This window comes from Rhinoderma darwinii, chromosome 2, assembly GCF_050947455.1.
Source record: "Rhinoderma darwinii isolate aRhiDar2 chromosome 2, aRhiDar2.hap1, whole genome shotgun sequence".
NCBI lineage: Eukaryota > Metazoa > Chordata > Amphibia > Anura > Rhinodermatidae > Rhinoderma > Rhinoderma darwinii.
Window position 1 is genome coordinate 468,768,126 of NC_134688.1, and position 144,179 is coordinate 468,912,304.

The following is a 144,179-nucleotide window of genomic DNA, read 5'->3' on the forward strand; positions in this document are numbered from 1 at the left end:
TGTAGGGATCTGCATTTGACATATATATGAGGGCTATTTTCCCTGATCATAACTAGCTATGTGGGTCATTACAAATATAAATTATGACGGGGTTTGCCTTGATGTATCATACTTTCTTTGAACACCATGCCATTCTCCCATGTTTCTCCTGGTCCACAGACAGACACACCACAGGCATCTATTTGCATAGCTTTAGATGTTTGGTCAGGATGTTTGGTCAGCCCTAGTGACAAATCCTTAATCAGCACATCTCGCACCTTGGTGAGGAAAGAGCCAATTAAACATTTGTCAGACAGTGGACATCCTTTGATGGCCAAAGATCTGCATTTCTTATGTAAATCAGATGTATCTTCTTTGTCAGAGGGAGTTATGAAATTACCTCCTAGTAACCTACTTTTGATTCTCTTACCTATAACACCACAAAGGGGTTAACATAGGGTCTTCCCTCCACACAGGTGGAGGGTAATTAAGGGAAAAACACTGCTGGGTGTGTGTCAGAGAGGGTAAGCAGGAAGGTGAAGACTGGTTTGCTGCTGAACAGATCTGACATTTACAGAGGGGTGAGAGCTAACCCTGCAAAGGGCTGGACTGTGTGAGTTACACCTGGACTTTTGTTACGTGAAACATTTCTTGCTATTCTAACCTTTGTGTATGCTGATGAGACAAGCTACCGGTGTGTTTATTGTATTTCCCTGATTGAAAGATATATAAAGCTTCTAAAGTCCTGTTTAAACAAGAATACTGCACTCTTTGCCTATCTACAATCCCCAAACTGCTACATGAGCTTTGTTCTGATGCTGTATTTATGTACTGAGCTTGTTCTGGTGCTGTATATATGTAATGAGCTTTGTTCTGGTGCTGTATATATGTACTGGGCTTGGTTCTGGTGCTGTATATATGTACTGAGCTTGGTTTTGATTCTGTATATATGTACTGAGCTTGTTTCTGGTGTTGTATATATGTACTGAGCTTTGTTCTGGTGCTGTATATATGTACTGAGCTTAGCTTTGGTGCTGCATATATGTACTGAGCTTGGTTCTGATGCTGTATTTATCTATTGAGCTTGGTTTTGACACTGTATATATGTACTGAGCTTGAAAAGTCACATAGTCCTACCTACAAACCCACATTTCCATGCTTGATTGACATCCCCCTGGCTGTTGTCACATTGGGTTCATGGACCCATTGGTCCGTATCGCCTTGACAATATGGCAGCTGGCCAACAGGGCGCAGGTCACAGTCTATAGTTCATATAGGGTACCTGTGGCAGCTCGGACAGTAGCAAGGCAGGCTCGGCTGGGACTAGGCAGCAGGCAGACATCAGGCGTGGTGTGGTGGGAAAGGCGTTGTATGCAGCACAGCACGACTACAGCTTGACCAGGATAGCACAGGATACAGGATACAGGTACGGGAAACACTGGGAACTGGAAGACACTAGGAGACCATTTGCATAGACAAACTTTGGGTACGACAACAACGCTCAAGCATGGGAGGAAGGGGCTGGGCCCTTCTTATAGTCCAGGGTACTCATGGGCTAATTATACATTAAAGTCCGGTACGCGCGCTGCCCCTTTAAGAGCGGGCACGATCGCGCGTGCACTATGGGACCCGGTGAGCGCTGGCATCTCCTGCCGTCAGGAGGTGAGTGAACCTGACAGCCCGCGGCCATGGACATGACAGCTGTTATACATCACTACCAGTCTCCTCCAAATTTCTCGGATGCGCAATTGCCTTGTACTACTTGGGAACGCACCGTGCAGGGAAGTGTACTCTTCCCGGCTTCATCGCTGCACCACGCATGCCAGGGGAGTACAAGATATCGGCGCATCCACAAGAGTTGGAGGAGGCTGGTAGTGATATAGAACAGCAAGGGGGATGTCAATCAAAATCTGGGGGAGGCCATTTCAATTCATGCCTCAGGCAGCAGAAAAGCTAGATTTGGCCCTGACTATGAACCACTAGATGAATCACCCTAGGGCACCAGAACAATAAGGTGTTAACAACTAAAACACTCCAGACCACCAGGAGTAGAGTATTACAGGAATACTATCACTAAGTCATAAACCTCTCTATGTAAAATGTGTGGTTGGTAAAGAGGGTATAATGGAGGGCATTAAGCCATTTCCACTGTGGGCACCAACTCATAAAAATCCTATGTTTGCTCCTAGGCAGGTAGGTCTGGTACCCCAGAATTGACCAGATTTCTGCTACAGCTTGTGCATGATAACAGTCCAGAATTTGCCAGGACTGTCCAAAATTTGCTATCCGCTTCCTGCTCTGCCATTCACTCCTCCTGGAGCGAAATCCCAATCCATAGCGTTGGCAACGCTTTGGCAAGGGATTTCACTCCTAGAGGGGTGCAGGGTATGTGTGTGTGTGTGTGTGTGTGTGTGTGGCACTATCTACAGAGGGCATTGTGGCATTATTTACAGGGGGTGTGGCACTATCTACAGAGAGCACTGTGGCACTATCTAAAGAGGTGTGTGGTATTATCTACAGAGGGGTGTGGGGCATTATCTTCAGGGGGTGTGTGGCTCTATCTACAGTGGGTGTGGCACTATCTACAGAGGCCACTGTGGCATTATCTACAGGGGGTGTGGCACTTTCTACAGAGGCCACTGTGGCATTATCTACAGGGGGTGTGGCACTTTCTACAGAGGCCACTGTGGCATTATCTACAGGGGGTGTGGCACTTTCTACAGAGGGCACTGTGGCATTATCTACAGGGAGCAGTGTGTGACTCTATCTACTGGGGGCAGTGTGGGGCAACATCTACATGGGGCACTGAGTGTGGTGGTCAGCACATATTACCTAGCCCTAGTGATAAAGTAAGACATTGCCTGCCTGTAAATAACCGGATAAACAGGGACATACCGGCCACCATAGTAGCTGTCAGCCAAACTAGTGCAGACATTTTTGTTAATTTATTTTTATGCAGAAATTCTGGGAAGAAAGCCACGCCCACTAGCCACACCCACCAAAAAGCTGCACCCTAAGTGTCCCTGGAAAAAATGTTCAAGTGTTTGCAAATATTCTAGTGCATGGGCTTTATCAAAAATTATTTTCAGGTAACCTTGTAGATTGTAATAATGGGAAAAACTACATGTCAGGTGGTACAGTAGATCAATGGTCTCCAACCTGATCCTCTACAGCAATTGTGAAGCTACAACTCCCTGAATGCCCAGACAGCCTTGTGGCTGTCAGGGCATGCTGAGAGTTGGAGCTTTGCAACAACTAGAGAGCCACAGGTTGGCAACTACTGCATCAGTCAAGGAAGACAGGAGTGAGAAAATGAGGAAACTAGCGCCATCTGGTGGAAAATAAAATAGAAACCCGTCACATTGACAATGAGTTGCTGCTGGTACACAATAGAGATGGTTCATGCGATCGATCAGCAGGCTGCATGTTATAGAGCATGAGGAGCTAGGCGGATTCATATATAACTTTGTGGAAAAATATTCAGGATAACTTGTATTTTATTTCAATAAATCCCTGATCATTCTGGGATCAAGAGTCCAGTGGGCGGTGCTACTGTGTGATTGACAGCCTTCCCTCTGTGGGTGTATACAGAAATAACTGTCAATCACTAAATAAAATAATATTGAAATATGAAATAATTAATAATATAAGTAGGGAAATAATATTTATTTTATTATATTTGTTAAGTAAAAAATAACAATAAAAATATAAGGAAAATAATAATATAAAATAATATAAGCAGTAAAACAATATGATTTATTTTATTATATTTGATAAACGCGATGGAAATCTTTGATGGCCTTTCTTTTTTCTAAACAGGTCAGTCAGTGTGTTTGGTGTAACTTTATAATTACTTTTAATTAAACATTCTGTTTACTTTTTGAGATACAGCTCTTCTGTTTTCTCTATACAGAACAGCTGTATATTGCGCTATGACCTGTTACCGTATGTCCCGGGGACCTGACAGGTTCAGTGCCAGCGGGTCCTGCGTGTCTCTGACATGCAGGATCCACCTGTAATCTATCACATCTAAGTTATGTATTTAGATGTGATAGATAACAAGTGGATACTGCATGTCAGAGACACGCAGGACCCGCTGGCACTGAACCCGTCAGTCCCGCAGACCTGACGGGGACAGGATTTAGCGCTACATACACCTGCTCTGTATAGAAAATACAAAGCAGCTGTATCTCAAAAAGTTTAATTTTTTTTTTAATTAAAACTAATTATAAACTTACACCAACACACTGACTGACCTGTTTATTAAAAAAAAAAAAAAATGCCAATCAAAGGTTTTGGCAATAAAAAAGGTTTTTACACTTTTTATGTACTTTGTATATAATTTATCCAGAATTCAAGAAAACGTATGTTCAGAATAGTGGTGTACATGAAAAATGTGGGACTAGCACGGATAAAAACTAGGCTCCTTGCAGGAGCTGCTTGACACCACCAGACTCCTAACCACCCGGGACAGGAGGTCCTGGTGCCCCCATCCCATTGTCATGACTCATGTACATTTTCCGCTTCCTTTTTACATAACATTGCAGGACCTGTGGAGACCATATCCCTGTGCAGGTTCCCACAACTCATTAAAATGGGGACAAGATCAACCAAGAATGGGCCCTTTCTCTCAAAATGTTTAACTTCAGAAACCCTCCACGGTCAGCTGGCATCGCTGGGGAAAGTGCCGATCAGTTACACACTTGAATGGACGCGCCGGTTCAGCAAGAGGAAAAGCTTCTGATATCTACCGGTTCTCCACTCTGACTCATAGATAATGGTCCCAAGTGGGGAAACCCCCTCTATTACATTCATTTGCCCTAGGAAAAGCCCCTGACATCACTGTCCATATATGGGTAGTGATGTCAGGAGCAGAGCAGTGTCTCAGGCAGAGTGCTAGTAGCGCTCTGCCCGGGACTTTGCCTCTGGGATTGCCCCTCACATCTATGTGTGTATTTTGCGTGATTTCGCTATTGCAGTCTTATAAAATTGACCATTTCTATTGACAATTTCGGTTTCCATTAAACAGAAATTGTTGTTTGTTTGGCCCAAAAATTGCAGTGTAAAGCTAGCGTGGATTAAATCTCTGTCCAAATTTAGTATGAACTAGTCAGATGTAGAGGGGCGGCAGAGCTGGAAGCTGGGTTCTCGCCTTCTTAAGTGTGGTTGCTGTTTCTCGGCAGACACTGCTCCGATTGTTCCCTTCCATCTCACCCGTCTTTAATGTCTGTGAGGAGCAGCGATTTGCTGTTGGGGATAAGATATAACTGTGAGAAGTCCATTTGAAAATTCACATGAGGATCACATGTCCTAACATCAGAATCATCCAGGGAGGAAGCACAAATTTAGTCCACGGACCGCTCATCATTCATCTCCTGTCTTCTTTAATGGTTGTCATAAACACCACTAGAGCCGCTCGCGTTGTTTCCCACACAGCTGATCTGAAAGATTTTAAGAAGTCTGATCTGTAGAGATAATTATTGTTATGTAACCTTAACAAACCCGGTCACCGCAACTATAATTTAACTAACACAATGCCAGACATAACTGGGAGATACTTAGTCATCTCCATGCCACGTTCCACAGATACGTGGCAGGACCGGCTAGAACAACCTTTGAGAAATGCTATCAGGGCGGTCTTAAATTGCTCATAAGCCCCATGTTCCGCTTGACAACAATCATAGTATCCCGATTAAAAGTCCAAGAGTAGGCCTATAAATAGTACCAGAATTCTGACATAAACAGTGTCAATTAGAGAGTGCCCCCCATAAACAGTGTCAGTCATAGAGTACCCCTTTAACAATGAGTGTCTTCATAATAGGTGTCAATCAGAAATTAACTCCATAAGAGTGCTTCCATAAACCGTGCCTGACAGAGAGAGCCCCCATAAACAGTGCCTGACAGTGTCCCCATAAACAATGCCTAGCAGAGAGAGCCCCCACAAACAGTGCTTGCTAGAGAGAACTCCCTTAAACAGTGCCTGCCAGAGAGTATCCCCATAAACAGTGCCTGCCAGAGAGTGTGCCCATATATAGTGCCTGACACAGAGTGTCCCCATAAACAGTGCCTGGCAGAGAGTGTCCCGATAAAGAGTGCCTACCAGAAAGTGTTCAAAACTAGTGCCTGTCAGAGAGTGTTGTCCCCATAAACAGTGCCTACCAGAAAGTGTTCCAAAAATAGTGCCTGTCAGAGAGTGTCCCCATAAACAGTGCCTGGAACACAGTGTCCCCATAAACAGTGCCTGTCGGAATAGTGTTCCAAAAATAGTGCCTGTCAGAGAGTGTCCCCATAATCAGTGCCTAGAACAGACTGTCCCCATAAACACTACCTGCTAGAGAGTGTTCCCATAAACAGTGCCTGCCAGAAAGTGTTTCATAAATAGGGCCTGACAGAGAGTATCCCCATAAACAGTGCTCGCCAGAGAGTGCCGTCCCCATAAACAGTGCCTGACAGATAGCGCCCTCATGAACAGTGCTTGCCAGAGATTACTCACATAAACAATGCCTGTCAGAGAGTGTCCCCATAATCAGTGCCCGACAGTGTCCCCATAAAGAGTTCCTGCCAGAGAGTGTCCCTATAAACAGTGCCTGCCAGAAAGTGTTCCATAAACAGTGCCTGCCAGAGAGTGTTGTCCCCATAAACAGTGTCTGCTAGAAAGTATTCAAAAACTAGTGCCTGTCAGAGAGCGTCACCATAATCAGTGTCTAGCAAAGTGTGTCTCCATAAACAGTGCCTGCCAGAGAGTGAGCCTATAAACAGTGCCTACCAGAAAGTGTTCTCATAAATAATGCCTTCAATAAACAGTGCCTGCAAAAGTGACACCCATAAACAGTGCCAGTGTCAGAATGCCCCCACAAATGATGCCAGACCAAAATTACTGTGCTGCAGAATATGACAGTGCTATATGCTGTCTGTAGGTAGGTATGTATGTATGTATGTATGAGATATATATATATATATATATATATATATATATATATATATATATATAGTGAAGGAAATAAGTATTTGATCCCTTGCTGATTTTGTAAGTTTGCCCACTGTCAAAGACATGAACAGTCTAGCATTTTTAGGCTAGGTTAATTTTACCAGTGAGAGATAGATTATATTTAAAAAAAAAACAGAAAATCACATTGTCAAAATGATATCTATTTATTTGCATTGTGCACAGAGAAATAAGTATTTGATCCCCGACCAACCATTAAGAGTTCAGCCTCCTCCAGACCAGTTACACGCTCCAAATCAACTTGGTGCCTGCATTATAGACAGCTCTTACATGGTCACCTGTATAAGAGACTCCTGTCCACAGACTCAATGAATCAGTCTGACTCTAACCTCTACAACATGGGCAAGACCAAAGAGCTTTCTAAGGATGTCAGGGACAAGATCAAAGACCTGCACAAGGCTGGAATGGGCTACAAAACCATAAGTAAGACGCTGGGTGAGAAGGAGACAACTGTTGGTGCAATAGTAAGAAAATGGAAGACATACAAAATGACTGTCAATCGACATCGATCTGGGGCTCCATGCAAAATCTCACCTCGTGGGGTATCCTTGATCCTGAGGAAGGTGAGAGCTCAGCCGAAAACTACACGGGGGGAACTTGTTAATGATCTCAAGGCAGCTGGGACCACAGTCACCAAGAAAACCATTGGTAACACATTACGCCGTAGCGGATTAAAATCCTGCAGTGCCCGCAAGGTCCCCCTGCTCAAGAAGGCACATGTACAGGCCCGTCTGAAGTTTGCAAATGAACATCTGGATGATTCTGAGAGTGATTGGGAGAAGGTGCTGTGGTCAGATGAGACTAAAATTGAGCTCTTTGGCATTAACTCAACTCGCCGTGTTTGGAGGAAGAGAAATGCTGCCTATGACCCAAAGAACACCGTCCCCACTGTCAAGCATGGAGGTGGAAACATTATGTTTTGGGGGTGTTTCTCTGCTAAGGGCACAGGACTACTTCACCGCATCAATGGGAGAATCGATGGAGACATGTACCGTCAAATCCTGAGTGACAACCTCCTTCCCTCCACCAGGACATTAAAAATGGCTCATGGCTGGGTCTTTCAGCACGACAATGACCCGAAACATACAGCCAAGGCAACAAAGGAGTGGCTCAAAAAGAAGCACATTAAGGTCATGGAGTGGCCTAGCCAGTCTCCAGACCTTAATCCCATCGAAAACTTATGGAGGGAGCTGAAGATCCGAGTTGCCAAGCGACAGCCTCGAAATCTTAATGATTTACAGATGATCTGCAAAGAGGAGTGGGCCAAAATTCCATCTAACATGTGTGCAAACCTCATCATCAACTACAAAAAACGTCTGACTGCTGTGATTGCCAACAAGGGTTTTGCCACCAAGTATTAGGTCTTGTTTGGCAAAGGGATCAAATACTTATTTCTCTGTGCACAATGCAAATAAATATATATAATTTTGACTATGTGATTTTCTGTTTTTTTTTTAAATATAATCTATCTCTCACTGGTAAAATTAACCTAGCCAAAAAATTCTAGACTGTTCATGTCTTTGACAGTGGGCAAACCTACAAAATCAGCAAGGGATCAAATACTTATTTCCTTCACTGTATATATATATATATATATATATATATATATATATATATATATATACATATGTACTATTCAAAAAATAGGCAGCACTCCGTAGTATTGTGAAAAAAGGGGGAACTTGAGAAAGGCTCTAGAGGACAGAGCTGAAACTTTGCACATGGGGAAATAAAGTACCCACTTTTTTTCACAATACTACGGAGTGCTGCCTATTTTTTGAAAAGTGTATAGCTGGGATCTTGGTCTGTTCCCTAGGGCTTGCACCGACTCTTTACTGGTGCTGCTGGATTTGTTTTTTTCTATACATATATATAGAAAAAAAAGTTGTGTTAAAATTTAGTTGTCACTTTCCTTCAACCAAATATAAGTGGAGTTCAAGCCTGGTGAAATTCATAATCTTTCATTCTTTGACCATGACCTATATATATATTAGTCATGGTCAAAGAATGAAAGATTATGAATTTCACCAGGCTTGAACTCCACTTATATTTGGTTGAAGGAAAGTGACAACTAATTTTAACACAACTTTTTTTTCTTTAAATTGTAATTTCAGTTCACACAAGTGATAAAAACGAAGACATTCATATACTATGTAGCCAAAAGTATGTGCACATCGCTCCAAATTGTTGAGTTCAGGTGTTTCAGCCACACTCAGTGCAAACAGGTGAATAAAATCCAGCACAGAGCCATGTATTGCTACTAGTGTGAGTGGAAAGGAAGACCTCTGTACCTTTACACTTGGCAATGTCATAGGATGAAACCTTTGCCACAAGTAAATTTGTGAAATCTCAAACCTGCTAGATCTGCCCCGGTCACTTGTAAGTGTTGTTATTATTATCTACTAGATCTGCCCAGGTCACCTGTAAGTGTTATTATTATCTGCTAGATCTGCCCCGGTCACCTGTAAGTGTTATTATTATCTGCTAGATCTGCCCTTGTCACTTGAAAGTGTTTTTATTATCTGCTAGATCTGCCCCGGTCACCTGTAAGTGTTATTATTATCTGCTAGATCTGCCCTTGTCACTTGAAAGTGTTATTATTATCTGCTAGATCTGCCCCGATAACCTGTAAGTGTTATTATTGTCTGCTAGAGCTGCCCTGTCACCTGTAAGTATTATTAATATCTGTGAGGTCTGCCCATCACCTGTAGGTGTTGTTATTATTATGTGCTAGACCTGTCCCGGTCACCTGTATTATTATTATCTGCTAGATCTGCCCCTGTCAGCTGTAAGTGTTATTATTATTATCTGCTAGATCTGCCCCGGTCACCTGCAAGTGTTATTATTATCTGCTAGATCTGCCCCGGTCACCTGTGTTATTACTATCTGCTAGATCTGCCCTATTCACGTGTAAGTGTTGTTACTATTATCTGCTAGATCTGCCCTGGTCACCTGTAAGTATTATTAATATCTGCTAGGTCTGTCCCTCACCTGTAAGTGTTATTATTATCTGCTAGACCTGCCCCAGTCACCTGTGTTATTATTATCTGCTAGATTTTCCCTATTCACCCGTAAGTGTTATTATTATCTGCTAGATCTGCCCTGATCACCTGTAAGTGATGTTATTATTAGCTGCTGGCTCTTTCCCGGTCACCTGTAAGTGTTATTTTTATCTGCTAGATCTGCCCTCGTTACCTGTAAGTGTTATTATTATCTGCTAGATCTGCCCCTGTCACCTGCAAGTGTTATTATTATCTGCTAGATCTGCCTTAGTCACCTGTAAGTATTATTATTATCTGCTAGATCTGCCCCGGTCACCTGTAAGTGTTGTTATTATTATCAGCTAGACCTGATCCAGTCACCTGTAAGTGTTGTCATTTTTAGGAAGTGGAAGTTTCTAAGAGTAATAACAGCTCAACCACGAAGCGGCAGAGCACGCAAACTCACTGAGCGTGGCCGCTGGGTGCTGTAGTGTGTGGCACGTAAAAATCACCTATCCTCTGTTCTATCACTCACTACAGAGTTCCACTAAATGAAAGATGAAATCCATATTTACTTTCAGGATCTGAATCCTGCTCTCTGCCCAGATTTTTGGGCATCTAAACTATGTGCCACCCTTGTCTACTAGCCTGGTCAGGATGCCCTATGCCCCTCTCCTACATCTGTAGGTCTTGTGGTGCCCTCTTACTACTTTTTGATGCTATTTATCGTTTATTCTTAATACATTTCTAGAAAAAATATATTTTTTTTAAAAAAAAACTTTTGTTTCTATCTCTTTCATGTGAGAGTGACCAAAGAAAAATAGAATACAGGCTTCCAAAAGTGTATAAATGGGGGATGATTTTTATGTGGCATAAAGATCATTCCAGCTCCCTCCCAGAGGCTCAAGGGTGCATATGTAATATCATACTGTCCCTTACAGTTTGCATGAAGTCCAGTGGGATGGTGGGGGGTTACCATGATTTCAATAGTGCCCCATCTAGCCAAAAATTATATAAATAGGTATTCTGGAACCAGTGGCTTATGATTTTGGTCCCCCTCTAGTTTAGTGGTTGCATCAGCTAGTCGGACTGGCCCACCAAAGCACCAAAGGATACTCCAGTGGGCCTAGGCACAATAGTAGACCCCAAGGGTCTAGCAGAAGTCAACCCTGATTTGGAGCGGACTATGGACGTGTACATGATCTGCATAGATGGAGGGTGAACCTCAGAATCATGTCCTCTGGGGAGCACAAGAAACCTGAGTCCTATACTGGATGGGCCCAATTTTTCACTGATTACCCCAGTGCTGCCTGAATGGAGGGCCTGGCAACCTGAATGCTCCTTTGTCCTTCTACAGAAAAATTAAAGTTCTACTTTGTGCCAGCCACGAGGCTGACGTCAGCAATGGGGGTTCAATTTGGAACGTGTCCTAAACCTCAAACTGTTCATAGTTTAAGAATTTCTCTGCCGGTAAATGATCGGGGACAGATTTATGACTTCAGCCCTATAGACATCATAGCGAGCCTTCGGGTGCCAGACAAGTAATGTCTAATGTATGCCTGGCATAAACACTTCTTACTGCTGGTTCTCAGGGCTCTAGTCACGGCCTCTCTGCTCCTTGTGGTTTCTCGTTTGTTGCGTCCTCCTAAGAACTTCCAAATGCCACAGAGAATATAGACGTGTTTATAGTCCGACTCTACAAATAGTAAGACCTCACTCTATGTCAATGCACGAGAAGCCTTGACTCACTGCCTTGTTTTGTAATCATCCATCTAACCTTTGTGTTCCCAAAACTGTTTCAAATCTTGAAACCCCATATGCATCATTCAGCCATAACATTAAAACCGTGATGCGGATAGCGTTGACTATGTTGCTACAAATGGTAGGATATATTAGGCAGCAAGTGAAAAGTCAGTTCTTGAAGTTAATTTGGTGAAAGAAGGAAAAATGGGCGAGTGTAAAGATCTGACAAGGGTCAAATTGTGATGGATCGGGGGGTTTCCAGTATGCAGTGGTTAGTGCCTACCAAAGGGCAGGACAACCGGAAGGAAGGGCAACCGGTGAACCAGGGTCATGGGCGCCCAAGGCTCATTGAAGCGCAGGAATGGGTCAAGGCTGGCCTGTCTGGTCCGATCCTACAGAACAGATACTGTGGGAAAAATTACTGGAAAAGTTACTGCCGGCAATGTTCTAAAGGTGTTAAAACACGCAGAATATCGCCGTTTACTGCATTTGGGGCTGAGCACCTACAATGACCATGTGGGTAAACAAGGAAATAGGGTGGGCACGACAATATATGTAAAAAGGTGCTTGGAGTGCTGACTCAACAAATGTGTAACAATTACACAAAAAGAAGAGGAAGACAAATGCTACTAGAGTTGCACATCGAAGTTACTTTATTACAATATACATGAAAAAGTACAAACAATGAGCACAGCAGCACTCAAAAGGAAAAAACAAAACATCTAAATAATGAAGAAAAAAGAAAGCACATTTCCCTGGCCTGAATAAATGCTAAAGGAACCCCCACTATTGTCCTATTAGAATTTAAACAGGAGATATGTCACTTAAAAGAAAGGACCTCTGGGAAAATCTGCATTTGAATGACTGAAAATTCAATGTCAAATATAGAAGGCAAAGACAATGCAAATAAATAAAGACAGTGTGCAAGATAGAAAAAGATGCAGCTACTGTTGAACGTTATGGCAGAGCAGGGCGGTATCTCCCCACTCTGCCATTTACTACGCTGCAGACTCCCAGGCAGAGTGCTAGTAGCTATTAGCGCTCTGCCGGGACCCCGGCTCTGGGGAAGCCCCAGACATCACTGTCCATATATGGACTGAGATGTCAGCAGGAGAGAAGGAGTCCCAGGCAGAGCGTTAGAAGCAACTGTGCTCCGGGACTCCGTCTCTGGGAAAGCCCTTGACATCACTGTCCATATATGGGTAGTGATGTCAGGAGCCGAGCAGTGTCTCAGGCAGAGTGCTAGTAGCGCTCTGCCCGGGACTTTGCTTCTGGGATTGCCCCACACATCACTATCCATATATGGATAGTGATGTCAAGGGTTTGCCTAGAGTCGGAGTACTGGAGCAGAGCCTTTAGTAGCGCTCTGCCAGGGACTTCAGCTCTACTATGAACATCACTACCCATATATGGATAGTGATGTCAGGAGTAAAGCAGGAGTCCCAGGCAGAGTGCTAGTAGTGTTCTTCCCGGGACTATGGCTCTCAAGTTGCCCCTCACAACACTGTCCATACATGGACAGTGATTTCAGGGGTTTCTCCTGAAGCAGAATCCCCAGCCAGAGCGTTGGCAATGCTCTGGCTGTGGATTCCACTAGAGGAAGCCCCAAAGGCGCTACCTAGAGGGAGCAGGGCTGTGTGGCACTACCATTTAGTGGGCTGTGTGGCAATACCAGGGAGGGGGGCTGTGTAGCACTACCAGGGAGGGTGGCTGTGTGGCACTACCAGGAAGGGGGGCTGTGTGGCACTACCAGGAAGGGGGGCTGTGTAGCACTACCAGGAAGGGGGGGGCTGTGTTGTACTACCAGGGAGGAGAGCAGTGTAGCACTACCAGGGAGGGTGGCTGTGTGGCACTACCATGGAGGAGGGGCTGTGTAGCACTACATGGGAGGGGGCTGTGGGACACTAGCTGGGAGGAGGGGGCTGTGTGGCACTACCTGGGAGGGGGGCTTTGTGACACTACCTGGGAGGGGGGTTGTGTGCCGCTACCTGGGAGGGAGGCTGTGCGGCACTAAATTAATCGGGGTATAAACCGGGGGCTTAACTTCTATATGGGGGCATAAACAGGGCCTAACGACTATATGGGGGCATAAAGTGACGTTTTCTGCCATTTTATTGCGGCCGTGAGGTCCCCGCAAAGGGGCATACTAAGTCTGTTTCGCCCATGGGCCTCCATATGGAGCTGGCCCTGGTAGTAGTAAGAGTAATAGTAGTAGTGATAGTAGTAGAAATAGTAGTAGTAATAATAGTAGCAGTAATAGTACTAGTAGTAGTAATAGTAGTAATAGTAGTGGTAATAGTAGTAGTAATAATAGTAGAAGTATTAATAGTAGTAGTAGTAAAAATAGTAGTAGTATTAATAGTAATAGCAGTAATAGTAGTAGTAATAGTAGTAGTGATAGTAATAGTAATAGTAGTAGTAGTAATAGAAGTAGTAAGAATAGCAATAGTAGTAGTATAGTACTAATAGTAGTAGCAATAGTAGTAGTAGTAGTAGTAGTAGTATTAATGGTAATAGTAGTAGTAATTGTTGTAGTATTAATAGTAGTAGTAGTAATAGTAGTAATCGTAGTAATAGCAATAGTAGTAATAGAAGTAGTAGTAGTATTGTAGTAATAGTAGGATTAATAGTAATAGTAGTAGTAGTAGTATAGTAATAGTGACAGTAGTAGTAATAGTAGTAGTAGTAATATAAGTAGCAAAAGTAGTAGTAATAGTAGTAGTATTAATAGTAATAGTAGTAGTAATATAAATAGCAAAAGTAGTAGTAATAGTAGTTGTATTAATAGTAATAGTAGTAGTAATAGTAGTAGTAATGGTAATAGTAGTAGTAATAGTAGTACTAGTAATACTAGTATTAGTAGTAATGGTAGTAGTATTAATAGTAATAGTAGTAGTAGTAGTAGCATAGTAGTAATAGTAGGATTAATAGCACTAGTAGTAGTAGTAATAGTAGTAGTATAGTAGTAGTAGTAGTAGTAATAGTAGTAGTAATAGTAGTAGTATAGTAGTAGTAGTAGTAGTAGTAGTAGCATAGTAGTAATAGTAGGATTAATAGCACTAGTAGTAGTAGTAATAGTAGTAGTATAGTAGTAGTACTAGTAGTAGTAGTATAGTAGTAATAGTAGGATTAATAGCACTAGTAGTAGTAATAGTAGTAGTATAGTAGTAATAGTAGTAGTAGTAGTAGTAGTAGTAATAGTAGTAGTATAGTAGTAGTAGTAGTAGTAGTAGTAATAGTAGTAGTATAGTAGTAGTAGTAGTAGTAGTAGTAGTAGTAGTAGTAGTAGTAGTAGTAGTAGTAGTAGTAGTAGCATAGTAGTAATAGTAGGATTAATAGCACTAGTAGTAGTAGCAGTAGTAGTAGTATAGTAGTAGTAGTAGTAGTAGTAATAGTAGTAGTAGTAATAATAGTAGTAGTAGTAGTAGTAGTAGTATAGTAGTAGTAATAGTAGTAGTATAGTAGTAGTAATAGTAGTAGTAGTAGTAATAGTAGCAGTAGTAGTAGTAGTATAGTAGTAGTAATAGTAGTAGTATAGTAGTAGTAATAGTAGTAGTAGTATAGTACTAGTAGTAGTAGGGGCATGTTCAGACGTGGCGTATTTCTGTAGACACTGTCCGCATCAATGCCGCACATAGTCTGCGTTGCAGATTCCGTTGCACATTTGCCTAAAATGTGAAGCAAAATGCTGCGGATTAGTCGTTGCGGATTCAGGTGAAGAGTACATCCTGCTGTCTTTTAAAACATTCCATCTCAGTCTGGCTATAGACCTCGAAACACATAGCTCCAGCCAGAATGAAGAAATATCCTGTTCGCGAAAGCAATCCGCAACGCAACACACATAACATCTGCGGATTTCATTGCGGAATTTTGAATCTCCATTGAAGTCAATGGAGAAATTCCGCCACAAGTCCGCAACAGCCAGTGTATGCTGCTGACACCAAATTCCGCACCGCAGCCTATGGTCCGCAGGGGAGTTGTCAGCAACATCTGCACGAAGATAACTAAAAAGTTGTCGAAACCAATGGAGAAAATGTCTGCTGCGGATCTCTAGTGCGGACTGTCCGCAGAGGCATTCCACAGCAATTCCGCCACGTGTAACCATGCCCCTATAGTAGTTATATTCTTGTATATAGGAGCAGTATTATAGTAGTTATATTCTTGTATATAGGGGGCAGTATTATAGTAGTTATATTCTTGTATATAGGAGGCAGTATTATAGTAGTTATATTCTTGTATATAGGAGCAGTATTATAGTAGTTATATTCTTGTATATTGGAGGCAGTATTATAGTAGTTATATTCTTGTATATAGGAGCAGTATTATAGTAGTTATATTCTTGTATATAGGGGCAGTATTATAGTAGTTATATTCTTGGATATAGGAGCAGTATTATAGTAGTTATATTCTTGTATATAGGGGCAGTATTATAGTAGTTATATTCTTGTATATAGGAGCAGTATTATAGTAGTTATATTCTTGTATATAGGGGTCAGTATTATAGTAGTTATATTCTTGTATATAGGAGCAGTATTATAGTAGTTATATTCTTGTATATAGGAGCAGTTTTATAGTAGTTATATTCTTGTATATAGGGGGCAGTATTATAGAAGTTATATTCTTGTATATAGGGGGCAGTATTATAGTATTTATATTCTTGTATATAGGAGCAGTATTATAGTAGTTATATTCTTGTATATAGGGGACAGTATTATAGTAGTTATATTCTTGTATATAGGGGCAGTATTATAGTAGTTATATTCTTGTATATAGGGTCAGTATTATAGTAGTTATATTCTTGCATATAGGGGTCAGTATTATAGTAGTTATATTCTTGTATATAGGAGCAGTATTATAGTAGTTATATTCTTGTATATAGGAGCAGTTTTATAGTAGTTATATTCTTGTATATAGGGGGCAGTATTATAGAAGTTATATTCTTGTATATAGGGGGCAGTATTATAGTATTTATATTCTTGTATATAGGAGCAGTATTATAGTAGTTATATTCTTGTATATAGGAGCAGTATTATAGTAGTTATATTCTTGTATATAGGGGCAGTATTATAGTAGTTATATTCTTGTATATAGCGGGCATTATTATAGTAGTTATATTCTTGCATATAGGGGGCAGTATTATAGTAGTTATATTCTTGTATATAGGGGGCAGTATTATAGTAGTTATATTCTTGTATATAGGGGGCAGTATTATAGTAGTTATATTCTTGTATATAGGAGCAGTATTATAGTAGTTATATTCTTGTATATAGGAGCAGTATTATAGTAGTTATATTCTTGTATATAGGGGGCAGTATTATAGTAGTTATATTCTTGTATATAGGAGGCAGTATTATAGTAGTTATATTCTTGTATATAGGGGCAGTATTATAGTAGTTATATTCTCGTATATAGGGGCAGTATTATAGTAGTTATATTCTTGTATATAGAGGGCAGTATTATAGTAGTTATAGTCTTGTATATAGGAGCAGTATTATAGTAGTTATATTCTTGTGTATAGGGGGCAGTATTATAGTAGTTATATTCTTGTATATAGGGGGCAGTATTAGGCTGGGTTCACACATGGCGGATTTTCACTTAAATTCCGCTGCGGACACTCCGCAGCGTTAATCCGCAGCGGAGCCGTTTCTCCATTGACTTTCACTTTAATTTCGCAGTGTTCGTTTACACGATGCGTACAATTCCGCTGCGGAGCATAGGCTGCGGAGCGGAATGTGGTGTCCGCAGCATGCTCTGTCTGTTGCGGAGCAGTGGCGGACTGGTTGCGGACTCATGGCGGAATTTCTCCATTGACTTCAATGGAGATTCTAAGTTCCGCAATGAAGTCCGCAGCTGTCATGCACATGTTATGTGTGGTGCGGAGCGTATTGGTTTTTTAACATGACATTTCTTCATTCTGGCTGGACCTATGTATTTCTAGGTCTACAGCCAGACTGAGGAAGTCAATGGGGCTCCCGTAATGACGGGAGCGTTGCTAGGAGACGTCAGTAAATAGTCACTGTCCAGGGTGCTGAAAGAGTTAAGCGATCGGCAGTAACTGTTTCTGCACCCGGGACAGTGACTACCGATCCCAATATACATGTATCTGTAAAAAAACATATAAGTTCATACTTACCGAGAACTCCCTGTTTCTGTCTCCAGTCCGGCCTCCCAGGATGACGTTTCAGTGGAAGTGACGGCTGCAGCCAATCACAGGCCAAGCACAGGCTGCAGCGGTCACATGGACTGGCGCGTCATCCAGGGAGGTCGGGCTGGATGCCGAAGGAGGGACGCGTCATCAAGACAACGGGCGGTAAGTATGAATTTCTTTTACTTTCACTAGGGAAAGTGCTGTCCCTTCTCTCTATCCTGCACTGATAGGGAGAAGGGAAGCACTTTTCCTGCAGTCCGCAGCGGCCAGTCCGCATCAATTTTCTGCACATTTTGTGCAGATCCGCAGCCGTAATCCGCAACCCGGATTAGGTGCGGCATTGATGCGGACAGTTGCGGAGGAATTCCGCCATGTGTGGTCATGCCCTTATAGTAGTTATATTCTTGTATATAGGGGCAGTATTATAGTAGTTATATTCTTGTATATAGGGGGCAGTATTATAGTAGTTATATTCTTGTATATAGGGGGCAGTATTATAGTAGTTATATTCTTATATATAGGAAGCAGTATTATAGTAGTTATATTCTTGTTTATAGTGGGCAGTATTATATTAGTTATATTCTTGTATATAGGGTGCAGTATTATAGTAGTTATATTCTTGTATATAGGGAGCAGTATTATAGTAGTTATATTCTTGTTTATAGTGGGCAGTATTATATTAGTTATATTCTTGTATATAGGGGGCAGTATTATAGTAGTTATATTCTTGTATATAGGGGGCAGTATTATAGTAGTTATATTCTTGTATATAGGGGGCAGTATTATAGTAGTTATATTCTTGTATATAGGAGCAGTATTATAGTAGTTATATTCTTGTATATAGGAGCAGTATTATAGTAGTTATATTCTTGTATATAGGGGGCAGTATTATAGTAGTTATATTCTTGTATATAGGAGGCAGTATTATAGTAGTTATATTCTTGTATATAGGGGCAGTATTATAGTAGTTATATTCTCGTATATAGGGGCAGTATTATAGTAGTTATATTCTTGTATATAGAGGGCAGTATTATAGTAGTTATAGTCTTGTATATAGGAGCAGTATTATAGTAGTTATATTCTTGTGTATAGGGGGCAGTATTATAGTAGTTATATTCTTGTATATAGGGGGCAGTATTATAGTAGTTATATTCTTGTATATAGGGGCAGTATTATAGTAGTTATATTCTTGTATATAGGGTGCAGTATTATAGTAGTTATATTCTTGTATATAGGGGGCAGTATTATAGTAGTTATATTCTTATATATAGGAAGCAGTATTATAGTAGTTATATTCTTGTTTATAGTGGGCAGTATTATATTAGTTATATTCTTGTATATAGGGTGCAGTATTATAGTAGTTATATTCTTGTATATAGGGAGCAGTATTATAGTAGTTATATTCTTGTTTATAGTGGGCAGTATTATATTAGTTATATTCTTGTATATAAGGGCAGTATTATAGTAGTTATATTCTTGTATATAGAGCAGTATTATAGTAGTTATATTCTTGTATATAGGGGCAGTATTATAGTAGTTATATTCTTGTATATAGGGACAGTATTATAGTAGTTATATTTTTGTACATAGGGAACATATCCTGTGTTATATTCCAGAGCTGCATTTGTAATTCTATTGGTTGTGATTGGAAACTGTCAGCAAGCTTGTCGTCACACACAAAACATAAGCAGATATTACATAGAATCAGCTAAATAGAATTTATAACGTTACTGAGGACATAAGATCTTGTAGTTATGCTCCTCCACACTTCTGTTATATATTCTCAGATGAGAAGGGATGAAAATACTCACCTGTCCCATCATTCCCCGGTGTCCTTGTTGCTCCCCTAGACTGGAGTAACATGTAGATTGCTAGTGATCTCAGAGCTTTGTGGAATAGAATGGCTCCAGGAGGACGCTAAAGACAGTCTGTAAATCTGTGATCTCCAACTGTTGCAAAACTACTAGTCCCAGCATCTGGGTGTCAGGTCATGTTGGAAGTTGTAGTTTTGCAACAGCTGGAAAGCCACGGATCACTGCTATAAACGGATCCACAACCGTATTTAGGTGCGACAATTACATTTTTTATTTTCGAGGGGAATCTCCTCGTTTTTTATCAATGATACTATTGTTTTCTTGACTTCCTTTTTGAGAATTTTTTTTATTAAAAACCCAGTGGCCAAAATTCAGAGGAAGTGCTGAACCTGGGCCAAGACACGCTGCTCGCACCACTGTCTGTGCAGCATCATATTTATATTCCAGTGTAAGGAAGCTCTTTGAAGGCAAAGCAGGCAGGGAGCTGCTGCTCAGAGTCAGGAGGGAGAGGGTCTGAGAAAGCAACACACACTGGAGAGACTGGGACAAGTTCTGAAGTGCTGGACCCCCGGGCACCCACTGTGCCAGGACCTGCCTATTGCCCATATTGACCCTCATTCCAGCCCAGTCTCCGGGGAAAAACTCTTGTGACCAAGAAGGAGAAGGGAATCTGCGGAGGACAATCAGCATGACCCAAGCTGCTGGTGGGACACTAACTATAAACTTGTCACCCAGGGAATCTGCTAACCCCTACGTTCTACAAGACGGCACTAGACCAGGAGGTAAAATTCCTACAATTACTCTTTAATGGGTCATTGCAAGTTTTTCTAATATGTGTTTTGGTCTATTTTGAATTGAGGCTAACTTAAGTATATGAAGATGTAGCAGAGCCGAGTTTGTTAGATGCAGCAGAACCAAGTTTATCTTTTGGCACCACTCAAGATGATATAATGTGTTATATATAGTTTTATGTAGGACTGCAGACATCCCTACTACATCATATCAACTCGGCTGTCATCGTAGACAATCGACGCAACATCAAATAGAGCTACGACAAATTTAGCTCTGCTGCACCTCTATATAACTCTATGAGAATAATATATATGATATAATATAGTACATTATAAATATATATTACACATGTAGCAGACTTGTGTTTGTCATCTGGCACAATATACAAGTTATCGCAATGTGTTATCAGTGGTTTTACATAGGACTGCAGGTAAACCTACTTTATTATATTAGCTCAGTGAGTTATCAAGATGCACAAATGATGAAGTTCCAAAGAGTTTTGCCGTATCTGTATATAAGTTCAAAAGAACAATTTAATATAGTATATAACAATATATTATACAGATGTAGGAGAGCTGAGTTTGTTATTTGGCACAATGTACATGATATTATAATGTGTTATTTGTGATTTTACACAGGACTGCAGGTAAACGCTACATTACCTCAGCTCATTTATCACAGTGCGCATAAAATGTACAACATGACACTATGCTTTTGACCTGAAACTATTCCATTTTTTTCAAAAATTTACTAAGATCAATTCTGGAACGGATAAAAAATAAAATGATTATAATAAAAAAGACAATATAAAATAAAAAAGTACAAATATAGATGTATTGCCAATTTTATAACCAGACAGATGTAGCAGAGCTGAATAAAAAAAATAAAAAACTTTAATTTTCATTGGCATCTGACTATATTAAAATTAAATAGTTCTATTCCTGCATACAAAAATATAGACAAAAATAATTTTGTTACAATTAATAATAATAAAAAAACAATATTTATGGTTGATAAATAATAATTAAAAAATTATATAAAATTAAAAAAGATTGAAATGTATTTATGTAGTTAACTCCTTTTCATTTTTATTAGACTAGATAAAGACGTCATAGTTCATACAAATCATTAGATCAAAATATTTCTATAAAAAAATAATAATAAAAAATTAATTAATTAAACATTTAAATGAAAAAATCCCTTCAAATTTTCATCGGCTTCTGACTATATGAGGATTTAATATTTCCATTTTTACGTCCCAAAAAATTTGATTATGTTTATTTTATTAAAAAACAAATATTAATAATTAAATAAATATATATATAAATAAATCTAATTATTTTTTATTTTTATATATATATATATATATATATTTGCAGCACTTCCTGTGACATGCTTTACTGCACAAGGTCCAAAATAGCTTCTTAGATCAAGATTAAATTGTTCAATTTCTGCATACAAAACAATAGAATAAAAGGATTAAAACAAAACAAAAAAAAAATTGTGGCCAAGTTTAGTTCCAGTCATTTCTACCAGCATTTTGCAGCACTTCCTGTGACATGCTTTACTGCACAAGGTCCAAATTAGCTTCTTAGATTAACATTAAATTGTTTAATTTCTGCACACAAAACAACAGTATAAAAGGATTAAAATAAAAACGAATATATACTAAAAAATAATGGCCAAATTTAATTCCAGCCGTTTCTACCAGAATTTTGCAACACTTCCTGTGACGTGCTTTACTGCACACGTTACAAAATAGCTTCTACGCGTAATCGCAACTCAATTCTGTATAATTACGAAATCAAATTATTTTTTTCGGCCTTGTTTTTGGCCCCAGGCTGTAGCACGACATGTGATTCTAGTTTGTGATCAATCAGGGGAATGTTTACATGCAGAACCACAGGGCGAGAAATTGTCCAAACATTGTAGGTGCGTTATTCAATTTCCCTACTGTACACAGAAGTCAGGGTAATGTACACAGGGGCATACAGCAATATGTCAATATATCAGCAAGTGTGGCACGCAGCTCCAGCCCAGCAGACACACAGCTTATAATATGAGGACATCTGCTGCATGCTATACAGAAGCCGACGCACAGCGCACACAAATCCCATAGTCCGGAAACCGCCATGTGCTAAACATGAGCTAAAAACCGGGTTCGTCATGGGCTAAACATGAACTAAAAACCGGGTCCGTCATGTGCTAAACATGAACTAAAAACCGGGTCCGTCATGGGCTAAACATGAGCTAAAAACCGGGTCCGTCATGGGCTAAATATGAACTAAAAACCGGGTCCGTCATGTGCTAAACATGAACTAAAAACCGGGTCCGTCATGTGCTAAACATGAGCTAAAAACCGGGTCAGTCATGGGCTAAACATGATCTAAAAACCGGGTCCGTCATGGGCTAAACATGAACTAAAAACTTGGTCCTTCATGGGCTAAACATGAGCTAAAAACCGGGTCCGTCATGGGCTAAACATGAACTAAAAACCGGGTCCGTCATGTGCTAAACATGAACTAAAAACCGGGTCCATCATGGGCTAAACATGAACTAAAAACCGGGTCCGTCATGTGCTAAACATGAACTAAAAACCGGGTCAGTCATGGGCTAAACATGAGCTAAAAACCGGGTCCGTCATGGGCTAAACATGAACTAAAAACCTAGTCCTTCATGGGCTAAACATGAGCTAAAAACCGGGTCCGTCATGGGCTAAACATGAACTAAAAACCGGGTCAGTCATGGGCTAAACATGAGCTAAAAACCGGGTCCGTCATGGGCTAAACATGAACTAAAAACCTGGTCCTTCATGGGCTAAACATGAGCTAAAAACCGTGTCCGTCATGGGCTAAACATGAGCTAAAAACCGGGTCCGTCATGGGCTAAACATGAACTAAAAACCAGGTCCATCATGGGCTAAACATGAGCTAAAAACCAGGTCCGTCATGGGCTAAACATGAGCTAAAAACCGGGTCCGTCATGGGTTAAACATGAACTAAAAACCGGGTCCGTCATGTGCTAAACATGAACTAAAAAGCGTGTCCGTCATGGGCTAAACATGAACTAAAAACCGGGTCCGTCATGGGCTAAACATGAACTAAAAACCGGGTCTGTCATGGGCTAAACATGAACTAAAAACCGGGTCCCTCATGGGCTAAACATGAACTAAAAACCGGGTCCGTCATGGGCTAAACATGAACTAAAAACCGGGTCCGTCATGTGCTAAACATGAACTAAAAACCGGGTCCGTCATGGGCTAAACATGAACTAAAAACCTGGTCCTTCATGGGCTAAACATGAGCTAAAAACCGGGTCCGTCATGGGCTAAACATGAGCTAAAAACCGGGTCCGTCATGGGCTAAACATGAACTAAAAACCGGGTCCGTCATGGGCTAAACATGAACTAAAAACCGGGTCCGTCATGGGCTAAACATGAACTAAAAACCGGGTCCGTCATGGGCTAAACATGAACTAAAAACCGGGTCCGTCTTGTGCTAAACATGAGCTAAAAACCGGGTCTGTCATGGGCTAAACATGAACTAAAACCGGGTCCGTCTTGTGCTAAACATGAACTAAAAACCGGGTCCGTCTTGTGCTAAACATAAAGCTGCATTTTATTCCATCCTTCGTTTTGTGGATTATTGGAAATTCTAAAATAGCTAATTACGTGAAATCCCTGTAATCTGGCATTTGATAATCCAGAAAGTCTAATGAGCTGCAACTTGTTGCCGTCACAGAACTGCAATATAATGCAGAATTTCACAAGTCCACATGCGTGCATTTTCTATCATTTTCTGAAGTCATCTGATAATCCAGAATATCAGAATATCTGTCACCTATCAGACCCTATCAGTGTTGGATTAAAGGAATTTTACAGTAGTTTGGAAAATCTGGCGTCGCACTGGTCTTGTGAATGCTGGACTATCGGAATCTTGTATAAGTAGAAGTTCTCTCTTACATATAGGAATGATAATCAGACACGTAGCAGCACTGAGTTTGTCACTTAAACTGTTCTCTTTGCACATTGTAAGAGCTGTTAGAGGTTTTCCTGAGGCTTTTCATGATGTATACGTTAAGCGGTGACCATTGTAGTCTATGGGCGACATATGTATTAAATGAACGCCTAACAATGGCATCCATCACCTATAGACTATAATGGGATCCGTTTAACGTATACGCCTTGAACAGGGTCATGAGAGTTCATGATGTACAGCTTTAACGTATACCATGAAAGTCTATAGGTGATGGATGTCACATTTAGTCATCTGTCACCGCCTACGTTTAACATATACGTCGGAAGCTGTTCCGGGCATATACCCTATAAACATAGCCCCAAAAACATGATGTGCACAGAGCCCAACACATCTTCTAATTTTAGCATGAGCCTAATGACAAACTCAGCTCTGCTACATTTGACAGAACAATTTTGATAGGAAATTGGTGTGTGTAGGAAATTGGTCTACAATAAAACATATTTAACTTTGCTCCAATTGCCACTGAGTCATAGACACTGATAACAAACATGTATGTGCCTAATATTATTTATCTAGTTCATTTAAAATCTATCTATCTATCTATCTATCTATCTATCTATCTATCTATCTATCTATCTATCTATCTATCTATCTATCTATCTATCTCATATCTATCTATCTCATATCTATCTATCTCATATCTATCTATCTATCTATCTATCTATCTATCTATCTATCTATCTATCTATCTATCTATCTATCTCATATCTATCTATCTATCTATCTATCTATCTATCTATCTATCTATCTATCTATCTATCTATCTCATATCTACCTATCTAATCTATCTATCTATCTATCTATCTATCTATCTATCTATCTATCTATCTATCTATCTATCTATCTATCTATCTATCTATCTATCTATCTATCTATCTATCTATCTATCTATCTAATCTATCTATCTATCTATCTCATATCTATCTATCTATCTATCTATCTATCTATCTATCTATCTATCTATCTATCTATCTATCTAATCTATCTATCTATCTATCTCATATCTATCTATCTATCTATCTCATATCTATCTATCTATCTATCTATCTATCTATCTATCTATCTATCTATCTCATATCTATCTATCTATCTATCTATCTATCTATCTATCTATCTATCTATCTATCTATCTATCTATCTATCTCATATCTATCTATCTATCTATCTATCTATCTATCTATCTATCTATCTATCTATCTATCTATCTATCTATCTATCTATCTATCTATCTAATCTATCTATCTATCTCATATCTATCTATCTATCTATCTCATATCTATCTATCTATCTATCTATCTATCTATCTATCTATCTATCTATCTCATATCTACCTATCTATCTATCTAATCTATCTATCTATCTATCTATCTATCTATCTCATATTTATCTATCTATCTATCTCCTATCTATCTATCTATCTATCTATCTATCTATCTATCTATCTATCTATCTATCTATCTATCTATCTATCTAATCTATCTATCTATCTCATATCTATCTATCTATCTATCTATCTATCTATCTATCTATCTATCTATCTATCTATCTATCTATCTATCTATCTATCTATCTATCTATCTATCTATCTATCTCATATCTACCTATCTATCTAATCTATCTATCTATCTATCTATCTATCTATCTATCTATCTATCTATCTATCTATCTCATATTTATCTATCTATCTATCTATCTCCTATCTATCTATCTATCTATCTATCTATCTATCTATCTATCTATCTATCTATCTAATCTATCTATCTCATATCTATCTATCTATCTATCTATCTCATATCTATCTATCTATCTATCTATCTATCTATCTCATATCTATCTATCTATCTATCTATCTATCTATCTATCTATCTATCTATCTATCTATCTAATCTATCTATCTATCTATCTCATATCTATCTATCTATCTATCTATCTATCTATCTCATATCTATCTATCTATCTATCTATCTATCTATCTATCTATCTATCTATCTATCTATCTATCTATCTATCTAATCTATCTATCTATCTATCTCATATCTATCTATCTATCTATCTCATATCTATCTATCTATCTATCTATCTATCTATCTATCTATCTATCTATCTCATATCTATCTATCTATCTCATTTTCTATCTCATATCTATCTATCTATCTATCTCATATCTATCTATCTATCTATCTATCTATCTATCTATCTATCTATCTATCTATCTATCTCATATCTATCTATTTATCATCTATCTATTTATCAATCTATCTATCTCATATCTATGATCTATCTATCTATCTATCTATCTATCTATCTATCTATCTATCTATCTATCTATCTATCTAATCTATCTATCTATCTATCTCATATCAATTCAATTCAATTTTTCAATTCAATTCAAAGAAGCTTTATTGGCAGGACCAAATACATATTAGCATTGCCAAAGCAAGTAAGAAGTAAGGGAATGAGGGATAGGGACTGAGGGATTGGGGGATAGGGACATATCTAGGGTTGGGGTTATACAAGTCCATGGCATATCATGTCTCTCTCAGTTTATGGCATGCAGTGACATATTGTGCCGCTGTGCCCACTGTGGTTTCCTCTTCACCCAGCAGGATGTAGAGTTTCTCTTGCTCTTCCATGGAGCTGAAGTCCGGTAAGAGATCAGAGAGTCTCCTGAAGTGAGTGTCCCTCACTGCTGAGTATTTGGAGCAGTGTAGCAGGAAGTGGGCCTCATCCTCCACGGCCTCCTGGTCGCACTGTTGGCACAGTCGGCTCTCCCTGGGCTTGTAGGTCTGTCTGTGGCGCCCGGATTCGATGAGCAGGTTGTGGGCGCTCAGTCTGTAGCGGCTCAGGATCTGTCTGTCTCTGGGGTTTGGCAGTTTCTCCAGATATGGCGCCAGTTTATATTCCCGCTGTAGACTCCGGTATATTGTCAGTTTCTGGGATGTCTTTATGTCGTTCCTCCAGTCACTGATATATTCCTCTTGGCCTTTGTTTATTGTCTTCTTGATTTCGGCTTTTGTGAGGCCGCGCTGGGTGACATTTTCTTCAGGCCGGGTCAGGGTGAGATGTTCTGGGGGGCCTGGTTTACCTGGGACCCCTTGGTGTAACAGGGCTTTATGGTGATAGGAACTTTGCCTGCTGCTGTGTAGATGGGCCCAGAATGATAGCGCCCTCTTCTGGATTGTGAGGTGTAGTGGGAATCTGCCCAGTTCTGCCCGACAGGCACTATTTGAGGTGCTCCGATGGACTTGGAGAAGGTGTTTGCAGAATTCTAGGTGGAAGATTTCTGTTGGGCTGGAATCCCACCTTGACCAGTCTGGGTATGTGTCCGGACCCCAGACTTCACTGGCATACAGGAGGATTGGGGAGATGATGGAGTCAAAGATTTTCAGCCAGACCGTCACTGGTGGTTTGAGATGATAGAGTTTTCGTCTGATGGCATAGAAGGTTTTGCACGCCTTGTCTTTCAGAATCTCTATGGCTTGTTTAAAGCTTCCTGATTGGTTGATTTCTAGGCCCAGGTAAGTGTACCTGTCGGTCGCTGTGATTGTGGTTGTGATTGTATCTATCTATCTATCTATCTATCTATCAATCTATCAATCTATCTATCTATCTCATATCTATCATCTATATCTATCTATCTATCTATCTATCTATCTATCTATCTATCTATCTATCTATCTATCTATCTATCTATCTATCTATCTATCTATCTATCTATCTATCTCATATCTATCTATTTATCATCTATCTATCAATCACTCTATCTATCTCATATCTATCATCTATCTATCTCATATCTATCATCTATCTATCTCATATCTATCTATCTATCTATCTATCTATCTATCTATCTCATATCTATCTATCTATCTATTTATCATCTATCTATTTATCTATCTATCTATCTATCTATCTATCTATCTATCTATCTATCTATCTATCTATCTATCTATCTATCTTATCTCATATCTATCTATCTATCTATCTATCTATCTATCTATCTATCTATCTATCTATCTATCTATCTATCTATCTATCTATCTCATATCTATCTATTTATCATCTATCTATCAATCTATCTATCTATCTCATATCTATCATCTATCTATCTCATATCTATCTATCTATCTATCTATCTCATATCTATCTATCTATCTATTTATCATCTATCTATTTATCTATCTATCTATCTATCTATCTATCTATCTATCTATCTCATATCTATCTATCTATCTATCTATCTATCTATCTACATATCTATCTATCTCATATCTATCTATCTCATATCTATCTATCTATCTATCTATCTATCTATCTATCTATCTATCTATCTATCTCATATCTACCTATCTATCTATCTAATCTATCTATCTATCTATCTCATATCTATCTATCTATCTATCTATCTATCTATCTATCTATCTCATATTTATCTATCTATCTATCTATCTATCTCCTATCTATCTATCTATCTATCTATCTATCTATCTATCTATCTATCTATCTATCTATCTATCTATCTATCTATCTATCTATCTATCTATCTATCTATCTAATCTATCTATCTATCTCATATCTATCTATCTATCTATCTATCTATCTCATATCTATCTATCTATCTCATTTTCTATCTCATATCTATCTATCTATCTATCTCATATCTATCTATCTATCTATCTATCTATCTATCTATCTATCTATCTATCTATCTATCTATCATCTATCTATCTATCTATCTATCTATCTATCTATCTATCTATCTATCTATATATCTATCTATCTATCTATCATCTATCTATCAATCTATCTATCTATCTCATATCTATCATCTATCTATCTATCTATCTATCTATCTATCTATCTATCTATCTATCTATCTATCTATCTATCTATCTATCTATCTATCTATCTATCTATCTATCTATCTCATATCTATCTATTTATCATCTATCTATCAATCTATCTATCTATCTCATATCTATCATCTATCTATCTCATATCTATCTATCTATCTATCTATCTATCTATCTATCTATCTCTATCTATCTATCTCATATCTATCTATCTATCTATTTATCATCTATCTATTTATCTATCTATCTATCTATCTATCTATCTCATATCTATCTATCTATCTATCTATCTATCTATCTATCTATCTATCTATCTATCATCTATCTATCTATCTATCTATCTATCTATCTATCTATCTATCTATCTTATCTCATATCTATCTATCTATCTATCTATCTATCTATCTATCTATCTATCTATCTATCTATCTATCTATCTCATATCTATCTATTTATCATCTATCTATCTATCTATCTCATATCTATCATCTATCTATCTCATATCTATCTATCTATCTATCTATCTATCTATCTATCTCATATCTATCTATCTATCTATTTATCATCTATCTATTTATCTATCTATCTATCTATCTATCTCATATCTATCTATCTATCTATCTATCTATCTATCTATCTATCTATCTATCTATCTATCTATCTATCTATCTATCTATCTTATCTCATATCTATCTATCTATCTATCTATCTATCTATCTATTTATCATCTATCTATTTATCTATCTATCTATCTTATCTCATATCTATCTATCTATCTATCTATCTATCTATTTATCTATCTATCTATCTTATCTCTATCTATCTATCTATCTATCTATCTATCTATCTATCTATCTATCTATCTATCTATCTATCTATCTATCTATCTATCTATCTATCTATCTCATATCTATCTATCTATCTATCTATCTATCTATCTATCTATCTATCTATCTATCTATCTATCTATCTATCTATCTATCTATCTATCTATCTATCTATCTATCTATCTATCTATCTATCTATCTAATCTTTTTACATCTCTACTTATTTTTTGCATACTCCCACCAATATATTTACATGTCAGAATGTGCCTGCCCCCTCCTCCCTTCACCAGGCAATGGTTCTTTTTTTTTTAAGTTGGTCATTCTTGCATCCCCCGGATAGATATTAGATGTGGATCTGTCGGCTGTGAAGGCAAGTGCGATGATTTGTAACTTCTCATTGACTTTTTCTGCTTTATCTTTATGAATATATTTACATTTCTCCCTTTCTTTGTCATTAATTATTATTATTATTATTATTATTATTATTATTATTATTATTATTATTATTATTAATCTTGTATCAGGGTTTATTATTTTTTACTTTGATGCATTTAGTTGTATTTTTTATGGTTTGATTTTTTTCTACATATCTGCAGTTTATTGTCATTTATGTATTCTTTTTATGTCAGGATGATGTCAGCTCTATGTGTAGCCGCTGTTTGTGAATGGAAGGACAGAGATTTGGTTACTGAGAATTTTATTTTATATTTTATTCATTTATTATCATTCATTTTTATTTATTTATTCGTTTTTGATGGCCACAGAACTCGCTCAATGCAACTTTTTTTTTTTTTTTTTTTCCTGGGTTATAAAAGCCTTAAATACCATAAACATGTCAGAAGATAAAAATTGGTGGGGGACACCCTTGTGAGACCCCCACTGATTACCAAATATAAAGAAGCTTCTGTGCGGGTTCTGTTAAAAATTCTACAGAAACCACAGTCCAACCCTTAAGAATCGGGCTGGAGCAGCGTGTCCCCTTTATTTTGTGATTTGGGAAGGTCTAAGCACACGGCTTCCATCAGTGTATGTCTCTTTGGCATGACAAATGTTAAATTAAAGGGGAAGTTACCATAAAACCGTCTGATTAGCGGTATGACTAGTCACAAGGTGCCAATGATGGGGCTTCATGAGCTTGGACTCTATGGATTCGTAAATCAACCCTGATCTATTCCAAACCAAATCGGATATTTCCATCACTAAAAATCTCCCAATCAACTCTTGCTTTTCCCCTTTAAGGTGGAATTCCCCTTTAACTGAGGGGGGGGGGACATAGTCATATATACATTATATTTGGCATCCGTCGGTAGTATAGATTTTTCTTCTCGCGCCATATATCTCAAGATTTGTCCGGTTTAGAGAAAAGTTAAGGAAGGACACATGGTGGTTTAGGGGTTAGCGATATTGTTCCTGTAATATCCCTGCGGTCTAGAGTAGCTAAGTGGTCAAAGGGGATGAAGAAGTTAATGTTGATATACATTGTAAATGGTGCGGATGGTTATGGGTTAATATCTAATATCCCTGGAGGTCTAGAGTGGTCCAGTGGTTAACAACTAATATTCTATAATTATGAAATTTATTATTATATGTTTTGGATAGTGAAGGGGTTAATCTTTTTACACTGCCGTAGAGGAAAAGGATAAAATTCTGTCTGCCTGCAGCTGCCACTAGGGGGAGTTCGTTGCAAAGGGATTTAGAAAGCTCCCAATAAATCAGTATGAAGTGAGCTCCCCCTAGTGGTGGCTGAAAGAATATTTTAAATCCTTAAGTGCTCAGGGGAGGTTTTCAGGATATTAGTAACCCTTTCCCCTTATGTTTTCACATGCGGTCTCCTGTAATTATCATGGGTAAACCACTTGGTGTTTTGTGATTGAAAAAAGGCTTGTGACTCTGCAGTTGGGATGTCTGACTTTATAATGTTTAATTGGCCACTCCACCGCTATTACTATGTCGGCCATATTCCTTCCTGGCACCCTTTAAATCTTTTTCTGCCATGTATGTATGTAATAAGTAATGACTTGCTGTGGCTAGAAAATTAATTAGGGTTGCACAATGCAGCGAAATATCAATACTATTTAGATGCCGCGCACCCTGAAACGGTTCAATATCGTAAATTCATGTATTTCGATACTAAGCTGTGCGTCCATGAATGTAGTTAGAGCGGGGCTGCGGCTGTGTAATACAGCGATTACCCCACTCCTGACAGGTGCGCGCGCAGTCAGCATGAGGTGATGCGGCCGGCGCTGCACTATTGAGCATCGGCACTGAAGACCTAGAACATGGCGGGCGCACTGCAAAACACCCCCATGTTCTGTCTTCAGGGCCGGCGCCGCCGCTCATTAGTGCAGCGCCGGCCACATCACCTCATACTGAAAACAGCTCCGGAATTTTAGCCGTTCACACGGCAGCCTCCGTTACGGCTGAAATTACGGAGCTGTTTTCAGAAGCAAACAGCTCCTGAATTTCAGACGTTTTTTGCATGTGCAGGCGTTTTTCGCTGCGTCCATTACAGACGTAATTGGAGCTGTTTTTCTATGGAGTCCATGGAAAACGGCTCCAATTACGTCCCAAGAAGTGACATGTACTTCTTTGACGCGGGCGTCTTTTTTACGCGCCGTCTTTTGACAGCGGCGCGTAAAAAACATGCCCGTCGGCACAGAACATCGTAAAACCCATTCAAATGAATGGGCAGATGTTTGCCGACGCTTTGGAGCCGTATTTTCGGACGTAATTCGAGGCTAAAACGTCCGAATTACGTCCGTAAATAGGGTGTGTGAACCCAGCCTATCGGTGGAGATCGGAGAAACCTGTCATCTCCGCCGCTATTCCCTTGAATGCTGCGATCAAAGCTGACCACAGCATTCAAGGGGTAAATGGGAAGGGGGGGTGCCCCTTGGATCGCGTCACATGGAATCCCTGTGACGCGATCGCGGGATATACCATATATGGGCAGACAGCCCAGGGTCCATTGATGGACCCCAGGGCTGTCTGCCCATATTTCCTGTTGTTAGGACATACTCAGGAATGTCCTAGCAACTGCTTGTGTAGTATCCGTATATAGATATATGCCAGTGCATTGAAGTTTAAAAATAAAAAAGTACAAAAAATAAGGTAATGTTAAATAAAAAAAACTTTTTTTTTTTACAATAAACATTAAAATAAGTCTCAATACATAAAATAAACATATTCGTTATCGTCGCGACCGTAATAACAAATTTATAGCGTCATTTATGATGTGTACACTAAAAATAAAAATTGCTTTCTTTCTAATGTGAGGCGCGAGGTGTTATGAATTTTGAACCTCCATGTGCCTAACAGTAATAAACCCCATCATGTACCTCACACATGAACCCAATGTTGTCCATTATGACTGAGGAACTTGATGGGGTTAATTACTATTAATGTGAGGCACATAGAGGTTCAAAATTCATCACGCCTCGCGCCTCAGATCAGAAAATGGAAGAACTTATTTTTTTTCAAATTATCGTTGGCAAAGTATCGTTTTGGTATCGAGAATCGCAATACTACACCAAGTATCGGTATCCAAGTCCAAATTCTGGTATTGTGACATCCCTATAAGGACTGGAGCTCAGATCTTGGTATCATATTAAAGCCCAAACACTGGTTTGAAGTTAAGAAGTAGCCAGAAAAGTTTTACTTCCTGGTTCTGTGTCTCTGTAAGAGAGGGAGGGAGGGGAAGCTGCAAGTGAGAGCAGGAAGAAAGATCCCAGTCTGTTACTGTCATCTCTCCCCCCTGTACGGCCTCCAGTGGCCCGGGGCAGGGGGTTGGGGGGTACAGGGAACCTTTCTTCATGTTATCACCCCTATTACCAATAAGTGAGGCTATGTGATCTCCTATTCTTACATTTATGGGGTTCTTTTTTCCCCCTTTTTTCTATCTAATCATCACCTGCACCTAAACAGACAATTTACTCACTCCATGACTCGTATTTTTACTAGCATCAGGAGATTTTTGGCCTCTTCAGTTTTGAGGATGTATGAATTGCAATTGTTAAATGTAATGTATGTAAACAAAAACTGCTAAGGCCCTGTACACACAAAGGTTTTTTGCAGGCAGAAAAAATCTGCCTCAGAATTCCTTTAGGAATGTTGAGGCAGATTTTGAGCTACTAATGCCACTCACTATATGAATTCACTATATGTGAATTCATTTGTAAAATAGCAAGCTATGATTAAGGACCTCACTGGTCTGAAACGCGTAAGCGTGGTCCCGGGATTTTTTGTTTTAACTTCCTTGTTTTAAATATGACCAATTAAAACGTAAAACTTTTATTTGAGTGCTGGATATACCTTCACTATACACCACTATCGCAGATTTTGAGCTGCCCGCACGTATTTTTCGGCGTGTTTTCGCTCGCAGCCATTGAAGCTAATGCAAGGACCGCGGGCAAAAAACTCAGAGAAAAACGCTCAGAAACTAGCGCCGCAGGTTTTTTCTCCCAGAGGCGGAAACCGCCACAAAAAAGGACAAGTCGCATTTTAAAAAGCCTCTGGAAAAAAAATCCTCTGTCTCCTATTGAAATCAATAGGGGGCGATTTCGGTCGTTTATCGGCGCTGATTCAGACACGTTTCCGCGTCAAAATCAGCGCCAAAAAAACTCTGTGTGAACAGCGTCTGAAAGAAGACTAAATATATACAAATAGAATAACTTATTCCTTGATTCTATATATAAATTGTGAAATATACAGTGAAGGAAATGATGGCCGCTCATATCACATGGATCTCTGCATGAAGACAAGTGACATGTAGGACAATGCACATCTTGAACTTCTCTTTTTAGGAGTTTTCGTGCGTCTCAGGCTCTGCTAAGGTCAGATTTTTTTTGCCACAAAGCACGGATTTTTAGGCCTTTTTTATGAAATGTTACCCTTAGATGCAAAATAGTATGAAGGCGCCCATAATTGTAAAGTCCTGGGTGGCATTTTCGCAATGGGTCAGGTGTTTACTTTCAGAAAATATATTAATATGGGGGTATAATGACTTTTGATTTTATAATTCAGTTTATATTTGTGTGTGTCAAATGTGTCAGGCTTTTCCGTTGTTCTGCTCCGAGCAAATGTGAACGCAGCCGTAGGGCTACTTAAAGGGGTTGTCCAGGCACGGACGGCTGATGACCTATCCACAGGATAGGTCATCGGTATATGATCAGTGGGGGTCCGACACACGGATGCCGCACTGATCAGCTGTACTGGCTGCCTCCGGGCACTGGATGTTATGCAGGGTACGCCGGAAACAGACGGCTTCGTACACTACATAGCGGCCGTACTGACGCTATTCTGTGACCAGAGCCATCTGCTTCCGGCTTGGACATCCTGTGCCCGGAGGCAGCCGAAGCAGCTGATCAGTGCAGGGTCTGAGTGTCGGACCCCCACCGATCATATAACTAATGCTTTGATAAATTTGTCAAATACAGGGTGACAACCACTGTGGAAGCTCTGATGGTGGCCATATTGGTTGTCACCCAGTCTTCCAGGAAACAGAAATGACGGAGAAATGGCCTAATAGAATTGTAAATAACTTGACAGGAGAGGGCGACTTAAAGGCTATGGACATCTCTGACATGGGAAAAATTATTTTGACATACCGTATGTTAGAGTTACCTGGAGTTGCACCAAGATTTAGGCTACAAGAGGACATTTGAGAGGAACCTTGTAAAGAAGGTCTTATTTTCTCTCAGCCAATCAAAATTTCTGAGAACACTCCCGCTAATGCTGATTGATTGAGAGCAGTTGACTGACAACCAACAGCACGCGATGCTCCTCCCAAATGTCCGTTTCAGTTGGACGCCAGGCACATTATACAACCCAGCCCCCAAACCCCTGTTCCTGGGAGCTGTATTGTGGGAGCGCCCAATACCTTAACCGTTTATGGGTAATTCTCAAAAAGTTTAACCCCAGGGCAACTCTAGGGCTATGCCACTTGTGTAGTTGCACAGGGCACATCAGCTACCCCTGCTGACGGTGGCGTCTCAGATGTCCTGGATCTTAAGGTGGCCATACACTTCAGATAGCTGTCGGCCGTACGCACGTTCAGCCGGCAGCTATTCCTCCCGACTCCCTCATACACATGCACACTCGGATCGGCAAAGTGCGCAAGTGTTCTCCCCTGCCAGCGGCTTATCTACTTGCAAACAAAAGGATCGGGCATCTTGAAACTCAACATGCCCGACCCCTCTCTCCCCGACATCTGCAATCACGGAAGAGTCGGGACAGCATTAGACTCCAGTCGACACGTTCAGATGAAATCAGCGGGTTCAGCCGACATACGTGTAGTGCTATTATTTGAGCACTGTATGGTGGTATTTACTTAGGCATTGTGTGGCACTACATTTAGGCACTGTACAGTATATTATTTTTGTCGTGTATGATGGTGGGGGCACTGTAAATCATTGAACTTAGGCAACTGTATGGAAAAGGGTTTTGGCCAATGTACGGCACTGATATTTGGCCATCATACTGGGTAGTGCCTATAATTAGACACTTTGGTACAGTTAATTGCTCACTGTAAGGCAGTACACCATATTGGGGGTCAACAACAGAAGGTAACATATTGGGCACCAACTAAAGGCCACAGGTCCAACATAAGTCCGGCCCTATTTAATCCCTTGGTATAACCTGATGTATTGGTACCTCAAGGAACTGAGATCTTTAATGAACCTTGATGTAACATTATGTCATGCAATCAATGCTGGGAGTGCCGTTTTAATGCTCCCGTTTTCCGTCACGACTTCAGGGATTGGTGAAAAGGTTTAACCCTTTCAGGCATACAATCAAACTTGATCACACCGCTGTACAAGAGGGGAAACTTTCTTCTAACAGTGGTCGCTAGGTTACTATGGAGAAATCCCATTTTTAGTCTAGAAAAATTGCGAAAAAATTGAGTCAAAAACATTTTTTGAATAAAATATATTTGATCTAATAGAAACAGACTAAAATTAAATAAACTCTGAGGCGCATTCGCTTGGGGCTAATGGTGGACGTGTTTCCCTAGTGCTCCGCACCTCAGCGGGAGTATCCTGCGTATTTTAGCGATTTTTAGCTGCTCACACTCCACCGGAATTCCTCCTGCTCCCTTTCAGGGATCTTTTGATGGCGAAACGGAAATGGCAAAAAGTCCAGACTCGTGACCAGATCTTTGGCTGTTGTATCGGAGACTCCATTAGAGAGTGCACACGCGGAGCATCCTGTGATGGCGCCGGACCCGCCTCACTCTCCTCAGCTGCAGGCATCCTCGCCAGAGGCGAAAATTGATAATACAGTGACGACCGTTAATCAGCACTCCGACTGTATTGACGACATTTAACAGCGGATTGAGGAAGCCCGATCTAAGCTGGAAGACATGGAAAATAGATCCAGGAGGGAAAATTTCCGTATCAGGGGTCTGTCAGAAAATGTCCTGGACTTAGAAACTGCGGTACACGATCTTTTTAAACATCTCCTTCCTGATTTACCTGACCGCTATTTTGATGTTGACAGAGTACATGGTGTGCCCAGAGATGTGTTGGTGAAACCTCACTATTACTCTGTGAAGGAAAAAGTCATGAAAGCTTCTAGATCCGCGAATCAGCTGCGACATACAGATCTTCGCTGATTTGGCTCCTCGCACGATCCAGAGGCGTCGGTCCTTAAAAGCTCTCCCCCAAATTTTGATTCGCCAGGAGATTAGATACAGGCGGGCCTTCCCTTTTCGTCTCACATTTTCGTATCGCCATCGGCCATACAGTTTTGCTTCTCTCCAGGATGGAGAACGTCTGGGTCTTCTTTCAAAAGATGGTACGCCTCCGCCGAGGATATCCCCACCGCCTGCGTCCTCATCTTCTACAACACGCATTTCACCACTCTGGAGCTGCAGATCTTCATCCCGGCCATCGACTTCTGCTACCTGATCTTATGGATCCTTGATGTCATTTTGATACACCTCTCCCGGGATCCTGTGATTGGAACTTTCTTCACGTAACGGTTCCCTTTGCTTTTTACTATTGACGTTTCATTTTACATCGCAAATGTCTTTTGTATTGGACTTTTTTCTGTTATTGTTTTTCAGCTAGCTCTGGATTGAGTTATCCGGAGCTGGCCCTCCCGCTGGGCGTTGGCGTGCCCTCCTTGAGATCCTGATGGACACCCCTGATATTCTACTGTTCTCTGGGTGGTGCTCTCTCAACATCGTTTGGGTGAAGTTCTATAATCTACTCTATTAATCGCAATGATTTATGTTTATTGTCTTTTCTTTTACACTTTTGCTCCTTTCCCCTCCTTTCCTGTCCCCTTCTTCTGATGGTCGAGTGTCTTGGGTATTTTGCTTTCTGTGAACGTTTTGGGTATGGCTGATGTTCCGTCCTCTTTTAACCTTGTTTCTCACAATGTCCAGGGCCCTTAATATAGAAAAAGGGTTTGATCGTCTATCTTGGCCTTATCTCCTGCACACTTTGAATACCATGGGCATCAGGGGTTCCTTCCTTTCCGCAGTCACTGCCCTGTATTCTTCCCCTACCGCTACTCTAAAAATTCCTTCTTGCCATCCAAGACCTGTTGAAATATTTAGAGTAACATGGCCAGGGGTGCCCCCTCTCTCCTGCCTTGTTTCGTTAGCAGTCGAGCCTTTCACTATAGCTATAAGGAACAATGTTAATATTTCGGGAATGGAAATCGGCGGGAAACAATATAAGTTAAATCTTTTTGCTGACGACCTATTGCTGACTCTTATTAAACCCTTGCTCTCATTACCTAATCTAACTAGCCTTTTAGATCCGTTTGGTCGCATATCAGGGCTGAAAATAAATCGCACTAAGTCGGAAATAATGTTTCGCAATATATCTGATGCGACCCAAAAACGAGTGAATCTGAACTTTGGATTTAAACGCCGTGCGGATTACATTACTTCCCTAGGAATTAAGTTAACAATGTCCTTACAGTCCCTATATAAGGTCAACTACCCACCAATGTTGTCTTCCCTTAAGAGAGACTTAGAAAAATGGGACTCGCCGTTTCTGCCATGAATTGGCCGCATACACTACCGTTCAAAAGTTTAGGGTCACTTAGAAATGTCCTTATTTTTTAAAGAAAAGCACAGTTTTTTCAATGAAGATAACATTAAATTAATCAGAAATACACTCTATACATTGTTAATGTGCTAAATGACTATTCTAGCTGCAAACGTCTGGTTTTTAATGCAATATCTACATAGGTGTACAGAGGCCCATTTCCAGCAACCATCACTCCAGTGTTCTAATGGTACATTGTGTTTGATAACTGTGTTAGAAGGCTAATGGATGATTAGAAAACACTTGAAAACCCTTGTGCAATTATGTTAGCACCGCTGTAAACAGTTTTGCTGTTTAGAGGAGCTATAAAACGGACCTTCCTTTGAGCTAGTTGAGAATCTGGAGCATTACATTTGTGGGTTCGATTCACGGAGTTGTGACCTATTTTACCATTATGCTAATGACTTTCTTAATGGATAACTGGGCGTGTTTTACTTTTTGACCAAGTGGGCGTTGTGGAGAGAAGTGTATGACGCTGACCAATCAGTGACCAATCAGCGTCATACACTTCTCTCCATTCATTTACTCTGCACATAGTGATCTTACTAGGTCTTACTCACGACGGTAACGTGTGTGTGAAATTGACAGCAAAGCAAGCGTAATCCGGTTTTAAATGACAGTTTACAGCGTAATGTCGCGAGATCACGCTTGCCTTGCTGCAAATCTCACACAAACGTTAGCGAAGTGACAGGATTCTGAATACACATCCCATCCTGGCTGGAGGTAATGTATATTCATTGTCAGGACACTTGAGTAACGTTAATGTGTGTGTATGTGGCTGCACATAGTGATCTAGTAAGATCACTATATGGCGTGTAAATGAATGGAGAGACGTGTATGACGCTGATTGGTCACTGATTGGTCAGCATCATACACTCCTCTGTACAACGCCCACTTGGCCAAAAGTAAAAACACGCCCAGTTGTCCATTAAGAAACTCATTAGCATAAAGCTAAAATAGGTCATAACTCAAAAATGAGCGTTTTTCTAAATAAAAAACTGCTGTGATCTACATTACAGCGCCGATCACTTTATGTACAAGATAGGCCACTTATAATGTGGTGACAGAGCCTCTTTAAGTAACGCCTGAGACAGAGACAGAGTCAAATTAATTTGAGTTATGGAATATAACATGTTAAATATTCTCCTCTATACTTTATAATTGGCTTCAACCAACGAAGCATTAACAGAAATTTTCGCAGTACGTTCTGCCATATCCTGCCATTCCCGTACAGTAAAGGATGTGTGTAAGTCCCTCTCCCACATAGACATACACTACCGTTCAAAAGTTTAGGGTCACTTAGAAATGTCCTTATTTTTTAAAGAAAAGCAGTTTTTTTCAATAAAGATAACATTACATTAATCAGAAATCCACTCTATACATTGTTAATGTGCTAAATGACTATTCTAGCTGCAAACGTCTGGTTTTTAATGCAATATCTACATAGGTGTATAGAGGCCCATTTCCAGCAACCATCACTCCAGTGTTCTAATGGTACATTGTGTTTGCTAACTGTGTTAGAAGGCTAATGAATGATTAGAAAACACTTGAAAACCCTTGTGCAATTATGTTAGCACCGCTGTAAACAGTTTTGCTGTTTAGAGGAGCTATAAAACTGACCTTCCTTTGAGCTAGTTGAGAATCTGGAGCATTACATTTGTGGGTTCGATTCACGGAGTTGTGACCTATTTTACCATTATGCTAATGACTTTCTTGATCGTGTTTTTTCTAAATAAAAAACACTGCTGTAATCTACATTACAGCGCCGATCATATTATATATAAGATAGGCCACTTATAATGTGGTGACAGAGCCTCTTTAAAGCTCTGTATTTTCAGACATTTTTTAGTATGCGTGTGGACATACCCTTACAGCTACAGTACCGCTACTAGAGCTGTGTCTTGTAACGAGCCGTGCACCAGTTATGAATGAAAGTTCTTAATCAATGACAGCAAGCAGAGATCTTAAATATCATGAGGAATTGATACAGAAGGTATATTGGAAAATTGTATACCTTTTTTTGTTATACAATGAATAATATTTATTTGCTGAATCCGGCATACCCCTTTAAGACCGATTTCACACATCGACGTACCCTTTTTGTGTTTTTGCCATAGCCTAGATTAGATCCAAAAATAAATGAGAAGAACAGAATGTTATAATCGGTGTCTCTAGTATCCCCTGTGCCCATAACTATTCCTTCTTATAATATGAAAGCTACCAGCGGGGACATGAGGGTCTTTACTGTGCAGACTGAAGCTTGTAGTTACCGGAGGGAGGAGGAGGAGGAAGAGGAGAGGGGGATGTACGTAAGTCAATGGAAAATATTTCTGTCACGTTTAACCTGCAGAAAACACATCAGCGTCTAATTTATATTTTCACACTTCTCTCCGGGAAATAAATTTGCTCCCTCTCCAGCCCTGTGTGAGGTTCATGGTAATGTATACAGTCTGTGTGTTTACCATGAACCACTGTCAATGTGACAGGCAGAACGCCGGGGCGGTCAAGTCGCCATGTTTCACTGTAACAAATTTCACCGACTTTATAAATGAAACAATATAATCGTCACTGCGCTCCCTCCAGAGCTCTGCTCAACCTACTTAAAGGGGATGGCATTTAATAGGCCGCTACGGATCAGCCATGCTCTATTTCCTACCCAGATGGAATCTGGAAATTTATCAGAAGCTCTGCTTTTGATGATCCGTTTTTTGTTAAAAGAGACCCACGGAAATAAACTGATCCCTCAGAGATCAGTTGTACTCTGCAGGGAAAACCAGTCACAAGTATTCAATCCTCCTGCAGCACCACCACAGGGGAAATGAAGCATTACATGGGGCCCATTAAATTCATGAGCTGGGTCCTCCAGAGAAAGAGACGCTCTTTGTAGCTGCCCCCAACTACGGACGATTTTGATAGAGGTCAAGAATGAGCGATCCCCCTCTATTAACTCAAAATGCCCTTATAGGGCATTTGAAAATGGGTTTTCTGAATGGGACAACCCCTGTATAGTGGATCTGTCACCTCACTATGCTGCCCTAAGGTAAGGGCATCTTATTACATGGACAGGTCCGTTCTCTTATTAGCCAAAATGGCCCCAAAAAATATAGGTTTTTTTTATAAGAAGAGCGATGAGAGAATACAGTCACATCTAGTCCTTCAGATCCCCCTATACACTAAATTGGGGAGGGGAAAAGCCACTGCCAGACACTTTGGCGGCAGCCTGTCTCCCATGAAAACAAAATATTGGGCATTTTGAAATCCATGAAGATGGTACACCCCCATATACATTAGTGGGTCATCCGATCCCGCCAAAATTGGCCGATGTTATCCATATCTCCCAACTTTCAAGTATCGCAAAGAGGGACAACCGATGCGGTGTATGTAGCGTGGCAATTTTTTTTCCTTTTAAGCCATGCCTCTAGTTTTGCCCAATTATTGCCCATATACACCCAGTTCAGCCCACACAGTATCATACTCCCTTGTTGCTGTCCCAAATAGCTGCCCCACACAGTATAATGCCCTCTAGCTGCCACCAATACCTTTATAATGCCCCATAGCTGCCAGCATACAGTATAATGCCCCCATAGATGCACCTATGCAGTATAAAGACAACACAGATGCCCCCATACAGTATAATGCCCACGCAGATGCCCCATGCAGTATAATGCCCATAAAGATGCCCCCATACAGTATAATGCTCACACAGATGCCCCCATGCAGTATATTGGCCAAACAAATTTCCCCATACAGTATAATGCCCCCATAGCTGCCCCCATACAGTATAATGCCCACACATATTCCCCCATACAGTATAATGCCCCATAGCTGCCCCATACATAATAATGTCCCATAGCTGCCCCATACATAATAATGTCCCATAGCTGCCCCATAGCAGCCCTCATACAGTATAATGCCACCATAGCTGCCTTATACAGTATACTGTCCCATAGCTGCCCCCATAATGTATAATGCCCCCACAGCTGCCCCATACAGTATAATGACCCTATAGCTGCTCCCATACAGTATAATGCCCACACAGATGCCCCCATACAGAATAATGCCACCATAGCTGCCCATACAGTATAATACCCCCACAGCTGTCCCATACAGTATAATGCCCTAGAGCTGATCCCATACAGTATAATGCCAGATTAGCTTCCCCTAGTACAAGTGCCTACATATAAAGTGACAGTGCCCTTGTAGATAATGCCACACAGTGCCCATGTAGCTAGCGCCACAGTGTCCCCTGTAGATAGTGCCACAAACAGTGCCCATATAGATAGCGCCACAGTGCCCATGTAGATAGTGCCACACCCCTTGAAGATAGCACCCCCCTTGTAGATAGCACTACCCCCTCCTGTAGATAGCGCCATTAGGGCTTCCTGTAGGAGCGGAATCCTCAGCCAGAGCATTGGCCATGCTGTAGCCGGGGATTCCGCTCCAGGAGTAGCCCCTGACATCACTGTCCATATATGAAGTAGCTGTCACGGGCACTGGGTTTGTGGACCCACTAGGCCGCTCCGCCGTAGCGGGGAGGCAGCGGACCAGGTCACAGTCTATGTGAAAGTAGATAGCAGACAGTAATGTTTAGGTACCTGTAATAGTCCGGACGGTGACTGTGGCCTCAGCACGGATGGAGACAGGTGCGGAAAGTGGCTCCAGACGTGGCGGGCAGTATCCGATGAGCCGATGGTACTTGACGTGGCAGATGGCACTTGACGTGGCAGATGGCACTTGACGTGGCAGGTGGCACTTGAACACGGGTAGGCACAGGAACAATGCGGAATACAGGAACGGTAACAGGGCACGGGTAACAGCAGGAATGGGAGACACTAAGGGACCATTTGCGAGACAGACAGGGAAAGACTAACAACGTTCAGGCAAGGATCAGAAGGGCTGGGGCATTCTTATAGAGCAGGGAATCACGTGGGTTAATAATCATTGATTCCATGTGCGCGCGCTGGCCCTTTAAGAGCGTGCGCGAGCGTGCGCGCGCACCCTACGGGACCCGGCCGGACGGAGCGGAAGCGAGCGCAGGCATCTCCTAGGAGGGAGACGGAGGCCAGCGCTCACAGATCCATGGCTGTGGGCGTCGGGAGGTGAGTGAACCCGACGGCCCGCGGCCATGGGCGCTACAGTATCCCCCCTCTTACGCCCCCTCTTCTTGGGGCCAGAGTGAGAGAGGAACTTTTTAATAAGAGCAGGAGCACTGAGGTTCTCTTCTGGCTCCCAGGACCTCTCCTCAGGACCAAACCCTCTCCAGTCCACCAGATAGAAAGTCCTTCCTCCTACCCTCTTGCGGTCCAGGATCTCCTTTACCTCGAATACATCGGAAGGGCCGCTGGAAGCAACTGTGGAACTAGAGGTCTTGCTGTAGCGGTTCAGGACCACTGGTTTCAGGAGGGACACATGGAAGGAGTTAGGGATTCTGAGGGTAGGGGGCAGCCGCAGCTTATAGGAAACAGGGTTAATTTGTTGCAGGATCTCGAAGGGACCAAGGAACCTGGGAGCAAACTTGTATGAAGGCACCCTCAAGCGAATGTTTCGAGAGGACAGCCAGACTTTAGTCCCAGGAAGATACTGAGGCGGCTCTCTTCTTTTGGTATCTGCCTTACGCTTCATGCGTTCGACCGCCTGCAAAATAGAGGACCGGGTCTGTTGCCAGATTTGCAGGAAGTCCCCATATGCAGAGTCAGCAGCGGGTACCTGAGATGAAGTTGACACTGGAAGAGGAACTCTGGGATGTTGACTGTACACGATGTGAAACGGAGTGGAGGTGGTGGACTCACTTGTGTGGTTGTTATATGAAAACTCCGCCCATGGAAGAAGCTGTACCCAGTTATCGTGCTGCGAAGAAATGAAGTGGCGGACGTAATTTTCCATGATCTGGTTGATCCTCTCAACTTGCCCATTGGACTGGGGGTGATAGGCAGAGGAAAAGTCCAAACTCACATCCAGGAGTTTACAGAGGGCTCTCCAGAACTTGGAGGAAAACTGAACCCCCCGGTCGGACACAATGTGAAGAGGCAAGCCATGCAAGCGGAAGATGTGCTGAATGAAGAAGCTTGCTAGTCGAGGAGCAGAGGGTAGGCCGGTCAGCGGGATAAAATGTGCCATCTTAGAGAACCGGTCCACCACCACCCAGATGGTGTTGCATCCTGCTGAGAGAGGAAGGTCCGTGACGAAGTCCATAGCGATGTGCTGCCAGGGGGCACTGGGTACAGGCAGGGGTTGAAGCAGGCCGGCAGGCTTGCTGTGAGCCACCTTGTTAGAGGCACACACCGTGCAAGCAGAGACAAAGTCCAGAACATCTTTAGGTAGCGTGGGCCACCAGAAGTGACGAGCGACCAGGAGTTGCGTTTTACGGACACCAGCGTGCCCAGCCAGTTTAGAACTGTGTCCCCAGCGGAGAATTCTTTTTCTGTCAGCCAACCGAACAAAAGTTCTCCCTGGAGGAATATCTCTAAGCTGCAGAGGATTGGCGGTGACAACGCAGGATGGGTCTATGATCGTCTGAAGGGACTCCACCGTGTCTTCCATTTCAAATGATCTGGACAGGGCATCGGCCCTCACGTTCTTGTCCGCGGGACGGTAGTGGAGCAGAAATTGGAAACGGGTGAAGAACAGTGACCACCTGGCTTGACGAGGGTTCAGTCTTTGAGCGGACTGAAGGTAAGTGAGATTCTTGTGGTCGGTGAAGATCAGGATGGGGTGAGCAGCGCCCTCCAGAAGATGTCTCCACTCCTCCAGGGCCAACTTGATAGCCAGTAGCTCCCGATCTCCAATGGAATAATTGCGCTCAGCAGAGGAAAATAGTCTTGAGTAGTAGCCACACACTACTGCCTTTCCTTTGGAGCTCCTCTAGAAGAGAAGTGCGCCTGCACCAACAGAGGAAGCGTCCACCTCCAGTGAGAACTGCCGAGATATGTCAGGGTGATGGAGGATCGAAGCTGAAGTGAAGGCCTTCTTGAGGCTAATGAATGCGGACTCTGCCTCCGGAGTCCACACCTTGGCGTTCACACCCTTCTTGGTAAGGGTAGAGATGGGGGCCGTCAGAGAAGAAAAGTTCGGAATGAACTGCCGGTAGAAATTGGCGAAACCAAGGAACCGCTGTTTGGCCCTTAGGCCTTGAGGACGTGGCCATTCCAGGACAGACTTTAACTTCTCAGGGTCCATCTTAAGGCCTTGATCCGAGATGACATAGCCCAGGAAGGGCAGAGACCTCTTTTCAAAGGTGCATTTCTCTAACTTGGCATACAAGCGATTCTCTCTTAGTCGCAGAAGAACGTGACGAACGTGCCTCCGATGGGTCATCAGATCTGGGGAGAAGATTAGAATATCATCGAGATAAACTACAACACACGTATAGAGGAGATCTCGGAAGATGTCATTAACGAACTCCTGAAATACTGCGGGAGCGTTACACAGTCCGAAGGGCATCACTCGGTATTCGTAGTGCCCATCGCGTGTGTTAAATGCCGTCTTCCATTCGTCACCCCGGCGAATCCGGATTAGATTATAGGCCCCTCGCAGATCTAGCTTGGAAAAATTTTTGGCTCCTCGTATGCGATCAAACAGCTCGGAAATGAGTGGCAACGGGTACTTGTTCTTGACCGTGATCTGATTGAGACCACGGTAATCAATGCAAGGTCGGAGAGATCCATCTTTCTTTTTAACGAAGAAGAATCCTGCCCCGGCCGGGGAGGAAGATTTTCAAATGAAACCCCTCTCTAAGTTCACCTTGATATAGGCTGACATCGATAAAGTCTCTGGCAAGGAGAGAGGATATACTCGTCCACGGGGAAGAGAAGCATTGGGAACCAGTTCAATGGGACAGTCATAATTCCGACGTGGAGGCAACGTCTCAGCCTCTCGTTTGCAGAAGACATCCGCAAAACTGGCATACTGAGGAGGTAGATTGGAGAGTGACTGCGGCAGAGGGGGCACAACAGGACGGACTTGTGACAGGCAATGGCTATGGCATCTGGAACCCCATTGAAGAACTTCTCCAGAACTCCAGTCGAGTGTCGGGGCGTGTAGACGGAGCCATGGCAGACCCAGCAGGATAGGATTGATAGCCTTGGGTAGTACCAGGAAGGAGATCTGTTCTGAGTGAAGAGCTCCGACCCGTAATGTCACCGGCTCAGTGATGAGCATGATTGGATCAGGCAGCGGTAGACCATTCACAGAGGCAACTGCCAGGGGTCTCTCCAGACGGACTGTGGGTAGTTGAAACCGATCCACTAGATCTTGGTGGATAAAATTAGCAGCCGCTCCAGAGTCAAGATAGGCGGAGGAAGGATGTGATGCCTGTCCGGTGACGATGGCCACAGGTATCGATAATTTGGAAGAGGTTTTAACGTTTGGAGACGTTCCACCTAGAGTTGCCTCTCCAACCAACCCTAGGTACTGGAGTTTCCCGGTTTCTGTGGGCATTGACGCACAAAATGACCCTTGAGGCCGCAATACATGCAAAGTCCAGAGGAGCGTCTGCGCTGCTTCTCCTGTTCAGATAACCGGACTCTGTCTACCTGCATGGGTTCCTCAGGTAGCGCACTAGGAGTGAACAGTTGTGGTCTCTGGGCAGGGGGTGCTGGTCTGTGGACCCGGCTCTCCTGACGAACCTCTTGAGAGCGCTCCCGGATTCTCATATCAACCCGGGTGGCTAACAGGATGAGGGCATCCAAGGTAGAAGGAAGGTCGCGGGCTGCCAGAGGATGTTCGACCCGGCTCCTCGAACACGGCACGAAAGGACTGCAGGAACAAGGCTAGGTCCGCGGATACAGCACCTTGTTGCTCCAAGATTGGATTTGCCCATGCGAGGGCCTTGCCAGCGAGGAGGGAGATAATGAACGCTACTTTAGCCTCCTCAGAGGGGAAGAGATGAGGCCGTAGCCTAAAATGCACCGTGCATTGATTAAGAAATCCTCGGCATGCTCTGGGATCACCGTCATAGCGAGGAGGAAGAGGCAGAGGAACTGAGGATCCGGAACAAACAGGGGGAGCAACAGGCAGTGGCACGGCAACAGCGAGTAGATCCAGGCGGACCAGAATAGAATTCACCGCCTCAAGGAGTTGATCCTGACGAGTGCGTAGGTCATGCATCTCCGTCTGAATTTTCTGTACTGGGGTCTTGGGCTGGCCAGTGGGTTCCATGGCCTGAGCGTACTGTCACGGGCACTGGGTTTGTGGACCCACTAGGCCGCTCCACCGTAGCGGGGAGGCAGCTTACCAGGTCACAGTCTATGTGAAAGTAGATAGCAGACAGTAATGTTTAGGTACCTGTAATAGTCCGGACGGTGACTGTGGCCTCAGCACGGATGGAGACAGGTGCAGAAAGTGGCGCCAGACGTGGCGGGCAGTATCCGATGAGCCGATGGTACTTGACGTGGCAGATGGCACTTGACGTGGCAGATGGCACTTGACGTGGCAGATGACACTTGACGTGGCAGATGGCACTTGACGTGGCAGATGGCACTTGACGTGGCAGGTGGCACTTGACGTGGCAGATGACACTTGAACACGGGTAGGCACAGGAACAATGCGGAATACAGGACCGGTAACAGGGCACGGGTAACAGCAGGAACGTGAGACACTAAGGGACCATTTGCGAGACAGACAGGGAAAGACTAACAACGCTCAGGCAAGGATCAGAAGGGCTGGGGCATTCTTATAGAGCAGGGAATCACGTGGGTTAATAATCATTGATTCCATGTGCGCGCGCTGGCCCTTTAAGAGCGGGCGCGAGTGTGCGCGCGCACCCTACGGGACCCGGCCGGACGAAGCGGAAGCGAGCGCTGGCATCTCCTAGGAGGGAGACGGAGGCCAGCGCTCACAGATCCATGGCTGCGGGTGTAGGGAGTTGAGTGAGCCCGACGGCCCGCGGCCATGGGCACTACAGTAGCACTGTGCCCGGAGAGTCCTCGACAAGTGGAGGAGTTCTCTCTGCTCTGTACTAATGCTGAAGCAGAGAGCTGACGGTTCACTGCTTCAGCATTGGGTTTAACTCTATCTACGTCCTGAGGACGCAGATATAGTTGACACTGGGACATACCACCGGCCGCCCGGACAGTGGGACACCGCCCGGAATCCAGGACTGTCCCGCTGAATCCGGGATGTTTGGGAGGTCTGGTTATCTAAAGTGTATGGGCCGTCTCCCTATGTACAGATAGATTTATTATATTATATTTTTTGCCTATTTTTTTATTTTATTTTATCTTTCTTTATTTTTTTTCTTTGTAAAAAAAAATTTTAAGGTTCCTTTTCTTTTATTTTCTTTATTGTACCTTTTCCCTTATTTTTTATTTTTCCTCCTATTTTAAGACCTTACTTTTTTTTGTGTGCGTTATAATGCGCCACAAATTATAAGAAAATCGCTTACTGTTTGGAGAAAATCCACCCTAACTTTGTCAAGGAAAAAGTGGCATTGGCGGGAACATAGCACCTATGTGCTCTATGGTTTTTGTTTGTTTTTTGTTTTGTTTTTTGTATTATTGACACAACTGGGGTCACAGTTTATTTTTGGAAATCTGCATTGTGGTACCGCATGGCGTCCTGCCCATAGAGTGTGTTAAAGATCATACAGTTTTATAGAACATTTTTCCCCTTTGAGATACACCCTTGACTGTCACCCTCCTTGCATACACTTTCCAAGTGACAACCCCATTCCCGTCCCCATATCTAACATGGTTAATGATAAACCCTCAGTTTAGAGACAAACCACAACAAGAACTGTGGATTGATATCAAGATGTGTTACGTCTCACGTATGCAAATTATCTCTCCTCCAGAAGAATAAAACGGTCTCTCTTGCGCCACCTATAGATGACTGCTCTGAGGGGCAATGTCTGACCCTAATAGAGCTCCAAAACATGACTCGGGTTAATAGCGAAAGCAGAGACACCATCTGTAGACAGCACTGTTTCAGAGTTGTTGCTCCTCATCAGTAAAGAGTAGGATTCTGGTTGTCTGAATGAGATGCCTTTGATGCAGCTCTTGAAAGGTACAGCTGGCAGGGAGTCTTTATAAAGGATCGGACATTGACATACAGGGTAGCTACCTACAGGTGGCACTAGAGAGACAGCTTTCTTCTTTCTTAAAGGGTTTGTCCAGGTGTAAGCTGTTTTTTATACAGATGACCTATCCGTAGGATAGGTCACCAGTAAATGATTGTGGAGGTCCAATACCCAGACCCCACACCGATAAGACGTTCTGGCTGCCTCCGGGGGCTGGAAGCTATGCAGGGGTTGGTACTGGAAGCATATAGTGATCAGAGTTTTCTGCTTCCGGCACCAACCCCTGCATAACTTCCGATGCCTGGTGGCAGCTGGAACAGCTGATCGGTGCTGGGTCTGGGTGTCGGATCCCTACCGATCATATACTGATCATCTACCCGTAAATAGGTCATCAGTATAAACAACAGCTCCGAACCTGGAAACCCCCTTTAAGAAGAGCTATTTTGCATACTTTTTCCAGGAAGCATTAACCTAAAGACCCCCACAGTCTGAAGCAGTTACTCATCCTGGAAAAGATCGTAAAATACCGCTACCGTGCCCTGCAAGTAATAATCATTCATTATTCTTATTTATAATAATAATAATAATAATAATAATCAAGATTAATATAATAATAATTAATTTAGCTAATTAATCTAATCATTTATATTCCATTATTGTTATATTTTTAGATTATATAGATTATATTTATAAATATATACTTTTTTTTTTATATATATATTCTATTGTAATTCTTTATTAGATTATATTTTATATTGGTATTGTTTTATTATAGTGCTGATATTTTATGTTATTAAAGTGGTTGTATGTTTTCAGCAAAATAAAATATTTTTTTGTATAATTAAAAGTTATACCGTTTTTCCAATATACTTTCTGTATTAATTCCTCACCGTTTTAATTAATTCCTCTGCTTGTTGTCATTCAGTAGGAACATTCATTGTTTACTTCCAGTGGATAAAATTCTGTCCATGGTCATGTGATGGACACACAGGTGCTGGGATCGTTACATGACAGAACTCTGATACACATACTGTAACGATCTCAGCACCTGTGTGTCCATCACATGACCATGGACAGAATTTTATCCACTGGAAGTAAACAATGAATGTTCCTACTGAATGACAACAAGCAGAGATCTTGAAAACAGTGGGAAATAAATACAGAAAGTATATTGGAAAATTGTATAACTTTTAATTGTACAAAAAAACAACATTAATTTGTTGACAGTGGACAATCCCTTTAAATATTATCCATATATAGACTGCAAAATGGTGTCACCGGCCTTTTAAGCGCTTTCTTATATTATCATTTTTATTGATATTTTTTAGTACATTTATTTTTATGATAATTAGTTTATTACACTTTCAAGATATTATTATATATTACATATTACTTGACCTGTATTATTGTGTTCAAAGGTGAATATGAACTATTAATATTGGCCATATGGGTCTTTGAGGCTAGACTATCATGAGTGGGTTGTACTTTCAGGCCTGCAGCTAGGAAGCTATAGTGTATGGCATAGATGTATGGGACGATATACCGTGGCTTCTAACTATTGCATGGGGTGGGGCTTTACACTGTCACGTGGACTATTTCACCCATGTAGCTCTAGAGTGGGTTCCAAAATTGTATTTGATTGTTTCTTAGTTATAACTTTCAGTCCTGAATAGCTTCCGTCAGCCTCATAAACTTTGAATGGAGTGGCACCGCGCATGCCCGGCCTCCGATCCATTCAAACTCCCCCTAGCCGCCACCTTGTGGCTGGAGGGAACCGGGGACCCAGGTCTGGCGACCGGTGGTGGTCCCAGCGGTTTGATCCCCACACGTCTAGAATTTTCACCTATCCAGTGAAAAATTCTGAAAGTTGGAATACCCCTTTAAATGCTTGGGGCTCAAATCAGCCTCAGTCCCCCCCTGTCCCCATCTTTGGTGTTCTCAGATGCCTATTTGTGCAGGGGTGGGCATATTTTTGCTTCTCGCCAAGTAATCTGCCCTCATACATAAAAAAGTGAGGACGCAGTTGTGTCAGGGCTAGATGGCGTCATGACATAGTGTCTAGTCAATGCATTGCATGGTACCCATGGGTTAGAAAGTCTCAACAGCTCCTGCCATCGCCCTTGTTGCTGCAGTGTAGTTGGCATCTCCACCGTGTGCGCCTTGACCATCGGGCAATCGTATCCCAGACTAACAAACAAGTTTTTGATTGGCATAGCTGCCTAGCTATGGCGCTATACAGGAGCGAGGGGGGTGTATCACTTGTGGGAATGTGCCCAGGGTCCTGTATACCAGTGAGGGTGCCAACTGCCTTGGTCAAAGTCTTAAAAAAACAACCTCATGCTTTCTAACTGTCCCATTTTTTGTGGGACTATCTTACGAGGTGACAAAACGCAAGCAAAATGCACAAAACTTGTACAAATTTGCCTGAAAAAAGGAGTTTCTATGTTGGAAGGAGTTTAAGGCCCTGTTCACACAGAGTTTTTTGACGAGTTTTTTGGGGCAGAAACCACGCCAAAAAACTCCTCAAAAACCGCCCGAAAATGCCTCCCATTGATTTCAATGGGAGGCAGACGAGTTTTTTTTCCACGAGTAAAAAAAACTCGTCGTGGTAAAAAGAAGCAACATGACCCATCTTGAGGCGGTTTCCTCCTCCAAAACCCCATTTCAATGAGTCAGAAAGAGGAAAAAAAAACCTCGACGAGTGTTTTGACGAGTTTTTGTCAAACCACTGTACAAAAACCTACTGGAGCAGATTTTGCAGGAGGAATTTTCCTCCTGCAAAAAACTCTGTGTGAACACAGCCTAATTGGCCCGCAATTCGGGTGTTATGGAAAATGGAGATAGCTAGTTCAGAGGTTAGGAGTCACACCCGAGCCCTGGTGCCTAAGGGGGTCCACAAGGCCTGTCTGACACATAAGAGGATACCAGTATTATAAATGGCACATGGTATGTAGGAGCCCGGTTGGGGCCCTGGTGCCTCAATTTACGCCTCTTGGACAAGAAAAGACGATAAACTGTATATTTTCTTGCATATATGATGTGAAGGGCTCTGAGGCACCGAGTCGCCCCCTAAAGAACGTAAGTGTGGAAACATGGTTGCTCACTTGTGACATCTCAGCACGACGGAAGTCCAACAAAGGGCGCCTGTGGCTTGTAATATGAATATATGTTGCCGTGTTGGGCAGTTGCCAGCCCCATGTGGAATGACAGGGCGAGGTATCGGAGATTCATAGCAGGGTGAGAGGCAGGCTGTGACAAGTGCTGACAATTGGAAGTGGATTAGCTGTGGAATGTGTTCTGTACTAGAAATGTCAGGACTCCGGGATCTGCTCAGCTTGAGCGAAAGTGTTAAAAAAAGAAATACAAACACTGCTCAGCTGCTCACTGCCGAAACCCCAGCCAGGCAGGACACGGGTCAGTAAGATTTCTCCACCCCCCAAAAATAAAAGTATTCCATCCTCACTGCTCTCACATGGATTTACACTTTCATCACCGGTTTACAGTTTATATATAGAATTCATCTACATGAAAAGTTTTGTCACTGTGCACATACATCACATTACTTATCCTGTACTGATCCTGAGTTACATCCTGTATTATACTCCAGAGCTGCACTCACTATTCTGTTGGGGAGTCACTGTGTACATACATTACATTACTTATCCTTTACTGATCCTGAGTTATATCCTGTATTATACTCCAGAGCTGCACTCACTATTCTGCTGGTGGAGTCACTGTGTACATACATCACATTACTTATCCTTTACTGATCCTGAGTTATATCCTGTATTATACTCCAGAGCTGCACTCACTATTCTGCTGGTGGAGTCACTGTGCACATACATCACATTACTTATCCTTTACTGATCCTGAGTTATATCCTGTATTATACTCCAGAGCTGCACTCACTATTCTGCTGGTGGAGTCACTGTGTACATACATCACATTACTTATCCTTTACTGATCCTGAGTTACATCCTGTATTATACTCCAGAGCTGCACTCACTATTCTGCTGGTGGAGTCACTGTACATACATTACATTACTTATCCTGTACTGATCCTGAGTTACATCCTGTATTATACTCCAGAACTACACTCACTATTCTGCTGGCGGAGTCACTGTGTACATACATCACATTACTTATCCTTTACTGATCCTGAGTTACAGCCTGTATTATACTCCAGAGCTGCACTCACTATTCTGCTGGTGGAGTCACGGTGTATATACATCACATTACTTATCCTGTACTGATCCTGAGTTACATCCTGTATTATACTCCAGAACTACACTCACTATTCTGCTGGCGGAGTCACTGTGTACATACATCACATTACTTATCCTTTACTGATCCTGAGTTACAGCCTGTATTATACTCCAGAGCTGCACTCACTATTCTGCTGGTGGAGTCATGGTGTATATACATCACATTACTTATCCTGTACTGATCCTGAGTTACATCCTGTATTATACTCCAGAGCTGCTCTCACTATTCTGCTGGTGGAGTCACTGTGTACATACATTACATTACTTATCCTGTACTGATCCTGAGTTATATCCTGTATTATACTCCAGAGCTGCACTCACTATTCTGCTGGTGGAGTCACTATGTACATACATTACATTACTGATCCTGTACTGATCCTGAGTTACATCCTGTATTATACTCCAGAGCTGCACTCACTATTCTGCTGGTGGTGTCACTGTGTACATACATTGCATTACTTATCCTGTACTGATCCTGAGTTACATCCTGTATTATACTCCAGAGCTGCACTCACTATTCTGCTGGTGGAGACACTGTGTACATACATTACATTACTTATCCTGTACTGATCCTGAGTTACATCCTGTATTAAACTCCAGAGCTGCACTCACTATACTGCTGCAAACTGTCAACAAGCTTGTTGTCACCTCTTGACACACCTCTAAGAGTTTAGCGGAGCTCCTATAATTCAGGGTGTTGTATAGAGCGGTAGTGCACATGCTTGATCACTAGAAATAGGGTCCCGAGTACGCAGTTCCTTCTCCCTTGTTTGTATGGAGTGGCGTTCAAGCACGTGTACTCAGGACCCTCGTACTAGTGATTAGTAGGGCCCCCAGCGATCCATCCTGTAGTTAGGTCATAAATGTTGTTTGTGAGAAAAACGCATTAAATAAACCAACAGCAAAAATCTAACTCCTGTCCAGATAGTTTGCTACAATGTATCAGTGCAGGTAAAATGTATCAGCCTGGAGTCCAGAGAATTTTCTAGATTGGATGTAACTATAACCAACCCTTAGCTTTCAGAATCATTAGGCCTGTACAGGTTTTAAGCCTCTGGATAAAAACAAGAATGTTTCAATTCACTGACAGCAAGCAGAGATTTTGAAATGGTGAAAAACTGAAACACTAAATATATTATACAATGATTAAGCTTTATATATAGATACAATTGGATAAAAACCCTTTAAGCTGTCAATATAGGACAGATCTAGAGGCGTAACTTGAAGCTCCTGGGCCCCAATGCAAAATCTGTAACAGGGCCCCTCACCTACCATGTGCTATTTATCACACTGGTGTCCACCTATAGAGCAGGGGGTCCTTTAGGCCCCCTCAGCACCAGGGCCCAGGTGCGACTGCTACCTCTGCGCCCCCTATAGCTACACTCCTGAACATATCCTGTTGCTCCTAGTGGGATTTGTAGACATTTTAAGGGTACTGCCTGGCCCGCTCCAGCCCTCCATTTTAGCCAGTCCTCTTTTAACCTGCCCAGGGACAAGAGGTATCTTGCAGCCACTCACCCCTCTTCCCTCCATACATATAACATGCAGGTAGCGGGCAACGCTCTAGCCAGGGATTCCACTCCAGAAGGAGCCCCTGATGTCACTCTCCTTATATGGGTAGTGATGCCAGGGTCTCCTCCAGGAGTGGAATCACCAGCCAGAGTGCCAGCAACGCTCTGCGGGGATTACGCTCCTATACGGCAGCGTAAAGCACCCGGCAGTTGAGTGGGTGCGGACGCCGGCCCTGGGTATAGCCCTTATGTGTATAGCTACTTCATACACTGTCAGCTATACAAACACCACTCAGATTTTTCGAATATGTTCCCCATCGCTCTGTCGTGGAATAATTTACTCAAAAGTGGAAACCTGCATTTGATTATTCTGTGTATTTATATTCGCCGTGTAACAAGGTGCCTGCTGGTTAAACACTGCAGACAGAAGACTGTCTTCCCTGCATTGTCTCTCCTGCTTATATCTAGGCTGGCCCATAAAACAATACAGCGCTGTGCAGCGTAAACTGTAAACACTCTTAGGAAACTTAATCCCTCCAGTCTCATTAACTAACTGCCAACGTCCTCAAGAGCCGCACTCCCTCTCTGATTAAAACCAGGAGGTGCACATACAATTTGTATAATCTACTGTACGGTCGCTTTCTATGAGGTTTACGCCGCTTTGGTGCTGTCCGTTTCTTCTCCAAAAATGTTAACGACTTGTATATTTACATCTCGGCAGCGCCAGCAGCTAAACAACTCTTTACACAAATGTGATAACGATAACACAGAGGGCGCAGATAAAAAGGGTAATAAAGCCGGATTTTTGCTCTAAATATTTTCTCACGTTTTCTATTTCCGTTATTTAACACATTTATTTGTAGAATTAATTAAGCGCAAATGTTTGAAAAACAATTTAATCAAAATATTATTAAAGGCTATGTACACATTTTCAACTCATTTTTGTATTCATCAGTTCGTCTAAAATAAAATTGAAGCAACTTTGCATACAGTTTTTATAAAAAAATGTCCTACCGTTTTGTGTATACAGCTCCTATGTAGAACTATGTGTTTCAATGGTTACAGACTACAAACAAGCCTTGTGTAGTCTGATCCTGCAGTCATTTGTTACTCCATTGCTACTTTCCCCTCTTATCTTGTCTGTAGGCTAAAAACAAGGGGCAGAGGGGGTTTAATAAGACATGACTGCTTGATTAGACTACACAGTCTGTTTGTATTCTGGAACCATGGAGACACATAGGTCTGTATAAGAGCTGTATACACAAAACGGTGGAATTAATAAATGGGTTGTACATGATTAGAAAAACATGACTGATTTCTTCAAGAAACAGTGCCACACCTGACCACAGGTTGTGTGTGGTATTGAAGCTCAGTTCATTCACCTATATCCGATACAATCCAGAGACAGGTATGGTGCTGTTTCTGGAAGGAAGCAGCCATGTTTTTCTAATCCTGTACAACCCATTTAGTTGTTCATTTAAGACTATTTGCAAAGCAAAATTTTTAGGCATTACAAATTGGTTGCGAAAGTTAAAAAAAATATGAAAAATTAAAAAAAAAATAAAAAAAATAGGAAAAATATATATTTTTTAAATAATGTCTTCTAAAATGGTATTTTAAATGATGGAGATGATTTTCCATGTGGAATAAAACTCTCAGCGTTGAAAATATTTACACATGTTGCATTACAGGATGATCCAGTATTAACCAACAAAAATGTTAGACATTTTCTATACTTGCTCTAACTGGTGAATCGGAACGAATCATTTTAGTGCCACAGACATAACGGCCATTTTGGTGCTGGGTTTTCCTCTCCAAGACATATAGTGGCACAAAGCAAAAGTGTTCAGCTCACCAGAAAGGGGGGCCCCACTTTGTTTCGGGCTCTCCAGCCAGGGCTGGGCCAAAGTAGAGTCCCCCACAAACCTTCCATACAGTGTCCACATATTACTGTATATATATCCCACATAATGCCGTCATGTAGTGCCCAAATAATATGCGATATATAAATAATACTGCCATATAATTCCCACATAATACTGAAATTCAATTCATCCAATTCTCAAAAAATACCCATGCACTGCTAAATAATACTGGGTAGTTTTGGTTACTCCTGTTGCTCTTATTCTTGGAAACCCTCTAAAAAAAAGAGGGCCCTGGGCAATGACCCAGTTTGCCACTCCCTAAAACCGGCTCTGTGTTCATCTTAGGCCTAATGCAGACGACCGTGTTTTTTTTTTGTCCGGATAGCACACGGACCCATTCATTTATATGGTCTAATGACCGTGATGTTCACGGATTCATGTGGGGGCTGCGAATCCAGATCGCAAAAACTCAGGACGTGTTATTTTACTGTCCGTATTTGCATCACGGATTCGCCCATAGACGTCAATGGGCTCGTGAAAATTGCAAACGGGTTGCCGTCCATGTGTCGTCCGCAATTGTGGATATGTTGCCAAGCAAAACCAGGGAATTGGCTCCTGAGTGATCATGTGACCTACTCAGGAGGTTGGGGAGATCAATTCCAGCCTTCCTTTATTTTTTGCGGATCCGTGAATACTGATGACACTACGGAATGTTTTTTGCGGACAAATGGACCGACAACAGATCAGTGGTTTTGCGGGCTGCAAAATCACCGTGATTATGTGCATTAGCCCTTAAACAGATTCTAAACCTAAAACGTTTATCTTCCGGAGGCTCGATGAATAGGCATATTAAAATCCAAAATACCGATCCTCGTTACTCCTACATGCCCGTCAATATGAGACATTTCGGGGAGGTCCCACACACAAACTATTGTCTGTTGACCCAGCAAGACTTTCCATGAACTACTGATCCAAACAGTGTTCTGAATAACAGATGACAGGGGTCCATTACTCTCTCCACGGAGGCCACTAGAGGAGGGGCTTAACAAAAGGGGCGGTGCTTAGTCTTCCTGATTTACATTATAGAACAGTGAGTGAAGGTCCAGCCTAAGTCCCGCCCCTTTCCTAAAGTTATTGCTTCACATGCTTTAGCACTGGAAGAGAAAGATGGAGAGACAAAAATGGATATCTTTTGGGATACTTCTTGAGTATTTTCTTTTAATATGAGGGAAGTGCACGACAAAATAGTTTCCCCCCCCCCCCCCCTCGTGTCCCTTTAATTGTTTACCCATGACTCAGTTCTATATAGGGATATAATAATATTTTACATCAGTCGTCATTTACCCCCGAGGCCTATAAGAGGTGGAACAATAGATTATCTGTTCACGTTCAGTGTAAATACCCCATATCCGGCCTATCAGAGTGTGGGACGTGCTAGAAATTATTAGTGAAAACTTCATGTACTATAACAGCAATAACACAGAAGATCTTGTCATATCTGGATCTTAGAATATATTCTTTCTTTGATTTGTTTGAAAATGGAGAAGACCTTGAGAAATATTATCACAGCTCATTTATTATACTTATTTTTAGAACATCTTAATATTTATACAGTATTTAATAAAGGGCCAGGACAAGGTTTAGGTAAAAAGGCATCAGAAGCAGGAGGTATAAAGTAACCAAGAGAAACAGGTCAAGACCAGTGGGGATGGCTATTCATAAATTATAATGATGGGGGTGGAGCTGTGACAACCTTTTGTTTTTGTCATGTAAAACAATGTGGTTGTCGCCATTCATTAATTACTGTGCAGCGGATAACAAGAATTCTATAGATTATGTGTTAAGAGTAACTAAGAGCTGTACACATTATATTATGAAATCTTACCTGTCAGGAGCAGTATTATAGTAGTTATATTCTTGTATATAGGGGCAGTATTATAGTAGTTATATTCTTGTATATAGGGGCAGTATTGTAGTAGTTATATTCTTGTATATAGGGGAAGTATTACAGTAGTTATATTCTTGTATATAGGGGCAGTATTGTAGTAGTTATATTCTTGTACATAGGAGCAGTATTATAGTAGTTATATTCTTGTATATAGGGGCAGTATTATAGTAGTTATATTCTTGTATATAGGGGGCAGTATTATAGTAGTTATATTCTTGTATATAGGGGGCAGTATTATAATAGTTATATTCTTGTATATAGGGGCAGTATTATAGTAGTTATATTCTTGTATATAGGGGGCAGTATTATAGTAGTTATATTCTTGTATATAGGGAGCAGTATTATAGTAGTTATAGTCTTGTATATAGGAGGCAGTATTATAGTAGTTATATTCTATTATATAGGGGGCAGTATTATAGTAGTTATATTCTTGTATATAGGGGAAGTATTATAGTAGTTATATTCTTGTATATAGGGGACAGTATTATAGTAGTTATATTCTTGTATATAGGGGCAGTATTGTAGTAGTTATATTCTTGTACATAGGAGCAGTATTATAGTAGTTATATTCTTGTATATAGGGGGCAGTATTATAGTAGTTATATTCTTGTATATAGGGGCAGTATTATAGTAGTTATATTCTTGTATATAGGGGGCAGTATTATAATAGTTATATTCTTGTATATAGGGGCAGTATTATAGTAGTTATATTCTTGTATATAGGGGGCAGTATTATAGTAGTTATATTCTTGTATATAGGGAGCAGTATTATAGTAGTTATAGTCTTGTATATAGGAGGCAGTATTATAGTAGTTATAGTCTTGTATATAGGGGGCAGTATTATAGTAGTTATATTCTTGTATATAGGGGCAGTATTATAGTAGTTATATTCTTGTATATAGGAGCAGTATTACAGTAGTTATATTCTTGTATATAGGGGGCAGTATTATAGTAGTTATATTCTTGTATATAGGGGCAGTATTACAGTAGTTATATTCTTGTATATAGGGGGCAGTATTATAGTAGTTATATTCTTGTATATAGTAGCAGTATTATAGTAGTTATATTCTTGTATATAGGGGCAGTATTATAGTAGTTATATTCTTGTATATAGGAGCAGTATTATAGTAGTTATATACTTGTATATAGGAGCAGTATTATAGTAGTTATAGTCTTGTATATAGGAGCAGTATTATAGTAGTTATATTCTTGTATATAGGAGGCAGTATTATAGTAGTTATATTCTTGTATATAGGGGGCAGTATTATAGTAGTTATATTCTTGTATATAGGGGGCAGTATTATAGTAGTTATATTCTTGTATATAGGGGGCAGTATTATAGTAGTTATATTCTTGTATATAGGAGCAGTGTTATAGTAGTTATATTCTTGTATATAGGGGGCAGTATTATAGTAGTTATATTCTTGTATATAGGAGCAGTATTATAGTAGTTATATTCTTGTATATAGGGGGCAGTATTATAGTAGTTATATTCTTGTATATAGGAGCAGTGTTATAGTAGTTATATTCTTGTATATAGGAGCAGTATTATAGTAGTTATATTCTTGTATATAGGAGCAGTGTTATAGTAGTTATATTCTTGTATATAGGGTGCAGTATTATAGTAGTTATATTGTGTATATAGGGGGCAGTATTATAGTAGTTATATTCTTGTATATAGGGGGCAGTATTATAGTAGTTATATTCTTGTATATGGGAGCAGTATTATAGTAGTTATATTCTTGTATATAGGGGTAGTATTATAGTAGTTATATTCTTGTATATAGGAGCAGTATTATAGTAGTTATATTCTTGTATATAGGGGCAGTATTATAGTAGTTATATTCTTGTATATAGGAGCAGTATTATAGTAGTTATATTCTTGTATATAGGGGGCAGTATTATAGTAGTTATATTCTTGTATATAGGGGGCAGTATTATAGTAGTTATATTCTTGTATATAGGGGCAGTATTATAGTAGTTATATTCTTGTATATAGGAGCAGTATTACAGTAGTTATATTCTTGTATATAGGGGGCAGTATTATAGTAGTTATATTCTTGTATATAGGGGCAGTATTACAGTAGTTATATTCTTGTATATAGGGGGCAGTATTATAGTAGTTATATTCTTGTATATAGTAGCAGTATTATAGTAGTTATATTCTTGTATATAGGGGCAGTATTATAGTAGTTATATTCTTGTATATAGGAGGCAGTATTATAGTAGTTATATTCTTGTATATAGGGGCAGTATCACAGTAGTTATATTCTTGTATATAGGAGTAAGTATTATAGTAGTTATATTCTTGTATATAGGGGTCAGTATTATTGTAGTTATATTCTTGTATATAGGGGCAGTATTATAATAGTTATATTCTTGTATATAGGAGCAGTATTATAGTAGTTATATTCTTGTATATAGGGGCAGTATTATAGTAGTTATATTCTTGTATATAGGGGTAGTATTATAGTAGTTATATTCTTGTATATAGGAGCAGTATTATAGTAGTTATATTCTTGTATATAGAAGCAGTATTATAGTAGTTATATTCTTACATATAGGGGGCAGTATTATAGTAGTTATATTCTTGTATATAGGGGGCAGTATTATAGTAGTTATATTCAGGTATATAGGGGGCAGTATTACAGTAGTTATATTCTTGTATATAAGGGACAGTATTATAGTAATTATATTCTTGTATATAGGGAGCAGTATTATAGTAGTTATATTCTTGTACATAGGGGGGCAGTATTAAAGTAGTTATATTCGTGTATATGGGAGCAGTATTAGGGCATGCCCAGACGTGGCGCAATTCTTCCGCTACTGTCCGCATCAATGCCGCACATAATCTGCGTTGCAGATTCTGTTGCGGCTCTGCCCAAAATGTGCAGTAAATTGATGCGGACTGGCCGTTGCGTATTGTGGGGAAGAGGGCTTCCCTTCTCTCTATCAGTGCAGGATAGAGAGAAGGGACAGCACTTTCCCTAGTGAAAGTAAAAGAATTTCATACTTACCCGGCCGTTGTCTTGGTGACGCGTCCCACTTTCGCCATCCAGCCCGACCTCCCTGGATGATGCGGCAGTCCATGTGACCGCTGCAGCCTGTGATTGGCCTGTGATTGGCTAAAGCTGTCACTTGGACTGAAACGTCATCCTGGGAAGCCGGACTGGAGGAAGAAGCAGAGAGTTCTCGGTAAGTAGGAACTTCTATTTTTTTTACAGGTTAATGTATATTGTGATCGGAAGTTACTGTCCAGGGTGCTGAAACAGTAGTTATATTCTTGTATATAGGGGCAGTGTTATAGTAGTTATATTCTTGTATATAGGGGGCAGTATTATAGTAGTTATATTCTTGTACATAGGGGCAGCATTATAGTAGTTATATTCTTGTACATAGGGGGCAGTATTATAGTAGTTATATTCTTGTATATAGGGGCAGTATTATAGTAGTTATATTCTTGTATATAGGGGCAGTATTATAGTAGTTATATTCTTGTATATAGGGGGCAGTATTATAGTAGTTATATTCTTGTATATAGGGGGCAGTATTATAGTAGTTATATTCTTGTATATAGGGGCAGTATTATAGTAGTTATATCCTTGTATATAGGGGGCAGTATTATAGTAGTTATATTCTTGTATATAGGGGGCAGTATTATAGTAGTTATATTCTTGTATATAGGGGCAGTATTATAGTAGTTATATTCTTGTATATAGGGGCAGTATTATAGTAGTTATATTCTTGTATATAGGGGGCAGTATTATAGTAGTTATATTCTTGTATATAGGAGCAGTATTATAGTAGTTATATTCTTGTATATAGGGGGCAGTATTATAGTAGTTATATTATTGTATATAGGAGCAGTATTATAGTAGTTATATTCTTGTACATAGGGGCAGCATTATAGTAGTTATATTCTTGTACATAGGGGGCAGTATTATAGTAGTTATATTCTTGTATATAGGGGCAGTATTATAGTAGTTATATTCTTGTATATAGGAGGCAGTATTATAGTAGTTATATTCTTGTATATAGGGGGCAGTATTATAGTAGTTATATTCTTGTATATAGGGGCAGTATTATAATAGTTATATTCTTGTATAAAGGAGCAGTATTATAGTAGCTATATTCTTGTATATAGGGGACAGTATTATAGTAGTTATATTCTTGTATATAGGGGCAGTATTATAGTAGTTATATTCTTGTATATAGGGGCAGTATTATAGTAGTTATATTCTTGTATATAGGGGCAGTATTATAGTAGTTATATTCTTGTATATAGGGGCAGTATTATAGTAGTTATATTCTTGTATATAGGGGCAGTATTATAGTAGTTATATTCTTGTATATAGGGGCAGTATTATAGTAGTTATATTCTTGTACATAGGGGGCAGTATTATAGTAGTTATATTCTTGTACATAGGGTCAGTATTATAGTAGTTATATTCTTGTATATAGGAGGCAGTATCACAGTAGTTATATTCTTGTATATAGGAGGCAGTATTACAGTAGTTATATTCTTGTACATAGGGGGCAGTATTATAGTAGTTATATTCTTGTATATAGGGGCAGTATTATAGTAGTTATATTCTTGTATATAGGAGCAGTATTATAGTAGTTATATTCTTGTATATAGGGGGCAGTATTATAGTAGTTATATTCTTGTATATAGGGGCAGTATTATAGTAGGTATATTCTCTTATATAGGGGGCAGTATTATAGTAGTTATATTCTTGTATATAGGGGGCAGTATTATAGTAGTTATATTCTTGTATATAGGGGGCAGTATTAGTAGTTATATTCTTGTATATAGGGGCAGTATTATAGTAGTTATATTCTTGTATATAGGGGGCAGTATTATAGTAGTTATATTCTTGTATATAGGGGGGCAGTATTATAGTAGTTATATTCTTGTATATAGGGGCAGTATTATAGTAGTTATATTCTTGTATATAGGAGGCAGTATTATAGTAGTTATATTCTTGTATATAGGAGCAGTATTTTAGTAGTTATATTCTTGTATATAGGAGGCAGTATTATAGTAGTTATATTCTTGTATATAGGGGCAGTATTATAGTAGTTATATTCTTATATATAGAGGCAGTATTATAGTAGTTATATTCTTGTATATAGGGGCAGTATTATAGTAGTTATATTCTTGTATATAGGGGGGCAGTATTATAGTAGTTATATTCTTGTATATAGGGGCAGTATTATAGTAGTTATATTCTTGTATATAGGAGGCAGTATTATAGTAGTTATATTCTTGTATATAGGGGCAGTATTATAGTAGTTATATTCTTGTATATAGGGGCAGTATTATAGTAGTTATATTCTTGTATATAGGAGGCAGTATTATAGTAGTTATATTCTTGTATATAGGGGCAGTATTATAGTAGTTATATTCTTGTATATAGGGGCAGTATTATAGTAGTTATATTCTTGTATATAGGAGGCAGTATTATAGTAGTTATAGTCTTGTATATAGGGGCAGTATTATAGTAGTTATATTCTTATATATAGAGGCAGTATTATAGTAGTTATATTCTTGTATATAGGGGCAGTATTATAGTAGTTATATTATTGTATATAGGGGGCAGTATTATAGTAGTTATATTCTTGTATATAGGGGCAGTATTATAGTAGTTATATTCTTGTATATAGGGGCAGTATTATAGTAGTTATATTCTTGTATATAGGGGCAGTATTATAGTAGTTATATTCTTGTATATAGGGGCAGTATTATAGTAGTTATATTCTTGTATATAGAGGCAGTATTACAGTAGTTATATTCTTGTATATAGGGGCAGTATTATAGTAGTTATATTCTTGTATATAGGGGGGCAGTATTATAGTAGTTATATTCTTGTATATAGGGGCAGTATTATAGTAGTTATATTCTTGTATATAGGAGGCAGTATTATAGTAGTTATATTCTTGTATATAGGGGCAGTATTATAGTAGTTATATTCTTGTATATAGGGGCAGTATTATAGTAGTTATATTCTTGTATATAGGGGCAGTATTATAGTAGTTATATTCTTGTATATAGGGGCAGTATTATAGTAGTTATATTCTTGTACATAGGGGGCAGTATTATAGTAGTTATATTCTTGTACATAGGGGCAGTATTATAGTAGTTATATTCTTGTATATAGGAGGCAGTATCACAGTAGTTATATTCTTGTATATAGGAGGCAGTATTACAGTAGTTATATTCTTGTACATAGGGGGCAGTATTATTGTAGTTATATTCTTGTATATAGGGGCAGTATTATAGTAGTTATATTCTTGTATATAGGAGCAGTATTATAGTAGTTATATTCTTGTATATAGGGGGCAGTATTATAGTAGTTATATTCTTGTATATAGGGGGCAGTATTATAGTAGGTATATTCTCTTATATAGGGGGCAGTATTATAGTAGTTATATTCTTGTATATAGGGGGCAGTATTATAGTAGTTATATTCTTGTATATAGGGGGCAGTATTAGTAGTTATATTCTTGTATATAGGGACAGTATTATAGTAGTTATATTCTTGTATATAGGAGCAGTATTATAGTAGTTATATTCTTGTATATAGGGGCAGTATTATAGTAGTTATATTCTTGTATATAGGGGGCAGTATTATAGTAGTTATATTCTTGTATATAGGGGGCAGTATTATAGTAGTTATATTCTTGTATATAGGAGGCAGTATTATAGTAGTTATATTCTTGTATATAGGGGCAGTATTATAGTAGTTATATTCTTGTATATAGGAGGCAGTATTAGGGCGGGTTCACACATGGCGGAATTGCACTTAAATTCCGCTGCGGACACTCCGCAGCGTTAATCCGCAGCGGAGCCGTTTCTACATTGACTTTCACTTTAATTTAGCAGTGTTCGTTTACACGATGCGTACAATTCCGCTGCGGAGCATAGGCTGCGGAGCGGAATTTGGTGTCCGCAGCATGCTCTGTCTGTTGCGGAGCAGTGGCGGACTCATGGCGGAATTTCTCCATTGACTTCAATGGAGATTCAAAGTTCCGCAATGAAGTCCGCAGCTGTCATGCACATGTCATGTGTGCTGCGGATGCGTCTTGCTTTTTTTACTTGACATTTCTTCATTCTGGCTGGACCTATGTATTTCTAGGTCTACAGCCAGACTGAGGAAGTCAATGGGGCTCCCGTAATGACGGGAGCGTTGCTAGGAGACGTCAGTAAATAGTCACTGTCCAGGGTGCTGAAAGAGTTAAGCGATCGGCAGTAACTGTTTCTGCACCCGGGACAGTGACTACCGATCCCAATATACATGTATCTGTAAAAAAAAATGAAGTTCGTACTTACCGAGAACTCCCTGTTTCTGTCTCCAGTCCGGCCTCCCAGGATGACGTTTCAGTGTAAGTGACGGCTGCAGCCAATCACAGGCCAAGCACAGGCTGCAGCGGTCACATGGACTGGCGCGTCATCCAGGGAGGTCGGGCTGGATGCCGAAGGAGGGACGCGTCATAAAGACAACGGGCGGTAAGTATGAATTTCTTTTACTTTCACTAGGGAAAGTGCTGTCCCTTCTCTCTATCCTGCACTGATAGGGAGAAGGGAAGCACTTTTCCTGCAGTCCGCAGCGGCCAGTCCGCATCAATTTTCTGCACATTTTGTGCAGATCCGCAGCCGTAATCCGCAACCCGGATTAGGTGCGGCATTGATGCGGACAGTTGCGGAGGAATTCCGCCATGTGTGGTCATGCCCTTATAGTAGTTATATTCTTGTATATAGGGGGGCAGTATTATAGTAGTTATATTCTTGTATATAGGGGGGCAGTATTATAGTAGTTATATTCTTGTATATAGGGGCAGTATTATAGTAGTTATATTCTTGTATATAGGAGGCAGTATTATAGTAGTTATATTCTTGTATATAGGGGCAGTATTATAGTAGTTATATTCTTGTATATAGGAGGCAGTATTATAGTAGTTATATTCTTGTATATAGGGGCAGTATTATAGTAGTTATATACTTGTATATAGAGGCAGTATTATAGTAGTTATATTCTTGTATATAGGGGGCAGTATTATAGTAGTTATATTCTTGTATATAGGGGCAGTATTATAGTAGTTATATTCTTGTATATAGGGGCAGTATTATAGTAGTTATATTCTTGTATATAGAGGCAGTATTATAGTAGTTATATTCTTGTATATAGGGGCAGTATTATAGTAGTTATATTCTTGTATATAGGGGGGCAGTATTATAGTAGTTATATTCTTGTATATAGGGGCAGTATTATAGTAGTTATATTCTTGTATATAGGAGGCAGTATTATAGTAGTTATATTCTTGTATATAGGGGCAGTATTATAGTAGTTATATTCTTGTATATAGGAGGCAGTATTATAGTAGTTATATTCTTGTATATAGGGGCAGTATTATAGTAGTTATATACTTGTATATAGAGGCAGTATTATAGTAGTTATATTCTTGTATCTAGGGGGCAGTATTATAGTAGTTATATTCTTGTATATAGGGGCAGTATTATAGTAGTTATATTCTTGTATATAGGGGCAGTATTATAGTAGTTATATTCTTGTATATAGGGGGCAGTATTATAGTAGGTATATTCTTGTATATAGGGGGCAGTATTATAGTAGGTATATTCTTGTATATAGGAGCAGTATTATAGTAGTTATATTCTCGTATATAGGGGCAGTATTATAGTAGTTATATTCTTATATATGGGAGCAGTATTATAGTAGTTATATTCTTGTATATGGGCGGCAGTATTATAGTAGTTATATTCTTGTATATAGGGGCAGTATTATAGTAGTTATATTCTTGTATATAGGGGCAGTATTATAGTAGTTATATTCTTGTACATAGGGGGCAGTATTATAGTAGTTATATTCTTGTACATAGGGGCAGTATTATAGTAGTTATATTCTTGTATATAGGAGGCAGTATCACAGTAGTTATATTCTTGTATATAGGAGGCAGTATTACAGTAGTTATATTCTTGTACATAGGGGGCAGTATTATTGTAGTTATATTCTTGTATATAGGGGCAGTATTATAGTAGTTATATTCTTGTATATAGGAGCAGTATTATAGTAGTTATATTCTTGTATATAGGGGGCAGTATTATAGTAGTTATATTCTTGTATATAGGGGGCAGTATTATAGTAGGTATATTCTCTTATATAGGGGGCAGTATTATAGTAGTTATATTCTTGTATATAGGGGGCAGTATTAGTAGTTATATTCTTGTATATAGGGACAGTATTATAGTAGTTATATTCTTGTATATAGGAGCAGTATTATAGTAGTTATATTCTTGTATATAGGGGCAGTATTATAGTAGTTATATTCTTGTATATAGGGGGCAGTATTATAGTAGTTATATTCTTGTATATAGGGGGCAGTATTATAGTAGTTATATTCTTGTATATAGGAGGCAGTATTATAGTAGTTATATTCTTGTATATAGGGGCAGTATTATAGTAGTTATATTCTTGTATATAGGAGGCAGTATTATAGTAGTTATATTCTTGTATATAGGGGCAGTATTATAGTAGTTATATTCTTATATATAGAGGCAGTATTATAGTAGTTATATTCTTGTATATAGGGGCAGTATTATAGTAGTTATATTATTGTATATAGGGGGGCAGTATTATAGTAGTTATATTCTTGTACATAGGGGCAGTATTATAGCAGTTATATTCTTGTACATAGGGGGCAGTATTATAGTAGTTATATTCTTGTCCATAGGAGAGGATAGACGTGTGCTTGTGAGCTCCCTGTTAGGACTATGCATGGCTTCTGACCCAGGTGGAGGGGAGGGGTCCTGGGCTGATGATCCTTGGAAAGCCCAGAGTCTGGAGTTTGGCCTGCAGCATGGAGATGGTGGAGGTGATGATCTGGAAATGGTGGCTGGTGAGTCAACTGAATCTCATGATGTTGGTGAATTGTGCACAAAAATGACAAAGAAAAATATCTTTAAAATGGAAATGCAAGTTCGCAAATTGAGAACTGAAATTAACCAAGAGACTGATCCAAAGGCAAAGCTGATGAAATGTGAGTGTCTGGATGTTTTCACACGTGAGCTGGTGATATTGAAGGAGAGATTGCAGAAAGAATCATGCACAGTACCCAAAATAAAGAACTGGGCAATGGAGAATAAAAGGGAGACCAGAGCCCAAACTGTGAAGAGAAAAAATATCATTGCAAAAAAAGACACTGACTATAAGACTGTGTATAATATTGTGGAGCAGGGAAACCCTGGAAGATATGAGTGTTCAGTGGCTGGAGGATCACAACTCCCATCATGTGTGGGGTCTGTGCAATCAGTCAACAAAAATGCTGCTGCTAAAGCTGCAGAGAAATGTGTGGCAGCTGACGAGGGGTTAACTGCAGTAGACTCTATGTGCAGTACAGATGAAGTGAATGCGAGTGGCACTCCTGTGAGTGAGCAAGAAAGTGCCGCATATACTGATATTATAAGTGAGACCTCGCTCAGCGCGGTGATTGACAGTCTATCTGATGAACCAGCGGCACAGGCTGAGGCGGACATTGCAGACCCTGTTCTGGAGGTTCAGCCGCCCGCAGTGTCAGTGAATGGAGTGCAGGTTACGCAGCGATCAGGAGCAGACACAGGAGGATCTGCAGTACAATCAGCTGAGGAGAGGTCCAGTCCTGACCCACCTGCTGACAGACCTCAGTACAGGAGACTGTTCTCCAGCGTCACAAGACCGACTAACCCCACACCTCAGAGGAGGAACGCGGTCAGAATCAGGTACTCAGGACCAGAGGAAAACCTCCCCTCCAGACTCTACATTGGGAAAGTTTTGTTGAAGGAGTTTATGAAGTTTAAAGCTTCTGAGGTGTTCGCTCTGATCCACGTTCCCTCCAGCAGGAATTATGACATCAGTTTCAAGCTGCAATATAGTCTAGACTTATTCTGGAGTATTTATAACGATACAAAGGAGCACGCGATGTGGGAGCATCTACATGTCATCCAGCTGACTAAACCCCAGGTAGTCACCGCCACCGTCCTGTTCCAGTCTGAGGTGGTGGCTCTGGCAGATTTGCAGCACTGGTTGAGCAGATATTGTGAGGTGAAGAGACTGCCAACAAAGATCTATGATGAGGAGGAGATCTGGAATGGAGGATATTCTGTCAAGATCCAGCTGGTTCAGGAGAATGGAGTGACCAGACATCTGCCGCACTCCTACCTGGGCTCGGAGAGAGGCGTATGTTACTACCCTGGTCAACCGCGACTGTGCCATCGATGTGGGGGCAGACACCTGGCATTCAACTGTTCCCGTATTAAGTGCTCATTATGTGGTCAGTTTGGGCATGTGAAGGACGATTGTACAGGACCTGTCATCTGTAACCTGTGCTTAGGACCTGGACATACATTCCGGGAGTGTCCGCATGCAGAACATAATAAAGAGGAGACCTTTAAAGGAGCCATGGAGGAAGAGCAGGAGAATGTCTCCTTATGTGTAGATACAACCCCAGAACCTGGAAGTCCCAGCGATGATGTGAGCTGAAGTACCAGAGACCCTGCTCCAGAGACGAATGTACCATCTGTGGATGCTGCACAAGTGTCACCAGCCACTGAAAATAGAGGTCATGCTAAAAGCAAAATATCCAGTCACTCTGTCACCAAAACATCTGCCCAACACCAGTACAGAACCAGCTGATCCAGCCGCAGCGAACACTAAGGAACCAGCTGATCCGGCCGCAGCGGCCAGTAAAAAACCAGCAGATCTAGCCGCAGCGACCAGTAAAAAAACAGCTGATCCAGCCGCAGCGACCAGTAAAAAACCAGCTGATCCAGCCGCAGCGACCAGTAAGGAACCAGCTGATCCAGCCGCAGCGACCAGTATGGATGAGGAGGGATTTCAGACGGTTAAAAGGAGAAGTAAAACAGATGATTCTTCTAGGAAAAAAATCACTGCTGCAAAGAAATCACCGGAGTCTCCAGTGCTGGCGATAACTGGGGGACGTTATTGTGCGCTGGGAGAAGATGACCAGGAAGAAGAAGCGGAGATGGAGCAAGTCTCCTCACACAACCCAGATGACGAACCTCAGGATGAAGATGCTGACCCCCCAATGTCCACCAAAAGATGGGGTGTTACAGGACATAGCAGTGGAAGAAGGAAAAAAAGTAGGAAAGACATGTTACCAGGTTGAGGCTGAAAATCACCTCCATCAATGTGAACAGTGTGAAGAATAGAAGCAGGCGGCGGGCGATATTCCAGCGTCTGTCTGACGACAAAACCAATGTCATCTTTATACAAGAGTCTTATGTACAGGGTAATGTCCCTGCTGTGTCCCTGCAGTCACCACATCTAGTGGGGCAGTGAAACTCTCAGCTGCTGTATGGAGACTTCTACCCCGAACTCCGTTTATATCATAGAGGTTCACTATATGTCATAAATGTGGTGACCGTGTACCATCTGTGGTGTGCGCGATGCTGCCCGGTCACCAATAAAGAAGAACTCTCCTGTAATACTGTCTAGAATAATATCATGGAAAATAGTTGAAACAATCTATACTGGCGCAATATTCATATATTATGGTTTGTTTAATGATTGTGATGTTATTAAGAGACATACGTTTATTTTCTTTATCTGTTATGAGTGTATTGCAAAGGTATTGTATTATTTTGTTGCAAGTTTTCAAATAAAAAGGATAATTATAGTAGTTATATTCTTGTATATAGGGGCAGTATTATAGTAGTTATATTCTTGTACATAGGGGGCAGTATTATAGTAGTTATATTCTTGTATATAGGGGCATTATTATAGCAGTTATATTCTTGTATATAGGAGCAGTATTATAGTAGTTATATTCTTGTATATAGGAGCAGTATTATAGTAGTTATATTCTTGTATATAGGGGCAGTATTATAGTAGTTATATTCTTGTATATAGGAGCAGTATTATAGTAGTTATATTCTTGTACATAGGGGGCAGTATTATAGTAGTTATATTCTTGTATATAGGGACAGTATTATAGTAGTTATATTCTTGTATATAGGGGCAGTATTACAGTAGTTATATTCTTGTACATAGGGGGCAGTATTATAGTAGTTATATTCTTGTATATAGGAGCAGTATCTATAGTAGTTATATTCTTGTATATAGGGAGCAGTATTATAGTAGTTATATTCTTGTATATAGGAGCAGTATTATAGTAGTTATATTCTTATACATAGGGGCAGTATTATAGTAGTTATATTCTTGTATATAGGGGCAGTATTATAGTAGTTATATTCCTGTATATAGGGGCAGTATTATAGTCGTTATATTCTTGTATATAGGGGGCAGTATTATAGTAGTTATATTCTTATATATAGGGGCAGTATTATAGTAGTTATATTCTTGTATATAGGGGAAGTATTATAGTAGTTATATTATTGTATATAGGGGCAGTATTATAGTAGTTATATTCTTGTATATAGGAGCAGTATTATAGTAGTTATATTCTTGTATATAGGAGCAGTATTATAGTAGTTATATTCTTGTATATAAGAGCAGTATTATAGTAGTTATATTCTTGTATATAGGAGCAGTATTATAGTAGTTATATTCTTGTATATAGGGGGCAGTATTTTAGTAGTTATATTCTTATATATAGGGGCAGTATTATAGTAGTTATATTCTTGTATATAGGGGCAGTATTATAGTCGTTATATTCTTGTATATATGGGGCAGTATTATAGTAGTTATATTCTTATATATAGGGGCAGTATTATAGTAGTTATATTCTTGTATATAGGGGCAGTATTATAGTAGTTATATTCTTGTATATAGGGGCAGTATTATAGTAGTTATATTCTTGTATATAGGGGGCAGTGTTATAGTAGTTATATTCTTGTATATAGGAGGCAGTATTATAGTAGTTATATTCTTGTATAAAGGGGCAGTATTATAGTAGTTATATTCTTGAATATAGGAGCAGTATTATAGTAGTTATATTCTTGTATATAGGGGGCAGTATTATAGTAGTTATATTCTTGCATATAGGAGGCAGTATTATAGTAGTTATATTCTTGTATAAAGGGACAGTATTATAGTAGTTATATTCTTGCATATAGGAGCAGTATTATAGTAGTTATATTCTTGTATATAGGGGGCAGTATTATAGTAGTTATATTCTTGTATATAGGAGCAGTATTATAGTAGTTCTATTCTTGTATATAGGGGCAGTATTATAGTAGTTATATTCTTGTATATAGGGGGCAGTATTATAGTAGTTATATTCTTGTATATAGGAGCAGTATTATAGTAGTTATATTCTTGTATATAGGGGCAGTATTATAGTAGTTATATTCTTGTATATAGGGGCAGTAGTATTATAGTAGTTATATTCTTGTATATAGGGGGCAGTATTATAGTAGTTATATTCTTGTATATAGGGGGCAGTATTATAGTAGATATATTCTTGTATATAGGGGGCAGTATTATAGTAGATATATTCTTGTATATAGGGGGCAGTATTATAGTAGTTATATTATTGTATATAGGGGGCAGTATTATAGTAGTTATATTCTTGTATATAGGGGGCAGTATTATAGTAGATATATTCTTGTATATAGGGGGCAGTATTATAGTAGATATATTCTTGTATATAGGGGGCAGTATTATAGTAGTTATATTCTTGTATATAGGGGGCAGTATTATAGTAGTTATATTCTTGTATATAGGGGGCAGTATTATAGTAGTTATATTCTTGTATATAGGGGCAGTATTATAGTAGTTATATTCTTGTATATAGGGGGGCAGTATTATAGTAGTTATATTCTTGTATATAGGGGCAGTATTATAGTAGTTATATTCTTGTATATAGGGGCAGTATTATAGTAGTTATATTCTTGTATATAGGAGGCAGTATTATAGTAGTTATATTCTTGTATATAGGGGCAGTATTATAGTAGTTATATTCTTGTATATAGGAGGCAGTATTATAGTAGTTATATTCTTGTATATAGGGGCAGTATTATAGTAGTTATATTCTTGTATATAGGAGGCAGTATTATAGTAGTTATATTCTTGTATATAGGGGCAGTATTATAGTAGTTATATACTTGTATATAGAGGCAGTATTATAGTAGTTCTATTCTTGTATATAGGGGGCAGTATTATAGTAGTTATATTCTTGTATATAGGGGCAGTATTATAGTAGTTATATTCTTGTATATAGGGGCAGTATTATAGTAGTTATATTCTTGTATATAGGGGGCAGTATTATAGTAGGTATATTCTTGTATATAGGGGGCAGTATTATAGTAGGTATATTCTTGTATATAGGAGCAGTATTATAGTAGTTATATTCTTATATATGGGAGCAGTATTATAGTAGTTATATTCTTGTATATGGGCGTCAGTATTATAGTAGTTATATTCTTGTATATAGGGGCAGTATTATAGTAGTTATATTCTTGTATATAGGGGGCAGTATTATAGTAGTTATATTCTTGTATATAGGGGGCAGTATTATAGTAGATATATTCTTGTATATAGGGGGCAGTATTATAGTAGATATATTCTTGTATATAGGGGGCAGTATTATAGTAGATATATTCTTGTATATAGGGGGCAGTATTATAGTAGATATATTCTTGTATATAGGGGGCAGTATTATAGTAGATATATTCTTGTATATAGGGGGCAGTATTATAGTAGATATATTCTTGTATATAGGGGGCAGTATTATAGTAGTTATATTCTTGTATATAGGGGGCAGTATTATAGTAGTTATATTCTTGTATATAGGGGTAGTATTATAGTAGTTATATTCTTGTATATAGGGGCAGTATTATAGTAATTATATTCTTGTATATAGGGTGCAGTATTATAGTAATTATATTCTTGTCAGTAGGGATGATTAGTATAGAAGCTTGTGGCGGTCTAGAATTAGATCTTTAATTTGGTTTGTTAGACCAGCATTTGAATTAGATTTCGGAAGTGACAACCGCTTTCTGAGCTTGCGATATAATTAGACCAGTGGTCACTTCCCTTCCCCCCACTCCTCTTGGCAGCTCAAACAAAATGCATTTCTTAGTAGAAGGTTACAATAAATATAAGAAAAGCTCTGAAGGTGAAAATAATATGAAGTCTGTTCTTCATAGGGAGACATGACGAGAGGAACATCCAGAATGAAAACAGCATTCAGCAAAATCTATTTTTAAAATGTCTTTATCACTTCACTCGGCACTTGGTTTACTGTATCAGTGTTGTTCACAGGTGTTGTATTTGGATCTGGCGAGAGAAAAATCCCTGTCAAATCCAACACGTGTGAACGGGGCCAAGCAACTGCACCTGTTATTTAAAGGGACAGTAACCCTGCAGTCCATCTCCTCTCCATTTCCTGTAAAATTGAGTGCAACCTGATGATCTCTGTTATCAGCCATTTCAGTGCTCAGACCTTCCACAGTTACATATGAGGCTGACATCCAGTATTACACGGCTGGGCTAATTTACTACTAACATTCATGTGAATGCATCTATGTATTAATACCAGAAATACTAATTGTGAAATGTCCGTCATTAACCTCCAAAAATAAATGGAAATACCTGGGATGGTTCTCCAGTCGTTTTCCCCATCTCTACATTTCTTGCATTCTCAGACATTACAGCTGCCGCGTCCGGCGGATAATTAAGGAATAGTTTTAGTGGCGGATTCCACATACTCTTCAATATCCACAAACAAAACATACTCTGGTATGAAACCACCGGTCTGGGGTCTGTTATCTTCACCTCTTCTTTTCCCCTGCTTTGGGATAGATTATGAAAATTCTAGCAGCAGCACAGAGTATTTAAGGGGAGGAGTATGCTGATCTTGAGTGGGTGTGTGAACTTTCCACTCATGATGATGTTCGTGTGGATAGGGCTATAGATTGGACACAAGTGGGAAGTCAGACGGTGAAATTTGCATAAAGAAAAGAGGAGAAGGGTTCCCAGCAGCACAGAGTATTTTAAAAGAGGCGTGTGCTAATCTTGTGGGAGGAGGCAGTGGCCGGTCCTCTTATGTGGTGATGTCAGTGAGGACTAATCTGAGACATACAGTGGTAGAGATGCCAGAGGAGGACCATACGGTCGTTAGCCACTCAGAAATAGTATTGTACGACTAATAGGGCATCAAGGGTTGTCCATATTGGACGTTCCCATTGTGCCTGGTAAACAATGTAGGGGACTTCCGGTTCCGGCGCCTGCATGTGAGGACGCAGGGAAGAGGAGCTCCTGTCCCCAGCCCGGGTAAATCGCTTGTAACAGCCGCTATACGCGGCGCAGACCCTGCCACTGAAGTGTGGAGGAGCTGACTGAGGGAGTCGGAGGAGACACCGTAGAGTGCCGCACTTATAGGAGCAGCGCAGCAGGCGGACGGCTGGAGGGACACGACCTCGGGGGATCCTGGTCTGAACGGGGGGAGATCGCAGGACGCAGATCGGAGGTGAGACATATCACCTCGGGAGAGAGTGTGGAGCGCTGGATGGGAGATCGCGGAGAAGGGAACGGTGAAGGGGAGCTTCACTTCCGGTGAGGGAGCGGCCATAATTACAGGCAAACCACGAGGGCTGCGTTGTGCCTGCAGGGAGCCTCTGCTATCTCACTGCACTGCTAGGCTGACCCCCGATACACAGTGAGACGGTCTTGCATCATCAACCATACTCCAGTCACAGCCAGAGCTGCATTTTAAGTTATTCTGTTACCTCAGGTCTTATACTCCAGTCACATCAAAATCTGCAACTTTGCATTGTAACAGAAGGTGCAGACCAATGCGGGAAGCTCTCTATGGAAAGATACCTGCTGCGCAGTGGGCAAAAAATGACTACTCTGAATAAGGAGGCTGAGATGGGGGAGCGGTCAGTGGAGACCCCGTCCTCGCAGGGGGTGCAAATTCCGGATCCCATAGGGCGTGACACGGAGATTGACCGGGAAGAGAAAGCTCTTTCGCAGGAGGGAGTTGCCCTGATCGATTACAAGAAACTGGCTATGGAAGTGGCTAAGCGTATAGCTCCGGATATACAAAGGACTCTAGAAACCACCATTCAAGCCTCCTTTAACAGACTTCAAAAAGAAGTCACTCAGCATGGCACGAGATTGGACGAGTTGGAACAGCGAATTGCTCTGCTGGAGGATGAAAATCTGACCATACATTCCACCCTGCGGAAGTCATTAATGGAAAATAAACGCCTGGGAGATAAGGTGGAGGACATAGAGAACAGATCCCACCAAAACAATCTCAGGATGTTGGGCCTACCCGAAAAATGTAAATCGTCTGATTTGCAAGCGCTTTGCGAGAAGGACTTGCCTAAGGCCTTAGGGCTTGGTTATTATTGCCGGGTGGAAAGAGCACATCGTATAGGACCAGATCCTCAGTACAACAGGGATGACCTAACGAATCGTCAACAAAGACCCGGACAAGTCATTATGAAACTACTGGATTTCAATGACAAGGTGTCACTACTGCGGACTTACCGCAAAAAAGCTCAGCCACTGGAAATACAAGGCTTTAAACTCCTACTCTTTGAAGATTATTCAGCGGAAGTAGTGAAACAGCGGAGAGCTTTCAGCAAGATCTGTTCCACACTTTTTCAAAGACAACAACGCTTCCAATTGCAGTATCCGGCTACCTTAAGGGTTTTTGGCCGGGATGGTCGTACCAAGTCATTTTTCTCCCCAGAGGAAGCAGAAGAGGCTCTGAAATTGCACGATGTCAGAGATGGAAACCAAAGCGGAGATCCAGTACCCAGACGTAGCCAAGAAGAAAACGGAGAGAGAGATGATGTCTGGATTCGTAAAGACGGTCGGGGTTTGGACTTAGGTCCTAGAGATCGCCGATCCCCACGTTCTTCCAGGGTGGCCAGAGGTCCGGATTGATTGACTTTCGCTAATGTCTCTCCATGGTGGTCGGGTAAGAGAGGCGATCTCAGAGCGCAAATTAAGGGAGCAAAATGGACATCGAATGTATGCTGCCTTTCCCTCTGTACCAAAATTGGGGGGTTGGAGGGTAGCTGAGCTCGTGGTTGGTCCGTGTGTTCACGCTTTGGTAATGTTATAACCGGGGGGAGGCTTCTCTTCACATGCAGGAAAAAAAAGAGGTCCAGATACTAAAGAGGGTGCATCGGACTAGGTCTGTTCACCAAATTTATTAATGTACAAGCCCATACAGGGCACGGTTTTCTCAAGTTATGTTTGTTTATGTACAAAAATGTTAATGTTTTTACAGTATATTGCCATATGTAAAGATGTTTTGCAAATGAGACGGAATGTAGGGGGATATTACGGACAAATCCATCCGCATACTGAAATATTTACTCGTCCATCATTTAACGATGTCATAGCCATAGAGTCAACATTCCATATCAGTTTTCGGTCTAGGTATTGTCACGCTGATATCTTTCCCACAACGAAACCTTTATGAAAGTTATTTCATGGAATGTAAAGGGACTTAAATCTCCCAATAAAAGGATTAACATTCTGAGGTACCTGAAACGTTTACAACCAGATGTGGTTTTCTTACAGGAGACCCACTTGGATACACCAGAATTTGATTGTATGAAAAAATTGTGGGTGGGCGGTGTTTGCGGATCTCCGGCGGCGAAGGGTAAAGCGGGGGTAATGATTTTATTTCATAGCTCACAAAATTTTATCCCAAGAAACGGACACAGAAGGTAGATGGATAAAAATTCACGTGGAGGTCAGCGGGGAAAATCTTAGTTTATACAATGTTTATGGCCCCAATGGGGATAATAGAGTGTTTTATCGAAACTTAGGTCTGAAACTCCAACAAGATCCACAAGATCCACAATAGTGGGGGGAGATTTTAATTCCGTGAGGCATATAGGTGAAGATAGACCGCGAACATTTAGAGCCGGGGTCCCCCACAGAATATCGGATACGGTCCTACCGCCTTTTTTACAGTTATCGAATCTCAGAGATATCTGGAGAGAAGCTCATCCGGATAGTAGAGAATACTCTCATTTCTCACATGTACACCACTCATGGTCACGTATTGATTATCTTTTTTTGTTCGGCACAACTGGTGGGAAGGGTTGCGGATTCAGGGATAGGCGACATACTACTTTCGTATCATGCCCCGGTAACAATCTCCATAACGGACACTCACCCGAGGGGTAGCGATTTCCTATGGAGGTTTCCATCCTTTCTGCTTAAGGACGAGACATTTGCGGAAACAATGAAGGGGTGGTGGTTGGAAATTGCACTTGACAATGAGCCTCATAAGGAAACACCGGCATTATATTGGGCCACGGCTAAAGCGGTCATGAGAGGAAGATTAATAGCCTATGTGAGTACATATAAAAAAAGACGATGCAATCTTATAAGGCAGCTAGCTTACACCTTAGGTCGACATATACTACCTACATGTCCTCTCTTTTAGATCTGGATAGGAAGAAATGGATTGCTGCTAGACAAGAGTATGAGCTGTGGTTGGAGAGTCCGATGCGGGTGACGGAGCAGCTTTTCTTGATTCCATTAGCCTCCCCTCTCTTACATCAGATCAGTTGGGCCATCTGAATGAAGATATTTCGTTGGAAGAAGTTAGCAGAGCGTTAAAAAATTTGCACAATGGCAAGTCCCCGGGTCCGGATGGGTACACGGGGGAATTTTACAAGGCTTTGTTGGTATTGACATCTGGCACAATACAGGCGGGATCTAATATGGCTTATATCAAAGTTTTACCCAAGCCGGGGAAGGATCTTTTGAACCCAGTATCTTATTGACCCATCTCACTTATAGATCAAGATCTCAAAATCTTAACAAAAATTATGGCAGAGAGGATGGCGATCCTGATGCCCGCTCTTATCGCACCGGCACAGGTAGGATTTATAAAAGGGAGATCGGCAGTAGCAAATTTACGTAAGGTATTGACAGTTTTAGATAGAGTGCGTCACCGTCCTCAGCCAGGCGAATCGCCGGCACTGCTGACAGTCGATGCGGAAAAGGCGTTTGATAATGTGAGGTGGCGTTGGCTGGGGATGGTGATGGACAAAATGAATATCAAGGGAAACGTCAGGACTCTATTACGAGGACTTTACTCTATGATTCCCCGAAAGCCAAGGTACATACCCCAGGCTTTATATCGGAAGCATTCATATTGGAAAAAGGTACCAGACAGGGATGTCCATTGTCGCCCTTACTTTTTGACTTGGCCTTAGAGCCCCTGGCTAGATATTTAGAGTCAAGTAATGTTTTTCAGGGCATACGAGTAGGGGATCAGGAGGTTCGGCTTACTCTGTTTGCGGACGATATTCTGATATTCATGTCCAACCCTGAAAGGCAATTGAGGGGTCTGTTAGAAAAAATTTATGTGTTTGGGGACTTTTCAGGATACAAAATCAATATAGCAAAAAGTGAACTACTGGAACTAGATCATCCACATTCAAATGACTACTGGTCCAGAGCAGGGATCCCGATCCAAACAGCTGCACATTACATTACATACCTGGGCATTAAAATAGGGAGGACACCGGATACTTTATACACGCTAAATTACAACCCGCTAATAACTAAGATCACACAAGAACTGCATAGGTGGCATCACCTTCCACTCACATTTATGGGGAGGTGTCATCTAGTAAAAATGATGAGCTTCCCGAAATTACTTTACCCCTTACAAACCCTGCCAATCCTGCTGAAACACATAGATATAAAAAAAATTACACGCTGCTTTTTCGCGTTTTATTTGGAACGGAAAACGCCCCAGGATTGCATTAGTTAAGCTAATGTATTGCAAGGAAGAGGGGGGGATACATTTCCCAAGTGTCAGGGGTTATAATTTGGCGTGTCTGTTCCGACACTTGTTGAATTGGATACAGGGTGCTAGCCACTATTCAAATGGGGAATTGGAACAACAATTAGCGGCACCTTGGAACCTCATGACCTTATTACACACTAGATACTCTAATCTCCCTTCCGATGTGAAGCACTCCATATTATTACGAGATACCATAGCCACATGGAAGATCTGGAGAAAGTTATTTAAGGTACCGTTTTTACTGTCAAAAAGGATGTCGCTATGGGGCCACCCAGAATTCCTGCAGGGGACACACAATATTCTTTTTACAGAGTGGAGGGAAAAAACATTCTGCTGGCACAACACCTAATGCACTCTGAACACCCAAGGTGGCTTACGATGATGGAAATTAAAGAGACTCTGTCACCACATTATAAGTGCCCTGTCTCCTATATAAGGAGATCGGTGCTGTAATGTAGGTGACAGAAATGCTTTTTATTTAAAAAAACAATCTTTTTTCACAAAGTTAGGAGCGATTTAAGTTTATGCTAATGAGCTTTCTTAATGCCCAAGTGGGCGTACTTTTACTTTCGACCAAGTGGGCGTTGTACAGAGGAGTGCATGACGCTGACCAATCAGTGACCAATCAGCATCATGCACTTCTCTCCATTCATTTACACTGCACTAGCGATATAGATATATCACTATGTGCAGCCTCATACACAAACCCTAACATTACTACAGTGTCCTGATAATGAATACACATGAAATCCAGCCTGGACGTCACGTGTACTCAGAGTCCTGACACTTCTGAATCTTTTTTGTGAGATTCCAGCAACGGATACGAAATCTCGCGAGATCTCGGAGCTAAACGAGATTTGGTTTCACTTGCCGGAATCTCACAAAAAAAGATTCAGAAGTGTCAGGATTCTGAGTACACATGACGTCCAGGCTGGATGGTCATGTGTATTCATTATCAGGACACTGTAGTAATGTTAGGGCTTGTGTATGAGGCTGCACATAGCGATATATCTATATCGCTAGTGCAGTGTAAATGAATGGAGAGGAGTGCATGATGCTGATTGGTCAGCGTCATGCACTCCTCTGTACAACGCCCACTTGGTCGAAAGTAAAAGTACGCCCACTTGGGCATTAAGAAAGCTCATTAGCATAAACTTAAATCGCTCCTAACTTTGTGAAAAAAGATTGTTTTTTTAAATAAAAAGCATTACTGTCACCTACATTACAGCGCCCATCTCCTTATGTAGGAGACAGGACACTTATAATGTGGTGACAGAGTCTCTGTAAAGATATAATTTGGCTGATAAAAATAATTTTCCCATAATGCAGATAGCAGAGTTTTGCAGAGAGAGGTTGCAGTCGCTGCACGAGGTAGCGCTAGTACACACTTTTGATGACATTATAGGCCCGAGATTGGAAAAAGCTTCGATATCCTCGTTATATAACATCATTCGAAATAGAGTCGTTAAGCAGAATCCGAAGGATTGCTATAAAATGTGGGAGAGAGTGACGGGGGATTCGGATATAGCTGAAGTTATACTAAAAGGGTGGAAGACAGTTCGAAAGGAAATTATAAATGAGAGATGGAGGGAGTCGTATTTCAAAATTATGCATAATGCTATTGATGGTTTCAACATCCCGGCCTCTGCCTCTAATCCGGATAGGATAATTGCTTCTCCTAAATGCCAATTGCCCAAATCTGATATGTACCACGGGATTGGGAGCTGTCAGGCTACGCAAGACTTTTGTGGGGAAATGTGTAGGTTTGTATCAACATTTCGGGGAAACATCCCTACAATGTCTCCACAATGTTTGCTGTTCCATCAGGTGAGACCACCTGAGGAGGAGGATGCGGCGATATCTAGACGGGTGCCCTCAATAATCCACACTGTCCTCATGGTAGCAAAAAGATGTCTATTGCAGAACTGGTTGCTTAGGGAAGCCCCAACACTATCGGAGGTGATTATACAGCTAAAGAAGCTTTTGAATATAAAACGTCTAGAAACAGAAAGACATAAAGAAAAGGAAACCGCCCACTTTTTCGCCAAATGGAAAAGATTCATTGTTACTCAATTCGATGATCAGGAGATCAGAGAATTGATGTCCTCATTTAGACAGACAGCGTGGTACGCAAGAGAACACCTTAGTGGCTCTTTGGGAGCATTGGAGATATCCTAGAGGTATCAGGGAGACAGATATTGGGACACTACCAGGTATTGTTAGGGTATGTGCACACACACTAATTACGTCCGTAATTGACGGACGTATTTCGGCCGCAAGTACCGGACCAAACAGTGCAGGGAGCCGGGCTCCTAGCATCATACTTATGTACGATGCTAGGAGTCCCTGCCTCGCTGCAGGACAACTGTCCCGTACTGAAAACATGATTACAGTACGGGACAATTGTCCTGCAGCGAGGCAGGGACTCCTAGCATCGTACATAAGTATGATGCTAGGAGCCCGGCTCCCTGCACTGTGTTCGGTCCGGTACTTGCGGCCGAAATACGTCCGTCAAATACGGACGTAATTAGTGTGTGTGCACATACCCTTAGACTACTTGCATAGGTTCTTTCGGATGGGACGGAATACCTGAGGTGGAATTGGAGGGTTGGCTGTGTGTCGGAAATAATTGTAACATCTTGTATGGACGTTCTAATGTGTATTATTTTGTGAAGGATAATGATGTCGATACATTTTGGCAAATGTTCATTTGCTTTTCAATGTTCAATGTTGTATTGAATTGTTATTATGTAAAATTGGAAAAAATGCAAATAAAAATGAAAGTTGAAAAAAAACAAAAAACAATGAAGGGGACGCAGAGACTTCAGTCAGCTGATCGTTGGTGTCCCGGGAGTCAAACCCCACCAATCTGATATCGATGGCCTAGCCTAAGTATAGGCCTTCCATATCAAAGTTCTGGAAAACGCTTTTAATACTTACAAATTTATACTATGATTCCAAAGAACCACGAAAAAACAAGTTTAAAATACTAGACATGTATTTAGGAGAGTAAGAAGAGTGATATATAATGGTTTTCCAGTAGTCCGGATGCCAGTGTAAAGGAACTGCCAGGCACAGCTTCGGGGTTAACGCCCATAGATAATCAGTCTGCACCTGCTCCTATGTCTGTGAGACTGACTCCATCTTCCACCACCCAGGATGGCAGGCTTAGGAGTGGGAGAACCTATCACAGCCTGGCCAGACGGAGCTAGCTCCCGCCCTCTGTCTATTTATACCTGCCTTTCCTGTTCCTCCTTTGCTTGTGATTCTTCTCGTTTGGTTTCCTGGCCCTGCTGCAGCTTCTTGTACCATTGTCCTTGCTTCATATTGACCCCGGCTTGCTGACTACTCTTCTGCTCTGCGTTTGGCACCTCGTACTCTCCTGGTTTGACTCGGCTTGTTCACTTCTCTTGTTGCTCACGGTGTTGCCGTGGGCAACTGCCCCTTTCTCCCCCTAGCTCTGTGTACCCTTGTCTGTTTGTCTGTCGTGCACTTATTGAGCGTAGGGACCGTCGCCCAGTTGTATCCCGTCGCCTAGGGCGGGTCGTTGCAAGTAGGCAGGGACTGAGTGGTGGGTAGATTAGGGCTCCCCACCCCCGTCATTACAGCCAGAGTATTGGATTTCTAGATATAAAATTCATCCAGAAAAAAATGACTTCCAATAATTCAGGACCCAATGATCAGGCTTTTTTAAGACTAGGGCTCCATGGCGACTTTTTTCACTCGTCAATTGCGGCAAAAAGTTCTGCAACCTTCTAATATACACTCCTCAAAATTAAGAAGGAATAGTTTTGTAATTGTGTAAATCACAGGATCGATAGACATGTGAATGATAAGAAATTAGAAAAAAATGGAAACAAAATATTATCGAGTGTGAGCGCCACGCGCAGAAATCCACGCACTTCCACGCCTTGGCAGCTATCAATGAGGTTATTACTGGTTGTCTGAGGAATGTTCTGCCACTCTGAATGCACTTGGGCACGCAAATCATCAAGACTGGCTGCTGGCAGCTCCCTTTCCAATTGCCGACCAATGACGTCCCAGATGTGTTCGATGGGATACGTCCGGAGACGCTACAGGCCATGGTAGTACGTTAATGCCACGCAGGCTGCTCACAGTAGCACGAGCAACAAGCGGCCCGGCGTTGTCCTGTTGAAAAACAGCTTCTGGGACACTTTGGAGAAATGGCCGTACCACTAGTTCCATGACCAAATCAATGTAACGCCGAGCTGTTAGTGTACCAGGAATTAAGACTAGAGGGGTCCGGCTACCGTACATTATCCCACCCCACACCATAATCCCGAGAGTAGGACTGGTGTGACGTTCCCATGTGAAGTCCTCTTCATGGCGTTGCCCATGTGGTCTCCAGGCCAATCTCCAGCTATCACTGCGTCAGAGACAAAAGCGGGACTTATCACTGAAGAGGATAGACATCCATTCCAGCCTCCATTGCTGTCTTGCTGTGCACCATGATAGCCTTTGAGAGCGGTGGCGTGTGGTCAATGGAACATGGTAGCTGGACAGATGGCTCGTAGCCCAATACCGTGCAAGGGCCTTCTGATGGTTTATATCGACACTGGTTGCCGCCCTAGGCTTGGGATGTGTCGTCCAATTTCACTTGCAGTACAGAATGGACCACTACGCGCCATTCTTCCAATCTGACGATCCGTCCGTGCAGAGGTTTGCCTCCGCGCACTTCTTCCTGTCATTACGGTTCGTTGTTGTTCTTCCAACTTCCGGGACATGCAACATTGAATATCGCTGATATCTCGGCCTAGACACGTAGCGGTCTGACGGAGTGATAAACCAAGGTCTCTCAGGGCAAGGATTCTGTCCGTCTCAGTCTGCGACAAGTGGTGATAACTGGAATGTAGACGAACAGGAGGTATCGCACAATCATCCCGCACCACTGGATATGATTTTTGAGGTTTCATGTGACTAAAAATTTGTGTATACAGCTCCTATGCAGACTTATGAGTCGTATGATACAGGCTAGAACCCCCTTTTCTTGATAACCTACCAGTAAAAGAGGGAAATGATAGAAGAGAGTAACACATGACTGCGAGATCAGACTACAAAAGTTCTATTTGTAGTCTGTAACCATGGAGACACATAGATCTGCATTGCAGCTGTACACACAAAATATTTATAATTAAAACTGTTTGCAAAAGTTGCTTAATTAGTAATACAGAATTATTAAACAAATACTATGCATACAAGTTTTAGTGCTGAGCTTGTGTTACAGGATAGTCTGACTAGACAAGACAATATATGTTCAAGTCTCATGTAAAACAGCAGCAACACCTTTATATCTTGTCCTCTTAGAGGATCTGGCGCAGCGTCAGCGGGTGTCAGAGCTGGGACTGTGATAAGATTCATTACATGTGAGGCTGGATTGTCTCAAACTTTCTCAGAACACATTCTCCGAGTTTCTTAGCGCATGTTTTCATGTATTCACTGCTTTTAGAGAAAAAAAAAATTGGAATATTAACCAGGGAAACTTGGGTCCTTAGGGGTAAAAAGGGCCACAGTCCCCATTTTTGTAAAGAAGAAAAATGACTAATAACAATATAATATAATACCACAACATAAATAACAAAACTAACAGTGCCATACTGTGCCCAAATAAGCCACTAACTTACCCTTAGGAGTGACCATGGCATAATGACCACCACTTCAAGTCATTCTCCTGCCCGGCACTACCTCCACCTACAACTATGAAACAGATTTGTAGTTCCGTTCTGTGAATGACAAATGCCCTCCGAGAAAGGGTCTGTGTGTCTGCATCCATCAGACCGCCTCTTCATAGCATGATTCCCTTGAAATTGGAAACACAGGACACGTATTTTGGGGAAAATGGTGGTACAGAAGGCCCTTGGGGCAAATGCCCCTTTTGCTCCTTGTTTGAATTGCAAATGACAATCAGATGGTCCTTATGCGTGCTGGAAATAAAATTGCCAGCATAGTTTTAGTTCCTTATAATTGTTAAATGGTAAATGTAATGGTCCTAAAGGGCATAATTATAATAAAAATATGTAACTGAATTTTTTAGATTATTTTAAACTTTTGTATTGTGCCCATGATAATAATGCACAAGAGTGAAAGAAAGCAACAGACTTGAGTGTTGATAACAGTGTGACCACTAGGGGCAGGGACAAAGAGAAGAGGGTACATTAAAAAAAAAATCATGCCACCACAACCCACCCCTATCCTATTAGATGAAGGTCCAGCAATTGTCGCCCCCTCCCTATGGGAGCAGGCCCAGCATAGGTTCACACGACCCATTCTAACAAAAAGATGGGTCCAACTTAAAGGAACAGTGTCACGAAAAAAAAATATTTAACATCAGTTTGATTTTAGTCTTTTATTAAAAACTTTTATATTTATTTGTGTGTTTGTGTGTTACTTTTTTTTTTTATTTTTACACTTTTTCTTCCCTATGGGGGCTGCCATTTTTTACTCCATTTCTGTATGTGTCGATTAACGACACATACAGACATGGAGTACGGCAGCTCCAGTCCCATAGTGAATGCGAACGGGGCCTGTTCCATCCACTATGCTGTACGCCATCTGTGTGGGAACGGCGCATGCGCCGCTCCCACACAGTCCAAGTTGAACTGTGCGCCGTCCGGCGCCATTTTCCTGTGGACCGGAAGTCGCGGCCGTACAGTAATATTACTACTTCCAGTCGCAGCTTCCGGACTTGTGCACATGGAGCAACGGTAGCAGACGGAGCGGACGGACCGGAGGGAGCGGCGGCGGCAGGAGCAGGTAAGTTATTTCTATGTATGTTCGTGTTTCAGTGTGTGTTTACTAGTGTATGTTAACCTACTACACTGTGTGTTAGCTCAAAAAATGGCGACACACAGTGTAGGAGGTTTGACCGTTCAATCCCCTCGTTTCTCCCGGCACTAGCCAGGATAAAGGAGGGGGGGATTCTGAGAGCTCACTAGAGCGAGTGAGTTTTTTCCAATTTTGCAGCATAAAGCAATGTGGTTGCTTTACCACATGCAATGCTGCAATTTTGGGAATTGCTCCATCTAGTGACCAGCACTGGGAAATATTATAAATTAGAATTTAATTTATAATATTTCCTGACTCATGAAAAAAATTAAAAAAATTAGAACAATGTTTAATCACCTATACACTAATTGTTTAACTAAAAAAATAAATAAATTTTTTGCTAACAACACATTCCCTTTAAGATGCCCACTGTCTACTAAGGCCCTATATGGTAGACATGGCATCGACCAGGGACATCATTGCAGTAGACTGAACATGACTCAAACTGGCTCTTACCAATGGTGGAATCAGTGCTGCGCATAGAAGTAAAAATGACAATGGGTTAGTTAACACCACAACAACCACCCATTTTGGGCCACCATTTTGTTTATCCCTTAAGTCTCCCAGCCCATGTTGGACAGTTTGAAGCTTAGGCCGGTTACCCTGGCCCAAAAAGAGGAGGTTGAGACAATGAGCAAGGCGGATAAGGCGAACATGAATTTGGTGCCCTCTCTATATATTCCCTAAAGAAGCCACAACGGTCACCTCAGGTATGTGCACCCTTGAGTGGATTTTTTCATTTAAGGCCAAAAAGTTGGGGGTTCGTGACCACATTATCCCTTAGTAGCTGAGACTCCCCTGTAGCCTTGAGGCTGTAATATATTATACGCTGTAACCAGAGGACGTGACTGATGAGGTAACAGATAGTCGAAGGAAAGCTTTGGGTCGATGCCTGCTGAGATTTTGTTGTACTTTTTAAGTTGGCCTTTTTAGGTTGTTCCTTTTTGTTTCCTAAGTCTGATGACAAGCGCTGCCAAGATCTTAAACTCCTCAAACTTCAGGAACCTGTTTTATAAAATAAATGAAGGGAAGGATTTATGACACATTCGGCTCCATGTCTACAACATTGTTGCTGCTCCTTAAAAATAAAAATGAAATTGTATATAATGTACCCCCATATCCTTCCCGAGCCTCGAATGAAAGTGAGACGTCCTATGTAAATGTGGAGATTTAGGTGGGACATAGCCCCATCCCAGATCTATATAACAAAATGATGAGGGTTGTAGAAATTGGGGCTTAAAAGACAGCGGTCATATAACATCTGCCCCATATTCCTAAATTCAATGGGAGTCACTTTGCTTTCTAAAGACCCTGCTATGGGGCTCTTGGTGAGAGGGACACCCGCACTGAACAGCTTCCCCCTGCTTCTAGTCACACAGTCATAGCATTTGCCTTCAGAAACCACTAGGGGGAGCTCACTGCATAGAGATTTTTACAGCTCCCTTTGAGTTCAATACTAGCTGTACAAATTAGTTTGCAGATAGCTCCCCCTATTGGTGGCTGCATGCAGTCGGAATTATAATAATTTACCTCTATAGCTGTGTAAAGGGAAACATGAGATTTGGATATCTATGTGTGGGAAATGCAGCTCTGTGCCCTATAGAGATATATCTGATGAAATACTAGACATTAAAGTTGTTCTCTGCTTTGGAAAGTCCCTCCCCTTTGGGTCCCTTGATAATAAATTGATCACAAAGTGTCCCTCTACTGGGACCCAAAGTGACCCAAAGTGATGAGCTGTAATCTGTGAGGAATCCTGGCAGTAAGTGTTCAATTTCCCTGCAGCGCCACCACAGGGGTAATTAAGCATTACGCAGTGTCTATGCATACCAATGTGTTTTCTGTGTAATGCAGGACAGGACAGGTCCTCCAGAGTGAGAGACGCTCTTTATAACTACTCTCTTACTGGCCACGAGATGAGGATCCTGAACAGAGGACCCCCCTCTAATAACTCCCTAATAGGGTACATGAAACTGAGTTATACTAAACCGGACAACTCCTAAAGGCTATGTATATATAGCACAATCAGTGTGATTGGTGCAACTTTATAAATAGTTTTTATAAAAAAATTATTTACTTTTTGAGATACAGCTGCTCTGTATTCAAAGCAGCTGTAGAATTCGCTAAGACCTGAATCTGTCAGTCCCGCGGACCTGCTATTGTGCTGTAGATTTTTGCGTATACCTCTGTTATGGGATGTAACTATATAAAACAATGGTATATAGTGTCCCTAATATCGCATCATTGTTCCTATTCATCCACGTGTGCACTGGAGAGTTCTCGTTACTGCCACATTGCTCCAAATGGCTCCGTATAGCCAGCGACAAATCCGATACTGACATATCTACGAGTCCTGAGACATAAAGCAGAGGTCTTATATAAGGCAGGATCTGAAACTCACAATTGTCAGGCAGCCAGGCCACATTTTATACAGTGTTAGGCTACATTCGCACGTGCTGACAGAGCTACGCGTGTAAAAAACGCGCGTAAATCTGTCTGTGTGCGTCGCGTCATTGCATCGGTGTGCTTTGCGAGTAACATGCGTTTTTCATGCAATCGCAAAGCACTTTTTTTTTTTTTTTCAAAGGAATTAATGCGCAAATCACACATCGCACACGGAAGAGCATCTGTGTGCTGCCCGTGGTTTTCACGCACCCATTGACTTAAGTGGGAGCGCAGGTGGGTGAAAACGCACCAATATACGACATGCAGTAAGTTTCACGCAACGGACTGTCTCTGCGTGAAAATTCACGCATGTGTGAACAGCCCCATTGAAATCAACGGGGCCGTGTGCTGTGCGTTGTTTCAATGCATGGCACACGGACGAGAATCACGTTTGTGTGAATGGGCCCTAACCTGCAGCGGAGAGTGCTGCGTACCGCCAAACTGTCCTTCCATATTTGTCCTGATTTATATTAAACTCCCACATCCTAATGTTCTCCTAAAGTCCTTCTGTCTTGGGCTACCCTAAAAAAATCTATTTTTAAGCACCACCTCAAGAAAGATTGGAGAAATGATTCAAGAAACGGCTACAGCTGGCCATAGACATTAGATCGATTGACTGTCCGTCAGTCGGTCATTCGTTAATTCCGGATCTGCAAAAGAACGTGACCCATTAATGAAAGATTATCAGCTGAAATGGTCTAACTTGGGCCATTTGGGACAATTTTCTATCTAATGTCTATGGCCAGCTTCAGGCTATGTTCTGGTTCGAAGTCTTCTGTTTCTGACAGATCCATAATGGATCAGTTTTAATAGATCAAAACTAAAGCCTAACGGATCCTAATAGCTTCTCCTTGACTTTAATGGGATCCATCAGGTTACTATATAGGCTATGCTATTCTGCCAGAACTGTGCCGGGCTAGGTGGCACAAGAATCTCATTGTAATCTATGTGGGCTTTCTTTAATGGGGACATTTTTCTTTAAAAATGACAGAATAGAAAAGTCTAGAAAAAAAAAATGCAAAAAGAACTTGGGAAATATTACAGGTAACAAATAAATGGCGTGTTTGGTATTGAAAATGAACTATTAAATTAGAGAATTCTGAGTTAATATGGGGGTCCTTCATTCGGGACCTCTTTAAAGAAGACGTTCATTGGTAAAACAACTTTCCATATCTTCACCCCTCACCTGACTGTATACAACATTCCACACTTCTTTTAGGTATACTGTTATTACTTTTTGAACTGTTGCCTTGTCTGTGCTTTAAAAAAGCCTCTATCTTCATTCTTAGATTTCCCCAGCTTTCTCTTCCTCTCTGCTTTGCTATCAATTCCATGATGCTTCAGCACAGCATCACATAAATAGCCAAATACCATACCATTTCTGCATGCTGGGGGACACTGTGATTATCATTCTCTCTATATTCTCCTAAATAAGCTGAGAACCCATAAGTATACAGACAGGGAGGCTGCACTATATTCTTCTGCACCTGTGTGACAGGAAACTGTTTAAGTATCAGAGGGAGCTGATGATAGAAGTTTCTGTCCCCCCTGTGTAATACTAGTGTGGTACAGGAACTGCTGAAGCCTGTGATGTGTGACACATAGATCTCCATAGACTCAAGTAGAGAAAGTAGTCACCGAGCCGGATTCACACTGCTGCTAAGCAACCATCCCAGTCTGATATATAGAGATAAATAACAGGGGAGAGACTGACACATGGAATACCAGAATGGTACACATGGGAAAGTCTAGTTTTGGCCGGAGTGTCCCTTTAAATTAGCCAAAGCAGAGCACTATTAAGGACTGTCTCTCGCCCTGGAGGACCCGACATGTCTGTACATTAAATGAACAGCCCATTGATTTCAATAGGAACTGTGTAATACTTCATTTCTCCTGTGGTGGCGCTGCACGGCAATTAAACTCTTGCTGCCAGAATCCTCCACCAGTTACCGCCGATCGCTGGGGTCCCAGCAGCAGGACGCCCTGTGATTCGCTAATTTTCAGGGCACCGCTCTAACAAAAAGGGATCGTAAAAAGTGGAGAACCCATTTTAATGCCCATTCAATTTGATGAGAGGGTAATATATTAAGAGATAAGGCATGGAAGACATTCCAAAGGTACTGAAGAAGAGCGCTCAGTCATTTTTATGGGGCTGTTTACATCATGCCGGATGAACCCTTCAGATCGGTCGCTGGGCTCCGTAGAATAATACAGAAGAGTTTTCCTTCACTGCGGGGAGTTTACAGAACGTGATCCATGTCGGCGTAGGTCATATTCCCCAGGACGACCATTGCCCAAACTTCACATGTACACTTTCTGTAAGAGATCACATGTGGAGCCAATATTTTGACATTCCCAATCCTGTACATATTTTCTCTGGTATCATAAAGCCCACACCCAAGTAGAAATATGCCTGGCGCTCACGTTCCCATCAACACGCACGCAGGGTGCGAGCCAGGGACGTGCTAAAAATGAGAGCGTCCACAAAAAGTCACTGTAGTCAATTCATCAAATCTTTATCAACTTCTTATATCAGGAAAACGTCCTATATCTGAGGAAACGACCCAATAATAGAGCAGAGACGCCACCGGGAACCCAAAACGATGCTGTTTTATGAGAGCCTGTGTCCGCTACTATAGCTCCAAACATTGAATCCCTATTTGAGGGATTTGTAAGCACCCCCCACCCCCCACCCTGTATCATCCCAGAAATACCCACAAAATATCCCAGAAATATCCCAGAAATGGCCACAAAATATCCCAGAAATGCCCACAAAATATCCCAGAAATGCCCGCTTTTGGGCACATTTGCTTAGGCCAAACCCCCTTCAAGGCTTGTTTTGTGGGGCAATCCTGCAAAAACAAGACAATTGAGTTGTATGTCTCCTGTACTATAGACAGAATACAGTCTGCAGCTATCATGGGTTATCCAGATATGACTCCAGCAAATACAATGATTTCTTGGAAGTGTCCGAACAAGGTGTTTTTAGTCCTGCCAATAAAGCTTTTTAATTGAATAGATGGATATGAGAGAAATAGATAGATAGATAGATAGATAGATAGATAGATAGATAGATAGATAGATAGATATGAGATATATAGATAGATAGATATTAGATAGATAGATATTAGATAGATAGATAGATAGATAGATAGATAGATAGATAGATAGATAGATAGATAGATATTAGATAGATAGATAGATAGATATGAGAGAGATAGATAGATAGATAGATGGCTTTAAACAAGCCATAGAGATTCTGAAAGACAAGGCGTGCAAAACCTTCTATGCCATCAGACGAAAACTCTATCATCTCAAACCACCAGTGACGGTCTGGCTGAAAATCTTTGACTCCATCATCTCCCCAATCCTCCTGTATGCCAGTGAAGTCTGGGGTCCGGACACATACCCAGACTGGTCAAGGTGGGATTCCAGCCCAACAGAAATCTTCCACCTAGAATTCTGCAAACACCTTCTCCAAGTCCATCGGAGCACCTCAAATAGTGCCTGTCGGGCAGAACTGGGCAGATTCCCACTACACCTCACAATCCAGAAGAGGGCGCTATTATTCTGGGCCCATCTACACAGCAGCAGGCAAAGTTCCTATCACCATAAAGCCCTGTTACACCAAGGGGTCCCAGGTAAACCAGGCCCCCCAGAACATCTCACCCTGACCCGGCCTGAAGAAAATGTCACCCAGCGCGGCCTCACAAAAGCCGAAATCAAGAAGACAATAAACAAAGGCCAAGAGGAATATATCAGTGACTGGAGGAACGACATAAAGACATCCCAGAAACTGACAATATACCGGAGTCTACAGCGGGAATATAAACTGGCGCCATATCTGGAGAAACTGCCAAACCCCAGAGACAGACAGATCCTGAGCCGCTACAGACTGAGCGCCCACAACCTGCTCATCGAATCCGGGCGCCACAGACAGACCTACAAGTAAGCCCAGCGTAATGTAGGCGCAGCCGTAATGAAGGAAGCGCATGACTAGGTGTTTGGGAGTTCTAGGCTATTATGTTCTAGGTATTATGTTTTAGGCTATATTATAGGGATTGGAGGGTTATGTGAAAGGGGGCATGGGGCAAAATGTATCTATATGTGGTGGGTGGAGAATAAAGTATATAAGTCCATGCGGGGAAGAGGCAGCCCTCTTTCCCGCTGGACAACAGGAGAAAGTTTTGTCCTGTTATTATAGTAAAAGATAAATATACAGATAAATATTTTCTACTTACCTGATGGAAGCGGCGATGGAGTCAACGATGGCCAGGATCCGGGATGCAGCGATGCAGCACGGCGTGGGATGGCTGGATGCGCTGATTGCCGGGGCTCTCCCTCCGGTTCCAGCGGCTGGAGAGGAGAGTGAGGGACGCAGCAGCAGGCGTTCCGGGCCTCAGGAGAGGCCTTCTTCTGCGGATGCACCTCGGTCTGGTCGGCGCCGAGGGAGCCCCTCCAGGGACCCTCCTCCTCCTGCTGGTCTGGAGCTACACCCTGGCGACGGTCCGCGGAGGTCTGGGAGGAATCCCATCAGGCGGGCCAGATCGGAGGTGACAGGAGGGGGGGGGCCGCGGCGGCCATCTTCCTCCCTCCTGTCTCAAACAACGACGCCGGAAGTGGAGGCGGGACCGGATGCGCGCGCAAGACCGGATGCGCGCACAAGGCCGGAAGTGCGTGCGGGACCGGATGCGCGCGCATCACAGGAAGTGACGGCTTTCTCCGGCGCCGATGCTCCAGGTGCCGGAGGAGCTCTACACACGGATGTCCGGACTGCAAGACCGACAAGAAGGAAGAGGCGAGCGGCCTCTGGATGGGGAGTGAGATCGCCTCCTGCAGGAGCAGGGAGGCGTGTGACAGCGACAGCGACCGGAAGGACCCGGGCAGCTGCGGTGAGTGACGCCGGGCCCCATCCGGACGAGGGGGGGCAGCGGTCTGCACGACAAGCGGCGACAAGACGTTTTGTGTTTGACAGCCCTGCAGAAGGACTGGATCGGCAGGGCTGTCAGGCTGAAGTCGCGCCACCAGCGGGTGGCAGGATCGTGGCTGGATATGTCGCGCCACCAGCGGGTGGCAGGATCGTGGACGGGCCGCGTTCCGCTGGGCCTAGAGCTTCCTCAACAAGAAGTGTGCGGAGTTACGGGGAGCATGGGGTGCAGGAGCACCACTCCCCAGGATCGTCACGACCGACGCCTGGATTATCTGGAGTGATGGACGCGTCCGCTGGGAGGTCACCTCAGGGACGTACGGGTGAGTTTACCACGGATGTGGTGCCGGGGATGTGTGGGGGGGATGTGGGGGGGATGTTGTCAATGTCACAGATGCAATTGTTGTTTAGAGGGATGCAGGAGTATTTTATGAGAAATGTGCCAGGCGTAGAGCAGTCGCCAGCGAGGGTATGGGGCGCTGCTAGTGAGGCGTCTGCTAGTGCGGCAGGGAGTGCAGTTGCTAACGAGGCGATTTCTGGTGCGGCTGCGGCAGGGATTGCGGGTGTTAGTGACGTGGCGCCGGTTGTGGGTGCCGTAGTGGCGGTGGAAAAAGCGGTTGACGCGGCGGCGAGTGCGGCTAAGAAAGTGGTGGAGGATGTGCGTTTGGCGGATGCAGCAAAAGGCGAGGTTTATGTGTGCTTTGAGGGCCCGCTGGGGGCACATTTGAAGGTGGAAATTAGGGAAAAGATATGGAAAGATGAATATGTTGAGATTTTTTCTTTGCTGCCATTAGAAAAGTTTAATTTGGACCGGTGGAAACCGGACGAAAGTAAGAAGGAGGAGGAGGAGCGGCGGCGGTATCGCTTGATTCCTCGGACTTTTGCGAATTGGCTGCAGGCCTTCGCTATATTGGCTAGTGTGGTGGGTGAGAAGGCGCCGGAGAACTGTTCGGCGTTGTTTTGTTATATGGATTCGGTAGGGGAGGCGTATCGTGTATACGGCGGTAACGCTTGGTTGCGGTATGACGAACAGTTTCGTCAACGGAAGTCGGTGCGCCCGTCATTGCGATGGGACCACAAAGATATCAGTTTGTGGATGCGGCTGATGTCTGCGCCAAAACAGGGTCAGCAGCCCTTTCGGGATGCGGCCGGCGGTCAGGGGTCAGCAGCGGGTCGGTCAGGATCCTCAGGAAAGGGGTGTTGCTGGCAGTACAACGAGGGGCATTGCAAGTTCGGCCCAGACTGCAGATACAAGCACGAGTGCTCCGGTTGCGGAGGCGCCCATGGTTTGTCCAGATGCTTCAAGAAGCATAGGGGCAGGCAGGGAGATGCTGAGCAGAAGAGGGGCGACGCCGGTGAGGGTGGAAAGGATGCTCCCGTTTTTAAGGGGCTATCCAAATAAGAAAGTGGTGGAGTTGTTGTGGTTAGGTTTTTCAGTAGGTTTTCGGATTCCTTGTACGTCAGCTGGACGTGAAGGGGTAGTCCGTAATTTGTCGTCTGCTTTGGCGCGGCCTGATCTGGTTACGGATAAGCTGCTGAAGGAGGTGGCGTTGGGCCGCATGGCGGGGCCGTTTTCCTGCCCGCCTGTTCAGAATTTGCGTGTTTCCCCGTTAGGTTTGGTTCCAAAAAAGGAGGCGAATAAATTCCGCCTTATTCATCACTTGTCTTATCCGGAAGGCGAGTCGGTGAATGACGGCATTGATCCGGCCCTGTGCGCGGTTAGTTACACTAACTTTGATGCGGCGGTTGTTTGGGTTCGGAAATACGGGAAGGGCTCTCTGTTAGCGAAAACTGACATTGAGGCCGCTTTTCGTTTATTGCCGGTGCATCCGGATTGTTTTTGTTTGCTGGGATGTTATTGGCAGGAGGAATATTTTGTAGATTGTTGCCTCCCGATGGGCTGCTCCATTTCATGCGCTTATTTTGAGATGTTTAGCACGTTTTTGGAGTGGGTGGTCCGTCGGGAGGCGCAGGTGCAATCTGCCCTGCATTATCTGGATGATTTCCTGTTTATCGGTCCGCCGGGTACCTATGTGTGTGCAGGATTGCTACACACTATGGAGAGAGTGGCAATGGATTTTGGGGTACCTCTGGCGCCTGAAAAAACTGAGGGACCCACGACGGTCATTAAGTTTTTGGGAATCATGATTGATTCAGATAATATGGAGTGTCGCTTGCCTGATGATAAGTTGCTGGAGATGAGAGAGTTGGTGGCGAGTGCGCTGCGCAGGAAGAAGATACAATTGCGGGACTTGCAATCCTTGTTGGGGCATTTGAATTTTGCTTGTAGGATTATGCCCATGGGGCGAGTGTTTTGCAGGCGATTGGCGAGTGCTACCGCAGGGGTGCATTCCCCCCATCATTTCATTAGGTTGTCGGCGGAGTTGAAAGCTGACTTGTTGGTGTGGGGGGAGTTTTTGCAGACCTATAATGGGCGGTCGGTGCTCATGTATCAGCCGGTGTCTAGTGTGGACTTGGAGCTGTATACTGATGCGTCAGGTGCTTGTGGATTTGGGGCTTATTTCCAGGGGCAGTGGTGTGCAGGAGTTTGGCCTGATACATGGCATGAATGTGGTTTTGTCCGTAACTTGGCTCTGCTGGAACTGTTCCCGATTGTGGTGGCGGCGGAGTTGTGGGGGGATTGTCTGCGGGACCGGAGAGTGCGTTTCGTATGTGACAATCTGGGTGTCGTTCAGGCTGTTAATGCGCAGACAGCTAATTCTCCGCCAGTCGTGCGGCTATTGCGATATTTAGTTTTGAGAGGTCTGATGTTGAATGCGCATTTTGTGGCAGTGCATATTCCTGGGGTGCTGAATTCTGTGGCTGATTCCCTTTCTCGTCAACAGTGGGACAGGTTTCGTCTGCTGGCGCCGGGGGCGGAGTCTCATGGCCTGCCTTGTCCAGAGCGTCTGTGGAAGGTGGTGTGACAATGGCGATGTCGCTTGTGGAAAGGTCGGTTAGTGCGGTCACGTGGCAGAGGTACAGTGCGGTATGGCAGGTATGGGAGGCGTTGTTGGAAAATGCGCAGGCAGGTATTGCAGATCGGCAGGCGTGTTTGTTGTATTTTATAGGAAATGCGTACAGTGAGGGGTCGTCTGCAGCAATGGTCGCTCGCAGTTTGTCGGCCTTGGCTTTTTGGTTTAAGAAGAAAGGTGAGGAGGACGTGACTAAGTCCTTTCTGGTGCGGCAGGCAATGAAGGGTTTCAGGAGGGGTTCCGCAGTTAGGGATCTCAGGAAGCCGGTGTCATTTGAGCTGTTGGTAGCGATTTGTGATTTGTTGAGGGAGGTTTGTGTTTCAGCATTTGAAGTGCGGCTATTTACACTGGCCTTTTCTTTGGCTTTCTTTGGGGCGTTCCGGATATCGGAGTTGGTGTCGGCCAGTAAGAGTGTGGCAGGGGGCTTATTGTACGCGGATGTGGATTTGGATGGCTCCTGCCTTTCTTGTTTGCTCCGTAGATCTAAGACAGATCAGGAAGGGAGAGGTTTTGTGGTGCGTTTGTATGAGTTACCAGGGTCGCGGGTGTGCCCGGTCCGCTGTTTTCGGGAGTTTGTTGCGGTGAGGCCTGAGGGCCCGGCATCCTTGTTGGTTCATGCAGACGGGCTGTCTCTGTCAAAATTCCAGTTTTCACAGGTGTTCAAAAAATGTATCCTGTTGTCTGGCAGAGGTGGAGCAGGTTTTAGCTCTCATTCCTTTAGAATTGGCGCAGCTACGGAAGCAGCTCGGTGGGGTTTATCCCCGGCGATGGTTAAGAAGATCGGCAGGTGGGAGTCAGACAGATATAGGTTGTATGTGCGGCCTCACTTGCTTTGAGGCGGTGGAGATAAGATGTGCTGGAGGTGGATATGGAGTAGTTACGTTGTTGTTTTGTGTTGTTTTAGGTGCAGGTCCCTGCTTGATTTGGATCATGGGGCACTCCTACGTACACTGGGGAGGTGTGCGTGCTGATGTTCGTCCGGCCGGACGGCAGTTGGGCATGGATCACGCAGAGGTGCAGGTCAGATGGTTGGGCCTGCGGGGCATGCTGTGGTGTAGGCTGTTACCAGAGGTACAATTTTATGCGGGTTTGGACAGGGCGCCGGATATCTTAGTGGTGCACCTTGGCGGCAATGATTTGGGCATTCGGTCGTCCAGGGATTTAGTGAGGGATGTGAAGATTGACCTTTTGCGGTTGTGGTCGGCGTTCCCAGGAGTGGTGATTGTCTGGTCAGATATTGTGGCTCGCAAGGTGTGGCGGCAGGCACGTTCCGTACATAGCTTAAACAAAGCGCGAGCAAAGGTCAACAAGGTAGTTGGCAGATTTGTGGCACGCAATGGCGGTGTTGTGGTGCGGCATAAGGAGTTGGAGGGTAGAGAGGTAGGTTTCCTCAGGGCGGATGGTGTTCATCTAAACGAGGTGGGTCTGGATATGTGGACCCTGGACATTAAGGAGGGCATGGAGAAAGCCCTGCAGTTGTGGAGGGACAATCATGTGTAAGGGGTCACACATGATTGTCGTGGCGGTAGGAGGAGGGGTCTTTGGAGGCACGTAATGGTAAGAAGGAGAAGCAACAATGGAGATTGTTGCAAGAGAACTCGGGGCGTTTAACCCGGGATAGTATTGGAGGGGCTGGGGAGTGGTTACCCAGCTCATATATATTCCTGATGGGCAGGGTCCCCAGGAAGGGAGAGAGAGGTCTTGGACATGGTTGGTGCCCTCGGGTCAGGTGCAGAACGGCTGTAGGGTAAGGGGTCCAGACCTAATAAGGAAACGATGGAGTTTAATGATTGAAGTGCCTTCAAGGATCCTTTATCTGGAGTTGGGAAATAGAGCAGGATGTTATCATGGAGTTATGATGTGTTTATGGTTATGCTCTTTTCAGAAAAAAAGGTGTGTTTAATAAATGGCTGCTGTGGCCTTTACACCAAAATTCATGTGTGGTCTCTTATTGGGGTTTGGGGTGTAAGGTCGTAGATAGCGGAAGCATCAAACATACCTTAAGTCAAGCCCAGGGAGAGCCGACTGTGCCAACAGTGCGACCAGGAGGCCGTGGAGGATGAGACCCACTTCCTGCTACACTGCTCCAAATACTCAGCAGTGAGGGACACTCACTTCAGGAGACTCTCTGATCTCTTACCGGACTTCAGCTCCATGGAAGAGCAAGAGAAACTCTACATCCTGCTGGGTGAAGAGGAAACCACAGTGGGCACAGCGGCACAATATGTCACTGCATGCCATAAACTGAGAGAGACATGATATGCCATGGACTTGTATAACCCCGACCCTAGATGTGTCCCTATCCCCAAGCCCTCAGTCCCTATCCCTCATTCCCTTACTTCTTACTTGCTTTGGCAATGCTAATATGTATTTGGTCCTGCCAATAAAGCTTCTTTGAATTGAATTGAATTGAATTGAATAGATAGATATGAGATAGATAGATAGATAGATAGATAGATAGATAGATATGAGATAGATAGATAGATATGAGATAGATAGATAGATATGAGATAGATAGATATGTGATAGATATGAGATAGATAGATAGATATGAGATAGATAGATAGATAGATAGATAGATAGATAGATAGATAGATAGATAGATAGATAGATAGATAGATAGATAGATAGATAGATAGATAGATAGATATGAGATAGATAGATAGATAGATAGATAGATAGATAGATAGATAGATAGATAGATAGATAGATTGATAGATAGGACAAAAAATAGGCAGCGGCTGGATCTATTTGTTTTTCTAGATAGATAGATAGATAGATAGATAGATAGATAGATAGATAGATAGATAGATAGATAGATAGATAGATAGATAGATATGAGATAGATAGATATGTGATAGATAGATAGATAGATAGATAGATAGATAGATAGATAGATAGATAGATAGATAGATAGATAGATAGATAGATAGATAGATAGATAGATAGATATGAGATAGATAGATATGAGATAGATAGATATGAGATAGATAGATATGAGATAGATAGATATGAGATAGATAGATATGAGATAGATAGATAGATAGATAGATAGATAGATAGATATGAGATAGATAGATATGAGATAGATAGATATGAGATAGATAGATAGATAGATAGATAGATAGATAGATAGATAGATAGATAGATAGATAGATAGATAGATAGATAGATAGATAGATAGATAGATAGATAGATAGATAGATATGAGAGAGATAGATAGATAGATAGATAGATAGATAGATAGATAGATAGATAGATAGATAGATAGATAGATAGATAGATAGATAGATAGATAGATAGATATGAGATAGATATGAGATAGATAGATAGATATGAGATAGATAGATAGATATGAGATAGATAGATATGAGATAGATAGATAGATAGATAGATAGATAGATAGATAGATAGATAGATAGATAGATAGATAGATAGATAGATAGATAGATAGATAGATAGATAGATAGATAGGACAAAAAATAGGCAGCGGCTGGATCTATTTGTTTTTCTAGATAGATAGATAGATAGATAGATAGATAGATAGATAGATAGATAGATAGATAGATAGATAGATAGATAGATAGGACAAAAAATAGGCAGCGGCTGGATCTATTTGTTTTTCTAGATAGATAGATAGATAGATAGATAGATAGATAGATAGATAGATAGATAGATAGATAGATAGATAGATAGATAGATAGATAGATAGATAGATAGATATGAGATAGATAGATAGATAGATAGATAGATAGATAGATAGATAGATAGATAGATAGATAGATAGATAGATAGATAGATAGATAGATAGATAGATAGATAGATAGATATGAGATAGATAGATAGATATGAGATAGATAGATAGATAGATAGATAGATAGATAGATAGATAGATAGATAGATAGATAGATAGATAGATGTTCCAGAACTGACGGGCAAAATGAAAATCCGTATTTTAACATTGTATTCAGCATTATCTCGGTCCAACAGGTGCCGGATTTCCAAAAGTGACAACCACTAATGTCAGCCATTACACAGTCTATAGGGGTTGTCAGTCATTACAGTCTATAGGGGTTGTCAGCCATTACACAGTCTATAGGGGTTGTCAGTCATTACAGTCTATAGGGGTTGTCAGCCATTACACAGTCTATAGGGGTTGTCATTCATTGCAGTCTATAGGGGTTGTCAGCCATTACACAATCTATAGGGGTTGTCAGCCATTACACAGTCTATAGGGGTTGTCCGTCATTACAGTCTATAGGGGTTGTCAGTCATTACAGTCTATAGGGTTGTCAGTCATTACAGTCTATAGGGGTTGTCAGCCATTACACAGTCTATAGGGTTGTCATTCATTACAGTCTATAGGGGTTGTCAGCCATTACACAATCTATAGGGGTTTTCAGCCATTACACAGTCTATAGGGGTTGTCCGTCATTACAGTCTATAGGGGTTGTCAGCCATTACACAATCTATAGGGGTTGTCAGCCATTACACAGTATATAGGGGTTGTCCGTCATTACAGTCTATAGGGGTTGTCAGTCATTACGCAGTCTATGGGGGTTGGCAGTCATTACAGTCTATAGGGTTGTCAGTCATTACAGTCTATAGGGGTTGTCGGACATTACACAATCTATAGGGGTTGACAGCCATTACAGTCTATAGGGGTTGTCATCCATTACAGTCTATAGGGGTTGTCAGCCATTACAGTCTATAGGGGTTGTCAGCCATTACACAATCTATATGGGGTTGCCCGCCATTACACAGTCTATAGGGGTTGACAGCCATTACACAGTCTATAGGGGTTGTCAGTCATTACAGTCTATAGGTGTTGTCAGCCATTACACAATCTATAGTGGTTGACAGCCATTACACAATCTATAGGGTTGTCAGCCATTACACAGTCTATAGGGGTTGTCAGCCATTACACAGTCTATAGGGGTTGTCAGTCAGCCGACCACTGACCCTGAGTGACATATAGATCTACATTGTTATATAAAGTTACACCTTCTTCTGTTCCTTCTCTGCTACAGCTCTGTCCGTGTGTCAGTTCTAACTGCACATTTTGCATTCCATTCATGAACCAGAAAGCTGAGGTTGAACACTACTATAGGCCTCACTACGTAGAGAAGTGCTGCAGCGTATGTAATTGTGTTATGGCACGGAAAGAATAGAGCAATTAATGCATTTTAATTATCATTAGCAGTGAGCAATATTATAATGGCATCTTCTATGTTTGAGGACGTCCTGGAGTAGCACCTCAAGACTTCCGCCTGTTAGTGAAGTATCAACACTGGAAAATAAACCAGATTCGAAAACCGCTAGTTTGTAATTGGTGCAAGAAGGATAAAATGGAGCGGCTGTTATCTGACAGCCGCTCCCGTCTATGGAGATTTCCAGTCGAGGACTCTGGGGGGGGCATTGTAATGTAAAACAGTTTGACAAACCTAAGATATTATTAGTTGTGAATGAAGGGTGCAATTACTTTTTCCTTCTCTTATTACCAGCAACACGCAGAGCGCCCTAAGGTGAACCAGCAGATAATCCCATCACAGATGCCGAAACCACAAGACGGCCGTGGAGAACAATGATTGATTTGTGTCATGGCCATTAGTAATCAGCTGACCGGCTTCTTCCCTCGTAACTGATGAGACCACGGGACAAGCGCGTCGGAAATGTAATTAATCTATTACCACTATATATTCTGTACAAAATGTCATGTGATCCCCAACTACCTGAGCAAACACGGAGAGGAAAATACTGCTACCATTAGAAAAGACTAAAAAGTCACGTATTCAGGACCTCGTGCGGAAAAGTTGGCGTCAGGGCTGGAGTCAGGACAAGGTAAATCTGGGCAGGTGTCAGGGCCCACTGGGCAAAAATGAGGGGCGTGCTCAAGCTGAAAGTTAGATAGATGATGCCCACTATGATAAGCCCACATACACCTGGTGCCGGACCCTGTTGGCGTAAGACAATAAAAGCTTTACCCCTTATATATGGGTAGTTCGAAACAGCTGTCCGCAGAACCCCTCTCCATGAAAAGGTATAAACCACCTATAGGTAATGTCCGGCCCGAACTATAAAAATTCTCTTGCCATACTTGTATCACTACATTTATGTATTTTTGCAATAAATAATTTTTTTCCTATAATATTTGATGGTAGCATTGCCTCTCTTTAGGCCCTGTTCACACAGAGTTTTTTTGACGCGGAAAACGCGTTGGAAAACGTGTCAAAAAACATCAGAAAAACGCCTTCCATTGATTTCAATGGGAGGCGGGGGCGATTTTTCCCACCAGCGGTAAAACCGACTCGCAGGAAAAAGAAGCGACATGCCCCATCTTCGGGCATTTACGTCTCTGACCTCCCATTGACATCAATAGGCGGTAGAGAAAGTGTTTTTCGCAGCGTTTTAGCCCGCGAAAATATTAAAAGTTAAAAAAAAAACTTTTCCAATTTTCCCCCAAAAGCAAAGTAGAAAATAAAAAAATGTAAACAAAATGGGTATATCCGTAAAAGTCTGATCTATTACAACATAAAGTTATTTGACCCGCACGGTGAACGCAGTAAAAAAAAAAAAAAAAATCTCCCACAAAAAAAAATTATGAAAAGAGATATAAAAATTTTATGTCCCCCAAAAAGGTACCAATAAAAACTACAGCAAAAAATAGGACCTCACACCGCTTTTTTCTTTTTTAAAGAAGTAAAACATAAAAAAACAAACCATATAAATTTGGTATCACTGTAAGGCCTGGTTCACACGAGCCTGTGCGTTTTGCGCACGCAAAAAACGCGGCGTTTTGCGTGCGCAAAAGTCACTTAACAGCTCCGTGTGTCATCAGCGTATGATGCGCGGCTGCGAGATTTTCGCGCAGCCGCCATCATTATGACACTCCGTTTGGATGTTTGTAAACAGAAAAGCACGTGGTGCTTTTCTGTTTACATTCATAGTTTGCCCGCTGTTGCGCGAATCACGCTGTTCGCACGGAAGTGCTTCCGTGCGACCTGCGTGGTTTTCACGCACCCATTGAATTCAATGGGTGCGTGATGCGCGAACAGCGCACAAATATAGGACTCACGCTGAGCAAAACTCACGGACTGTCTGCACTGCCCCATAGACTTACATAGGTCCGTACGACACGGGTGAATAGCACGCGCGTCGCACGGACGTATATCACGCTCGTGTAAACGAGGCCTAATTGTAATGGTATTGAAATAAAAAGTCCAAAAATCGGACAAACCCCTTCTGATCAATATAATCCTTGTAAATTTGTAGACGACAACACACATCCCCAATGAAGTCTATAAGGCTTTTATTGGCCAAACAGCCATAGCCAAAATGCAATGTTTCGACCCATAGTAACAGTAGTGTCTTTCTCAAGTCTGAGGTCACCAATCAGGGTCTCCATTCCCTTGTTGTGCCTATGCTTCACCAGCATATCTGAAGTCTAGATGGTGAAATACTGGTCTCCATAAGATCATCGGAGAGCCAACATTGGCAGCTCAAGAAGTGGGTCATGTAAATTTTTCAAAAATAATGGACCATAAACTGGACTGGGTGCTGATTTTTTTTTTTCTTATTTCCACAGAGAGTTTGAGTGCGATAAGGAGAAATGGGCGACTGGACCTTCCTAGGAGAATTCTTAGAGGAAGTACAAAAACATTCCACAGTGGTGGGGAAAGTATGGTTGACCATCCTCTTTATCTTCCGCATGCTGGTTCTGGGCACTGCTGCCGAGTCTTCTTGGGGAGATGAAAAATCAGATTTTATGTGTGACACCACCCAACCCGGTTGTGAGAATGTCTGTTACGATAAAGCATTCCCCATCTCCCACATTCGATTTTGGGTCCTCCAGATCATCTTCGTCTCCACTCCGTCACTTCTTTACATGGGACATGCCATGCACACCGTCCGTATAGAGGAAAAAAAAAAGCTCAGGGAAGAAGAATCAAAGTCCAAACAGGACATGAATGGAGACTCGACTTATCATCAAAAAGAATATCCGGTAGAAAAAGTAGAACTTCCGTATCGGGATGAGGTGAGCGGGAAGATCAGGCTTCAAGGAAGTCTGTTGAACACCTACGTGTGCAGCATTCTCATCCGCACAGTGATGGAAGTAGCTTTTATTGTTGGACAATATATGCTTTACGGGATCTTTTTGGATACCCTCTATATATGTAAAAGAAAACCATGCCCACATCCTGTCAACTGCTATGTGTCGAGGCCAACCGAGAAGAACGTCTTCATCGTCTTTATGTTGGCCGTTGCCACCCTCTCGCTTTTACTTAGCCTGGTAGAACTTTACTATCTGTCATGGAAAAAGCTCAGGCAGAGATTATCTAGTCAGACTGCCAACGGTGCCAACGCACTTAAAGTGGCCACCATAGAACCGGAACACCGGTCTCAAAGTTGCACCCCACCTCCAGACTTTAACCAATGCTTGAACAGTAAAGGTAAGTTCAACAACCCTTTCAGCAACACTCTGGCATCTCAGCAGAACACGGCCAACTTTGCCACCGAAAGGGTCCAAAGTGAAGATGACATTGGACAAGGGCAGTTCATCCACATAAACTATGCACCAAATGCTCCAGTGAACAACCAATCAACGCCCCTCCACATGCCCAATGGCTATTGCCACAGTGGGCGTCGCTTAAGTAAAACTAGCCGTACGAGTAGCAAAGCTCGTTCAGATGACCTGGCGGTGTGATCCATGGTGGGGATTTTTATGAGGATTTTTTGTATCCATTCATTTCGTATTTATATAGCAATAGAAAACGTTAAACTTTTGGATGTAATCCCGAGGACTCCTTTTTTTTTACTGTATTTTATGCCCTAAAATATTGTGCTAAAAAAACAATAAAGAACTACTTGTCTATAAGTTTCACATGATTTAGGAAATTGTTAGGGGAGTTGATCATATCTTATGATCCAAGAGATCAGGTCCCAGGAGCAGCCTTAGGTTGGCACATTCCATTGACGCTTCCCCACATGGTGCCCTGATAACACTGTCATACAGTGTACAGATAATTATTCGAGACAGTGCCTAAATACTACCAACATACAGTGCCCAAATACTATCACCATACAGTGCCTAATTATACCACCATACAGTGCCTAAGTATACCAACATACAGTGTCCAAATACTACCACCATACAGTGCCAAAATACTACCACCATACAGTGCCTAAGTATACCACCATACAGTGCCCAAATACTAGCACCATACAGTGCCTAATTATACCACCATACAGTGCCTAAGTATACCACCATACAGTGTCCAAATACTACCACCATAGTGTCCAAATACTAGCACCATACAGTGCCTAAGTATACCACCATACAGTGCCCAAATACTACCACCATACAGTGCCCAAATACTACCACCATACAGTGCCCAAATACTACAACCATACAGTGCCTAAGTATACCACCATACAGTGTCCAAATACTACCCCCATACAGTGCCTAAGTATACCACCATACAGTGTCCAAATACTACCATCATAGTGTCCAAATACTACCACCATACAGTGCCTAAGTATACCACCATACAGTGCCCAAATACTACCACCATACAGTGCCCAAATACTACCACCATACAGTGCCCAAATACTACAACCATACAGTGCCTAAGTATACCACCATACAGTGTCCAAATACTACCCCCATACAGTGTCCAAATACTACCACCATACAGTGCCCAAATACTACCACCATACAATGCGTAAGTATACCACAATACAGTGCCCAAATACTACCACCATACAGTTCCCAAATACTACCACCATACAATGCCTAAGTATACCACCATACAGTGCCAAAATACTACCACCATACAGTGCCTAAGTATACCACCATACAGTGCCCAAATACTATCACCATACTGTGCCTAATTATACCACCATACAGTGCGTAAGTATACCACCATACCGTGCCAAAATACCAGTGCCAAAGGCGGCCAAAGTGGAGATGATCATATCTTATGATCCAAGAGATCAGGTCCCTAAGCCAGCCTTAGATTGGCACATTTTATTGACGCTTCCCCATATGATGTACCATACATTGCCCAAATAGCAGTGCCGAAGGTGACCAAATAATAGCCATACAATTGCCTTAATAACTCCACCACTAAAAGTGGTATTAAAGTTGCAAGCTCTGGGTGCCCAGGACATCAAGGCCATAGACGCCCTCTTTCCGCTGGTAAAGGCAATGCCCCCTGATCCCACACCACAAAGGTTGACCCTCCATGGTCCATTCATTTATTTTCAGCAAATAACTAGTTCCTGTGGATCTGTTTAGAAAACATAAAAACTAAAATTCTAAAAGTTATATTTATTTAGCTTTTTTTGTATGTATTTATTTGGTAAGAATCGGCAGGATAATTTAGTGATGGGTTTGGAGAATCTGTGTTCACATAAATTTCTGGCAACAGTTACATGTAAACCCAAACAGTGAAAAACCCTTTTTTTGGAAAGATTAAAACTAGGCCCATGGAGAGAGGAATGACAGGTCAGATTGGCCCCATCCACTTTAAAAAAAAAAAAATGTAACTTTATTTAAAAAAAAAAAATCTTTATTATTTCCTGTCAGTGTACCGCCCGCATGGCCTATCAGGCTGATAACTATGGCAGACCTTGTGTCCCGGACTGCCATAGTAACATATCCAGGGATATGCAATAATTGCTTTAGATCGGAATACCCCTTTAAATCATTGTATAATAAAAAGTTTTGTAACTTTCTAATATATTTTGTATCACAATTATGTCTAATTTTCAAGATCTCTGCTTGGTGTCATTTAATAGAAACCCGTGCTAACCTCACACCGCAACCGTTTGTTACAATGTGTCACAGAAGTTCCCCCTCATGTCGCTATTAGTCTAGAAAAAGAGAAATATTTGGCCTGCCAATGCATTTATCTTCTAGAGGCTTTCCGCCCTACACGGGATACATTGTAAGAATCTGCAGCTGTGTGAACAGGGCTAGGTGTGTACATTTGTATGTTTCCATTCACTAACAGCAAGCAGAGTATATCTGACAAAGTATATTTTTTGTTATCTAGTGTATTTTTTCCATTTAGTTATTTGGAACTTGTTCTAAAAGCTCGTTCTGCGGTCTTATCTCATCAGTCTAAAAAAAAAAGGATTTCCCGGGGGATTTGCTGTCATAAAGGAATCCATAAAATTCTGGGACAATAAAATGCATCCCAAAAAAGGAAAATCTTCTGCGACATCAAGCGAGAGCCGCCTGGCTTGTTTTTCTTGCCCTGGGAACGTATATTTCTATAAATTCTTTGCTGAACAAATCACACATGGTAGAGGCTTCTGTATCCGCAGATAGACCCCGGGCCCCCGCCGTGCAAAATGTGCAGAAGATTTGTCCGTAAATGTAATTCCCGCGATTGTTCAGAAAAAAACGGCTCACATTTATCATGCCGCTTACGCCAAGTTTTTGGCATAAACTGTGCCAAAAAAGTCGCAAATCGCAACGTACGACTAATTTGTAACTTTTCTCATTTGAATTTCTAATATATTAAGTTCAAAGCCTAAAAAATGTCGCAAGTTTTATGGCAAATCAACACCTGCTCAAAGCAAGCAAAGATTTGGTTTTCTTCCTCGCACAATGAGCAAAAAGCGCCAAACTTACTAAGTGTGAACCTTAGGCTATGTGCACACGCTTAACAAAAAACCGCTGTAAAATACGGAGCTGTTTCCAAGGGAAAACAGCCTCTGATTTTCAGCCGTTTTTTAAGTATCAAGCGTTTTTTGATGCGTTTCTTACAGACGTTTTTGGAGCGGTTTTTCTATTGACCCAATGAAAAACGGCTCCAAAAACAGCTCAAGAAGTGACATGCACTTCTTTTTTATGGGGCGTTTTTTTTACGCGCCGTTTTTACAAACGGCCCTGTAAGAACCGCCCCGTGGGAACAGAATGTCGTTTTCCCCATTGAAATTAATGGGCAGATGTTTGGAGGTGTTCAGCCCCCATATTTTCAGCCATTTTTCGGGGCATTTAAAGAGGCTGTCACCAGATTATAAGTGGCCTATATTGTACATAATCTGATTGCCGCTGTAATGTAGATAACAGTGGTTTTTATTTTGAAAAACGATCATTTTTTAGCAAGTTATGACCTATTTTAGATTTATGCTAATGCATTTCTTAATAGACAACTGGGCGTTTTTTACCAAGTGGGCGCTGTAAAGAGAAGTGTATGACGCTGACCAATCAGTGTCATACACTTCTCTCCGTTCATGTCTATTTGTACTCAGCACAGCGTAATCTCGCGAGATCTCTCTGTGCTGTCACATACTCCCACATTAACTTTACTGAAGTGTCTTGAGAGTGATTAGACATCACCTCCAGCCAGGACGCGATGTCTATTCACACTCCCGACACTTCGGTAAAGTTTGTGTGGGACTTAATCCCAGCACAGCGTGATCTCGCAAGATCACCCTGTGAATGACAGCAAAGCGTGATCTCACGAGATCACGCTGTGCTGTGTGAGTAAGTCCCACAAAAATTTTACCTAAGTGATCGCAGACCCAGGTAAATGGACCTTTATTAAAACTAGTGCCCGTGATGTAGAGTCCTGTCTCTGGTGACACGTGCACAGTGGCGTAACTACCGCTGTAGCAGTCATGGCGGCTGCTACGGGGCCCGCGGCATGAGGGGGCTCATGTCGCCCACCCTCACAGGCCCCCCCATGTCCGGTGGTACCACTAACAGCCGCTATGGCTGTTACAGCGGTAGCGACGTCACATTCAATAGTATCTGCCTCCTTAGGACGCAGATACTATTGAACGCTATGGCAGAGCAGGGAGGTATCACCCCACTTTGCGATTTATTAGGCTGCAGGCCACGATCGGCCTATCAGGTGCAGGGACGGGATCCCTGCGCAAGCTGGTGTGATGACGTCACTGGATCACACTGGCTTACGCGAGGATCCCGTCGGCGTTGATTCGCTCCGTTCGTCGCAGGTATGAAGTTTTTTTGTTTTATTTGTTTGGGGTTTGCTCTATGACGCTATTTACAGGGGGGACGCTATATAGCCCTATCTACAGGAGGGGGCATGTATGGCACTAACCACAAGGCAGGGGGTGGGGGCACTGTCTACACGGGCGCTGTATAGCACTGTCTACAGGGGGCGCTGTATAGCACTGTCTACACGGGCGCTGTATAGCACTGTCTACAGGGGGCGCTGTATAGCACTGTCTACAGGGGGCGCTGTATAGCACTGTCAACAGGGGGGGCTGTATAGCACTGCCTACAGGGGGGGCTGTATAGCACTGTCTACAGGGGGGCAGTATAGCACTGTCTACAGGGGGGCTGTATAGCACTGTCTGCAGGGGGGCTGTATAGCACTGTCTGCAGGGGGGCTGTATAGCACTGTCTACAGGGGGGCTGTATAGCACTATCTACAGGGGGCTGTATAGCACTATCTACAGGGGGGCAGCATAACACTGTTTACAGGGGGGCTGTATAGCACTGTCTACAGGGGGGCTGTATACCACTGTCTACGGGGGGGCAGCATAGCACTGTCTACAGGGGGCTGTATAGCACTGTCTACAGAGGGGCAGTATAGCACTGTTTACAGGGGGCTGTATAGCACTGTCTACAGGGGGGCAGTATAGCACTGTCTACAGGGGGGCGCTTTATAGCACTGTCTACGGCGGGGCTGTATGGCACTGTCTACGGGGGGTGCTGTATAGCACTGTCTACAGGGGGCGCTGTATAGCACTGACTACGGGGGGGCTGTATAGCACTGTCTATGGGGGGGCTGTATAGCACTGTCTACAGGGGGGGCTGTATAGCACTGTCGACAGGGTGGGCAGTATAACACTGTCTACAGCGGGGGCTGTATAGCACTGTCTACAGGGGGGCTGTATAGCACTGTCTACAGAGGGGCAGTATAGCACTGTCTACAGGGGGCAGTATAGCACTGTCTACAGGGGGTGTATAGAACGGTCAACGGGGGGGCAGTATAGCACTGTATACAGGGGGAAGTATAGCACTGTCTACAGAGGGGCAGTATAGCACTGTCTACAGGGGGCTGTATAGCACTGTCTACAGGGGGCGCTGTATAGCACTGACTACAGGGGGGCTGTATAGCACTGTCTACAGGGGGCAGTATAGCACTGTCTACAGGGGTGTTTTTTAGCACTGTCTACAGGGGGGCTGTATAGCACTGTCTACAGGGGGCAGTATAGCACTGTCTACAGGGGGGCTGTATAGCACTGTCTACAGAGGGGCAGTACAGCACTGTCTACAGGGGGCGCTGTATAACTCTGTCTACAGGTGGAGCTGTATAGCACTGTCTACAGGGGGCGCTGTATAGCACTGTCTACAGGGGGCGCTGTATAGCACTGTCTACAGAGGGCGCTGTATAGCACTGTCTACAGGGGGCAGTATAGCACTGTCTACAGGGGGGCTTTATAGCGCTGTCTACAGGGGGGCTGTATAGCACTGTCTACAGGGGGGCAGTATAGCACTGTCTACAGGGGGCACTGTATAGCACTGTCTACAGAGGGGCAGTATAGCACTGTCTACAGGGGGCGCTGTATAGCACTGTCTACAGGAGGGCTGTATACCACTGTCTACACGGGAGTTGTATAGCACGGTCTACAGAGGAGCAGTATAGAACTGTCTACAGGGGGTGTATAGCACTGTCTACAGGGGGCGATGTATAGCACTGTCTACAGGGGGGCAGTATAGCACTGTCTACAGGGGGCAGTATAGCACTGTCTACAGGGGGCGCTGTATAGCACTGTCTACAGGGGGTGCTTTATAGCACTGTCTACAGGGGGCGCTGTATAGCACTCTTTACAGCAGGGGCTCTATAGTACTGTCTACAGAGGGGCAGTATAGCACTGTCTACAGGGGGGCCTGTATAGAACTGTCTACAGAGGGCATTATAGCACTGTCTACAGGGGGGCCTGTATAGCACTGTCTACAGGGGGACAGTATAGCACCGTCTACAGGGGGCGCTGTATAGCACTGTCTACAGGGGGCGCTGTATAGCACTGTCTAGAGGGGGGCTGTATAGCACTGTCTACAGGGGGCGCTGTATAGCACTGTCTACACGGGGGGCTGTATAGCACTGTCTACAGGGGGCGCTGTATAGCACTGTTTACAGAAGGGGCCGTATAGCACTGTCTACAGAGGGGCAGTATAGCACTCTCTACAAAGGGGCAGTATAGCACTGTCTACAGGGGGGGCTGTATAGCACTGTCTACAGGGGGGGCTGTATAGCACTGTCTACAGGGGGGCTGTATAGCACTGTCTACAGGGGGCGCTGTATAGCACTGTCTACAGGGGGCAGTATAGCACTGTCTACAGGGGGGGCAGTATGGCACTGTCTACAGGGGGGATGTATAGCACTGTCTACAGGGGGGTGTATAGCACTGTCTACAGGGGGGTGTATAGCACTGTCTACAGGGGGGGCTGTATAGCACTATCTACAGGGGGGCAGTATAGCACTGTCTACAGGGGGCTGTATAGCACGGTCTACAGGGGGTGCTCTATAGCACTGTCTACAGGGGGGCTGTATAGCACTGTCTACAGGGGCCGCTGTATAGCACTGTCTACAACAGGGGCTGTATAGCACTGTCTAAAGCGGGGCAGTATAGCACTGTCTACAGGGGGGCTGTATAGCACTGTCTACAGGGGGGCCTGTATAGCACTGTCTACAGGGGCTGTATAGCACTGTCTACAGCAGGGGCTGTAAGCACTGTCTACAGCAGGGGCTGTATAGCACTGTCTAAAGCGGGGCAGTATAGCACTGTCTACAGGGGGTGCTCTATAGCACTGTCTACAGCAGGGGCTGTATAGCACTGTCTACAGCAGGGGCTGTATAGCACTGTCTACAGCAGGGGCTGTATAGCACTGTCTACAGCAGGGGCTGTATAGCACTGTCTACAGCAGGGGCTGTATAGCACTGTCTACAGCAGGGGCTGTATAGCACTGTCTACAGGGGGGCTGTATAGCACTGTCTACAGGGGGGCTGTATAGCACTGTCTACAGGGGGCTGTATAGCACTGTCTACAGGGGGGCAGTATAGCACCGTCTACAGGGGGGCAGTATAGCACTGTCTTCAGGCGGGCAGTATAGCACTGTCTACAGTGGGGCAGTATAGCACTGTCTACAGTGGGGGTGTATAGCACTGTCTACAGGGGGTGTATAGCACTGTCTACAGGGGGGGCTGTATAGCACTATCTACAGGGGGGGGGGCGTATAACACTGTCTACAGGAGGGGCTGTATAGCACTGTCTACAGGGGGGGCTCTATAGCACTGTCTACAGGGGGGGCTGTATAGCACTGTCTACAGGGGGGCTGTATAGCACTGTCTACAGGGGGGCAGTATAGCACTGTCTACAGTGGGGGCTGTATAGCACTGTCGACAGGGGGCGCTGTATAGCACTGTCTACAAGGGGGGCTGTATAGCACTATCTATGGGGGGGGTCATATAACACTGTCTACAGGGGGGCTGTATTGCACTGTCTACAGGGGGGCTGTATAGCACTGTCTACAGGGGGGCTGTATTGCACTGTCTACAGGGGGCGCTGTATAGCACTGTCTACAGGGGGCGCTGTATAGCACTGTCTACAGGGGGCGCTGTATAGCACTGTCTACAGGGGGCGCTGTATAGCACTGTCTTCAAGGGGGGCTGTATAGCACTGTCTACAAGGGGGGTTGTATAGCACTATCTATGGGGGGCTGTATATCACTGTCTACAGGGGGGCCCAGTGTTTCCTAGTTATGCCCCTGCACGTGCAGAACTCTACAAATAACAGATCATATGAACCACACATCCACAGTACAACGTCCTCGCTTGCTCGCTATATTCCTGAGCGGTCACATGATTATCGTGCGTCTATACCGTGACTAGAACCAGTAAATCAGTTACATACAGACTTTACGCAGGAAGACACCGGCTTTGTGCAGTTATGACTGTAATATAGTTCTATTGTGCCACTATATACAGATTATACAGCTGATGCATTATTATTACATTCTCTCTATTCAGCTACGACTATTACACGGGCCAATGATCGGTCAGAAGAGCGCTGGTTCCTGATCATTGCCCTGTGTAATAAGGGCGACGATCAGCCAATGAACGAGCAAACGTTGAAACAACGGCCGTGTGAACAGCCCCATTGAAATACATGCGTCTGTGTGACGGCCGTTGTTTTAACGGCCATCACACGGACGAATGCTATGGTCGTCTGAAGGGTCAGTTCACACTGAGTTTTTTTATGCGGAAACCGCGTCGGAAAACGCGTCACAAAACGTCCGAAAATGCCTCCTATTCATTTCAATGGGAGGCGGAGGCATTTTTTTCCCGCGAGCGGAAAGACCATCTCGCGGGAAAAAGAAGCGACATGACCTATCTTCGGGCATTTACGTCTCTGACCTCCCATTGACATCAATGGGAGGCAGAGAAAGCGTATTTCACTGCGTTTTTGAGCGCGAGCGGAAAACGGCTTGAAAAACGCGGCAAAGGGCGTGCAGGCAGGTCAAAATCTGTTTCAAAATTCCAAGTTTTCTGCCTGCAAAAAACTCAGTGTGAACTCCCCCTAAGAGGTATACAGACTGCAAGCAGTGAGGAAAAAGCCATTAGATAAACACTTCACTGCTTATGCTGAAGCATCTATCTCTGTTCCTGGAGAGCAGCACGGACTGGTGAGGAGGTTATCTAATGGCTTTAACCCTTAGGGTATGTTCACACACAGTGACCAAAAACGTCTGAAAATACGGAGCTGTTTTCAGGCAAAAACAGCTCCTGATTTTCGGACGTTTTTGTAGCAACTCGCATTTTTCGCGGCGTACTTTACAGCCGTTTTTGGAGCTGTTTTTCAATGGAGTCAATGAAAAACGCCTCCAAAAACGTCCCAAGAAGTGACTTGCATTTCTTTTTGCGTGTGAACATACCCTTACTGATGGAAGTCTGTGTACTCTGAGATAAAGAAGTAAGGCATATGTCTAGCCTAAAAGATATGCCTGTTTCTTTAACTGTATTGTACTGTGCATGCACATCTGACATTCTGACATTCTCTAGAACAGTGGCGTCAAACCTGTGGCCCTCCAGTTGTTACAAAACTACAACTCCCAAGCATTCCCTGGTTGCTGAATGCTTTTAAGGCATGCTGGGAGTTGTAGTTTTGCAACAGCTGGAGGGCCACAGGTTTGACACGTGTGCTCTAGAATGACGTGCAGACACCTATACATTTGAACACCAGGGGGTGCTATTACAAGCAGATAATTGCCATATTTCTGCGAGGGAACATTTATTTTTAATAACAATACTTTACAAAGTTACTCTAAAATGTATATTGAGTTTATATATTGCCATTTCGGTTGATGGCACAACCCCTTTATTTTTTGGCTTGTCCACTTGCTGGTGTAATGTTGGCAGCTTCATCCTGTACAACAACAGAATCTCAATTGTTTTGTTGAACTCATTTTATAACTTACAGGTTTGTTCTGATAATAAAGGATTTTTTGGGCTCTTTGGGCATGCTGGTCTCTCTCCATTGGCTAGGATCTAAATAGTGCCGATGGCTAACAATGGAAGCCCAAATGGCACCTTGTCTTGTATAATCATCAAAGCTCCTCTACAGCTGATCATAGGTGCTCCAGTGGTGATCGTCTTCTAGATAAATTAGTCGAATCCACACAGTGTCCATATGAACCTCATTATCCATCTTAAAGGGGTGGTCCAGAATTAGAAAAAAAGGTCTGCTTTCCTTCAAAAACAGCACCACACCTAACCACAGGTTGTGTGTGGAATTGCAGGCCAACCCCATTCACTTCAGTGGAGCTGAGCTTCAATATCAGACACAACCCATGGACAGGTGTCGCGCTTTTTTTTGGAAGAAAGCAGCCATGTTTTTCTAATTCTGGACCACCCCTTTAAAAATGTCCACCAAGACGGAGCACACATTACAAACCCGCTGTAACACATAGAGGTAAAGCTCCAGTTCACGGCCCTGTGTTGATCAGTAATATCTCTGCGCCGTGGCCGTTCTTCTGTTGACTCTTTGAGGAGCTCACAGGGGTCTTGGTCTCTCTCCAGCATTTTCCTGCCCTGGGTGCGCTCCGGATTCAATACATTCTTTTATGTATTTTCAAATAGCTCCGTTCCAAAATAAGCAGCAACACTTTGAGCAACAGGTTTTTACTTTTTGACCAAACCGTTGGGATCTTGTACTTAAAACATTTCTCTAGGACTAAGGTTCCCCATAACATTTTACCCAAAAAGACTGCAGTATAATCATGGATGCCAGACACCTCCGCCCCTCAATCATCAAGAGGAAGGATCAATCCTTTTATTATTATTATTATTATAATTATGTAACAAGAATGAAACATAATCTACACAAAAAGTTGAGTGAGTTTTTTTTTAGTTATAGCCTGAATTATATGTGACTGTCATCCAGAGCTGCATTCAGACTTCTGCAGACTCCTTAACTTAAATCAATCCTCCAGTCCAAAAAGAAACAAAATTGACTATTACCTCTGCTGCCCTCCGATGGACGAGTGCTGATGACGTCGGCTCGTGTCGGCGCTGTGTCTAGCAACTCCGACGACATCAGCGTTTGTAGAGAAGTCTGAGACAGCGGCGGCCTACTTGGAGAGTGGAAAATTGGGGACCAGAACCCAGGCCACATTATTCAGGAGTGGGGCAGCAGGTAAGTTGACTATACATTTCCAATATATAGTCTTTTTTTTTTGGGGGGGTCTGGAGAGTTGCTTTAAATCTCCCATCAGTCCCTGCATGTTCATTGTCTGTACAGTGCTCAGCGATGCACTTAGGAATGTTTCTGTCAACAAGCTTACTGACTGTTTGCAATAACAGGCAGCAGACTTGTGAATACAGCTCTGGACTATAATACAGACTGTAACTTAGAATCAGTACAAGTTAAATAATGGGCTCTACTCACATCGCGTGTCAGCCCTATGTTTGCCGTATTCATATTTGGCATATATGCCAAACATATTCCGTAGGGCCCCATTGACCCAACGGCAGCTAAAGGAGTGTCCTTTTGGCATTTGTTGGTAATCATTTTTTTTGGTCGTAGATATACGTAGGACAATACAACGTTAACGTCTGGCGGACAAGATAGATAAGACAGATATGAGATAGATAGATAGATAGATAGATAGATAGATAGATAGATAGATAGATAGATAGATAGATAGATAGATATGAGATAGATAGATATGAGATAGATAGATATGAGATAGATAGATAGATAGATAGATAGATAGATAGATAGATAGATAGATAGATAGATAGATAGATAGATAGATAGATAGATAGATAGGAGATAGAGTCTCTGCAGGGCTGTGGCGTTGGAGTCAGTTTTGGGTGGAGTCAGTAGAAATCTGCCAACTCCACCCAACTCGACGCCCGTGGTTAATCAGTCTGCACCTGCTCCTAAGTCTGATAGAGTGACTTGATCTGCTACCACTCAGGCTGGTAGGCTGAGGAGTGGGAGAACCTATCACAGCCTGGCCAGACGGAGCTAGCTCCCGCCCTCGGTCTATTTATACCTTAATTTCCTGCTCTTCCTTTGCCTGTGATTCTGTCTGGTTTCCTGGCTCTGCTGTTCCTGCTAGTACTACTGACCTCTGCTTCAAATTGACCCTGGCTTTACTGACTACTCTCCTGCTCTGCGTTTGGTACCTCGTAAACTCCTGGTTTGACTCGGCTCGTTCACTACTCTTGTTGCTCACGGTGTTGCCGTGGGCAAATGCCCATTTTCCCTTTGCTTCTGTGTACCCTTGTCTGTTTGTCTGTTGTGCACGTATTGAGCGTAGGGACCGTCGCCCAGTTGTACGCTGTCGCCTAGGACGGGTCTTTCTGTAGAGATAAGGCCGGGTTCACACAGAGTTTTTTGCAAGCGGAAATTCTTTTTGATTTTGCTCTGCCTGCACGCCGATTTTCATGGCGTTTTTCGCCCGCGGCCATTGAGCGCCGCAGGCATAAAACTCTGCGAAATACGCTATCTCTGCCTCCCATTGATGTCCATGGGAGGTCAGAGGCGTAAATGCCCAAAGAAAGGGCATGTCCATTCTTTCTCCCGCGAGACGGTTTTACCGCTCGCGGGAAAAAGACACCTCCGCCTAGCATTGAAATCAATGGGAGGTATTTTTGGGCCGTTTTTGACGAGTTTTGCGGCGCGGTTTCCACGTCAAAAAACGTATCAAAAAACTCTGTGTGAACCCAGGCTTATTATGGTGTGCCGAATATTTACTAACAAGAATTTAAAAATGTTTTTTATTCAGAAACTGTATCCCAATAAATATACTTCACGTTCTTAGTCTCCTGATTATTTACATGGCGCTGATGTTACTGTCTTACTACGGCAGTAATTATTATACGTGAGTCATTTATGAAGGAGCCGGAGTCAGAATTTTGCCTTAGCGACTCCACAGCCCTGTGTGTCCGTGCCTCATGGTGTGACATTAAAATACTATATTTTTGTTATCCAAAACTGTCATGTTGCACCATATTATTGCTGCTCCTCCAGGCCGTGCTCCCCATTAAAATGAATGTACAAAAAATGTCATGTGGCAGGAGGAGCGCCTTAACTTTGTGTAATTATTCAAGTCGTAAGAAAAGGCACAGAGCCTATGACTTTGGGGGTAACATACACAAGACTGACAGATATGGAGAGATGGAAGAGTCTGTGTATAGAGGTGGGTGACTGTGTGACTATATTCTCCATGGCTTCCAAAATGGCTGACTAAGTGTGCAACTTCCTGTCCGTTGAATAGAAGCTAGATAGACTGGAGATATCTCATTTCTAATATTACTGCTAATTCTAACCCCCATGGGATAAAGATACTTCATTACAGAGACAAAAATAAAGCAGACGGGGCCCAGAAATTAAAGTGGGACCCCTCCTAGTGCTGGTTAATGCCACCACACCTTCCTTTTGTTGAATAGGAGGGTTTAATGCCCATTTACCCCACAAAAAGATAGAAGTGATGTGACCCACCCTCACCCGTCTCTCATTTGGGAAAGTTTTGGTGCCCATGGAGAGGGGGGAGCTGGTTTCATATTGCGCGTACGGATGGATTCAACCCAAGAACATCAGATAGTTGGAAAATTCAGATTATCTGGTACTTTGGCAGCCCAGATTATTGGATTATTGCCGGATTTTACTGTATATACTACATTTTTCTGTTGAGAGTGTCTGGAAATGAACAAATCTCATCCACACGCTGCGTAAAAATCCCGCCGAAAAACCCGACGTGCGTTTTTTTTTAATCCGCAGGATGTCAATTTATGTTGCGGAATCACTGCCTTTCTTCAGGTTTTGCCTCATTGAATTCAATGGGAGGTAAAACCCACAATAATTAGCGGATGTTGTGATTTTTGTGGTGGAAAAGTTGCGATTCCGCCGCAAAAATTGCAACTCACAAAAAAAAGAAACTCTATACTTACCCAGAACTCTCTGCTCCTGCGTCCAGGCCGGCCTCCAAAGATGACATTTCATCCCATGTGACTGCTGGAGCCAATCACAGTCACATGGGATACAACATCATCTCTGGAGGCCGGACCGCAGGACGTCAGGGAGGCGTCGCCATGACTACGGGTGAGTATAGAGGCTTTTTTCCGCAGCGGATATTTTGATCGAAAAACTGCACCACAATTTGGTGCGGTTTTCGGACGGAATTCCTTGCGGGCTCCAGGGGTTCCCTCATGGAGAGTTCGGGAATTATGGAGGAACCCCTGAAAACATTTACCTTAACTCCTTAACGCCGAAGGACGGATATATCCGTCCTCAGCAGCTGCTAGTTCGCGCAGGAGGACGGATATATCCGTCCTGTGATCGCGCGGGTACTGCCAGTGTACCCACGCGATCAGCGGCAGGAGCACGGCTGTTATACTCAGCCTGGCTCCTGCTGCAACTGCCGGAATCGAAGCGCGCGCCGATTCCGGCAGTTTAACCCATTAAATGCTGCTGTCAATAGTGACAGCGGCATTTAATGTGTTTGACAGAGGGGGGAGCTCCCTCTGTCACCCGATCGGCGCCCCCGCAAACAAATCGCGGGTCGCCGTCGGGTTTCCATGACAGCCGGGGGTCTAACTAAGACCCCCAGGTCTGTCTTCAGCATCTGCCTGTTAGGCGATGCCGGAGGCATGACCTAACAGGTTGCCTGTCAGTTTTACACTGACAGGCAATAATGCTTTGGTATACGAAGTATACCGAAGCATTATATATGCGATCGGCACATCACATGGTGAAGTCCCCTGGTGGGACTAAAAAAAAAAAGTAAAACCGTTAAATAAAGTTTGTGAAAAAAATAAATAAATAATTACAGTCAAAGTCAAATAAAACTACTTTTTTGGCCCAAAAAGTGGTTTTATTTAGTAAAATGGTGAAAACAAATCACACATACACATATATGGTATCTCCGCGATCGTAACAACTTGACCAATAAAATGAACATATTAATTAAACCGCCGGATGAACGGCGTCCAAAGAAAACGCAAAAAACAACGTCAAAATTCTCTCTCTTCTCCCATTCCCCCCATAAAAAATAAAATAAAAGTTAATCTATAAGTCCTATGTACCCCAAAATAGTACTAATAAAAACTACACATTGTCCCGCAAAAATCAAGCCCACATACGGCCACATCGACGGAAAAATAAAAAACGTTACGGCTCTTGGAACCCGGCGATGGAAAAACAAGTAATTTTTTTCTCTAAAAGGGTTTTTATTGTGCAAACGTAGAAAAAACATATAAAACCTTTACATATTTGGTATCCCTGTAATCGTGCCGACCCATAGAATAAAGTTAACATGTTATTTATGCTGCATAGTAAACGGCGTAAATTTATAACGTGAAAATTAATGCTGGAATAGCGGCTTATTTTCAATTCTCTCCTAAAATAAAGTTAATAAAAGTTAATCAATATGTTATAAGCATCTAAAAATGGTACAATTACAAAATACAACTCGTCCCGCAAAAAACAAGCCCTTATACGGCTATGTCGACGGAATAAAAAAAGAGTTACGACTCTTGGAATGTGACCGTGAAAAACCAAAAAATAATCCTTGGTCATTAACGTGCGAAATGGCCCGGTCATTAAGGGGTTAAAGGAAATTTTGTGACCAATGAAATTCCCGACCTCTTTACCCAGGGAGAACAGCTGGCAAGCATTTCCTTAAAGGAGAATTGCAACATTTAGGGCACATCTGTAGGACTGTGATCTCTATATTGCCTACACTCGGTCACCCTGTGTTATATTAGAGCAGTAACCCTTTCCTTGGCATGATTTATGTTGAGTGTCTAAAAATGACCGAATATCCAGGATTTTACCCCGTCATGAGAACACCGGCGGCTTCACACATTATCCCATTTATACAGCTTTATAATCCTGGAGTCGTCGGCTGCTGACAAGTTGGAACGGCTTCTTAGTTCTATCTGGATCTAGGAAAGCTGGGTGGGAAACAGGTTCTGGTGCAATAACAGGGCCGAACCGAACCAGGACCCAGGAGGTCGAGCAGAAGATCACCCGACCTGAGGCTGACATTGCCGCTGACTGTGGGGCCGATCACTTGCTGCTGGGGGGTTATTACCTTTTTGGGTTTATTTCATATTTGGCAATTTATAAAATTCACTGTTTTTATATTTTTTTTTTACAAATGCGCCTCATTCAAGTACTGGCCAAGAACAGAGCCAGGATGCGCCATTAACAGTGATAGAGTGCCCCCATAAACAGTGTCAGACTGCCCCATAAACAGTGCCAGACTTCCTGCATAGACAGTGCCAGACTGCCCCATAAACAGTGCCAGACTGCCCCATAAACAGTGCCAGACTTCCCCCATAAACAGTGCTAAGGTGCTCTAATTCACAGTGTGATTGCCCCCATAAACCGAGCCAGAGTGTCCCAATAAACAGTGCCAGAATGCCCCCGATATACAGCCAGCATGCTCCCATAAACAGAGCCAGAGCGCTTCATAAACTGCCAGAGTGCCCCCATAAACACTGCTAGAGTGCCCCCATAAAATGTGCCAGTGTCACCAAAGTGTTAGAGTGCCCCCAAGAATAGTACCTCTACGTACAGTATTTCCAAAAAATAGCGCCAGAGTGCTCCCATAAACAGGGCCAGTACCACCAAAGTGTAAGAGTGCCCCCAAGAATAGTGCCTCTGTGTACAGTGCCCCCTGAATAGTGCCAGAGCACTCCTATGTATAGTGCCTTCAAAAAAGGTGCCAGAGTGCCCCCATGTATGGTGCCTCTATGTACAGTTCCCATAAACAGTGCCTCCATGAACAGCGCCAGAGTGCCACCATAAATAGTGCCTCCATGACTGTAGCCAGAGTGCCACCATAAATAGTGCCTCCATGACTGTAGCCAGAGTGCCACCATAAATAGTGCCTCAATGACTGTAGCCAGAGTGCCACCATAAATAGTGCCCCCATGACTGTAGCCAGAGTGCCACCATAAATAGTGCCTCCATGACTGTAGCCAGAGTTCCTCCATGATATACTTTAGGCAGGAGCGATACGCACGCCTTTCCTGATATCAGTTTCGCAGCAGTGTGTGGGGCTCCGTCGACCTTGTTGTCCATTGCAAATGAAAATGAAAGCTGAGCTCTGATTGGTTGCTGAGGGCGGCCAGTACTCAGCGCTTCGCGGCGTGTAGCCCGAGCCTCATACAATGTGGAACTACTTACATGAGCCTCGACGGTAGGAAATGCTTTATGACTGCGGGGAACAGGTGGTCAGCAAATATAGCAGGGAAATGTTTAATAATAATCTCGGGCTGGAGCTCCTGGGCTAATATGGAGATATTTGGTGTCGTCTGAGCTCGGAGACGCTGAGCACCTGTCAGATGCCAACACAAGTCCCGCAGTTTATTACCCAGCATTCAATGAAAACAATTTTTAAAAATGTCACCTACATGGTAATGAAATTTTTAATGGTGACAATTAGAGGTTGTCACGGCCCCGCCCCTCACACTAAATCACAAATATTTTGTAACCAGCCAACAACTGTTGCTCAGTTTAAACAGATTTCCATATAAGATCTGTCAAGATAAATGGGATAAAAAAAATAATTATAATATTTTTTTTTATATGGGAGCACGGTGAGGAGAGTAGTCTTAGTAAATACTTAAAAATGTATAACGACATTTGAACGTTTCTTGAGCAGCGATGGTTTCCATTCTGAAATGACATAAAGGAGGAATAATTTATATAAAATCCATTAAAATATCCTGCGGAAATATGTCCGGACTGGCGCCAGTAGGTGAAGCTGCCAAGTCACAAGCGGGCACAATTTGATGAGGGATATCATGTCATATAGTAATACAGGGTTAAAGACAGACTGACCTCTAGTGGTGGCCATTAGGGTTACATGCTTATATGGGAAATACGGCCCTGTAACTATGAAGTTGAAGACCCCTGACAACGACCCATTTACAAGACGCTTTCCTTAAAATAAAACAGCACCACACCTGTCGACAGGTTATGTGTGGAATTGCAGCTCAGCTCCATTCACTTCAAGTAGCCGAGCTGCAATTCCAGGCACAACCTAAGGACAGGGGTGGCGCTGTTTCTGGAAGAAAGCAGCCATGTTTTTGTAATCTTGGACAACCCCTTTTATATTGCAGTCCGTGTGGCATTCAGCTGATCGCCATGGGTTTAGCTTTTAGCACCGCTGGTAAACAGCTGATTTTACCGGGTGAAGCCTGTCTGGTCAGAGAAAACTTCTTCATTCTGGCTCAAAGAGGGGGGTCCCGAGCCGTTGACCCTCCTCTATGATGTCCATATGCCCTATTAGGGGTTGTCTTTATGTATGACAACTTTTCTATCTCACTTCTTCATTTTCCTCAAGATCTTTGCTTGCTGTCAGTGAATGGGAACATTCTTGTTTACGTTAAGAGGCTGAAAACCTGTTATGATCTACTTAGGGTTTGCTACAATCGTACTCATTCTGGACAATCCTCTGTGAGCTATGAGTCTTTTAACACCCCGTTCGGGGCATACGCCCGATATCGACGTTGCTGTAGTACGTATGCCGTAGAGGTAAGCAACCGTATGCATATAGTTATATACGTCTGCCATTGACTCCCATCATAAAAAATATATATCCTGTGTGTATACAGACGTGATGTGAGTAGAGCATAATAACCAGCCTGGGCTCCAGACACATTCTACCTGCACTGATACATTGTAACAAACAGTAACAAGACAGGACAGAGATTTGTGTAGAAGATTATCTGGACTGGATGCAATTGTAACAAACCCTCAGCTGTAAAAAGTATTAGCTCTGTATAGGTTTTGTAAAATGAGTGACAGCAAGCAGAGATCTTGAAAAAGTGACCCATTGAAACACAAAGTATATCAGAAAGTTGCGGCACATTTAAACAATGATTAAACTTTATTTACATAAAACCAGAAACAGCTCCGTGAAGGGATCACCGTGCCGGTTACGTGAAATAACGCAGGCACTGCCATAACGCTATGGGTCGGCGACAGCAAAGAGATGATCACCCAGCTTTCCTAGCACCCTGAATGGTATATCTAGTATAAAGTGATGTCTATATAACTGGGAAGAGATGTCATTGGAGATTTGGATGCCATGTAAAGTGTGCAGCTGGTATAACCCGGGCATCACCTCTATATTACATACTGGATGGCTCAATGTCAGGAAGCTGCCGCACAGCTGCTTGTCAGTGTTATTACTGAATATCTCTGTACAATATTTTCCACAGTTCCCTTAGATAAAAATTCCTCTGGCTCCAGGGGATAAATCCTGACTCTGCTATAATCTACAGGCGTTGAAGCTGCCGGGTTTTGCAATCCTGACACTTTGCAGGGACGTCACTTTGGCCTCTTAAAATATTTACATAATATCAACCTGCGGCCTCACCGGGCCCCCCACATCTCTGTAAATAACCGGGAAGAACAGCTGCACTGGATGTCTGGACTGCACCATGTATCCCCACTGAGGCTGACAACAGAGGAAACCAGCGCTGCTACACGAGGGGACTGCATAAAAAGCAATTTCATAGTCCACACCTATAAGGGTATGTTCACACGGCAGCGTCCGTAACGGCAGAAATTACGGGGCTGTTTCCAGGAGAAAACAGCCCCGTCATTTCAGCCGTAACGGCATGTGCAGGCGCTTGAACGCCGCGTCCATTACGGACGTAACTGGAGCTGGTTTTCTATGGAGTCCATGGAAAACTGCTCCATTTACGCCTGAAGAAGTGACATGACACTTCTTTGGCGCGGGCGTCTATTTACGCGCCGTCTTTTGACAGCGACGCGTAAATATGCGCCTCGTGTGAACAGACAAACGTCAGCCCATTGCTTTCAATGGGCAGATGTTTGTCAACGCTTTCAAGCCGTAATTTCGGACGTAATTCGGGGGTTAAAACGCCCGAATTACATCCGTAAATAGGCCGTGTGAACATACCCTAACCAGTAAGCCTTCCTTGCTAGATGACATGCCCCCTGCTTCCTCTTTCCTACTGCTCTGCCCTTGTGTCAGTCTTTACTGAGGTTCTCGCATTCTATTCAGAATGAATAGTGCTACAGTTCCAAATCAGAGAGCAGAGTGTGTCACTCATCAACATCATTAGTTTGGCCTATATATATACACGTAAAAAATGTATTCCTTTACAGCTTATAATTGTCTAGGGTAGAATTTTTTTTCCGAATATCCCATTAGGGAATTAGGGAATTTTTTTTTTTTGCTAATATGCTGCGCTTTTCTATACAGAGGCATCCAATAAAAAAAAAAAAAGAGGAAAACAGTGTGGCATACATTTTTTTTTTACTATGGGAGCATATATGCGACATATGCCACTGCACGCCAATTACGTAGCAGCCTACTTTCGTATGTGTACATCAGGGAATACTCCCAACGTATACCTCCGACGGAATGGAAAATAGAATTGTTAATGGAGCCTTATATGGGCCCCAAAATGGTGACATTGAAAAATACAAATTTCGCCCCAAAAAAAAAAGCCCTCACGTGACTACGTCGACGGAAAAGTAAAAAAGTTACGTCTCTTAGAATACAGCAATGCAAAAACGAAAAGATTTCTGTGGTCCGTAACTCCAAAATGGACTGCGTCCGGAAAGGTGTGACTGCCATTAATGAGTTGGGAAATCCCTTTAAGTGTCATAGGTCTCTATTTACACCTCTGCAGCGATAACGCGCTGAGCTGACACATGACCGCTACAGCCAATCACTGGTCAAGGTCCATACTTGCCAACTTTCCAAGGATGTCCGTGAGACTCCCGGGAAAAGTGGAGACCTCCCAGACTCCCGAGACGAGAGGGCAAATCCGCCGGCCGCTGAATATACTCACCTCTCCCCGTCCCAGCACTTCTCCTCACTCCCGGGCACCGCCATAATCAATGTCCTCATACCTACCGTAGCGCTGGATATTCTCTGCGGCGACGACTGCGAGTGTAGTGGAGTGTAAGAAAGGAGTAGATGTGAGTATGTGTACATAGTCTGGGCACTGTATTAAGGGGATAGACTGGGGTCATATATAGAGGATAGTCTGGTCTGGGGTCTGTATAGGATAGTTGGTCTGGAGTCTGTAGAGAGGATAGTAGTAGTCTAGTCTGAGATCTGTAAAGAGGATAGTCTGGTCTGGGGTCTGCATAAGGTGATATTAGTAGTCTGGTCTGAGATCTGTAAAGAGGATAGTCTGGCCTGGGGTCCGTATAAAGGGAAAGTATTATTCTGGTCTGGGATCTGTAAAAAGGATAGTCTGGTCTGGGGCCTGTATAAGGGGATAGTAGTAGTCTAGTCTGAGATCTGTATAGAGGATAGTCTGGTTTGGGGTCTGTATGGAGGATAGTCTGGTCTGGGGTCTGTATGGAGGATAGTCTGGTCTGGGGTCTGTATAGAGGATAGTCTGGTCTGGGGTCTATATAAAGAGGATAGTCTGGTCTGGGGTCTGCACATAGAATAGTCTGTTCTGGGGTCTGTAAGGGGATAGTCTGGTCTGGAGTCTGTATAAGGGGATAGTCTGGTCTTGGGTCTGTATAAGGGGATAGTTTGGTCTAAGGTCTGTATAAGAGGATATTCTGGTATGGAGTCTGTATAAGGGAATAGTCATAGTTTGGTTTCATATTAGTAGTAGTCTGGTCTGGGGTCTGTATAGAGGATAATATGGTCTGGGGTCTGTATTTAGAGGTAGTCTTTTGTCTGTATAAGGGAATAGTCTGGTCTGGAGTGTGTTTTAACGAGAGTCTGGTTTGGGGTCTGTATTTATAGGTAATCTGGTCTGGGGTCTGTATAAAGGGATAGTAGTAGTAGTCAGGTCAGAGGTCTGTATAGAGGATATTCTGGACTGGAGCCTGTTGAGGGGACAGTTTGGTTTGGGTCTGTATTTAGAGCTGGTCTGGTAAGGGGTCTATATTTTGGTGTAGTCTTGTCTGGATTAGGAGTTGTCTGGGGTCTGTATAGAGGATAGTCGGGTCTGTATTTAGAGGTAGTATGATCTCGAATCTATTGTAGTAGTCAGGTCTGGGGTCTGTATAAGAGAATATTCTGGTCTGGGGTCTGTATTAAGGCATAGTCTGGTCTGTATTTAGAGATAGTCTGATCTCTGGTCTGTATAAGGATATTCTGGTCTCAGGTTTGTATTAAGGGTATAGTCTGTTCTGGGGTCTGTATAGAGGATAATCTGGACTGAGCTCTGTATTAAGGAGATGTAGTAGTCTGGTCTGAGGTCTGTAAAGGAGATAATCTGGCCTGGGTCTGTATTTAGAGGTGGTCTGGTCTGGGGTCTGTGTAAGGGGATAGTCTGTGGTCTGTATTTAGGGACAGTCTGGTCTGGGGTCTGTATTAAGTAACAGTCTGGTCTGTATTTAATGGTAGTCTGATCTCCGGTTTCTATAAGAGGATATTCTGGTCTGAGTTTTTTGTTAAGGGGATAGTCTATTCTGGGGTCTGTATAGAGGATAGTCTGTTCTGGGGTCTGTATAGAGGATAGTCTGGTCTGGGGTCTGTATAGAGGATAGTCTGTTCTGGGGTCTGTATAGAGGATAGTCTGTTCTGGGATCTGTATAGAGGATAGTCTGTTCTGGGGCCTGTATAGAGGATAGTCTGTTCTGGGGTATGTATAGAGGATAGTCTGTTCTGGGGTCTGTATAGAGGATAGTCTGTTCTGGGGTCTGTATAGAGGATAGTCTGTTCTGGGGTCTGTATAGAGGATAGTCTGTTCTGGAGTCTGTCTAGAGGATAGTCTGTTCTGGGGTCTGTATAGAGGATAGTCTGTTCTGGGGTCTGTATAGAGGATAGTCTGTTCTGGGGTCTGTATAGAGGATAGTATGTTCTGGGGTCTGTATAGAGGATAGTCTGTTCTGGAGTCTGTATAGAGGATAGTCTGTTCTGGAGTCTGTATAGAGGATAGTCTGTTCTGGGGTCTGTATAGCGGATAGTCTGTTCTGGGGTCTGTATAGCGGATAGTCTGTTCTGGGGTCTGTATAGAGGATAGTCTGTTCTGAGGTCTGTATAGAGGATAGTATGTTCTGGGGTCTGTATAGAGGATAGTCTGTTCTGGAGTCTGTATAGAGGATAGTCTGTTCTGGGGTCTGTATAGAGGATAGTCTGGTCTGCGGTCTGTATAGAGGATAGTCTGATCTGGAGTCTGTATAGAGGATAGTCTGTTCTGGGGTCTGTATAGAGGATAGACTGTTCTGCGGTCTGTATAGAGGATAGTCTGTTCTGGGGTCTGTAGAGAGGATAGTCTGTTCTGGGGTCTGTATAGAGGATAGTATGTTCTGGGGTCTGTATAGAGGATAGTCTGTTCTGGAGTCTGTATAGAGGATAGTCTGTTCTGGGGTCTGTATAGAGGATAGACTGTTCTGCGGTCTGTATAGAGGATAGTCTGTTCTGGGGTCTGTAGAGAGGATAGTCTGTTCTGGGGTCTGTATAGAGGATAGTCTGTTCTGGGGTCTGTATAGAGGATAGTCTGTTCTGGAGTCTGTATAGAGGATAGTCTGTTCTGGAGTCTGTATAGAGGATAGTCTGTTCTGGGGTCTGTATAGCGGATAGTCTGTTCTGGGGTCTGTATAGCGGATAGTCTGTTCTGGGGTCTGTATAGAGGATAGTCTGTTCTGAGGTCTGTATAGAGGATAGTATGTTCTGGGGTCTGTATAGAGGATAGTCTGTTCTGGAGTCTGTATAGAGGATAGTCTGTTCTGGGGTCTGTATAGAGGATAGTCTGGTCTGCGGTCTGTATAGAGGATAGTCTGATCTGGAGTCTGTATAGAGGATAGTCTGTTCTGGGGTCTGTATAGAGGATAGACTGTTCTGCGGTCTGTATAGAGGATAGTCTGTTCTGGGGTCTGTAGAGAGGATAGTCTGTTCTGGGGTCTGTATAGAGGATAGTATGTTCTGGGGTCTGTATAGAGGATAGTCTGTTCTGGAGTCTGTATAGAGGATAGTCTGTTCTGGGGTCTGTATAGAGGATAGACTGTTCTGCGGTCTGTATAGAGGATAGTCTGTTCTGGGGTCTGTAGAGAGGATAGTCTGTTCTGGGGTCTGTATAGAGGATAGTCTGTTCTGGGGTCTGTATAGAGGATAGTCTGTTCTGGGGTCTGTATAGAGGATAGTCTGTTCTGGGGTCTGTATAGAGGATAGTCTGTTCTGGGGTCTGTATAGAGGATAGTCTGTTCTGGGGTCTGTATAGAGCAGGGGTCTCAAGCACGCGGCCCGCGGCCATATATGGACAGTGATGTCAGGAGCAGAGCTGGAATCCCAGGCAGGGTGCCAGAAGCGGCTCTGCTCCGGGACTCCAGCTCTGGGCAAGCCCCTGACATCACCGTGGCAGCATCTGCAGAGGGCACTGTGGCAGCATCTGCAGAGAGCACTGTGGCAGAATGTCAGAGGGCACTGTGACAGAATGTACAGAGGGCACTGTGGCAGAATGTACAGAGGGCACTGTGGCAGCCTCTACAGAGGGCACGGTGGCAGCCTCTACAGAGGGCACGGTGGCAGCCTCTACAGAGGGCACGGTGGCAGCCTCAACAGAGGGCACGGTGGCAGCCTCTACAGAGGGCACGGTGGCAGCCTCTACAGAGGGCACGGTGGCAGCCTCTACAGAGGGCACTGTGGCAGCCTCTACAGAGGGCACTGTGGCATTATCTACAAGTGGGTGTGTGGCAGTATCTGAAGAGGACACTGGCATTATCTAGGGGTGTGTTGCATTATCTACAGAGGGCACTGTGGCCTTATCTACAGAGGGCACTGTGGCCTTATCTACAGAGGGCACTGTGGCCTTATCTACAGAGGGCACTGTGGCCTTATCTACAGAGGGCACTGTGGCCTTATCTAGGGGTGTGTTGCATTATCTACAGAGGGCACTGCGGCAGCATCCACAGAGGGCACTGCGGCAGCATCCACAGAGGGCACTGCGGCAGCATCCACAGAGGGCACTGCGGCACTATCTAAAAGGGGCTGCCCAATCTTGACATGTGTGCTAACTGAGCCGCCGGACTGCATTTAGCGACACTTAAACTGGAAAGCTGGATTGTTGAAATAAGCACGTGGAGAAATATCTCAAATTTTAAACCTAGCGCTATTATTATAGTAATATAGTGTTATAGTAGTTCAAATAACTAATTGATTAACAATAATTTTGTATTGTATCAAATTTGAAAGTAATGCGGCCCGTCAACTTCCCATTTTTTCTATATGCGGCCCACTTACCCGGCCGAGTTTGAGACCCCTGGTATAGAGGATAGTCTGTTCTGGGGTGTGTCTAGAGGATAGTCTGTTCTGGGGTCTGTCTAGAGGATAGTCTGTTCTGGGGTCTGTCTAGAGGATAGTCTGTTCTGGGGTCTGTCTAGAGGATAGTCTGTTCTGGGGTCTGTCTAGAGGATAGTCTGTTCTGGGGTCTGTCTAGAGGATAGTCTGTTCTGGGGTCTGTCTAGAGGATAGTCTGTTCTGGGGTCTGTCTAGAGGATAGTCTGTTCTCTTTATTTAGAAGAGGTCTGGTCTAATAGGACGCCCATAGTGTGATCTAAAGAGCCACTCATTATGGCAAAGTTTGATGTGACGCTTTAAACAAAGAATCATGGCACCAAATTTCATGACCATGGATAGGTTTAGGTTTCACTTTCCTAAAGTACACAAGTTGGTAAATTTGCTACTGGGAAAGTTGGGTGACACCCACGAAGAGATGTTATGGCATCCTTTTTGGTTGTCATAGGTAGATAAAAACGACTCTTTCTTCAGAGGAGTTAGACACAGGATGGCGATTTTATGCAGACGTGAAAATACTCGCGCTCCCGTGTTGCGACATTCCTGCTGGATGTGAAGACGTAAGTCACACCCTTATTCCTGCTCAAGGCTCCTCGCATAACCCAACCGATCATTACAACACGATACAAAGTTCTCTATTTCATAACCATGTGGAATAAAGTCCAGCAGCTCACTGCAAGGTCCTGACACCAGAGGAAACACACAGCACACACTTCTATGTCTTCACCAGCGGGGATGGCAGCCATTTTGGCAAAGACCATTAATGAGGAACACTACCCCCCCACTCAAAAAAAAAAAAAAAACAGTCCACAGTGAACATGAATCCTTGAGTTGTGTTTCTCATCAAAGTAATACAAATTCTGTTCAGCTGTTTCTTAGTTATATCTGCTTTTATCCACTCGGAGTGAACAGTCAATGTTCCTATTGAATGACAGCAAGCAGAGATCTTGTAAACTGTGTGGAATTCATACACAATATATATTGGAAAATTGTATAACTTATACAAGGAATAACTTTTATTTGCTAAAATCAGAATAATAACCCTTTAAGTGCAAATTAATTTCATCATCTGCAGGGTCGCTGCATGGCGGCAAATTTTTAACATACCCATTTTTCAGTGACTCTATGGAACACACGTTGCAGATGTCACATAAGTACTAGCCATAGGTGCCCCCGTTACACTGCCACTAACAAATGGCAATAAACCACAAACAATTAAAGATACCCCATAATACTGCCAGCCATAGATATCACCAAAAAGCAGCTAGTCTCAGGTATCCCCATAACATTACCACCTACAGATAACCCCATTAACACTGCCACCCAGAGACCTCCATAACACTGCCCTCCACATAGGCCTCCATAACACTGCCATTCTCAGAGGCCTCCATAACACTGCCATCCAAAGGCCTCCATAACACTGCCACCCAGAAGCCTCCATAACCCTGACATCCATAGAAGCCTCCATAACCCTGACATCCATAGAAGCCTCCATAACCCTGACATCCATAGGGGCCTCCATAACACTGCCATCCAGAGGCCTCCATAACCCTGACATCCATAGGGGCCTCCATAACACTGCCATCCAGAGGCCTCCATAACCCTGACATCCTTAGGGGCCTCCATAACACTGACATCCACAGGGACCTCCATAACACTGACATCCACAGGGACCTCCATAACACTGCCCTCCACAGAGGCCTCCATAACACTGCCCTCCACAGAGGCCTCCATAACACTGCCCTCCACAGAGGCCTCCATAACACTGCCCTCCACAGAGGCCTCCATAACACTGCCCTCCACAGAGGCCTCCATAACACTGACATCCAGAGGCCTCCATAACACTGCCCTCCACAGAGGCCTCCATAACACTGACATCCAGAGGCCTCCATAACACTGCCATCCACAGGGGCCTCCATAACACTGACATCCACAGAGGCCTCCATAACACTGACATCCACAGGGGCCTCCATAACACTGTCATCCACAGGGGCCTCCATAACACTGACATCCACAGGGGCCTCCATAACACTGTCATCCACAGGGGCCTCCATAACACTGACATCCACAGAGGCCTCCATAACACTGTCATCCACAGAGGCCTCCATAACACTGTCATCCACAGGGGCCTCCATAACACTGACATCCCCAGAGGCCTCCATAACACTGCCAGGGTCTGAATGTGGGCACTGCCAGGGTCTGCAAAATTGCGCAAATTGTACGACTCAATGGATTGCATTTAATCTAGCTGGACCTTACGCATTTCTTACAATCATTACACATTATCAATGTGCCACGGTTGTAAAAATGGCATAAGGCCACAGCAAAGCTGTGACTAAATGACCACATAGCATTTTGTGTACATTATAACGTATTTATTTGACTGCAGTCCAATATATAGATTTTATTACTGAGAAGTAAAGCTTTAGTAAACATCTGGGGACTGTCATAAATCCATACCCTAAATAACGCCGCGTTTTACCGTCTTCAATCACATTTGCCATTAAACAGACTCTCCCAAAATGGCGCCGCCACCCTTGCCGGGAAGACAACGATCTGCGGCACACTTCGGCCTCTAGCCAATGAAAACTTAGCGCGACTTCACCACTGGCCGTACGTGCTTCACCGCTTTGCATCATGGTAAGTGTAGTCCGTACAGCAACGTCTTTAAATCGACGCGAAGGGGAAGCGTCGACGGGACTACAACTCCCAGCAGTCATCAGTGATTTTACCTTTCGTTGTCGTTATTGGAGTGCAGTGCTGAAGGTATAGCACAGGGAGATAAGAGGGTGACAGTGCCAGGAGCCGGGGATCACCCAACAGGAAGCCCCAACCGGGACTGAAGTCAAGTGAGAGGACTTTAAATTACGACTTTCCCCTCTAAGTGCTGCAAACCCCTCTCATTTCCTCCCACTGCTTCCTTTCTGGGTGACAACCCTGCTGTCCCTCTGTCTACTGTATGGATACCTTGTGCACTGCTCTTATCCTCCATCATGCCTTTTAGTTAGGCCGACTTCATATAATCTAACAGATGGGAAGCGCTAAAGTCTGTGCGTGTACGATGGCGATACGATCGTCTCTGCATTGCGTCATCTATAGGAAGAGACCGTATTAGATGTGACCGTATTTTTTTGCCGATACGACTGATAATTATTATCGTTTTTGTATCGCATCGTAATTTTTGTATATTTTTTTTCTCTGGGCTTAAAGGAACACTCCAGGAAAAGCGTATACACTTATGTCTAGTACAGAGCCTGAGGGGGCGGAGCATGACAAGAGAGAACACCAAAGAGAGAATCCGTGTCATGCTCCGCCCCTTCAGACCCTGCAGTTTTGCCTGGAGTATTCCTTTAAGATCCATGGTAATGGGTTTAAACCCTCCTCTTCTTGAAAATTAAAAATGGAAAATCTCTACGGCGCCCGTCCGACTGAGCGCTGCTGCATTAGACATTGCTGTGCCGCTCAAGTCCGTTTGTGACCCCCCCCCCCCCCAGAATGATTTAGGCCACTAACCGGAACCAATCCGTTACCCAGGACGGTAATACGTTTAAGAATGGCGCAATCTATGCAAATTAGGTGGAAAGAGTCATAGGGGCGGGGCCACTCCTGAAGAGTCACGCTGGCCGATTCCCCAGCTCCGACGCCTGTATGCAGTTGACCGGTACACTTTACTGCGCACGTACGGGATTCCGTCGGAGCTGGCTTGTGGTGAGGCTGCACTACTGAGGTTCTGGTCACATGTCCCCTGTCCGGTACAGCGTTGTCATGGAGACTTGAATAATGGTTATGTGGGGACATTGATGTATTTGGTCATTGGATCCACACACGGTCTCCATGACAACACAGTCGTCATCAGAATCCCTCAGTAGTGCCGCCTCAGGCTTTGGGCCTAAGTAATCGCGTCTTCAAAGAAGATATAACGGGGTTTTCACATTTTTACTGAAAAAAAAAAGGTCCTTTTATGTAATTATTTTTCTCGAAGGTCTTTTTATGGGGTAATCTGACGACTAACACTCACTAGATCTGATCGGAGGGGGACCCCACTAATGGGATTTAGAGGGGGGACGTTGGGCCCATAGGCGATATACACACAATGCGTATTAGGTATGGATTTTTTTGCGCTTATTTTTGTGCGGCAAATCGGCAGCGTCCTACACGACCAGCAAAGTAAACGAGAGATCAAGGAATCTCATCTTCACGTTGCAGAATTTTTCTGCATGTAAATTGCCCTGCGATTCGTATTTTAAAATCCGCAGCGCGTCCGTTTATCCTGCGTCTTGTATCTGACTAGTTTTAAAAAACGCACCAAACCCCGTAGTATAAAACCGCGCCTATTTCCCGCATCAAATTGTAAAAACCGCGCCAAAAAAACAATTAAGTGCGGACTTTACCTGCGGAAACACCTGCGGTCTTGATGTAGATTTTCTGCATTAAATTCCGCCATGTGTGCGTTGAGGCTTCATACGCAGCAGAACCGCAGGAAACCGCAAGAAATATGCAGGAAGGAACGCACCCGGAGGTGCGTTTTTTTTGGGTTTGGTTTTTACGTTTTGATGCGTAATCGCTGCGGATTCATACAGAAGATCACACCACCCCCCCGTTATGGCAATCAGTGGGGGTCCCAGTGGTTGGATCCCCACCTATCTATTACCACCTATCCAGTAGATAGACGATTACTTGAAGTTACCTGGATACCCCTTTAAGGGATTGCCCATAAGGCCTCCTTCACACGACAGGGTCCGAGTGTCGGCCGGGAAAATCGGCCGTTTTTGGCCGATTTTCCCGGCCGGTTTGCATCCGTTCCGGGCCGAGTTGCCGTTTTTACCGGCCGATTTGGACCCGATTTGAATCCGTTTTTTTCCCTGTCCGTTTTAAAATCGGATGAATTTCATTTAAAATTTGTTGCCACACACAGCCCTTTGTAGATAATGCCACAGCCCCCCTGGTAGGTAATGCCACCCAGCCCCCTGTAGGTGATGCCACACAGCCCCCTGTAGGTGATGCCACACAGCCCCCTGTAGGTGATGCCACACAGCCCCCTGTAGGTGATGCCACACAGCCCCCTGTAGGTGATGCCACACAGCCCCCTGTAGGTGATGCCACACAGCCCCCTGTAGGTGATGCCACACAGCCCCCTGTAGGTGATGCCACACAGCCCCCTGTAGGTGATGCCACACAGCCCCCTGTAGGTGATGCCACACAGCCCCCTGTAGGTGATGCCACACAGCCCCCTGTAGGTGATGCCACCCTGCCCCCTGTAGACGATGCCACCCTGCCCCCTGTAGGCGATGCCACCCTGCCCCCTGTAGGCGATGCCACCCACCCTGCCTCCTGTAGGTGATGCCACACAGTCCCCTGTAAGTTGCACCTATCCCCCCCCCCCCCTTTCCAGGAGAAGTCACTGACTTCAATGTCCATATATGGACAGTGTAGTCACTGACTTCTCCTGAAGAGGAATTCCCTGCCACAGGTCGGGAATTCCGCTTCAGAAGTGAGTGACGTCACTGTGTCCATATATGGACAGTGTAGTCACTCACTTCTCCTGTAGCGGCATCCCCGGCCATAGAGTCGGGGATTCCGCTGCAGAAGTGCGTGACTTCGCTGTGTCCATATATGGACAGTGTAGTCACGCACTTCTCCTGTAGCGGAATCCCCAATCCCCAGCCGGGGATTGGGGATTCCGACTCCTACAGCTAGCAATTAAAGACCCTCCTCCTCCTCCTCCTCACATGCACTCTGCACTGTGAGGAGGAGGAGGAGAGAGAGTGCGCGAGCGACGGTAGACCCGGCCATCACTCAGGACACATTCCGGTGATGGCCGTGTATTACCCGGCCCCATAGACTTCTATGGGAGCCGGGCGGCCGGGCACCCGGCTGAAAATAGAGCATGTACTATTTTTTGACGGCCGGTTTTCCCGGCCGTCAGAAAATCGGTCGTGTGAATAGCCCCATTAGGGGTCTATTATTCCTAATGCAGCCGGGTGCCGGCCGATTTATGAACGGCCGGCACCCGGCCGGGAAACCCTGTCGTGTGAATCCCGCCTAAATGTTTTGGTTTTTTTTCCCCCATAAACAATATGGCGTCATGTCCAGCAGTCGCCGTGTGGGATTTGTGGACGATAGGGGCTGAAGGTAACTTTTTAGTCATTACTTATTAGTAAGCGCCTTTTATTTATTAAAGGGGTTTTGTAAAATAATGACCCGAAAATTGTTCAAATAAAAAAGGAGCGGCAATCCTGATTCACGTACAAGAAAAACATGTCATATATAGTGAGCGCGCCAAATAGAAGACATTTGCCCCATTTTCACTGACTAATGATAAAGGTCGCCATTGTTTTTTTTGTGTTTTTTTTTTTGCTCATTTTCCTGAGCTTTTCACTGCTGTAGTCATGGAAAAATTGCCATGGTAACATCAGCAGACTTCTATTCATGGATTTCCTGTCACGTGACCTCCACAGTAACTGCAGATTCATAAGAATGGAGGTCACATGACAGGAAGTCCATGCACAGAAAATTAAAGCTTTATTCACAACGCGTCGTGGCGCTACGTTCGGCACATACGGCGGGAAAATCTTTCGAACGTAAAGCGCTGATGTATACTATGCAGCGTCCTATGTAGGCCACTTGTATGCTTTTGTAGGCCACTAGGGGGAGCTCTGCATTCAGATTTATACATCTGCTCTTGAGATTTACTAGTGTATGCAGTGAGCGCCCCCTAGTGTCTAAGGGTTTGTTAGGGTATATTCACACGGCCTATTTATGGACGTAATTCGGGCGTATTAACCACCGAATTACGTCCGAAAATGCGCCTCGATAGCGTTGACAAACATCTGCCCGTTGAAAGCAATGGCTGACGTTTGTCTGTTCACACGAGGCGTATATTTACGCGCCGCTGTCAGAAGACGGCGCGTAAATAGACGCCCGCGTCAAAGAAGTGACCTGTCACTTCTTGGGGCATAATTGGAGCCGTTATTCATTGACTCCAATGAAAAGCAGCGCCAATTACGTCCGTAATGGACGTGACGTTCAAGCGCCTGCACATGCCGTTACGGCTGAAATTACGGGGATGTTTTCTCCTGAAAACATCCCCGTAATTTCAGCCGTTACGGACGCCCTCGTGTGAACATACCCTTACAATTATCCAGTCTAGATAACTCCCTGTGAGATAAACACGAGCAGCACAAATCTCTCTCCTGTGCTGATAGTTTGTTACAATGTGTCTGTGCAGGTAACGCATTAGACTGGATTTGTCTGTTTAGTCACATATTATAATGGTTTCTGTTTTGTTTATGGTTTGTCCCCAGCAGAACGCACCGACCCCCGGAACACACAATGAGCACTTTGGCTCGTGCCGGACTTGTGGGCTCCATCTTTTACTGTCTGCACAACAAGAGAGCGGCACTTGCTGAAGTGCAAAGGGACATTGGTCAGCTGGGCACAGACGAACAGGACTATGAGCTGAAACTGGTGCAGGTGGTCTTCCGCCATGGAGCCCGGACCCCCCTGAAACCAATTCCACACAACGAGCAGGTATAATAGCAAACCAACAGTCATGGAATATGTTGAACTAGTGTAGCAGCGCCCTCTGCTGGCTGCAGAAGTGTAATGGGAGTGGGGCTTATCGGAATAAAGGGTAAATGAATGGAGAGGAGTGCATGACGCTGATTGGTCACTGATTGGTCAGCGTCATACACTTCTCTCCACAACGCCCACTTGGTCAATAGTAAAACACGCCCAGTTGTCCATTGAGAAACTCATTAGCATAAAGCTAAAATAGGTCATAACTCCGTCAAAAATGATCGTTTTTCTAAATAAAAACCACTGCTGTTCTCTACATTACAGCACCGATCACATCACGCACAAGATAGGCCACTTATAAGCCGCTTTAAGTAATTTTTCGTTTCTTATTCATTTTTTCCTCCCTGCCTTTCAAAAGCGTTTTTTTTTTTTTTTTCCCCGTTGATATCGCCCTTTGACTTCGTGTTTTGTGTGGGACAAGTTGTATTTTTTTTCCCTACACTATTTATTATACCATTTAATGTACTGGGAAAATGGTAAAAATTCATTGTGGGGTGGAATGGAAAAAAAAACCAGCAACTCCTCCATTGTTGTTTTTGTCTTCAGTTCTTCCGTTCGCTGTGCGGTAAAAACGTCAGGTTACATTTATTCTGCAGCTAAAGACAATTAGGGCGATACCAAATATATGTATTTGGGGGGAAAACGGGAAGACATTTTTTTTACTTTTTTTTTTTTTAATCAATTAAGAAAACTTTATTAAACTGTATTTTCACTTTTTTATTAGTCCCCTAGGGGACTTGAACCATTAGATCGCTTGCACCATATACTCCGTTAGTAATGTATTGCAGTATATAGTGATTTTCACAGGCTCCTATTAATTTATTTATTATTTGCCATGTTACATGTCAAGAATGCCAAGTACAGTAACACCCGGCACCGTGTCCGTTATTTCCCAGGTGGAGTGGTCGCCGACTCTGCTGGAGGCTCCTGAACACACACAGTTTGATTATAGGGTCACCGATCTGGTGGGAGGCCCCAAACCCCACTCCCCGTTTGAGGAGCGATACAGAGCTCACAAGCTGAAGGTAAATATGCCCGAATATTAACCATTTACCTGCCGAGTGAATTACTGCGCCTGTCTGATGGCATCACAGACTAATGCGCTTCAATAGGATTTTTTTATGACGTGGCTCGAATGAATTTGGATCTGAAATAAAATAATTTTCTATATGTAAAATGCTTTTTTTTTTTTTTTCTTGGGCTTTTTAATTTTTTTTTTTATGCGTAGGAAAACCGCAGTATAAATAATCTCTATGAACAGAGCACCGCTTCTCTTTAATCCCACAAATATAATCTAAAATCCCTGGCTAAATCTATGCAGTCCGGTGCCACGAATAGGGGGGCAATCTGTGTACAGCTATGGTTCCTATTGGATAGAAGCCACATACAGATCGCCCCCTAATGGCAGCAACAGGCAGAAGAGCAAGTGGTTATAGTGAATGTCCACCAATTATGTCTATTAATACATTCTAAAGTTGCCTGGCACCATATATACCATCTCTCCTTGGTTTCACAGGGCGGGACCTTCCCCGGGCAGCTCACCACTGTTGGGATGCAGCAGATGTTCTCGCTCGGATCCAGGCTTCGGAAGGACTATGTGGACGAGATGAGTTTTCTCTCACCAGTGTTTAAGCCGTCAGAGGTCTAGTAAGTTTCCAGAAAGTGAACGAAGCCGCCGTCCAGCTACAGAATATAGGCTGTAAACGGCGCCTTTGTCACGCTATAGGCCACTGCAGGGCAGCGGTGCAGGATAGGAGTCCTGCCGGGTTGTTCTATAACTTTCCATGTAGAAGGTGCAATGAGATTGTATTAGGGAATGGCTAATCTGATATCACACGAGGCTTGGGCATCTACCCATATATCCGGGCATGTGGGGAACTAGGGGGTGGATATTTTGAATGTTACTGATATGATGATATTTGGTCCCTCTAGTGGCTGCTGGCATATGGGGGGAGGGGTTTTTAGTCCGGTGCCTATTACATTTTTTTGTTTTTTTTAAAGCCGGCCATAGACCTACAATAATGATCAGCCGCAATGTGGACTCCCTGGGGTTTGTGCAAAGTGGCAATTGACTGATCGAATTCAGCCGAACATGCAATACACACGGACGAGATGTTACAACCCGGCCGATCATATATTTGGCAGACAAAAATCGGCCATCTCGATTGTTTGCGGTAATTTTTAAGCTATGGTCAGGCAAAATGGCCAAAATCGTCCATTTATCTCATGTGTATGACCAACCTAAAGGGTTACGTCTGTCTATTACAAGTAAGGCCCCATGCACACGAACGTGTTTTTGCGTCCGCAATTCCCCCGAAAATCCACGGCAGAATTGCGGACCCATTCATTTCTATGGGCCCATACACACTATCCGTGTTTTCACGGGTCCCCGCATGTCCACAAATCCGTGCCGCACAAACTCAGGACATGTCTTATTACGGCCCGCAAATTCGATGCGGACATGCCCATAGAAGTCAATGGGCCAGGGAAAATGCGGGTACACCTCAGTGTGTCAACCGCAGTTTGCGGAAGTGTTGCTAGGCGACGACCGGGAATGAGTTCTGTCGTCATCCTGTTTTACCTAGGCTTTTTTTTTTAATCCGCATTTTGCGGATTACATACGGATGAACTGCGGAGGACATTTCACGGAACACGGTCCTGGAATTTGCGGACCAGAAAAACACTACGGTCGTGTGCATGAGGCCTAAGGCCTTTAAAAGGACCATCGGCTTATTTCCTTTCCCTAATTTGATCCTCTTAAGTCTTTTCTTTCATCCCTTGGTCTCCCAGTGATCTGCATTCATTTCCCTGTCCACAGCAGCGTCTGTATAGGCCCTCGCAGAATGATGGTGGCCAGATCACTGCTCCCCTGGCATCACCCCCCGGAGTCATGCCGTCACGTAAGAGACCCAGGAGCACAAGGGACGGGTCCCATTCTTCCGTTTTTTCACTTTACGTCCCGTTAGAACCAGCACCGGGGGGGAACTATCTCTCTGCAGGATCAGTCTGTCTTCCCTGGGGGGTCCTCAGTCAGAACGAGACCCTAAAATGGCAGCCGCTATGCAGGAACGGAATTGCGCTGTCAGGGACACCTTATAAGGATGACTCCCTCCGCTTCACGCGGAGAGGTGCTCCTCCGCCGTCACTGCTGCCAGTCTCTGATTTTCCCAAAGCACAGCGAATTTGAGGATCTCCTCTCCAAGGAATGGAAGCGCCTGTAGCAGATTTGGAGTCCAGTGGCTGAATCATATTGGCTGGAAGGTGCTCATAGCCAGAATAGTCAAGTACCAGTCCAGCACAACGATAAGTGGCAACCGTTTGTAGAGAGGCAGCAAAAAAACTACAGCCAGCAAGCTCAATAGTCAATCCGGAAGTGCAAGGGCAAAAACAGCCGGACTTCTATCAAGCCACAAAGGTGAGACTAATTAGGCAATCAAGGTAATCTAGGAAAAGAAAGAGGCAATAGCCGGAGATCGTGGTCCGCAGATTCAGCCGTCTTGGGACACCGGAATCTCTGGGTTCAAATTCTGGGTTGAATCTCTTGACAAGAGATTGGATTCTCTAGCCTTCGTGGCGGCAGGCTCTGCCCTGCGCCAGCTTTTGCCAAGTCCCAGCTCAGTAAAACTGGCAACATCTGGGCCAACCAGCCTCACCAAGGCGTCATAGAGGGCGCTCCGCAGGAGGACCTGACTGACCCGGCTTCCTAGCTGATCCGTGCCTCCTATTTCCTATGCAAGTTCTCCCATTTCGTTGCCATATGAACTGCTAATTCGCTGCTCACTTTAGCCAAAATTCTGGTTGATGCATCCTGATTTTAAGTAGACTCTCACTGGTCTTCCCTTACCTGGGGGCAGACTCTTGGGGAAAGCATCTGGACAAAATTCTCTCTGAGGCGACTGGCGGCAAGAGTTCATGTCCACCTCAGAACCGTCCTCGATGCCAACAGCCTTCCCAGCGTTCTCAGCGGTTTTCTTCCTTTCGTATCTTCCCGTGTTAGAGGTCGGAGAGGAGGACCAGTCGTCTCTCAGAATCAAG

At 42.9% G+C, this 144,179-nt stretch overlaps 2 protein-coding genes across 4 annotated transcripts in view; both read left to right on the forward strand.

Annotated features, from left to right (window-relative positions):
* The first annotated feature begins 20,152 nt into the window (after positions 1–20,152).
* On the forward strand, positions 20,153–107,633 carry GJA5 (gap junction protein alpha 5). Its single transcript, XM_075851001.1, has 3 exons — positions 20,153–20,453; positions 104,314–104,483; positions 106,395–107,633. Exon 3 carries the CDS (start codon positions 106,419–106,421, stop codon positions 107,511–107,513), a length of 1,095 nt encoding a protein of 364 aa, XP_075707116.1. The 5' UTR covers positions 20,153–20,453; positions 104,314–104,483; positions 106,395–106,418; the 3' UTR covers positions 107,514–107,633.
* Positions 107,634–135,184: 27,551 nt separating this feature from the next.
* Positions 135,185–144,179, forward strand: part of ACP6 (acid phosphatase 6, lysophosphatidic) — a 27,921-nt gene continuing 18,926 nt past the window's right edge. Inside the window, exons 1-4 of one of the 3 annotated variants that reach the window (XM_075851004.1) lie at positions 135,185–135,206; positions 139,871–140,096; positions 141,041–141,169; positions 141,661–141,791. In XM_075851004.1, the coding sequence (XP_075707119.1) occupies positions 139,899–140,096; positions 141,041–141,169; positions 141,661–141,791 (458 nt within the window). In that variant the 5' untranslated portion in view covers positions 135,185–135,206; positions 139,871–139,898. Of the gene's footprint in view, positions 135,207–135,228; positions 135,416–139,870; positions 140,097–141,040; positions 141,170–141,660; positions 141,792–144,179 lie in introns of those variants that run through there. The other 2 variants (XM_075851002.1, XM_075851003.1) reach the window with 2 other exon arrangements.

Excerpts from the sequence above, each read along its gene's own strand:
- GJA5 (XM_075851001.1), top strand. The coding sequence starts at position 106,419 with ATGGGCGACTGGACCTTCCTAGGAGAATTCTTAGAGGAAGTACAAAAA.